Source organism: Prinia subflava (assembly GCF_021018805.1).
Source record: "Prinia subflava isolate CZ2003 ecotype Zambia chromosome W unlocalized genomic scaffold, Cam_Psub_1.2 scaffold_41_NEW, whole genome shotgun sequence".
In the NCBI taxonomy this organism is placed as follows: Eukaryota; Metazoa; Chordata; class Aves; order Passeriformes; family Cisticolidae; genus Prinia; species Prinia subflava.
Window position 1 is genome coordinate 589168 of NW_026960614.1, and position 121896 is coordinate 711063.

Consider the following 121896-nt stretch of genomic DNA (forward strand, 5'->3'; position numbering starts at 1 on the left):
GATAACTGGTGGCCAGAGGGAGCCTCAGCCCTGCAGGCAGCTGGAACTCACCTGACACCAGCTAATTACTTCACAGACATCAGGACAAAGTCTCCAGGCAGGCAAAGTAATGGAAAAGCTGAAACCTTTCAGTCATTCCTCTCTGAGAGTAAGTAAGGGAGGGGTTATGGAAGGTTTGGAACAGTGTGGTTAAAGCATCAGTGATGCAAAGCCTTTTCCATGGAGTTTAAACACATAACACACTGCTTTCCAAATTGATGCAAAGGAGAGCATCGATACCTGTCAGTCACATACCATGGGCTATGATCTTCAGTGGGAGCAGCCAGGCTGCCAGAAACCAGATATCTCTGTGCTTCTGCTGCAAATCTTCCTATCAGTGTGTTTTGGAAATCATACACATGCAAGGGAGTGAGGGTGAAAGTGCTGAGGGGCATCAGTAGATTCCTCTTCATCACTGATTGAGCAAACCAGAAAAGGACCAAGTTGTCCTGGCCTCAATTTGCACCACAGGAGGTTTAGATTGGACATTAGGAAATATTTCTCGGCTCAAAGGGTGTTCAAACATTGGAACAGGCTGCCCAGGAAAGTGGTTGTCTTGGTTTGAGAAGACAGGTGTCTACCAGGGAAAACTGGAGTTTCCCTTGGAATGGAGAATGTAAACTGCCCTGCCTCCAAATTATTATAAATTTGCAGTTAAAGGCTTTCAGGCAAAGTTTGGGGAAATGGAATACAGTTCTTTACTAGGAATATTAAAAATACAAATGTAGTAGTACAAAAACAAACAAACAACCTAGAAATCTTGACAGAGTCAGAAATACGACCTGACATGCTGTTGGTCAGGGTGTTGGAAGCAGTCCAAAGAAATCCTCCTGGTGAAACAGATGTGGTTCTGTTGGAATAGAGATGATCCTGTAGAAAGGGTCCAGTGGTGGTGAGATGGGTCTGGTCTTCCGCTGTGAATCCAGTGGATAACAGGCTACCTGGTGTTCCTACGTCTCAGTTTTTATCTTGGTAGGAACGGTTGGCTCCCTCCCCACTGGGTGGCGCATCTCACAATGGAATGATGTAATTTGTCATGTCATTGGTGAGCCTTAATGGCCCATTAACAGAAGATATTCCCCAGAGGGTGGACAGTGATGAAAGAGATAAGAAACACTGCCCCACCTGGTTCCAACAGCTGGCCTATTATCAGAAGGCATCCGCCCCCCTCCTGCCTGGAGTTACAAGAGATGAAGAAAAACATCTCCCAAACTGCTTTCAACAGATAAAATAGAATACACTTTTTTTTTGGTTACATAACCCAAGACAGTGGTGGAATCACTGTCCCTGGGAGAGTTCAAAAACCATGTAGATGTAGTGCTTAGAGACATGGTTTAGAACTAGGATTGGCAGTACTGGGTTAATGGTGGGACTTGATATAAGCTTTTTCCAGCCTTTATAATTTTATGATTCTTTTATTTAGTGGGCAAAACAGCAAGCCACAAAAAAAGGATCATTACTGTATTATGTCAGAGTCCAGGGCATCCCTCTGGCTGCCCTGGATGGTCCAAGACCCTGGCAGAGGAGTCCGGGACCCCAACAGGGTGGTTTGGGACCCTGGCAGGGGGGTCTGAGACCCTGGCACAGGGCCCAGAGTGACACTGTCTTTGATCTGAGCCCATGGGAAAAGTTACCAGCATTGCACAAAGATATACAGACCCCAAAAGTTTAATGTAAATAGTAGTTAGTTTATCACCGGGTGCTAATGGGGAAGGCAAGATGGAGGAATCAGGGTGTGGCCCTGTCTTTCTTCTTTCTTGTCCTTGTCCCCCATCTTCTGCTGTGGTAGGTCACAAGGGGTTGGTTTAGGATAGAAGTGACATGTCTAGTATAGGTAGTAGGTATTGGTAATAGACTGTAAATAAGAAATACATTGTGGACAATGGTTGGGTCAGAGAAAGAGTACAAAAGGTTCAGCGCACCAGAACAGGGGGGAGTCGCCGCGTGCTCTTGTTGCAACAAGGACCTTTGCTGGGCACAGAACAAATCTAGAGATAAGGGACAATAAAGAACCTTGAAAAACCTGAGCTGGCAACTTCAGACTCTTTCTTCTGCTTCTGGCACGGGCATTCAAAGGAAAAAATACTCTAATCCCATATTTCTCGGGAAAAAAAACACCTGAGAGTATTAGGTGACGTGCAAGACTACTCAGCTTTCCTCAAGTTAGTGTCAAAGTACTTCTGCAGCATAGCCCTAAGATACCATCAGCAAACCTGGATCAACGGATCAAAGGAAATTTCCAAAAGTCGGACAATCACCTGCTGAGAGCCTGCTAGTGAATAAGCCCATGAGTAATTACAGTGGCTGTGTTATTTGTGATATCACTGCTACTCAGATTTTCCTGAGTGACACCAGAATCTTCACATGGAGAAGGGATCTAGCTAAAGATTGTTCCCACCTTTAAAAAGCAGCTGCAGGGTTGGTTAAGGTATCAGATTAAGAGGAGTAGCCATGACAGCACTCTTGGTTGTCTTTGGCAGAGTCCAAAATGCTTCTTCCAGAACAAGTTGCTCCTTCTGTGCATGGGAAATTACAAAGGTGACTCCCATTTATAAAAGATGATGCACCAGAGCCTTGCAGGAATGGACCCGTCTGTTGACTGTAACATGGCTACATTTGGAAAAGGCAAGAGAAACTAAGGTTTCCAACTGTCTTTCCAGCAACAACTTAAGTTTTCAAGGAACGTTGGCAGCAGTCACAGCTACTTATCTGAAGCCTGCAAGGAGCTATTAAAACACACCAGGTTTTCTGTCAAGGGTAGGGCTTGAGGTTTTCTGCTCTATGGTCATTTGAACTTCAGCATTTCCATCCACATTCATGTGCTGGGTCCTAGTGTTTTTTCCTGCTGGATCACAAGCAGAGATGTGGGAGCAGCAGGCAGCTTGTGGCCACAGGCATCGCCTACCTGGGCCCACATCTCTGGGACAGGGCAGCCCTGTGAATGCACACCTCTGCCCCTGCATCCTCACTCACTGACCTCATGGGCTGTGCAAACCCTGTCTAACTGTGAGTAGAGCTCACAAACTGAAGTGTAGGGAACAGCCTGGCCAAAAATATAGTTTTGCTCCTGCACAATTACTGCTCATTCTAGAACTTTTCAGCCACCCTCTGCTGAAGTCAAGTAAATTTCCATTGACTTCTGTCGCAATAGGACACGAACTACACAGGGACTCAGAGATTTCCAAGCGAGAAAGAAGGGAAGAACTTCACTTTCTTTCATATTTATACATTTTGTGGCACCGGCTGTGGATTGCAGGATGGAATCACCACCCCTCCAACCACACTGGTCAAACAGACAGTCAATAAACTTCTCCTCCAGAAAGGAATGTAAACAAAAACCCACACTTGGGTAAATAGAGCTATATTTACATAATGGAACTGTTAGAATCGTGAGGAACTGACTCCAAGAAGGTAAACAATTCAGAAGGCTAGGAAAACTTCAAAAGAACTGGGTGAAATCTCACCCTTTTTCTGCTAAAAAAAAGAAAGAAAAAAGAAAAATGAACAATGTAAAAAGGAAAAATGAACAACATTCAATCACCGCTTGTGGAGGAATCATCAGAGTGATCACTCGCATTGTCTGCATCTGAGTCATCACTCGATGATTCGTCCACTTGATGTCCTTCAGTTTGGTCACAGTTTCTATTTCGCCCGTTGGCCAAATTCTGTCTCTGTGGTCGCAGGTCAGGACGGACACACATTGAAGGTACCCAGCGTGCCCCAGTATCTGTGGATACGCATGCATACCCACGGCCCATAGCGATAAGGTCATAGGGACCTTCCCACTGTTTGGTGACCAAATTCCGAACCTTCGCTTGAGGCTGATGTGTCTCGTCCGAAGCCTGCAACAAGAGGTGATGGTTCAGAATGACAGGGTTACTTGAGCTCTGCGGCACCGTAAGGTGATTGATGACATACAAGGCTTTTGCCAACTGACTGTGCGAGGTTTCACCATGCATTCCCCATTTTTGTTTTTGAAGAACCCGCTTCAGAGTACCGTGAGCGTGTTCTACAATAGCTTGTCCAGTCAGAGAATGAGGGATGCCAAAGTTGTGTGACACACCCCATGACTGCAGGAACTGCTGCACCTTCTGCGAGGCATAAGCAGGACCATTGTTGGTTTTCACAGCAGAAGGTATGCCTTCAATGGCAAAGGCCTGCCTCCAGTGGGCAATGACATCACGGGTCTTTTCTCCCGTGTGAGCAGACACCCACATTGCAGAGGAGAATGTGTGCACCGTGACATGCACATACTTGATCCGGCCGAACTCGGCAACCTGGGTGACATCGGTCTGCCAAAGCTCCAAGGTCTTAAGGCCCCTGGGGTTTACCCCTGCCGGCAAAGGCGCAGCCGGTGCGTGATAGTCGTCACACGACTCGACAATGTCACGAGCCTCAGTTGGCATCAACTGGAACTGCTTCTGCAAGGTATGTGCGTTCTGATGGAAAAACCCATGCGATGCCTTGGCCTGCGCGAGCGTGTCAGGCTGAGGAGCTACCCACGCTGGGTTAGGCAACTTGTCAGCCCTCGCGTTACCTTCCGCTACAAGCCCTGGCAAGTAGGTGTGACTTCTCGCATGCAGAACGTAGTATGGATGAACCCTGGCCTGAATTGCACACCACAAGGTCTTCAGTAATTGAAACAAGGCAGGATTACTGACCTCCTTCAAAACTGAATACCCCAACCGCTGTGCAATGTCGGCCACATAGGCAGAATCCGTGACCAAATTGAAAGGTTCCTGGGAAAATTTTTCAAATGCCATGACTGCAGGCCTCAGTTCAACCAATTGGGCTGACCCATCCTCATGGCCTTCCAAAACCTGCCACTCAGATCCATCCTGCCAAGTAACAATGGCCTTCCCTGTTTTTCCCAAACCATCAGTGAAGACAGTGGGTCCTTGCACTGGTTCCTGGCTATTTTTGGGCCACAAAGAAATCTGTGTGATTTTTGCCACTTGCAGTAGCTTGTGGCTGAGCAGATGATACATGATCTACCCTGAAAAATTCTCCAGAGCACTTTGCAGGGACACACTGTATGATAGGAGGTTTTTACCTCATGAACTGGCAGACCTTATTGAGAGGGCTTTAAACTAGGTTTGAAGGGGGAAGGGGATGCATCTGGGCTATCTGGAAGCAGGCCCAAGGATGATAAGACTGTGTTAGGGGAGAAATCAGTAGCCCAGCTGAGGTGCATGTATACCAATGCACGCAGCATGGGTAACAAATAGGCAGAGCTAGAGGCCATGGTGCATCAGCAGAACTATGATATTGTTGCCATCACAGAGATGTGGTGGGATGACTCACATAGTTGGAGCACTGCACTGGATGGCTACAAGCTCTTCAGGAGAGACAGAAAAGGGAGAAGAGGTGGAGGGGTGACCCTTTATATTAGGGGAGTTTTGGATGTCATAGGTATTGAAACTAATGATGGTGAAGTAGAGTCCCTATGGGTAAAAATTAAGGGGAAGGCCTGTTGCAGCCGTGACACCTGGTAGGCCTCTCTGGCGGTCAGTCGCCTAAGGGCAGAAATGCCTAGTCACGGTGACTAGGCCAAAATAACCCTTCTCCCGTGCCCGGACCCTCTCTTATCTCCCTGTAAGACAATAGGTCACTTTCTACCCTGACTCATACTATTGGATCACTTCTCAAAACCTCGGTACCCTATAAAAACCCCACTTTTCCCCCAGCTCAGCAGAAGAGCTGTCCCTGAAACCCTTCGCGGAGGAAGCTAATAAAGATTCATCTGTGGAACTTCATACGGCGCTTCTCCTCTCTCTCCCTGCGTCTGCCAAGGCACCTTAGCAAGCTTATGAGCTGAGAATCACTGCAAAAGAGCTGATCACTGCTAAGAGCTGAATATCACTGTAACTAAGCTTGCTAAGTGTTGCCTGTGCCTGGGAGCTTTGCTGGAGTTGCTTGGGAAGGGGGGTACGTAGGTGCATCCCTATCCAGGAACAACCAAGGCAGCCGAGACCGACTGAAGCTACCAGGAGAAAAACAAAACCTGGCGCACCAACTGGATAGAAAAGCCCAAGAGAGCAGCCTTCATTGCGAAGAGTAACTGCCTTGGTTCGCTAGAAGCCCTTCTGAACATAACTTCTCCGTTATAGAATTTCTCTGCAGAAGGTGTCTGACGACCCTCTCAGCCCAGCCCTGAGGAGTCAGACGTTGGCAGACCCCCCTACCAGCAGTTTTTGACCCACATTCGGCTGAGGAGTAAGTAGATTACAGCCTTTTTTGCGCGCTTCTTTACTTGCGTCTTTTTCTTTTTTTTTTTTTTTTTTTCTCTTTTTTCTGCTGGGAGGGGAACGGGAACCACATTACAATGGGATCAAAAATTAGTAAATTAAAACGATCCCAGAACGAGAGAGACTTATATTTAGAAATCTTAGAAATTCTATCCCTTAACAACCCTTCTTTCTCTAAAACTAAATTCTTAAAAACTAACTTGAAAAAGTTTATAAAATGGATTATTTCCCAGTTTCCTGATACTAATACACACTCTATCACTTTAGATTCTTTTTGGGACTCAGTGGGGATGAAAATATACACTTCCCAAATTAATAGAGATTTCTCTGTTACACGATTTCTACCCATTTTTCATAATATTACCAAAGTAGTAGAACAAGCAAATATTAAGAAATTTCCAAGTCCCCCCGCAGAGAGCATTCCACCCTTATCTCTCCCGCCAGACTGTGTCCTTTCAAATGCTAATCTTCCCCCTCTCTCTCCAAATGCTGGCCACCACAGGGGGGTAGGGCCCGAATGCGCCGTGCCTGCCGCTCTGCTCCCACCCTGCGCCCCCGGGACCACTGTGGCCCCCAGCACCCCCATGCCTCCTTCGCAAGCCCTCTCCCCCCACCCCTCGGCCCCCCTTCCTACGGTCGCTCCCCCTTCAGCCGCCCCCGCGGGGACGGAGAACACGAACTCCGTGCTGTCCCCACCTTCCCACTCTGCGCCGCCCCCACCTTCCCCCTCCCTCGCGCTGCTCCCAAACCCTTCCTGCGTGCCTGCAAAGCCTTCAGAACCTGCTTATCTCATGAGTGGCCATCACCCTTCCCCCGCGGTACCTTCAAATGCAACTGTGCCTGCCCCTATAGACTCTTCCCCCCCACACCCCACCCCCCCCTGCTCCCTCTGTAGTGAATGTGGCCGTATGCAATCCCACCCTCCCGCCGCTCCCTTATCCCCAGACCCTGCAGCCACAAAACCCTCACGTCACTCCTGAGACACCCCATGGTAGCATAACGCTTTTACACGCCTCTCAACCCTGTCCCAGCTGCACTTCCCGCAGCCAGGTCTTGCAACCCTCTCTCCAGCACCCCACACCCCTGCAAAATGCCACTCCAAAACGCCAGAAAAAGCACTCCTCATCTGAGGACAGTAGTGATAGTGAGTACAGTTCTGATGCAGATGACATTGATCCATGGGCTTTAATTAAAATGGAAGCCACTCACGCAGGTGACTGGGAGTTGGCTCAGAAAATTTCTGCCTTCCCTGTAACTTATATAAAGGGAAAAAGAGGTGGTGCCTCCACTAGGATTATATGGGAACCTAATACAAACAAAGAGCTCATAGAACTTCGAAAAGTGGCCAAAGAACACGGCAGAAGTTCACGTATTTTTAAAAATTTCCTAGAAGCTATCTTCTCAGCACATGTTTTAATACCCCATGATGTTAAGAATATTGCTCACTGCCTCCTATCCCTGGCAGAATATATGCTATGGGAAAGGCATTGGAAAAAGCAATTAAAAACATTATCAGACACATATGCTAAAGATCCTAATAGGCAAAATTTTTCAATTGAACAGCTGTCTGGAGAAGGCAATTTGCAGAAACCCTCAGATCAAGCTAAAACTTTGTCTGAGGCAGCAATACAAGACTTGGCTATTGCAGCTAAGACCTCCTTACTTCTTACCCCAGATGACTCTATCCCTACCCTACACTTCTCTAATATTAAACAAGGAGTAGATGAAAGCTTTATCAAATTTGTGGACAGAATTAAAGATGCTCTGGATAAACAGATAGAGAGCATAGAGGCAAGAAAAGAGCTGTTATGCAAACTTGCCATGAGCAATGCTAACGAACAATGTAAAACCATTCTGAGAGCCTTACCCTTGGATACAGAACCTACCATAGAACAAATGGTGGAAAGCTGTACACGTCACCTCTCCACTGAAAACACAGTGGCCCAGGCAGTTGCTAAGGGTATTGCAGAAGGAGTTTCTGGTGCATTTGCAGTAGTGACTTCCAAAGACCAGACCCGCTGCTTTCACTGTGGAGACTTTGGACATTTTATAAAGGACTGTCCAGATAGGTCACCTATCCAAATTCCCCGTAACACCTACCAAAGACCCCAAAATCGGCAGCGCTTCCAGCAGCATTTGGGAAACTACCAGCAGAGCGTGGTCAGGCTCCACGCCAAGACAACAAATCAAAAGCCATCCAGACCCAACCATGCATCATTCCAGGAGATGCCACGTCACATGAAGAGTATCCAACATACAGAGCAATACAGATGGGAACTCAGCGCCAGCTGGTAACTGCTTTATCCATTGACTTAAAAAAGAGAGATGTTTATCGTGTCCCTACTGGCAAGTATGGGCCAAAAGGAGGTCCTTTTGACATTTTAATTATAGGTGATACCGTTAATGGCCCGGATGAAATTTTTGTTTTTCCAGCAGTACAAACAGTGCACCCGGGTCAAGAAATATTGGTCCAGCTGTGCTGCACAGACTTACCATTTTTTCTTTTAAAGAGAACTCCAATTGCACAAGACTTTCTACTCCCAAAAAAACACAAGGAACAACTTCCTCTCAACCCTATAGCAATGTGGGCATAAGTTTTAGGACCTAATAAGCCTACCATCGAGTGTGGCCTATCCTGCAAAGGTGAGAAGATCCACCGACTGGGACTTTTGGACTCCGGCGCTGACGTAAGCCTCGTTGCACGCTCAGAATGGCCAGCAAACTGGGAACTAGAACCGGTACCAGGTATGATTTCAGGGATCGGTGGAGCCACAATGTCCATGTGAAGCAAGCACAACGTGCTTGTCGAAGGGCCTGAAGGCAAGTTGGCAACTATCCGCCCATTTGTGATAAGGGCCCCCATCACCCTTTGGGGAAGGGATGTTCTATCCCAATGGGGAGCTTCCCTACATATTCCCAGTCGGGATTTCTAATTGGGGCCACTGAGGAGCGTGCACTACCAGATACCCCTCGGCTCACCTGGAAATGCCAAACCCCGATCTGGATCGAACAGTGGCCCCTCCCTAAAGTAAAACTGCGCACACTACAAGCCCTTGTGGAAGAACAGCTTGCCAAAGGTCACATCGTTGAGACCACCAGCCCTTGGAACACCCTGGTCTTTGTACTGCAAAAGCCTGGAACGGACAGGTGGAGGCTCCTCCAAGACCTGCGTAAAATCAATGAGGTAATTGAGGACATGGGCCCCCTTCATCCTGGACTGCCTTCACCATCGATGCTGCCTCGAGACTGGACACTTGCCATTATAGATATTAAAGACTGCTTCTTCAGCATTCCACTGCACCCCCAGGATGCTCCACGGTTTGCTTTTTCTGTCCCCTCTCTTAACAGAGAGGCTCCACTCAAAAGATATCATTGGCTTTTTCTTCCCCAAGGTCTCAAGGTCTCACCTACCATATGCCAGTGGTACGTTGCTCATGTTTTGTCTCCCGTTCGGAGCCTATTTCCAGATGCAATCATCTACCACTATATGGATGATATCCTGATCTGTGCATCAGACAAAGCCTACCTAGACAAAGCGGTTACAAAGACTATTGAAACCACAGAAAAAGCAGGGTTCGAGATCCGTGAAGACAAAATACAGTACACCAACCCATGGACTTATCTTGGATTCCAGATCCGGGAAAGGACCATCGTACCCCAGCAGCTCGTCATCCGAGATGACCCAAAAACTCTGAGAGACTTACAGAGTCTGTGTGGATCCATCAATTGGGTACGTCCTCTGCTAGGAATTGCAACAGAGGACCTCGCTCCCCTGTTCAACCTTCTCCGTGGCAGCGGAGACCTGGACTCTCCACGCAGTCTCACAACAGAAGCCCAAGATGCCATCACCAAAGCCCAAGAAGCCCTATCTTCACACCGAGCCCATCGCTTAGAGCCTAGCCTGCCTTTCCAGTTTGTCATTCTAGGAAAAGCACCCCGGTTCCATGGACTGATTTTCCAATGGGATACTCAGCTTCGAGACCCTTTATTGATACTTGAATGGATCTTTACAAACAACCAACCTACAAAGACAATTACCACCTTCCAAGAAATCATAGCACATCTTATAAAAAAGGCCAGAACTCGCCTCCGTTCTCTCGCAGGGTGTGAGTTCACATGCATATGCTTGCCATTAACCAGCGGAGACCTGGAGCATTTGCTTCAGAACAATGAAAATCTCCAGTATGCCCTAGATAGCTATACAGGCCAAATTTCCATCCATATCCCAAAACAAACTTTTTAATATAACCTTTAATCTGACCCCAAAATTAATACAGAGTAGAACACCTCTCAAAGCTCTAACAGTCTTTACAGATGGCTCGGGTTCATCCCACAAGTCTGTAATGACATGGAAAGACCCTAAGACCCAAAAATGGGAATCTGATGTCCAAATAGTGGAGGGATCTCCACAGATTGCAGAGTTAGCAGCTGTTGTCAGAGCCTTTGAGAAATTCAAAGATGAACCTTTTAATCTCATTACAGACTCTTCATATGTTGCAGGTATAGCTATGAGGGCAGAACAAGCCCTTCTGTACACCTTCTCAAAGACGTTTCCAATCCAAAGTTACACCAATTGATTTCTGCATTAATAGGCTTAATCTCCCACAGAAAACAACCTTACTATGTAATGCATGTGAGGTCACACACTGACCTCCCAGGTATCATTGCAGAAGGGAACAGGAAAGCAGACGCATTGGCCATGGCAATAGAAACTGCTAACATCCCTGACATCTTTGCCCAGGCAAAGTTGTCACATGCATTTTATCACCAAAATGCAGCTGCCCTTATCAGAATGTTCAAGCTCTCAAAAGATCAAGCAAAAGCTATTGTTGCCACGTGCCCGAACTGCCAAAGCTACCAGATACCATCTATGGGGACAGGAGTCAATCCCCGAGGCCTTAACAGCTGCCAGCTGTGGCAAACAGATGTCACTCACTTCCCACCTTTTGGAAGGTCAAAGTATGTGCACGTATCGGTTGACACGTTTTCTGGAGCAGTGTTTGCATCATCTCATCCAGGAGAAACTACACAGCATGCCATAAAGCACTTCCTCCTTGCCTTTGCTACCCTGGGAGTACCAAAACAGATAATGGACCTGCCTATGCCTCTCGTAAGTTAAAAGAATTCTTCAGTGAGTGGGGAATAGAACACAAGAAAGGCATACCTGCAAATCCCACAGGACAATCCATCATAGAGAGAACACATCAAACCCTCAAGAGTCCTCAATCAGCAGTGAAGTGAAACAAAAATCATATCTCCAGTTGAACGACTCTGCAAGGCTCTCTGCGTCATCACCTTCCTAAATGGCACAACATCAGAGCCCGACCCTCCAGTACTTCGCCACTTCGCAAATACCACCCAAGCAAAGCTTGCTGAGAAACCACCTGTGCTAGTGAAGGACCCAGAGACACATCAAATTTCTGGGCCTTTCCAGTTAATTACTTGGGAGAGAGGATACGCGTGTGTTTCACTACCATCTGGCCCAAGATGGTACCCAGGAAAACACATAAAACCATACCTAGGCACTACAAGCACTACTCAGTCAAACACTGACAAGAATTCCTCTGAGTCAAATACAAGACCGCCTCAAAACCAGACAAGTTCTGCCTGGAGACGAAGGCCTCGTCCAATGTCCACATACCGAAGAAAAGACCGTCCCATCACACGACAGCAGAAGAAACAGAAAAGATGAATAACATTCTGCTGCATCAGTCAAGCTATAAGCCAGACATAGCTTGAACACAAACTTGTCCTCTGAATTACATGTTATCTTTTTTTAAAAAAAAAAAAATTACCCTAAAAACCCCTATTATTCCCTTTCCCAACTCTTACCAAAAACCCCTAACCTCACACCCACTTACCCATCCCTTGCTTATATATATAAAAAAAAAAAAAAGGGGGGGGGGGGGGAGGGGGGAAGGAACAGAGAAAAGGAATAGGGAAAAAACCCTAACCCTCTCCTCCCATCATGAAAGATAACAAATTTTGTTTATATTCCCTATCAGAAGCCTAATCCCTGTCCAGAGATGAAAACTGGTGCTCTCCTCACTTCTGTTTGAATGCTCTTCACCGTACCGTATGCCTGCGGCTGGATTAGCCCACAGCCTAGCCATAATGTTTGGGTAACCTTAGCAAAAACATTGAAACAGGATAATGTGCTTATCCATGGGCAGCGTTGATAACCCACTTTCCACATGTCTAGTAGGGATTCCTTTCATAGCAGATGACTGGCCCGTCTATAACTCAGAGTTCCTCCGCACCACAGGTAAGAGACCCAATGCAGTAGATACATGGGATGATTGGACAAAAATGTTACCTAATGCCCTAGAGGAACCCCAAGAATTGGACTTGCTGGGGTCCACCAAAGCAGCATACTGTGTCAAATTTTACTATAGACTTCCAAAGAATAATGGACCAGAAATTAACCAGTTAAAAAACACATACAGAAAAGACATATCACCCATTAACAAAGCCTATAACTATCCGGATTGGTGCAATTACACCACTCGCGTGATATCTGTATCCTCTCTCCATCCCAAAGTACTACCCAAAGGAATGTTTCTCATCTGTGGTGACCGAGTATGGGCTGAGATCCCCTCACACCTTCAGGGAGGTCCCTGTAGCCTTGGGAGACTTTCTACCCTCACACCAAATATTACCTTGTTACATAATTGGAAAAAAGAAAGCGAAGCAATCGCCACAAAAGATCCTATATGGAATTTGATGAAAACTGTGATCCCAAATTATACAATTGGAATAAAGCAAAAAGAATTGCTGTCTCTCTATTCTTACCATGGGTAGCTGCAGCTAAGGCCCTTGGTGAAATAAATCACCTAGGCTGCTGGCTTAGTAAGCAAGCCAATGCTACATCTGCTGCCCTGAGTGATCTTTTAAAAGATGAGGAAACCACAAGACATGCATCTCTCCAGAACCGCGCTGCGATTGACTTCTTGCTGCTCGCCCACGGACACGGATGCCAAGACTTCGAAGGGATGTGCTGCTTCAATCTCTCGTCACGCTCAGAATCCATCCATGCAAACATCCAAAAACTGAGAGAACTTGTAAAGGACTTAAAAATAGAAAAGAACCCAGACTGGGTCAATGACCTTTTTGGTCAATGGGGATTAACAGGATGGGTTGCATCTCTTGTTAACGGAATTCTGTGGATTTTCATTGTAATTGTCATTGTATTAGTTATGTTCTCATGCCTTGTCTATTGCTTTAAAAGAACTATTGGGAACGCCTTTTTATTAAATACAGAAAGTGGAATTGTTGCAGCCGTGAGGCCTGGTAGGCCTCTCTGGCGGTCAGTTGCCTAAGGGCAGAAATGCCTAGTCACGGTGACTAGGCCAAAATAACCCTTCTCCCGTGCCCGGACCCTCTCTTATCTCCCTGTAAGACAATAGGTCACTTTCTACCCCGACTCATACTATTGGACCACTTCTCAAAACCTCGGTACCCTATAAAAACCCCACTTTTCCCCCAGCTCAGCAGAAGAGCTGTCCCTGAAACCCTTCGCGGAGGAAGCTAATAAAGATTCATCTGTGAAACTTCATACAGCGCTTCTCCTCTCTCTCCCTACATCTGCCAAGGCACCTTAGCAAGCTTATGAGCTGAGAATCACTGCAAAAGAGCTGATCACTGCTAAGAGCTGAATATCACTGTAACTAAGCTTGCTAAGTGTTGCCTGTGCCTGGGAGCTTTGCCGGAGTTGCTTGGGCAGGGGGGTACGTAGGTGCACCCCTATCCAGGAACAACCAGGGCAGCCAAGACCGACTGAAGCTACCGGGAGAAAAACAAACAGGCCAACAAGGCTGACATCCTCCTGGGAGTCTGCTATCGTCCACCCAACCAGGATGAAGAGGTAGACAACTTATTCTATAAACAACTGAACAATGTTTCAGGATCATCAGCCCTTGTTCTTGTAGGTGACTTCAACCTACCAGACATCTGCTGGGAACTTAATACAGCAGAAAAACAGCAATCTAGAAAGTTTTTAGAGTGTGTGGAGGATAACTTTTTGTCACAACTGGTGGGCAAGCCCACCAGGGGAGGGACTATGTTAGACCTATTGTTCACAAATAGAGATGGACTGGTGGGTGATGTGGAGGTTGGAGGCCGCTTGGGGCACAGTGATCATGAAATTATAGAATTCTCGATAATTGGTGAAATAAGGAGAAATATCAATAAGATCTCTACACTGGACTTCCAGAGGGCAGACTTTGGCCTATTTAAGAGACTTATTCAGAGAGTTCCTTGGGAAACAGTCCTTGAAAACAAAGGAGTCCAGGAGAGATGGGTGTACTTCAAAACAGAAATCCTGAGGGCACAAGAACAGACTGTCCCTGTGTGCCGAAAGAAGAGTCGACGAGGCAAACGTCCAGTCTGGATGATCAATGAGGTTTTGAAGGAACTTAGAAATAAGAAAAAGATGTATCATCTTTTTAAGGAGGGACTGATTTCTCAGGAAGTATTTAAGGGAGCTGCTAGGGCATGTAGAAAAAAAATCAGGGAGGCCAAAGCTCAGTTTGAACTTAACTTGGCAACTTCTGTTATAAACAATAAAAAAAGTTTTTACAAATATATCAATGATAAAAGGAAGGGTATAACCAACCTCGGTTCCTTATTGGATGAGGCAGGCAACTTAGTAACTAAAGATGAGGAAAAAGCGGAAATGCTTAATGCCTTCTTTGCCTCAGTCTTTATTGGTAGGACAGCTTATCCTCAAGATAACTGTCCTCAGGGGTTGGTAGGTGGTGCCAGGGATCAGAATGGTCCTCTTGTTATCCAAGAGGAGGCAGTCAGAGAACTGCTGGGACACTTGGATATTTATAAATCAATGGGACCAGATAGGATCCACCCTAGGGTGATGAGGGAGCTGGCAGATGAGCTTGCGAAGCCGCTCTCCATCATTTATCAGGAGTCGTGGCTCACTGGTGAGGTTCCAGGTGATTGGAAACTGGCCAATGTGACACCTGTTTACAAAAAAGGTAGGAAGGAGGATCCTGGTAATTACAGGCCAGTTAGCCTGACCTCAGTACCAGGTAAGATAATGGAGCAGTTCATACTGAGCGCTATCCCACAGCACTTAGAAGATGGCCAGGGTATCAGACCCAGTCAACATGGGTTTACAAAGGGTAGGTCATGTCTGACCAACCTGGTCTCCTTCTATGACCAGGTAACTCGTCTGGTAGATGCAGGAAAGGCTGTGGATGTTGTCTATTTAGACTTCAGCAAGGCCTTTGATACTGTCTCCCATAGCATACTCCTAGATAAGCTGGCAGCCCACAGCTTGGACAGGAGCACTCTTCGCTGGGTTAGGAACTGGCTGGATGGCCGGGCCCAGAGAGTGATGGTGAATGGTGCAGCATCCAGCTGGCGACCAGTCACCAGTGGTGTCCCTCAGGGGTCTGTACTGGGACCAGTTCTATTTAATATTTTTATAGATGACATGGATGAGGGGATTGAGTCCTTCATTAGTAAATTTGCAGACGACACTAAGCTGGGAGCTTGTGTTGATCTATTGGAAGGGAGGAGGGCTCTGCAGAGAGACTTAGATCGGTTGGATGGATGGGCAGAGTCCAACAGCATGAAGTTTAATAAGTCTAAATGTCGAGTTCTACATTTTGGCCACAAAATTCCCCTACAGCGTTACAGGCTGGGGACAGTGTGGCTGGATAGTGTTCAGGTGGAAAGGGACCTGGGGGTGCTGGTCAACAGCTGGTTGGATATGAGCCAGCAATGTGCCTTGGTGGCCAAGAAGGCCAATGGCATCCTGGCCTGCATTAGGAATTGTGTGACCAGCAGGAGCAGGGAGGTCATTCTTCCCCTGTACTCGGTGCTGGTGAGACCACATCTTGAGTACTGTGTCCAGTTCTGGGCCCCTCAGTTTAGGAAGGATATTGAGATGCTTGAGCGTGTCCAGAGGAGGGCAACAAGGCTGGTGAGGGGCTTGGAACACAAGCCCTATGAGGAACGTTTGAAGGAGCTGGGGTTGTTTAGCTTGGAGAAGAGGAGGCTTAGAGGTGACCTTATTGCTCTCTACAACTTCCCGAAGGGAGGTTGTAGACAGGTTGGGGTCAGTCTCTTCCACCGGGCAGCAACTGACAGAACAAGGGGACACAGGCTCAAGCTACGTCAGGGAAGGTACAGGTTAGATATTAGGAAAAAAAATTTCACTGAAAGAATAATAAAGCACTGAAATTGTCTTCCCAGGGAGGTGGTGGAGTCACCATCTCTGGATGTGTTTAAAAAAAGACTGGACATGGCACTTAGTGCTATAGTCCAGTTGAGGTGTTAAGGCATAGGTTGGACTTGATGATCTTAGAGGTCTCTTCCAACCTCATTATTCTGTGATTCTGTGATTCTGTGATCTTTGCAGGATCTGCACCCATCAATTGCAAACACCGTTGCCAGCATTTGGTTACCAGGCGAGCAATTAGCTCAAAGAATGCAGTTGCTGTCTTTTGCGGCTGATGGGGCAGGAAGACCCATTCTGAGACAGGCAAGGGATCAGATCATTTGTCACTCCATTGGCCAATGATGGCCATGGGATGTAAATCTGGAGTGGTTATGAACACAGTGATATCAACGGAAGGATCAATGCGGTGAACTTGGCAAGCAGAAACAGCTTGCTGAACCTCCTCCAGCACCTGACGTGCCTCAGGGGTCAATGTGCGAGGTGACTTTAGATCAGAGTCTCCCTTTAACAAATCAAACAGCGGAGACAGCTGTGTGTTGGTCAGTCCCAAGTACGGACGTAACCAGGTGATGACACCTACCAATTTTTGGACATCATTCAGTGTCTTCACTGAATGCACAAATTGCACCTCCTGGTGTCAGATTGTCCGTTCCAGAATTTTGACCCCCAAATATTTCCACGGAGGTTGTTGTTGCACCTTTTCTGGAGCCACCTGCAGTCCATGTGAATGCAGAGCATTCAACAACTGAGGCTGAATCCTCAGCAGCTCATCCTGGGTGGACACAGCCACCAAAATGTCATCCATATAGTGGCAGACATGAGCATCAGGGAACTGCTTGCGGACTCCAGACAAGACATGGGCCACATACCATTGGTATATCGTGGGTGAGTTCCGCATTCCTTGCGGCAAAACTCTCTATTGGTACCACTGTGCGGGCTCAGCATTGTTTATTGCTGGCACCGTGAAGGCCAATTTCAGCTTGTCATCGGGATGCAAAGGAATTGTGAAAAAACAATCCTTTAAATCCACAGTGAGAACTGCCCAATCTGCGGGAAGCATGGTAGGCGATGGCATGCGAGCCTGCAATGTTCCCATGCTTTTCATCACGGCACTGACTTTGCGGAGGTCTTGTAGCAACCTCCATTTCCCAGACTTTTTCCTGATACAAAAGACAGGAGTGTTCCAGGGACCGGTAGAAGGCTCCAGATGACCCTGGTCCAATTGCTCCTGCACCAGATTTCAAAGGGCAACCAACTTGTCATGAGGGAGGGGCCACTGGTTCTCCCAGATGGGATTGTCCACCAGCCACCGTGAAGGAGGCACCAGACATTCTGCACCCTTCATCGCAGTGGCCCCCATCAAAAATCCGTCCCGATACGCACCCCTCACGCAGCCAGAACAGCCCACCCCAGAGGTTAGCGACGGTCTCAGTAACATGAGGCCAGACCATGGCTGTCTGTCCCTCCGAGTTCGTGATCAGCACAGGCTTCTGGCTCACGTAGCATTGCGCTGTTCCTCCCAGTCCCGTGACAGGCGTCTCCACCCAGTCCAATGGCCACTCCGGGGGCCAAGCAGCTAGGGAGAGAAGGGTAATGTCCGCCCCGGTGTCAAGAAGTCTGCAGAGATGGATCTCTGGCAGCGTGGCACCAAGCATGGACAAGGTACACAGCATCCTGGGATGTTCCTTGGTCAGGACAGCGGTCCAGTGAACTTGAGGCAGCCCAGTGGATACAAAGTGGCCCTCTCCTCCTGACCAGTCCTCTGTCCTGTGAAGAGAAGATTTAAACAGCACAAGTTGAGCGATCCGCGTCCCTTCCAGGATAGTGACGGAGGGGTGGGTGTGGAGACCACGGCACAAATCTGTCCTGTGAAATCTGCATCAATGAGTCCCATGTGCACAATGATACCCTGGATGGTGGCACTAGATCTCCCCATAAGGAGAGCACTCATGCCGTCACCCAAGGGACCAAAGGCATCCAGGGAGACCCTGTGCACTTTGTCGGAATCTAAGACGACAGTTGTGGCTGTGCAGACATCAACACCTGCTGAGCCGCAGGTGCTGGCTGCAAGCCGGCTAAGCAAACCTCCATCGGTTCCGGCACTGGGAGGGAAACTTGTGTCTGAGCGCGTCTCTCCTGCATGCTCCGTTTAACATTTCCCGAGCCCGGCAAAGGCTGACCATTAACCTGCACCGTTGCCTTACAGACGTCTGCAGCATAGTTCGGTTTTCCACACCAACCACACAAAAACAAGGGAGTTGTGACCTTCTGTACCTTCTTTCTCTGTTTTCTGTTGGCCTGAACAGTCCCCTGCCGCCCCTGCCTTCCCTGCGGGTCTATCCAGGCAGGCTGCAGAGCAGTAGCCATGGTTGGTTTTACAGCCATAGCCACGGCCAGCTGCACAGCAGCAACCACAGCAGGCTGCACAGCAGTAGCCAAGGCAGCTGTTTTATGACCTCATGTGGCTATCTTTGCACAGGCCTCTGCCATCTGGGGTACGGAAGGGTCACTGGGAAGAGCCTCTATGACTTTCCTACAATCAGCATTGCAGTTACTCCTCCCAAGGTGCTTGAGCAAAAGCTTCCTTGTGTCAGGGTCTCCCACCTGCTTCTCTACGGAGGCAGTCAGCCTCTCTGCAAATCACAGGAATAATTCATCAGCGCCCTGGACAATAGTCACAAAGGACTCCTTAGGGGAAGACATTTCTATGGTCTGGACCAAAGCTGCCATGCCTGTCTGCTGGAACTGCCAGAGTCCCAGGTCATCAAAGCCAACCTGCCTGTTAACATTAGCATAATTGCCTGTACCCAGCAGCATATCGGTGCCAATTGTACACCTGGGGTCCTGTGGGCCCAACGCAGCATTTCGCTCTACCGTTCTTGTCACTGTGCCGCTCGAGACCTCTGCGTCTCTGCACCCCAGGCCAGCCCAGACACAGTGTACAGTGATGGAAGATCAGCCAGCGAGCAGCGCGGGCTGGGCTGATTCTTGTAGGGGGTTCTTGGTTTCTGAGAGAATCTTCTCAGCAGCAATGGATAACGTGACGCAGACAGAGGCAGGGAGGAAGGAGACCGTTGAGGTAGTGACAGGGTTTATTGCACCTGTTCACTGACTCCTAAATTCCCCGGGAGAAGTCAGCGAACCAGGATTTATCCGGATAGGAGAAAGGGAGTGGTGAATATATCAACCAATGGAAAGTGTCTTTGGGGCAGTTACACAGGTGGGAAAATCAAATTGGACCAACTAGGGATAACTGGGGTGGGTTTTACAATGGCGGGAAAGATGATGGACAAATAATGGACCGTTACATAACAGCAGCAGGTGCATGCATTAACACAACTGAGGGAGACAAAGGAATGCCCACGAGGCTGAACAGGGTATATAAAACTATTACAATAAACTTAATAAACTTAATTTGCACACTGCCACAGCTCTGACTGCCAGTTGAGTACATTTAGACTTAAATAGGTCATATTCCACTGGCTGAAAAAGAACACGAGCCAAACTTCGGATGTCGTATGCTGTCAGCAGATCAGCATTAAAGAAACAAAGCATCTGCATGACTTCACTATACCCCAGACCATATTTCGCAACTTTATCACGGACTTCCATCATCACCTTCCACGATAACGGCTGTTAAGTGTAATGCGTAATACCCCTAAGCACAGGGAAAGCCTTGCAACCCCCCGGTAAGGTGGCAGCACCTGCTAAGTCCCGTCCCGTGGACCCCACAAGGAAAGGGGCAGATGCCTGACTAGGAGTCAGGTCAGCATCACCCAATACCGCATCCCCTGCTGTATCAGCAGGGCTAGAGAAGCCATCCCCTCTATCCAGGAGGTGCTGTGCGAAGGCCCAATCCACCATCTCTTCAACCTTAGCCTTGACTTTACACCAGAATCGTCCCTGTTCTCTCGGACACACGGTAGCCCAGCATGGGGGAAGGGTCCAGAAAGCCCCCGAAGCAGACCCACCAGCGCGGGGTCCTTTACCCCTTGGCAAGGACAGGCTGCATACTGGCCGTGTCGCCATCTGCCCCAAAGGTAAACCCTGCGGCGCCTGCACCCGCCGCAGTCCCAGGGCCCGCAGGGGGCAGCGGGGGCAGAGCTGAGCCAGCCACCGCCGCCGGAGTCGCTCCAGCCCCATCAGGGCTTTTGCCCGTTGGCAGCGCTGCAGCGCCGGCCACTGGGGACCACTCAGAGAGTCCCATGGCAGGCACAGGTCCCGGCAGGGCTTGCAAGCCTGGTACAGACTGAAGCAGGGGCGGCGGGGGCAGCGGAGCCGGGCCAACCGCTGCCAGGGCCGTCTCCGTTCCCGCGTAGCACCGAAACACCAGCCACTGCCGCGCGCCCCAAGGGTCCCATGGCAGCTGCAGACTCCAGCAGGGCTTGCAAGCCTGCCACAAGTCACCGCAGGGCTAACATGGGGCCCCCGTCTCCCGGTGCTGGGAGAGAACAGAACGCGAGCATGGGCGTGGCTCGTGGAGCTGCAGCCGTGCCTTGCACCGCGGTCAAAGGTGCATGTGCGGGTCCCGCAGGGGGGGAGTGGGGCAGAGGCAGAGGCACAGCCCTCGGAGCCCCGGCACCACCCCGCGCCCTGGCAAAGGGGACCGGGCCAGGCGACGCAGGGGGAAAAGGGAACCAGGGAGGGGGCGGGGGGTGGCACAGAACCGCCCGTGCGGGGGCCAGTCCCCTCCTCACGAGCACTGCCCCCCTCCACACTTAGCGGGGCCAGGGCGGGGACGGGGGCATCTGGAATAGCTCCCAAAAGGGTCCCACCAGAGAGGCGGAAGCCGACAGCAGGCATCGGCCCCCCCGAGTGAAGCGGGGCGTGACAGTCGCCTACCGGGGCGGGGTCCAGCAAAAATTCGATCAGAACTCCATCCCCGGCGGCTGCCACCACCTGCGCATGCTCGGCAGGCGGTGCAGGCGCAGAAACAGTCGATGACCCCTTTCCCGGGGCCAGGATCGGCAGCGGGGCGGCCAGCCCCGCTTCTCCCGCAGTCATGGGGGTAGGCAGTAGACACCCCACAATTTGGACAAAGAGTTATAATAGAGTCAGAACTTCACTGAGGGACAGATTGAGCCAAGAAGTCCTCACCGCCTGTCAGTGCCGGGAAAACATGAGGGGAGGGCAGCCCTCCCCCACCCCGCCACCTACGTGGAACAGGGATGGGCGGGGTTGCCTCTGCCAGCTCCACCGAATCGTCAAAGGCCAGTGGAACTCTGCCACTTCGTCAGCCAAGCGGGACCGGGGGGCTGGGATCCCGTCCCCCCTCCAGGGAGTCAAAATCCGAGAGGGAAATCTCCAGTGCAGAGGCCGGAGGAGGAGGGGAGAGCTCTGTCGCGCATGGAAAATCGAGATCAAACGCGGATGGAACTTCCACCACTAACAGGATGACCCCGCCCTCTTCCTCCAGCCCTCCATCCACCCCCAGGGCGGGGGAATCCCCCCCAGAGCTTCGCGTATCCGCGGAAACCTCAGAGCCGGAAGAGTCCAAACCCTGCACAAACCTGTCAAAGTTTCTATTGTACCAACAAGCATACTACTTCTATGCTATAATCAGCAGAGACAGCCTCTATCAGGCATTCTCCCAGTTGAGACCATGCCTCCTTAGAGAACGCGTCTTCAGGCGATGGAAAAAATCCTTGATCCCTGGCCCACAAAAACAATCTTTCAAACCTGCTCTGGGAAACACGAACCCGTTTCCTTTCCATTAAATCTTTCCAGATCTCCAGGACCAATGAGTTCTGCGCAGAAACCGCAGGGGGTGCCATAACCACGGGAGCAGCAGGCAAAGCCAAGCGCTCGCAAGGACCACACCAAAACAGGGGGGGAAAAGAACTAGCGAGACCTCACCACAGCTGTTCCACACACGTCAGCCCACCAGATGTTGCAATAGGGCACGAAAGAACCACACAGGAACTTGGAGATGTCCAAGCGGGAAAGAAGGGAAGAACTTTACTTTCTTTCATATTTATACATTTTGTGGCACCAGCTGTGGATTGCAGGATGGAATCACCACCCCTCCAACCACACTGGTCAAACAGACAGTCAATCAACTTGTCTCCTCCTCCAGAAAGGAATGTAAACAAAAACCCACACTTGGGTAAACAGAGCTATATTTACATAATGGAACTGTTAGAATCGTGAGGAACTGACTCCAAGAAGGTAAACAATTCAGAAGGCTAGGAAAACTTCAAAAGAACAGGGTGACATTGCAAAGCCTGCATTTTAAACCTTCATGTATCTTTGCCTCCCTAGGAGGGGAGAAAAAATGCTATTATCTTTGTGTACACACAGGAACCTGAGGAACGTTGAGCAACTCCCTCCATCGTGGTCATGCTGACAGGTGAACAAACAAGGGACTGCAGGCACTGAGCACCACTGGTGCTTTCTGGAGTGTGTCCACAGCATTCCCAGCAGCTCTGGAGTCAGGCAGGTATTGCCTGAGGGGCTCATGGTGTGACTCAGCCCAAGTCAAGCAAGCAGTTTGTACCATGATGGGGAATTTAGTTTTGGTGCCCTGAGCTGAAGCAAACTCTGTGAGCCCCAGCCCATTCTATGCCTGTTGTCTTTGATGTTCATGGAATGATCTAATCCAGTTGTATGTATTTCTTAATGGTCCTCAGTTTCTAATTGATTTGATTTTAGCTGCAGACTCAAGCAAAATGAAATTTGTCATGCTTTGAAAATTTCCTCTGCTATTAAAACGTATTTTACTTATGTAAGTCTGTGGGTATTTTGAATTATTTTTTCCTAGACTAAAATCTAAAGCTAAAATTAATAAAGAAGCTTAAATTTGATCTGATGCCTGGAAGCCATCTTTTCAAGTCTGGAACATGAAACTCCTGGTGAGTCTTGCACCAAGGAGAAAGACCAGCGTTAGGGTAATTATGTATAGTAAGATAAAGATATACACATGCCTATAATATGCATCATCACAAATCCCTTTGCTCTGTTTGAAGGAAAACCTTATATTATATTGCTATTTCTTTGCCTCATTGCTATTAGAAACCTTTGTTAAATCTCTTTCACTGAGTATCCATCCAGGAATTGATAAGTGATAAGGACAAAGAACCAAACCTCTTCTCAAACTGTATCTGTTTGGCCTATGCAAATACTCAAATATTTGATGGATTCCTGTTATTGTTTAATGTCTGGACAAGGTGTTTGCTGGAAGGGTCAAAGCCTGGAAACACTTAAGCAAACTGTGCCCCAGCAGTTGTTGAAGTCTGTCGCCCTGTTCTTTTGAAGTTTTCCTAGCCTTCTGAATTTTTTACCTTCTTGGAGTCAGTTTCTCACGATTCTAACAGTTCCATTATGTAAATATAGCTCTGTTTACCCAACGGTTGCTTTTTGTTTACATTCCTTTCTGGAGGAGGAGAAAAGTTGATTGACAGTCTGTTTGACCAGTGTAGTTGGAGGGGTGGTGATTCCATCCTGCAATCCACAGCTGGTGCCACAAAATGTATAAATATGAAAGAAAGTTCTTCCCTTCTTTCCCGCTTGGACATCTCCGAGTCCCTGTGTGGTTCTTTCATGTCATATTGCGACATTGCAACAACAGACAGGTAGTAAGAGGACAAGCTTTCAGACTCAAAAATACCCCATGGAGAAGATTCTGGTTCCAGAGCTGAGCTGGAGACATGGAACCACTGCAATAGACTCACACAAACCTCTGCTGCCACAGCATCTTGCAGTCTATGGGATGGGATGCAGAGTCACATCCCAGCCCCCTCCAGCACCTGCCACCAGCATGTCCTTGTCTCTCTGGATGCAAAGACTTGAGCTGTGGAGTCTTAATAAATGCTCTGCTGGCTCCTACATAGTGATTTTCTGTCACTCACAAATAATGCCAGTGAAAAGCAGATTTAGGGTCATAGTTAATGGCATTTGAATCTGTGCAGAGGGTTAAATTTGGCATGCTCCAAGGTACCAACCTAAACAACCCATATGGTGCCCAGGTGTCTTGGTTTGGAAAGACAGGTATCTCTCAGGGAAAACTGGAGTTTCCCTTGGAACTGAGAATGTAAAACCCCCTCCCTCCAAATTATTACAATTTTGCAGTTAGGAGCTTTCAGGCAAAAATATGGGAATAGGAATAACAGTTCTTTACTAGGAATATTAAAAAAAATACAAATGCCCCAAGTTTTAAAAGACGGTCTATTACCAGAAGGCATCCACCTTCCTCCCCCCTGGAGTTACAAGAGATAAAGAAGAAAGAAACCATCTCCCAACTGCTTTCTACAGATGAAAAAGAATACACTTTTTTTTTTTTTTTTTTTGTTACATAACCCAAGACATTGTCCACCCCTTATTCTATTACCATCTGTAGCATACTTAAATCAGTAATCTCTACTATACACAATGAACCCTTACACCCAATTCTCACTTGGGATTAGGCTTCCCTGTGGTACACAACTGGTTTCTCCATCTTTCTGCATTACCCATCAAGTACAACCAGGTCTTGAGCAAAAACAATCCCACCGATGGGTCTGCCTTTGCCTGAGGTGAGGTTAATCCAGTCTTTCCTAAAATACCTTTCATGTGTACCACAGGGACTTGATCTCCATCCACTGTGTGCATGGGTTCAGACTGGGCGGGACCAGCTTGATTGATGGAGCCTCAGGTATTGACCATCCAGGTGGCCTTTGCTAAAGTCACTTCCCAATTTTTGAAGCTTCCCCTGCCAAGTGCCTTCAGGGTACTCTTAAGTAGTCCATTGCATTGTTCAACTTTCCCAGCAGCTGGTGCATGATAAGGGATGTGATATATCCATTCAATGCCATGTTCTCTGGCCCAGGTGTTTATAGGGCTGTTCTTGAAATGGGTTCCATTGTCTGACTTGATTCTCTCAGGGGTGCCATGTCTCCACAGAACTTACTTTTCAAGGCCTGGGATTGTGTTCTGGGCAGTAGCGTGAGGCATAGGGTAGGTCTCCAACCATCCAGTGGTGGCTTCCACCATGGTCAGTAGGTAGCGCTTGCCTTGGCGGGTTTGGGGAAGGGTGATGTAGTCAATTTGCCAGGCTTCCCCATACCTATATTTGGACCACCACCCACCATACCATAGGGGCTTCACTCGCTTGGCCTGCTTAATTGCAGCACACATCTCACAGTCATGGATAACCTGAGAAATGCTGTCCATGGTTAGATCCACCCCTCAGTCTCGTGCACACTTATAGGTGGCATCTCTGCCCTGATGATCTGAGGCATCATGGGCCCATAGAGCTAGGAATAACTCTCCCTTGTGTTGCCATCCTAGGTCTATCTTTGACACCTCTATCTCGCAGCTTGATCTACTTGCTCGTTGTTTTGGTGCTCCTCATTAGCCTGACTCTTGGGGACATGGGCATCTACATGGCGGACTTTTACAGGTAGCTTCTCTACCCAAGTGGCAATATCTTTCCATTCATCAGCAGCCCAGATTGGTTTTCCTCTATGCTGCCAGTTCACCTCTTCCCACCTTTCCACCCAACCTCACAGAGCATTGGCTACCATCCATGAATCAATGTAGAGGTAGAGCTTTGGCCACTTCTCTCTCTCAGCAATGTCCAGGGCCAATTAAACAGCCTTGAGTTCTGCAAGTTGACTTGATCCACCTTCTCCTTCAGTGGCTTGTGCAACCTGTCGTGTGGGTCTCCATACGGCTGCTTTCCACTTCCGGTTCATCCCTACGATGCGACAGGAACCATCAGTGAAAAGAGCATAGCATGTTTCTTCTGCTGGCAGTTGATTATATGGTGGAGCTTCTTTGGCACATGTCACTTGCTCTTGTTCCTCTTCATCAGTGAGACCAAAGTTTTCACCTTCTGGCCAGTTTATATATACTTCCAGAATCCCAGGGCAATTCGGGTTTCCAATACGGGCTCACTGAATGATGAGAGCAGTCCATTTGCGCCATGTGGTGTGGGTGGCATGGTGGCTAGAGGGAACCTTTCCTTTGAACATCCACCCCAGCACTGGTAGTCAGAGTGCCAGGAGGAGTTGTGCTTCCATGCCAATCACCTCCAAGGCGGCTTGAACTCCTTCATAAGCAGCCAATATTTCTTTCTCTGTGGGAGTGTAGTTAGCTTCGGACCCTCTGTAACTTTGGCTCCAGAATCCCAGTGGTCAGCCTTGAGTCTCACCAGGCACCTTCTGCCAAAGGCTCCAGGACAGACTATGGTTCCCGGCTGCAGAGTAGAGCATGTTCTTCCCCTCTGGTCCTGTCCTAACTGGGTCCAGGGCTACTGCATGAGCGATCTGCTTGATCTGGGCAAAGGCTTGCTGCTGTTCGGGGCCTCAGTGGAAATCATTCTTCTTGCGGGTAACCAGATAGAGAGGGCTCACAATCTGGCTGTACTCAGGAATGTGTATTCTCCAAAAGCCTATGGCACCTAGGAAAGTTTGTATTTCCTTCTTGCTGGTCGGTGGAGACATCGCAGTGATCTTATTGATGACCTCAGTGGGAATCTGACGCCACCCATCTTGCCACTTTACTCCCAGGAACTGGATCTCTTTGGCAGGTCTCTTGACCTTGCTCTTCTTGATGGCACAGCCCGCTTCCAGGAGAATCTGGATGATCTTCTCTCCATTCTCAAACACTTCCCTTGCTGTGTTCCTCCACACAGTGATGTCATCAATGTACTGAAGATGTTCTGGAGCCTCACCCTTTTCCAGTGCAGCCTGGATCAGTCCATGGCAGGTGGTGGGGCTGTGCTTCCACCCCTGGGACAGTTGGTTCCAGGTGTACTGCACGCCCCTCCAGGTGAAAGCGAACTGAGGCCTGCATTCTGCTGCCAGAGGAATGGAGAAAAACGCATTAGCAATGTCAATAGTGGCGTACCACTTTGCTGCCTTGGACTCCAGCTCGTACTGGAGTTCCAGCATGTCCGTCACAGTGGCGCCCAATGGTGGAGTCACTTTGTTCAAGCCACAATAGTTCACAATCAATTTCCATTCTCCGTCAGACTTGCGCACAGGCCAAATGGGGCTGTTGAAGGGTGAGTGAGTTTTGCTAACCACCCCTTGGCTCTCCAGCTCTCAGATCATCTTGTGGATGAGGATCACGGAATCTCAATTAGTCTGATATTGCCGGCAGTGCACTGTCGAGGTGGCAACAGGTACTCATTGCTCTTCTACCTTCAGGAGTCCTACTGCAGATGGGTTCTCTGACAGTCCAGGCAAGGTGTTCAGTTTCTTAATGCCCTCTGCCTCCACAGCAGCTATTTCAAAAGCCCACCTGAATCCCTTAGGGTCTTTGTAATAGCCATTCCTGAGAAAGTCTATGCCCAGAATACACCGAGCATTTGGGCCAGTCGCAATCGGATGTTTCTGCCACTCCTTCCCAGTCAGGCTCACCTCGGCTTCCAACAGAGTCAATTCTTGTTATCCCCCCGTCACCCCGGCAATGGAAATAGGTTTTGCTCCCACATGTCCCGATGGCATTAGGGTACACTGCGCACCAGTATCAACCAAAGCTTCGTATTTATGTGGCTCTGATGTGCCAGGCCATTGGATCCAGACAGTCCAAAAGACTCGGTTTTCCCGTGCCTCTTCCTGGCTAGAGGCAGGGCCCCTCTAGCACTGGTTACTATTCCTTTCCTGTGCATACATAGGACCCTCCCCGGGGAACCCCCAAAATTTAAACTACAATAGTTTCAAACCTGAGTCCTGGGTCAAGGGTCCCAAATTCCTTGCCTCACCACTACCTAGTTGCACCCCTGTACCCATAAGGTCCCAGACCCCAAGTAACCAGGCTGTATAAGGCTCACGTCCCCATCGTACAATATCTTTTTGCAGATTACTGAGACTTTCATATGACAGGGACTCAGTGATGATAACCTCTGGCTCCCCAGCAGGTTGTGAAGGCCCTCCTTTCTTATCTTTATTACCTGCGTTCGCCAATTTCACCTTAGACTTCTTTGTTTCCACAGGGGCGACTGCTGCTAGCTGTGACTGCCCCAGTGGTTCAGCTGGAACCTGGACGGTTGTAACGTCTGTGGCTTCCACTGCTGCACAATCAGACTCTCCCTCTTTGGGGCAGGGGAGGGTTTCCCACCAGCTGGGAAAATGTACTCCCTCAGTATCCGGCCCATCTCACCTATCTCCTTCACCAGAAACCCCACCCAATCTGAGTGGGTCATTTCTGAGGGAGGCTGTGGGGCAGGGTCAGGCTCTTGGGCAGCATCTCTAGTCTGTGGGGTAGGTATCAGGGTGGTTATCCAGGCCAGTCTCCCCTTATCTCTGAATGCTAAACAGAACAGGCATACCAGCAACACCAGCCACTGTATGATATCATTAGCATTGAGAGAAGATTTAAACCCTTCAAAAACTGGTGGGGTAGACCCAAAGAGCTGGGTGAAGGGTTGGGAAAAAATTTCCCCCGGTGTCATTTCCTCACAGTAGGTACCATTGTTAAAGTAACCCGAAAAACACAGTTAGGGTGTGATAGCTCTGATTCCATGTGCCTGGCTTCCAGAGCAAGTTAAAAATCCATTAATTCCTCACCTTATTAACCCATAAAATAAACTGGATAACAGCCACTGTAGCCTTAGTTATGGGGCCCATGCTTAGATAAGGGCCTGCAAATGGCAGAAACACAGCCACAACCACATACCACCCAAACCAGGACAAGCTAGACCACATGATGCTGTCCAATGAGGCCTCTATATCTAGTACACAAGAACCTAAGTCACCCAAGAACTGTTCCTTTCTCTTGATGCCCTCAAGCCCCATGTTGGGCACCAAATTCTGTCTTGGTTTGGAAAGACAGGTATCTGTCAGGGAAAACTGGACTTTCCCTTGGAACTGAGAATGTAAACCCCCCCTCCCTCCAAATTATTACAATTTTGCAGTTAGGAGCTTTCAGGCAAAAATATGGGAATAGGAATAACAGTTCTTTACTAGGAATATACAAAAAAAACCAAAACAAAACAAATGCAGTAATAGAAAAAAAAGAGCAAGCAAACAAACAAACAAAAGTCCTAGAAAACCCTGACGGAGTCAGGAATACGACCTGACACCCTGTCAGCCAGGGTGTTGGAAGCAGTCCAAATAAGTCCTCCTGGAGTGACAGATGTGGTTCTGTTGAAGTAGAGATGATCCTGTAGACAGGTTCAGTGGTGGTGAGATGAGTTCGGTCTTCCTCTGAGAATCCAGTGGAAAAGAGGATGTCTGGGGTCCCTGTGTCCCCATTTTTATCTGGGTAGGGAATGGTTGGCTCCTCCCCAGTGGGTGGCGCATCTCACAATGGGATGATGTAATGTGTCATGTCACTGGTGAGCCTTAATGGCCCATCACCAGAAGATATTCCCCAGAGAGTAGACAAAGTTGATGAAAGAGATAAGAAACACTGCCCCACCTGGTTTTAAGAGATGGTCTACTATCAGAAGGCATCCACCTTCCTCCCCCCTGGAGTTACAACAGATAAAGAAGAAAGAAACCATCTCCCAACTGCTTTCTACAGATGAAATAGAATACACTTTTTTTTGGTTACATAACCCAAGACACCAGGGTTACACCAGGAGCAAAGTGGAGAAAGCAGCCACTTGTCCAAGGCTGTGGATGAGCTCTGTCCCTGGGCTGGAACTGAACACCAGCCCAGCTCACCACACCCAAGTGCCTTTGCATAAATCAAAGTCTTTTTTCTTTTACATAAAGGCACTGGGAATCATACTTGCTACTCAGGCCTGCACGGATGGTGATGTGGAAAAGCCAGGTCACACCTTTCCACCTTTTCTCCTTTCTCCTTGTGTCCAACAGCACTGGCTACATGAGCATTTTGAATTTCTATATCAGATCAATTTTCCTTTGCTAAAAAAAAAAGATTGTATTAAAATTATAAGACTATTGATTGAAAACAGTCACAAATGAGGTTGGGATTTTTATTCTCTATGCCAAACAAATCAAGGGAATGGTATCACATTAAACTGTATACTTCATGTTAGCTTCACACTTAGGCAAAAAGTAAAATTGTGCAAGATTTCCAGAAGCTTTATTTCACAAACAAAAAAAGAAATAGTCATGGGAAAATTACAAACCATTTGGCACTAAGGAAATTATGAATGGAATTTCCTGAGCTCAGTGTGCTGAAGGAGCTGCAGTAAATAGCTGTCAGGCAGCTTTCTCGAACAAAAGATTTTAGACTTGATACCCAGCTGTGAAGGAGATTTGTCTGTGCTGGACTTTTGTTCTCCTTCCAGTCAGACTGGATTTTCAACTGGCTTCGTTTAGCTGGCATGAAGGGAGCATGGGTGTGTTGCCTTTAGTTTAAACCAAATTTTCTGAGAATTATCTCTTAAGTAAAAATAACAGAACTCACTTTGCTGAGTTCTGCTGAAGAAAAGTGATTTAATGATGAAGTCAAACTCAGAGACCCAAGAGAAAGATCTCAGACATATGCATGGCTACAGAGAAGCTGTCTTCCTGCCACTTCCAAACTGAAATAAATCTCTTCAGTAAAAGCAGACTGGGATTTTTTTTTCCCTCGGCAGCTCAAGTGAGAGTTGGGAACAGAAGAAGAAACTGAATCAACAGCAGGAAAAAATATTTGGCATTAGATACTCTGGATCTGATGAAGAACATGAAAATTGTGCAGAGACTGCTTGGATTTTGATGAAACAGCCCCTCAGGAGAGCAGCTCCCTACCATGAGGGGTGACAGAAGCATGTCCCAAGACAAAAAGGGCTCTGGGTGCTGCACATTCCCTTTCCACCTCCCTCATGCAAACCTGAGCTGGTCAGTGAAAAATGCTGACATTTGGGGGGCTGGTCAGTGCCTCGTGTTCCCCTTCCCAAAGCTGCTGGCTGAGTTGCAGGTGCTGGTGGGTGCAGTGGGTGCTGCTGTGATGTGGCAGCACAGCCAGACCCAGCTCTGGCTGCAGGAAGGGTCAGTCAGAGCCCTGGGCACTGCCAGACAGCGCCGCTGCCTCCAAGTGCCACAGCATTGCCCCTGGCTCCCTGCAGAGAGGATCCTGCCCCTGCTAGTGTCCTTGGCAACTCAGAGCCACAAACATCAAGTGGTAGGAGCCAGGAGGGACAGAGGAATTGGCCAAATATGAAACCTAGTACCTGGCTATAAATATTTACATGCTACGCCTCAGCTTTGCTCATTCTGCTGCATCAGAGGCACAGCGGCCACAGAGTCCAGGTATTAACTGTCCTGCTTGTCATGCTCCAGGACTTCCAGCAACACCATAATCTCCAGTGTCTTGAGGGAGATCCACTCCTGGGGAGGCTAGTGGATGCTCCTTTTCCCAGCCTGAGGAGCCAATGCATCCTTCTCTGATGGTGGTGTATCCACAGCAGAAGTTTTGCCCCTGCTCCTATGACAGCCCAGAGAGCTCTGCAAACAGAACTGCTCCAGTGCCATCTGGGCAGGACTGCCTGGCCTCCAGCTGGGCTCTTCTCCCTAGAGCAATGGAATTCAGTCTTGCCAGCATTGCTGAAGCCAAGTGCTATCTATGGAATCTCAAACTAAATATATGTAAAGCCAGGATGATCCATTTTTTCCAGGGAGTTTTTTCACTCAACCTCTACACCCTTGTCATGAGCACCATCAGTTTATTATCAGCTCTGTCATCAGAGCACAGATTGCAGCTGAAGCAAGAAGTCTCTGAGGAAGCTGAGTTTAGGAATGTCACAGTACCACTGGCCTGGCTTCTTTCTAGCAGGACAATAGCCCTGAGCCCTCTTAGGCATCTGACCAGAATTGAGGTCTTTTATCGACAGCAAATATCTCAGCAACAAAGCTCCAGCCCACACAGAGCAGAAACCAATCACAAGGGAAATTTGTTTGCCTTTTGTAAGAATTTGGACATTTTTGTGTGAGGAGCAGACACAGGTCTGGGGTCCCAGGGTGGAAAACATATCCCAGACATACCTTGTGCAGTTTCAGAACTGTGTCACTTGAGCTGCCTTGTCAGAGTAATCCTTGATTTTGCACTTTGAGAAGTGGGCACCAATGCAAATAGTGACCTCAGACCACTCAGACATAATTTATCTAAACAGCTTTAGGATGTTCAGGGGTATTTCAAAGCTAAAAATTAATGGCGGAGTACATGGAGAAGGGAAGAAATTTGTATTAAACCTGGCCCATCTGTCACTGAGACACAGACATTTCCAATTCTCTCTTATTGCAGATTGCAAAAGCTTCACAACCTGGGAGAAATAACATAACATATCCAAAGCAACAGTTATTAACTTCCTGAGAAAAGGGAAAAGCAATAGTAGAGGTTTCACGTTCACTGAATTTTGCTTGTTAAATTTAGTGTAGTGGTCTAAATATTCTCTTGTGAAAATAAGATTAGGAGAAAAAAGCAAAAGAGGCTCAACTTAAAGATTTAAAAAAAAGGAGATAGATTTATTAACACATACCAAAAGAAAGAGGGAAGAAAAAAAATTTAAATTAAAGCTTTCAAAGCACTCCCCTCCCCCCCCCCAATGGTTTACTTTCTCACATACAACATAAAGAGACAAAATTTGTAATTTTCAGTCAGTTTCACCATTTAAAAATAATCTTTCCTCAGTTTTTTAGGAAAGGAGTCTTTCTTAGGAAACTTCTATGGAATTTCTCCCCTGAAAACATAAAAGTTGTCTTGGGGGTCTCATCTCATAAAGACAGCCGCCCAGGAACCTGCCTTTGTGAGGTCCCTCCCAATAGCAGCTTTCCCAACACTGCATATGGGCCATATCTGCTTATTAGGGGTACTGTTTAAGGATGCCTCTTCTAGTATAAAACAAAGATTCTCTTCTATTTCCAAAATCATCTTCATCTCAAAAACTAAAAATTGCCTTTTCTTTAAGAGCAAAGAGTTTCATATGACTTTTAACTAGAGCTTTACATCCCCCCAACAGCATTCATATGTTACAGGTAAAATAGTCCATTATCCATAGTTTACTAGAGACGTCCAGCCAAATTAGGCCACTCCTCTTCCTTTGTCTCAAATAATCTTTTCACTCTCTTCACCGACTTCAGTTTCATATGTCCCTGTATAGTTCAATCACTTTGTCTGTTCTCAGTCTGGGAAGGGCTGGTGCTCTGGGAGTTCCATTTGCTGGCAGGAAAGGGTTAAAACTCGCCCAGGCCTGCAGTGGTCATGTGGTCTCACCTGGCGGCAGCTGCAAAGATCTCAAAGCTATGCCTGCAGAGGAGGCTGGTGGATGCCTTCTTTTCCACCCCTCGATCTGAGCTAAGAGAGCTCAGTTCAGGGCTGCCATCAGAGTTTGCCAGCTCCCCTTCCTCACTGCCAGCTGCTACTGGGCCTGGCCATAGCCAGGCCCCCTCTGCCGCGGCCTCCAGCACGTGGCCAACCCTGCCGAGCCAGAGCCTCCCCTCTCCCCGGCCAGCAGCTGGGGAGAAAAGGGGATCAGCTGGCCGGGCTGCTCCCCTTGGCAGCTGCTTCCGGAGACCCGGCCAGGCCCAGCTCAGCCCAGCTGCCCAAGGCGGAGCAGGCCTAAGCTGGGCCCCACTGCTGCCCACGATGTTACCTGGTGGGTCACCGGGAGAAAAGAGAGACCATTCCCCCAAAGTCTCAGCTTTATGTGGGTATTACCAAAAGTCACATTCTGTTTTCTCAGTGCTCAAACTACACGCCAATAGTCAGAACTGGCCTGTTATAAATATTAAGCCAATTTTAATTAATAAAATAATTTTTATTAATTAAAGAAATTACAGAACAAAATTTAGGCAAACCAGCAATCGAAAGTGCAGTGTTGATGACCCGGGATCGGCACTGGGTGAACCCTGGACACAGCCTCTAGCGCACTGAGTCCCTCCCCTGTTCACAAATTCAGCCCATTCCGGGGTCCCCTTAAATACACTTTATTTTGCCCTCGGCCCCCAAAGTTCTTTGTTCTATTCTGCCACCCCATCTTCTGAATAGGCTTTCTGGGGAAAGATGAATAATAACTTTGGGTTTTTGTTCGGCCATCCCATCTGCAGAATAGACTTTCCAGGGAGAGATGAATAATAACTTTGGGTTTTTGTTCGGCCATCCCATCTGCAGAATAGACTTTCCAGGGAGAGATGAATAATAATTTTGGTTATTCAGAGTGTCTGAATAGAGAGTTGAAAGGGTGAATAGAGGTGGGTCCTCTTCCGATATTGCTGCCGAGATTGGTATCTTTTTTGATTGTTAGGCGTTTTACAGTTCCCTTGCCTAGAAAGAATCAGTCCACCCTCCTTTCTTGAGGTTAATGGTGGTGCTTCTCGTTTCTCCAGCTCCACCTTGAATTTCCTGGCAGTGGCTTTTGTTCACCCTGAAACATAATTGCTACAAGCCCGGGCTTACTGGTTTCATTGTCACAAGCCCGGGCTTGTTTTGTTACATTTATTTTTATATACATGTAACCTTATAACACAAACAATCCCGTTTTATAACTTTATGTGAAAAATGTGAAATGATTAATTCATGTTCTTATGGTTAATTGAAAAACTATAAAACTGTATAAATGTGTGTGTTGTATAAAAGTATATGTTTCAGGATACCTTGTAGCAGTTGGTGAAACCAAATCGTGAAAAGGCAGGCTCACATTCAGAAATAGACAAAAGGTTTACTGGAAAACCAGCAGTCTCCTCAATCACCAGGAGAAGACCCATCAAGATAAGGCGGCCAAGCGATCCACACCTGTGAAAAATAGAGTTATTTAATTCATGTTCTATAGATAATTATAAACTGGAAACTGTAATATATTGTATAAATGTATGATAGATTTGTACGTGCTCCACCCGCGTGCCTCACAGATTCCCATGGAGCACCTCTCCTGATCTTCCCGGTCCAGAAATAGAAGGTGAAAAAGACAAGGCGCAAACGCTGTCAGAAGAAGACAATTAACATCGCCAACCTACACCCTGACTACGTGCAGCAAGGACTTACTCTGGTCATTAGCCTACGTGCGGCAAGCCATCACACGCTGCTCAAGGACTTACTCTGGACATTAGCATTTGAATATGGACCGAGGGACTCTTTCAGGGCTTAATGTAAACACTCTTAATTGCCGGTGCTTAGCAGAAACAATGGGAAGAGTGCTGCCGAAGGGGAAATAAAGCCTATTTAAGCTGAGCCCCTAAGAGGGCGAATTCGTGTACCCAGCTAGAGACCAGACTGCCAGGCTCTGTGTCTAAGGGTCACCCTTGGCTCTTTTTCCCGGGAGAAACTCTGTCAAGTAGGTATCGCTGTTTGTGGGGGGGTTTTTTTGTTGCTTAAAATTCTGTGATTTGATTCCAAATTTTGTGATTTGAATTTTTAATAAACCAAATTATTGAATTTGGAAATAAATTGTCCTGGCGTTTATAACAACACCTCTGCTGACACCCTCACAGATCCTCAAGCATCATCATCCATATTTCGACCATTCATCAGCCATAAGGATCTATAGAAACTGGACATTAACATATCAACTGAGAGAAAGAACTCTTTCCAGCCTGGTCAGAGACACCCTTGGATTTGAATAGCTAGCCGGGAAACAAAGGGAAATATGGGGAAATATTGCCAGGGGCAGAATAAAGTGTATAAAAACTAAGCCCTGAACCGGGCAAATTTGTGAACCGAAGGGGAGGCAGCAGATGGCCAAGTTCTGTGTCTCACGGTTCACCCTTGGCATTTTCCTGGGAAAAAGACTGTCAAGTATCTCCGCTGTTGGTGGGTTTATCAAAATTCTGTAATTCGATTTTTGTCAATAAACCAAATTATTATTTTAATTGGAATATCGTATTGGCATTTATAACACTTTATAACACGAATTATCTCATGGCATTTATTACATGGCCCTTGATAGGTCCTTGTCTTTTTCCATAGAAATCTAAGGTCCTGACAGTGCAATATTCCATATTCTTTTTTCAACTAAAAACTAAACTGTGTTAACCCATAACAGTTACCAGTGCTGCATCTCTTGTTCTCTTTCCTCTTGTATCTCTGGGAATTCTACAAGTGAGCCATATCACAGAAGAGCAGATTCAGCCATCCATCATCAAAGGGTGCAGAGGAGATACTTCAAGGCACTGCAGAGAATGAAGATGCTGTGAGGATGTGGAAACCTGCTGTGCTTAGCTGTCTTTAAAGTCATACCCTTGTAGCTACTGCCCAGAAGAGGTGCATTTTGATTCAGACCAGTGCTAGAGGAGGAGGGGCAAGAGCAAATCTTTGCTGCTCTCTCCGCCCAGGCATGTTTACATTGCCAAGTGTTCCCATGCTCATCCAGTCGGTGTTTTCCTATTCTCAAAGCATCCTTTGCCCTGCAGTGCCTGCCCTGCTCAGCACAGCACTCATGCGGGTAGACTGGCATAACTACCCTGGCTGCTGCAGGTGGAAGGGCTGACACGCTGTACAGAGCTGACAGCTTTAATTTATGCACATTTTTAATATTTTTCCACATTCCTGGGAGCTTATACACACAGGAAAGGGAGCAATGTTCACACATATCCTTAAAACTATTGTGGAACATGCAGGCTTAGGAGATTGCAACCATATATGGGCTCCTTGGGGCTGGAGCATCCCTGGCAACTCTGGGAGGAGGATAGTTGGTGGAATTTCCTACGAAAGGACTATTAATAAAGACCAAATCCTTTTGTATATACACGTGTCTAAATACTGGACAACAGATTCAAGGCTTTGGTACCCCAGAATCCCGAACCTTACACAACTCCTACGCTCATTCAGAGATTTGTAGCCTCTGACCCAGGTTCTAAGTGCAGGGATTGTAAGGGCTGGAGATAGGAAAAGCACCAAGAGGGGCTGTTTAAGGACTGCAAGTCCCAAAGGAATATGCTCCAGAGCCCCTGGTCTCCAAACACTGTTCTGAGAGCAGACCTCTGGCAGCACTGAGCAGGGAAAGGCTAGAATTCTACTTTCCCCAGCCTTGAGCTCTCCAGTCACAGCTGCACCCCAACACCTCACCTCTGCAGCAGCCAGTACCCTGAGACTTTGCTTTTCTTCTTACCTGAGGTCCAGGAGCTTTCAGGGACATCAGAGCCTCTGTGCTGCTGTGCCACTCCCTGCTTAGCCATGACAGGGAGCAGGACAGCAGGAGCTGGACTGTCCCCAGTGCTGCTCCTGCCACCAAGGTGCAAAGCAGCCTCTGATGTTAACGTGGCCAAAGGCACCAGGTGTGTTGCAAATGCCTTTGGGATAAATGAGATACACATGGCTCCCAGCTGAGATGGGGAGGTAGAAAGCAGGGGGCACACACAGTGTTTGTGCTGGGCAGTGTTGCTATGTCTGCACTGGACATAGAGAGTACACAAACACTCCCAGTCCCTAGGTTGCCTCATTGGCTTGGCAGATTTTGTTAGGGTTGTCAGCAAGGACACCATTTCTCCATTTCCATATTACTTGCCTCGCCTATCAATTATTCTACAGTCACAGACACATGTAGCTAAAAGAGTTTTTTGCAATTTACTGTTGTGAAATTATATTTGGGCCCACCGGCATGTGAGAGGCACTTCCACCCCCACCTCCTCTCTTCACCTCACCAAGAAGTTTCCTCCATAAAACTCCCCACATCTGGTGAGAAACACTTTTTTGGAGTTGTGACAAGAAAAAGTCCTCTCGCAGCAGTGCAAACAGCCATGATGACCACAAATTGGCTGCAGATGTCAGCAAAGCCTAGTGTTAGGAATGGCCTAATGCCCCCCCCCCTTCCCCCCGGTGATGAGACACATGAGACACACACCGGCGAGACATGGGGGAAGGTGCCCTTGTGGGCTCAGTGCTGGTGGGGAGGGTTTGAACCAGCTCTGAGATGCATCAGCAGCTCCAGCAAGGGGTGCAGCTCATCTCTGACCAAAACTCATCCAGCAGTCAGCTTCTGGCCACTGGCCTTAACTCCTCATTCTGAAAGCTTAATAGGGAAAAAATGGCCAACAAGTAGCTGGGCTTAAAGGGGAAAACAAAGCCCAGGGGAGATGTCTGTGAGCACATCCATACTCCCAGGTGTTTGAGAAGGTGGTGGCTCCTGCAAGGGGGCTCAGGGTGTCAGAGCAGTCGATGTTGCAACAGGGTCTCCTCTCCTTTGTGCTGATAAGGACTCGGCTGGATGGTGCATGAGATGTGGTGAACCCGGCAGGGCATGGGAAGGGTCTCTGGAGCTGGGGTGGGCTGGGCTCTGCATGGCCCAGATCTGCAGGGACACAGTGGTGATGGACAATTGCTGTCCTTTCCAATATTGCCATCTAGAGGACCCAGCAAGGACCAGAGCTCCTTGCAGGCCATGATTAGATAAGGAAGAAGAATCAAAGCCTTGCTTTTTAAAAATTTTACCTCATATAAATGCTACCCCAGCATGATGTGGAGATGCAGAGCCAAGGGTGCAGAACTGTCTGTGGCTTTGGGTATGGTAATACAGGATTGCTCTAAAAACAGCCCTGTGATTTTTTGAGGCTGTAGATACCCAGTGTTGGCCCATTTCCCAGCACTTTACTGATCTCCGCATGAAGGTGGACAGATGGTACTGATTGAAAACTGCCATTCATCAGCTCAAACTGAACAGAACTAATAAAACAGGGACTAATCAGCAAATGACAACTCTGTGCACCTGCCTGCAAGGGAAGTCCCCCTCCCCAGACTATGCAGGGAACTGCCTTGTCCCTGATTGCTGTGCCTCTGAACAGTACCTATCCAAAATATTTGTATGGCTGATATGAGATGACAGCTCCTGGCCCAGTGGGTGCCCAGCTGCAGCTGCCTCTTCTGGGAAGGGTCGATGCAGACCAGAGGATCCCAGCTACATTTTGGGTGCTGGGGTTTCCACTCACCAATGGTGAGAGGCCTGAATCACACCTTGTTTCAAGGAAAAAATACATTTGAAGGGGTCTGCTGCAATTCTTCTGAGGGTTTGGGAAGGTGAAGGGCTGCCAAAAGGCATTTGTTCAATTGCTAAATGATGTCCTTGTTTGTTTTAGTTACATGCCCGAGTCCAACCCAAGCTGGCCTGGACAGCACGTATCCAGTGGGATTAGTGGTGTTTATTCCAACTGTTGGGATGTTGAGGTGGGAGTGTACAGTGGAATTAGCATTATTTTATAGCAAGAAAATAATATAACACCTTTGTCTCCTGTCCCGTTGCTGTGACTTCCAGTAGCACAGGCCACCCATGACCAGCGTTGACGCCAGGCAAGCCTCTCTCACTCAGTTTTTGTGAGCTGCAGTCTCAGTTTTGGGACAGCCCAGCAGGACAGCTCAGGATTCACCACCCCACACAAAGGCCACAGTCCCTTTGGAAATCAGCATAGACACCCCCTCAGCTGTCCGCTGCTATGGGTGGGAGATAAGTGTTACATAGGTATCAAGGCTACCCTCCTGCAGCCAGGCAGAGCTGTAAAAATGTGGTTTTACACCATCCAAGAGATGAAAGCTGTCCTTTGTGAACCAGAGCCCTCAGAAAGAGATTCCTGAAGTTTCTGAGGTGCCCTCTGCACTGAAGGATTGTAAAGAATTTGAACAACTTGCCTTTTCAGCAGGCACCAAAAAAAATGGTGTGGTGGGAGTCAGAGGGCAGAATCACCAGCCAGGAGCCCAAGTGCAAATTCAACAGTCCCAGGGGATATAAAAGCCTGGGAAAGCTCAGGAAACTTGATTTTGCAAACACCCCATGGTAATGCCTCTATGCAGGTCCACTCACTGCTCCAGGGCTGGGAGTGGGCAGCACTATCCCAGCTGGATTTGCTGCTCCTGTTAGCGTAGGAAAACATATAACCACACAAAGGTGATCATATGTCGGTTCTTTATTAGAGCACACGGGGGCAGGGGGCTTGCAAAAGCCCAGATCAGTGCTTGAGAGTACAAAGTTGCTTTGTGATTTTATACCTTCATGTTATACATATGTTAATTAACACCCACCCCTAACTACCAACTCCTCTGATCCTTAGTTACTATCACAAATCATACCTATTTTTCCTCTAAGTTATACTTGATTTGGTTAAGACAATTCTTCCCTAATTATCTCCTGGACTCAAGTCACACTCGATTCAGTTAAAACAATAGTATGATGCTAGTTACAGTAAGCTGACGTTCTGTTCCAAGGCCTAGTTGCCCGGCAGGTTTCAGGCTGTGTGTCTTCTAACCCCTACCACTTGTAATTAGTCGCTTGCAATGTAGAAATCATTTTTAACCCCATCCTATCACTCCTGGAGGAGCTTTTGGCAACCAGCACGGCTCTGCTCCCCAGCACTGTTCCTGCAAGGAAGGTGTGTCCCAGGAGCTGGGCTGAAGGCAGTGTGCACCCCAGCCCAGCTGCCCTCCAGTCCTTGGGGTCCAGCATCCGTGGCTGCTGCCAAAGGCCATGAACAAACTGGTCTCAGAAGGTCAAGTGGCACATTGTCACTTTGCTACAGATTTATTTCTATGTGAATTAATGAAACAGTACACAAAATTTAAAAAAAAATCTTTTATAGGCCCATAATCCTTCTTTCACAGTACAATGCAACAGTAAAAGATTTAGTCAGTGTAAACAGAAGGTCCAATAGTGATCATCAGCTATCACAGATCAGTTGCACAAACCCCATAGCTACGGGGTTAATGCCATTACCACACAAATCGACAGTGCCAGTACAAATCATAACTTTACCTACAATGCTTTTTTCATGTGCAAAAACCATGAAAATTCAATTTACAGAAGAAGGGCACCTTCTCTAAATCTTTGTGGGGACTGTAAAGTGCCTTCTCAGGACTGTCTTATCTATTTGGCAAAGGTCTCAGGCCCTGATTCTCCAAGGTACCCTTAATTCCATCTGCAGCACAAAGCATCAGAGCTCTACCTCTGCACACCAGGCATTCCTGTGTGCTCTCCTGCAGCCCAGCACAGAAAATAATCAGCTGAGGATGAATCCCATTAATTTATGAAATCACTCATGAATTTAAGCTTAGATAAATTCATTGACTAAGGCTATTCGAAACAGTCCTGGTTATATTATATATGGATCATAACGTAACCCGTAAAATCATCATTGGTTAACTTTTTCCTTTCATGTACTTAACTGAATTGTTATTGGTGTAAAAGCTGAGGCTTATGGGTAATGTGTTGGCAAGTTTACATTGAGTGGATAAATTACTGAAGTCAAAGGGTCAGAGGAAGAGAGGAATGCTACCACAGCCATGGGAAAACATCAACTGATGGCCACCATGCAGCAAATTTGCATCTCAGCTGGGAATGCCTGGGAGGGAGCCCTGGGGGAGCAGAACTGTTCTGCACCTCCAGCTGCACCAACTCTTTAAACTGAATTCATAGTCAGGCTATACAGGAAAAAACAAGAGGTAGTTATTTATCATACCTCTTCAAAAACAGAGAACGAACAAAAAACAGGATGTAGAAGTGATGCAGTAAACCTAAAATCAACAGGTTTCTACTTTTTTTTTTTCCCTCCTTTTTTTGTTTTTTTTAAACATATGAAGTTAAGTTACAGACATCATATAAAATGCACACTCACTTTATGGAATTCCTGCATAGTAGGAAACAAAGGCCAGTGCTAATCCAACTTTGTTAGCAATGGGATGCCATTTACAGGTGCAAGGAAGATGCCTCAAATATACTCAAATATAAACAGAGCATTACCCCCCTTCTAGGGAAGTCCTACGGCAACACTTACACATTTTGTTCAGAAGGAAAAAGAAAGCATTTTCTTGGGAATAAACTGCCAAAATAACTATCGTTTCACATCCATAAATTTAAGGCAATGTTACTTAGACCTGATAAAAAGAAAAAACAACCGTGTAGATTTATTTTCTCAACTATTCATATACACTTGAAACTTCAGGACTTTCTGTCTCCAACTCTCAGGTGGTGCTGGGGAAAACAGCTGTGGGGACACTGCTCTGAGGTCTCAGGGTCAGATCCTGAGAGATGCAGAGTTTGTTCCAAAGACAGCTAATGGGAGCTGTGAGTGCTCAGACTCACCTGGCTCTCTTTCATGCATTTTCATTCTAAATAGCTCTGTTTAAGCCCTCTGGAGAGGGTTAACTCCAGAATGGATCTGTAGTGCACCAGTAACCCTGAAAGGTTTGTATAGCAAAACTGTAGATAAAATAGACAATAAAATTACATACAGTAAATTTCCATGATTCCCCCTTTCCAGGAGAAAAAAGATGTCAGGGTTAACAGTTTCACTGCACCTTTAGCCATTCCCATAACTACAGAACAAATCTTTTAACACTAGTGTGAAATCATAAATTGTTCTGTGCTCTTCCTTGAAAAATAAAAACGTAAATTAAGACCAAAATTCAACTCGCAAACATTTCTCATTAAATGATAAGAGACACAAGAAAGGTCGGGTGGAGACTGCAGACACACAGCATGCTAAGGAGTGTTGGGGGTTACATTTTTTTTTCTTACAGTTTTTTCCCATAAGTTATCAGGAAACTAACTACTGAGTATTTATGGGTGCTTGAGGAAAACAAAGAAGTGGCCAAAGGAGAGTGCAGCACTGGGCTACACCTTTTTTTGGTCTCTGAGAGTTTTCTCTTGGAGAGGAAAAGATACCTCGAGGTTTGGGGGCAAGTAAAGGACGGGGGTGGGGGCAGCTGCTCTCTCTCTTGCTCTCGGCATCAGAGAGAGGATGGGCAGGCTATTGCTTGCTGTGGGAGTTCACTGTCACCACCAAGTCCGATCCTGGGAAATCTACCATCATCTGCTCCTGTGTCCAGGAATTCTGAGCTCGAATCCTCCTGCCCTGCTGGAGCTGGGCCGGCCCTGTCCCACCACCACTTCTTTGGCACTGCTTTGAGGCTTTTTGCTACGCTGTACCCCCACACTGCCCTGCCCTGCCAAGACATCCCTGCTGTTCCAGCTGCCACTGATGGAGCTTCTGATATATCTCATCCACCAGCCCGGGATTTTCCACCGTTCCAGCTTGGTGCTCTGAGTCCTGCAGGGGCACCGAGATCAGACCACCCTGGGCTTTGTGAAGCAAAGCTCTTCAAGGTTCCTGGTTCTGTTTTGTTGTTAATGCTGTAGTTGTTGTTTGTTTTGCCTTGTTATACATACTAGTAAAGAACTGTTATTCCTATCCCCATATCTTTGCCTGAGAGCCCACTTAATTTTCAAAATTGTAATAATTTGGAGGGAGGGGGTTTGAATTCTCCATTCCAAGGGAGGCCCTGCCCTCCCTAATAGACACCTGTCTTTCAAACTAAGACAAGGAGTGACCAAAAAAAGTGCAATGGTTTCTGACTCTGTGGGAGAACGGATGGACGGCTCCCCTTCAGTACCAGATGGATGCCTCTGGAGAGTTCCAGAGGTACCATGTGGATCTGCAGCCCTAAAGCTCGAGTTTGAGGTTGGCTGGGCTCCACAGCCCCATGTGCAGCTGCAGCAGCTCTGCACACCTTGGCTACATTTGTGACTGCAGGACAGGGATTCACCCATGCAAAGACATGGCCACTTCCCAAATGTGAAGTTTAGTTGCCAAAAGAGAATTTGATGACTGGTTCTAGAAAGCTGCTTGAGCTGGACTCAGACCTAAAATCTGTGCATGCCTGGTGTAGTTTCTGTGGGATAACCTCCTTCTCCTGAACGCAACTACAGACACCAGCCATCCCTCTCTCCTTCTCCCATCCAAGCAGCCAGACATCCGCAGCCCTTGCTGTCAGCTTTGGCCGGGGTCTGCCATGAGCCCACTAAAGCAGGGCTTGGGCAGAGGGTCACTAAAAAGCAGAAAGTCTCCAGGTTCTCACAGTGAAACAAATTTATCACCATCCACTGCCTGGCAAGAGTGTCTGTGGGCAGATTTTCTGCTGATATTTCAAACGTGACTATCCAAAGATCAGAGACCAAAAGAAACTCAACAATCCTCATCGGACTAGAAAGCAATTTCCACGGCTCACCAGCAACTCCCTACCCTCCTTTTCCAGGTTTGAAGGATGAACAAGGAGTCACAGCTCCTTTACTCACCTGCTGGAAACTAAACCCTTAATCAAATCACACATTAATGAAGCTCACTGTGTGCAAAATACTCTTACGCTAAAACAGTTCCACCCTACATAGTGCAGTCAACACAGTTTTTAACTTAAATTTGCTGCTTGTTCTTTACAAGTGCTTGGCAGAGAATATTTATATTCTTTTGACACCATATAAATAATATTTATACAGCTTAGACATTTTGAGACATGCATTAGACTTTAGGTAGTATATACTTCTTGATCATATATGCAAATATTACTGTCAATTAAACCGAGCAACCTTATGCCGGACCATGTCTCGCATTATCCAGGATGTTTGATGGGGGCTCCGAATCGTCCATGGGTAGGACCAGGCGTGTTCCCCGGATCACGAGTTCATGGTCCCCAAAAGCCAGCTCCTGGTCCAGGGCATTCTCCAAGCTGTTCCCCACGAACCGCCGGGATGTGCCGCTGGACGCCACCGAGTCGGTGTTCACTGTGGAGTCCCCGTACGTCAGGCTGATGTCCCCATCGTTCAGAATGAGGTCTGAGTCATCATCCTTCAGCTGCTCTTGATTCTGGAGAAGAAACAGGAGGAAAGTGCTGTTAAACTCTTCCAGAATGGCCATTTACAATCGCATGGTGATGGTGACTGAGCAGAGATAGAGGCACCGAGTCACAGGCTCTCCTGCACCATGACCAGAACCAGATGTGACACACACATCTCAGAGCCCAGGTGACTCACACCACACAGAATCTCTCTGCAGACTGCCTAAAAGGGCTCTCCCAGCTCTCTTTTTTCTGGTGCCATAGCCAGGTACTCAGGGAATGTAGCATTTGTGGCTTTGACCGTATCAAATACTCATGAGCACAGGAATTGCATTTCTGACCCATCACAGTCATTTCTGGTTTGTCAGGAAACCTGATGCTGATACTGTGCAGACAGGGCAGGAAGACTCCTGGCATGGACAGCTGCCATTGCACGGGGCCCCTGGGCACAGCAATGCTGGCTACCTTTCTGGTTGGGAGTGATGCAGCTGAAAGGGCTGCAGGAATGGCTCAGCTGTAAGGCTGGAAGCAAGCAGGGGATAGGGAATTGTGTGTCCTCCCAGCTGGGCCTGGGGAAAGACAGCTGTGACAACTTCATTGAGCCAGTCACTGAAGAACCACCATGAATACACCACAAACCCCTTCATGACCTAACAGCAGGCTGGAAAAGCAAAATACTCATGGAAATTAGTTCATCCATCAGCCCCGATATCTAATTTCCTTCATGCTCCCAGCTTGATGCTGCAGAGTAGCATCCTAAAGAGAAACAAAAACACATCAAACTCACAACACTGTGACAGAAAGGAAACTAAAGGACTCACCTCGTACGCCTGCAGGCTCGTCAGGCACTGGGCAACAGGCCCACAGCATCCTGGGAGTGTGGTGGTCAGTGGGGGACCACTGTGTGTCAGGAGAGGCTTTAGATAGCTACAGAGAGGGTTAAGGAAAAAAGAGGAATGGGGCCATGTCAGTGAGTCAAGAGCTGGGAGGGCAGCACTGAAGGACTCAGCATTGCAAGGAAATCACAGAGAAAAGAAACAAAAATGGGTGGAAGAACAGAAGTTGTAATGGTGTGCAACGAGAATGCAACCAAACACTGCAGGACACAGTCCTGGTAAGATGCTCAACAGCATCGCTTGTCCCATCCCCCTGTCCCCCTCAGCCTAACATCTCTCCTCCACTAATTCACAGCACAGCATCTGGAAGGGAGGAGAGGTACAGATCTACCAAGAGAGACTGCAAGTAAGAAAACTCCCACCCCTTCCTCCCCACCTGCCCCTGGGATTAAGGACCCCCAGGATTCCAGTCTTGGAGAGCCCAGCTTTGAACGGAACTGCTGCTGCATTCTCACTGAGAGAGCGTGGAAATTGTCATTTCTCGCAGCCACAGACACGAGTAGGTGCAGACCAAAACACAGCAATGTCATGGGAAAGCAATCACTGGCTCCTCTGCTAAGCAGGGAGCAAGTCATGGTCCAAGTGAGAGGTGTCTGGGCAGTGGGATCTGACATGGCATACACCGACTGCCACCCAAGGATATTTGTGGTCGAAGTTGTACCACATGCGGAAAAGCCAAGCGCTTTCAGCCTTTGTGCTCCTCCTCTCGCTCTCTGGGACACCCTGTGGGAGAGCAAAACAGTAAAGAGGGGCAGGACAACATGCCATGACCTGGATCAGGGCCAGGAGACCCCATGGGATGCTGGATTATCCCCAGGGGACACAAAGAGACAGACTTTCCCACTGCTTCTTGAGAAGAAGCCTTTGGCTGCCGTGTGTATAAGGATGTTCACATGACAACAGGCTGCATTTAGCAGCATTCAACTGCCTCAGGGAGGTGTTATCAAAGCACAGAGTGACCATTTTGCTGCTAGAGCCTTCCAGTGTCTGGCCCTAAGGTTTAAAGTGCCTCAGAGCCAGCAGCTGCACCCAGACATCACATTTAATAGTGACTGACAGATCCAACCTCCATCAGATCTCACCTGACACTGCTGCATGCAAATAATTGTGTGTTATGGGAACTCCAGGCTTCCTTTTAGTCAGAGAAAAAAATAAAAACTGTGTGGAGGGGACTGTGAATACAATTACACATTTCATAGAAATCTGGCTTACAGATTATGGCCCTGGGCTGGCTGTTGCATTTGATGCTTTCCCTCCAGGAGGTAAACAGCTCAATAAATGGCTCTGAATAAAATGAATCTCCAAGGTGTGGAATCCACACTGAAACCAAGGAGAGCCACAGCACGACCAGGCTGCAGACACATGAATGAGACAACTGGAACTACCAGGCAGGAAAACTCCCAGGGCTGTGGGGCTCCAGCACTGATCTCAGTGTGGTCAGTGGTTGCCACATAACTACCTGTTATAGGTTGACACAGTTTGGCTTTTAGTTAAAGTAGAAATAGTGTCCTGGCAGGACTTGGGAATTGTTTTGAAACTGGCACTTATCAGAGTCTATTTCTGAATATTGACATATTGTTGAACTATTGAAGAAGCTAGATGCGACTTTGAGGAATACCCATATAAAATTCTGAGTGAGGGTAACTCTTCTCTTTCTTCCTGATCACTCGAACAGGTAACATCAAGCCAGGCTGTTCCCTTAGGATGGCCTAGGCCGTCCCGGCCCTGCTGCTCCCTTCCCCTTGGGGGGGGAAGTCGGCTTAGGGCCTGGCCGTGCCTCTGGGCTCCAGCTGGCTGGTGGGGGAGGTGGCCAGAGGCCTGGAGCCAGCCGAGCCAGGAGGGAGCGGCAGGAGCTGGGCCCCTGATAACACCGTTGGGCCCAGCTGCACTGAGCCTACTTTGATTGCCACTAAGGGATAAGCAAAGACACCCCCCCCCCCCCTTCCCTTTCTTCTGGTGACTCTTAAGCTGGGAAAGAAGGGGGTGGAGAGAAGAAAAGCCAAGCCTCTTCAGAGCGGCCGATCACATTGACTATTGCAGACTTGGGCAGATTTAACTTTTTCTTAGCAAGATGAAGCTTTCAGAACTCTAACTCTTTCCCTGAGAGAGAGAGAAGAGTGATTTAACACTAGAGAAACAGCATGACATGAAGTCAGCGAAAGAATTGATAAAGATTATTAGAAAGAGGGATTGAGGAAGTGGACATTTCTGACTAGACTTCTCTAGATGTAAACCATAGAAACTAGACTAACATACCTCTTCAAGTTGTGAGAAGATATGCATTTAGAGAGATGTGCAAATTTGTGTGTAAATTTTGAACAAAGGTGTGTATGATGGACTAAGTGATATTGATCTTATGAGATGCTTGAACAGAGATAAAGATAAGTCTATTGTGCTGATGAAGTGAGAAGATATCTCTGTTCCCTGAGAAGAATCTTTTGTTCTTTTGAGTTGTGCATCTTTAAAAAGTGACACCCTAATATGCAAAAGTCTAAACCCATGACCCATAAGCAGCCTGAGAAACTGCTAATAAGAAGAGTCACAGAAGCAGTTTTTACCAGGCAGCTGCTTTTGTGGCAGTTAAAACCCACAAGAAAACAGTAGAAAAATTCCATAGGAACATCAAGAGAGATTCCTCTCCCAAAGTGATAGAAGACTATTTTTAAATGGTGAAACTGACTGAAAATCATAGTTTTGTCTCTCTGTGTTAGTTGTGAGAAAGTAAACAGTTTGTAAAGAAGAGAGAAGAGTTTTGAAAAGTTCAAATTTTCCTTTTTTTTAATTTCAATTTTTTTCCTTTTTTTTCCCCTTCCTTTAGTGTGTGTTAATAAAACTATCTTTTCAACTTTTAAGTTAGGCCTGTTTTGCCTTTTTCCTCCCAAAAGTCTATCTCACAGAAAGAAAAGAAAGTAAGCACAATGTGGAATTGCATTTTATGGAAATGGTTTGCTCTTGTTCACCCCTGGAAAATGTATGGTTTATCCCAATTTAAACCACAACAGCACAAATTTAGTGCATCAGCCAAAAAAAGTTAAAATCAGCGAATGTAAAACGACTACACTACCCACAGGAAAAGGGGGTAAGCAGGGGCTGAGGGTACCCATGGGTAAAAGTGGGGCAGAAGATGCTACATAAAATGAGTCAGTAAATGGTGTTTCTGTACCACCCTGGACACTGAGATGAGGCAGAGCCTCCATGTCATGCTCACTTTGGGTTTTACTTCAAATCCAGCAAGGGAGAGACTGAATCTATTGCAGCAGCAACATGGACTGACTAAACAGTCCAGCATTGCTTCTGTGCTCTTCTTTCCAGCTAAGTCAAAACAAGGCTCATGAAAACCAGAGAGCACAGAAAAGCTGTGACTCCCACTGAGTGCAAACTCTTTCACAGGGGGAGCTAAAAACTCCTGCAGCTGGAAGGATGCAGAGGATAGACAGGCATTCACAGGGTCAGGATATAACCCCTGCCCTGAGGGTGCAGTGCAGATTCCTCTGCAGAGGTGCCCAGCAGAGCACACTCACCACGTTCTCCTGATCCGCATCCACACCGACCCTGTGAGGAGAGAACAAGCACAGTGTCACACACAGTGCCAGGGTTGGGATTTGGGGAGAAGGACCAGATCTGCTTCTGGTCTCTGAAACCTGTGCAGCCTGAGGTGAGAGCAGGCCGAGGGGGAGGCCGTGCTGAGCCAGGGGAGCCCCGCACTGACCGGATGTTGAGGCAGGACAGCATGGCTGTGGTCCCCCCACCGAAAACCCACACCGTGAAGAAGACAATGAGCAGGATGGTGCTGAACATCATCTGCCGGGCGTATGTGGCCGTGTCACGGATGGCCAGGGTGAAGGCCATGGCTCCGCGCAGCCCTGCGGGAAGGGAGAGCACAGGAGCTGTGTCAGCCCCCAGCACAGGCCATCCCCATAGCCAGCTTCCCACCTGGGGTTTACATCCTGCTGCCCCTCTGCTGGGATCACCAGGGGAGAATAGTGATGATTTTGTCACCCCTCTTTCCGAGCCCAGAAAGGCAAACCCTCCTCCTGCCCCATGCCATGCACTTGAAGCAGGACAAGAGGAGCTCATTCCTACATCTCAAACCACTGTGTCCCTTCCTGCCCAGCCTCCCCTCCAGACATTGCCCATAAGAGATTTAGAGTTGAGTAAGGAGTATTTCCAGGTTCTCAGGGGCAAGGAAGTGCCAATGGGCCACATGGTCAAAGGAAGGATGCAGTAACGTACCAGCAAACATCATCATGTGTTGCAAATTCATTCCAATCTTATTTTTTCTCCCCAAATTCAGTAAAAATGACAATGGGTAAATATTGGCAGCTCTTCCTAGGAAGACAGCAAGCTGTATTTGCACATGTTAAGGAAATTGCTCTTCCTGTGTCTCCCATCACATCCCACCTGCACACAGAGCCAGTTTCTACTGCCCAAAGGAAACTGGGAGCCGCAGAAATGCCAGTGCTCTGGATGCAAAGAAAACCCAGCTCTGAGTGCTACAGCACTGTGGGAAGAGCAGGCTACTGCCCTGCTGAAACACAGCACACACTGCAATTCAGGAATATCATACAGAGACAAGCACAAATAAACAAAGGTAATGATAAAAGGACATGTTAGACAAGTGAGGAGAGAAAACTCACCATTTCCCACAGTACGCTCTCTGCTGCCTGCTGCCAGGTCCATTTTGCACCCCAAGAATTATTTGTCTTCTGTGAAGCTCAAGTCATCACAGCTATGACAACCCCTCTGACATTCCTCAGCATGCCATACTTCACAGCTGGGTTTGAAGCTTTAAGCCAAGTCCCATTCCCAAAGATTATTCAGCAAAATGAAAGCAGCAGCCATTGAGAAGGAAAAAAAACCAAACTAATACCCTTTCTGTTTTCACAGCCTGCAAGATACAAGAACCACCAGCCCCTTCATATTGCTTTTTATCTTTGAAGCTGTGTCTTTTAATACCAGCACCCAGATGGCAAAAATAATCTTGGAGCCAGTATTCAGCACAGCCTTGAATAATATGGAAAACGCTTCTAGCTTTTATGTTCTTTCCTGAACATCACAATTTGCATAAGAGACTTATTTCATGATCTCTCTCATGAATGAGCTATTTCATCAGCGAGTTAGCCAGTTCCCACTGAAGAGGCACAGCACAAAATTCCAATCTAACAGCCCAAATGGCATTTCTCTGTTCTCCACCCCTTCTGCCCTACTGCAACCCTACAAAAGCTGATCAGGGAAATTCAGCTGAGCCTGCTGCAAACCCACAGACCAGCACTGGTAAAAACATTTTGTTTACCAGTATAAACTTGCATCAGTGCTGGCAAAGGGTGAAAATAATTCTGTACATTTAACTGGCTTTCCTGTGATGTGAAAAAAATTCCTTCAAAATTCTTGTTTTTTCTGAGACATACCAGGGCCCTTGTTCCATTAGCATCAGCCTGCAGAACAGGAAATCCTTTCTCGTGACAGCATTCAGAGGCATCTACTGTAGCTGTAACTGTGATGTTTGACCAAAAAAAGGCTTTTTTTCAAGGTTAACCAAGTGCACTAGCAGAGAAAAGAGGAAATAAACAGCTAAACCAGGCAGCCCCCCTTTGCAAAGCCCCTCCTGGTGCCACATGACAATGCCTGGCATTGGCATCATGGTCACACTGAATGATGAACTGCAGCAGTTGATTCAGATGCCCACAAGACAAGAGAAGAGAGGGAAAAGAAAAACAACAGAAAAGCTGGAAAAAGAATCTCTGTCTTCTTAAAATAACTAGCAAAGGCATCACTACATGGCAGAAATCTCCTTTTAAAATAAAGCTAGACTGACTGAAAAAATACAAACCCATTCATTTGAATGCAAAATACAAATTGGGAATGAGGCACCTCTCTCTTTCTGTCTTATAAATTGGGCTCCAAAGGATACAAAAGCTCCCATCACAAAGGTAGGGTTAAAGACATGGTTCTGGAAGGTGAACAGTGCAAGTCCCATGTAAGAGAAGATGAAGTTTTCTGCCAAGAAATTCAGAAGCTCAAACAACTGAAAGAGGAAAAACAAATTAAAAGTGAGTTAGACATAATATAGATTTAACAAGAAAAGCATGTTAGCCCATCTGTCATGCAATAAATACTTCTGCAGAAGCAACCCTAGTGAAATGCAGCTGTAAGAAGACAGATGCATCTAATTCTGGCCAAAGGGAAGGAAAAATATTGAATTTGAAATTCAGAGAGGCTGAAGGGGTCTGAGGAGTTCTCACCTGCTTAGTTCTGTGTTGGGACTCTGTAGATAAGTTGTTATAGGTATAATGGGCCTGTGTGATCCCACAGAAGAGCACAGCCACCACACCTGGGGAGCAGAGCATCACATTAGACTCCTGGTCAGGAAAAGGGAGCCGGGTTGCACCTCAGGCCTGTAGGGAACTGTGAGAGTCGGGGCTCGAAGGTCCCTGGTTTTCCCTCATGACCTTTGTCAAGGACCCCCATCAAGGAAGGGACTGCGTGCAAGGGGCTCGGGCCTAAGCCATGGTGCGTGTTTGCCAAGCATTGAGCTGCAGGTGTGTCCACTGGACTGGAGCTGGCTCCCATGGGAACATGTACGAAGACAATGGATGGCTGGACAGCCTGCGCTTACCAGCGACCAGTCCCAGACCTGCTTGTCCCAAACCTGCCTGATCTGAACGGTTGCACCTGGTTCCCAGAGCAACGGGGCTCCTCACAATGACTCTCGGGTGCTCCCCCCACATTGGCTGGGTGCCCCCCGCTTCTGAAATGACTATAAAAGCTTCCCCCTGTGACTCACACTTTGAGATCTCCCCATGGACAGAAGACGGATCCATTGACCAGACGCCACGCCACGAGGACGTGTGTGCCGTTGGTAGCTATATCCCCCTGCCCCTCTTTCCTCGCTCTGTATCCTATTTTTCCTTTCTTATTCCTTCTATCGCAAGTGTTGTTGGCACTCAATAAAGGTGCATTTGTTGTGTGATTAAACTACTGTCCCCTCGAGTACTTTTTGCACTCTGAGATCACACAAACCTATCACGATTCCTGCTTGGATCGTGACAGGAACTTAATGCAGTAACCCCAGAACCCAGAATCATTAAACTTCTGCAAGCAGAGGGAGAGCCTTAGCTACAATTGATACTGAGAGAAGCAAAACTCAGTGGCCCCACCACCCCTGCAGATCTCCATCCCAGAGGCAAGGCTGTGCTGGAGCTTGCCTGTAAAGCCACATGCTTCAGCCAGCAGGAACGTGCTCCAGGACATCAAGAAGAACAAGCCGGTCTCCAGCAATGGGAATTCACGAAGTTTGGTGAACTTGGTGACGTTATAGATGGTTAAGGACAATTTGGAGAGACACTGCAGGCTAACAGCATATCAAATCAAATAGTGTATCACAGCTACACAGTCTGCCCCTAAAAAGGCTATGGCACTGTCCCCTTCATTAATTTAGGGGAAAAAATATAAAACATCTGGGTGAAATGCAGTGCAGCAAAAAATACATAAGCTGTTATGTAAACACTTGGAAAAAAACCCTAAAGAGTGAAAAGGATATTAAAGCTGTCACAACTCCAGTAGCTGCTCCCATTGCAAAAGATCCACTGAATATCCCCAGGAAGATCCCGATGGACTTGAACATTGCGGTGACATCAAACGTGTGGCTGTTGTCACCTGCTGGCTGATACGCAACTATTGAGCTGGAAGAGGAGGGAAAGCACAAGAACAAAACTGCTTAGTCTGAAGGGAGAGGCACCTCAGCGTGCTACACGAGCCTTGCAAAGTGCTACAACTGCTGCAAACACTGAGCCTGAGGAACAGGGAGATAAAACACACTGCAATCCCCTGGGATCACAGTGTGTAGTGGCTGCACACCCTCCCTGTCCTGGGGAGTTTGCGATCAGCCACCCCACCTAGGCCTGGATGTGCCGTTATTCCTGGACATTAAGAGCAGAGGACCAAACTCTGTGTCTTGTGTGACGTGTGGTAGTTATGGTGGTATTTGGGGGGCTTTTGGCACCAGCTCTCTGTAATTCCAGGTGCTGTGGGACCACAAAGCATTCAAGTGGGAAGCCTCCATTTCTCCACTGAGACAGCTGACATGAATGTCCCCCAGAGAGCTGTAACTGCTCCCGTTCTGCCACACTATACATGCACTACATTTAGTTTGCACTGCTCTGAGCTCCAAAGTGCAATACCACAGTGTAGCCAAGGCAGACAGTGCCATGCACAGCAGCAACACCATTCTCTGCATCCACCAGACCTCAACAGACCTTTGTGATGAGACAGCAAACAGGTCTGCAGTGCTGATCCCATCTCTCAATCTGCTCCCTCCTAACTCCTGATGAGCTGAGCCTTGCATTAGCCATTCCATTGTTCTACCTGGAAAGGCTGAGATACAGAGGGGCCCTTATCCAGCTCCTAAATCCCATTTATCAACTCCTTACATTACTTTCCTTGATGTAAATTTATCGAAAACATTAACTTCCTAGTTAGCAATCCCTTGGCTCACTGTTAAAACTCCTGGATGTGAACTTTAAATGTTTGCTGTTTAATCTGCTGAGAACAGACACTTACTGCCTTGCACACACATCTTGCAGCTTTCTCCCCTAGCTATATACCAATGTTTTCTGCAACACAAATTACAAACCTCCCCTTTCCAACACATCGCAGGTAATTTCCCTTGCTAAATTTCCCTGCTTTAAATACAGCTCATTTTACAGCTCTTTATTTCCCCTGTGTCGTGGTTTGAAGGGAAGTGAGTTTTTTTGGAAGTAGTGGTCAAACTAATCAGTCCTTAGGTCTGAGTATTGGCACCTTTGTTGGCCACTAAGAGGTTGGACACGCCTCTGAGGACACGAGGGGTTAAAAGCCGGATTTCCCAGCAGGACTCCCTTTTTTTCCCTGCTCTGCTTTCGGAGAGGGAGCGTCTTCTCCTCTCCCCTGCCCAGGCCTGGCTAGGCCGGGTGGGGGAGGGGAGCAAGGTGGGCCTGGCTGAGCAAGGTGGGCCTCGGGGTGGGGAACAGAGGGAGCTGGAGTGGAGCTGGTCCAGCTTCCATCTAGAATGGAGGGGTGGAGGGAGAACTTTGGAGGTGCCTTCCGTCCCCCTCCCTGTCCCATCCCGTTCCCCCCCCCCTTCCCCCCCCCGGTCCCGTCTCTCTCCTCCCCCCCACAGAGAGAAGGTGCCGAGCTGGAGCTGCTTGTGAGAGCTGCAGTGCCTGCGATCGCCTGTGCCTGACCTTGGTGGTGGGAGATAAAAGCTTTTAACTCTTTCTAAGGCAGAAGAGAGTTATCCCTGGATGCTGAATTCTCATAGTTGGTGGTTTTAGAAGAGAGAGGACAGCCTGGGACCGAGAGGGTAATGTGAGATGAAAAGAAGCCCCTTCGATTGCCGGAATGAAGAGGAGTGGCCTATGAGGCTGGACTTTTCTTGCATAATGATAGCCATAGACGGACCCTGGACCCTCCTGACTATAAATAAGACTGTGTTTGGGTGGATGTTTTTGGCTCAAACCCAGAGACGTTCTGGCCTGCTTCTTGGAGCCCCCGGCCCCAGGGGTAAATGGGGGGGACCTGAGTCCCAAAATGAGAAGATGGCTGGTTTTTGGTACTTGGCCAAAACATCCTTAAAAAGAGCCCTGTTGCAGTTCAGGTCCATGGACGGCAGTGAGAGTGCTGGACATGGAAAGGAGGGTGTCACCCTGGCAGACTCTTCGAGGCAGTGCCATGGGTGACGTGGGAACACGGGATGGTGGACCTGTGTTTCCTGTGGGGGGATGGTCTGTGGTGCGAGAGAGACTCCTCTCGTCCTGGATGGAATGTGGATTGTCTGAATTTTAAAGGATGATGATTTGGATTAGGAACCCAGGGTTGTTGAGGGATTAAGCAAGTAGATGAAGGTAATGTGCTGGAGTCAACTGAGTGAGCATGTATGGAATGGAAATTGGGGGGAGGAGAAGCAGTGTTTTTGGGAGGTTTTCTCTTCTGCTTTTGGGTGGCTGGGTTTTTCTTTCCTTTTCTATTGTCCATTGTTATGTAGTATAATAAATTGTCTGTCTGTTTCAAGTATTAGGCCTGCTCTGCTCTGTTCTTGACCACATCTCACAGTAGTTCATTGGGTAAAATATACCCTCATGGGTGCATTGGCATTTTGTCTAATGTCAACCCATGACACCCTGTTGCTGCCATTGGGGCTTCCCGTGGTGTTTAATCCCTGTGAATCCTCCCTTTGGAAGAAGCAGGTAGAGATCCTGCAGCTGCATTTACCCCTCTGCTCCCAAACTACAGCTCAGGCACCTCACTGCCCACCAGCTTTCAGTTCTGGGTTCCTCTTCATCCTGCAACAAATTCCAGCTGCCAGGCCAAGACAGGAACAGAAAGGCACAGATCCTGCTCCTTAAGCACAGGAAAAGACATTTGCCCAGGGCTGAAAGCAGGCAGGAGAGGAGCCCTGGGGCACCCAGACTGGGCAAAAGCTACTGAAGAGCCCAGCTCGGCATCCTCCCCTGTCCGCAGTGCTGAGGCAAAATAAAATAACTGCTGAGTGAACTCGGAGCTGCTGCCTTGGTGCAAATTATCCTGTTTTGGGTACAGGGTGGACTGAGCTCAGCTTGTGGAGAGAGGAAAGCAGGAAATCAGAGCAACAGCTACAGAGCTGGCACTGAAGCAGAGCAAGAGGCAAATCACTGTGGGCGGTGCCGTCACCTACACGTGCTGAGATCCACCATGAATTCCATTACTCTGAAGCTGAATCCACCCACTCTCACCCAGGACCTACCAACACAGGCTGGAAGACCCCATCCCCTCCTCACTCATGATCACTTCTGGAACACAATTTGGCTGTGCAGCGTTTCCTCTCGCACCAGCAGTGACACATCCAGCAAAAAAGCCAGAGTGAGCAATAGAAAGAGTTCCAGAAACCTCAACAGAAACATTCAATTCAGTAAATACACAGCTCACAGTGTGTTACTTGCTGCCTCCAGTGAAACCTACACAACCAGCACGCTGGAGTGACAAGTACTCCAGAAATATTTTCTCCATTAGTCTTAGCTATATGTTAAGCTGTCACCATTGCAGGTTATTATATATTACTGAACAAATTCCCATGACAACACAGTGAAAACGCAGATAAAATATGTCCTGCATGCAAAGGACATAAAATATTAAAGAATATAAAACATTCTTTAGAAAGGCAGCAAGTTTCCCATGTGTTCAGTCAAGGGCATTAATTCCAGCTGTAAGAACATTAACTCCTGGAAGTGGGGAGAGAAAGGAAACAGCTGCTTCACCAGCTATTTCCACCTAAACAAAAGCAGGGATTTGTGGGTGGGAAGCAATGCAGGTAGGAGCAAAGCCATCAGCAAGGGGTTTCAGTGGGATCTTGTGGCTGAAAAGCAGATGTGGTGCTTTTCTTGTTTCAGAGGGACATAAAAACTTCCCTATGAATGGGTCAACTGACCACAGAAGCAAAACAAAACCACCCATCCTGCAGGGAGAAGCTGTAAGGGTAATCCGTAATCCCAAGCAGTGGTAAGCAATGAGGATGTGCATCAGAATGTCACTACAGCTTTTTGGGACACTTAAGATGCTTTTGCAAACACCCATGTTCCTATTTTACAGGGGCAAGGCCGAGTGGCTCTCCTCAACTTCTGACATGTAACACACATAATTCTAAATAAAAACAGAAGACACTTACGAAGACAGCACTATGGCAACGGCATCATTGAGGACACTTTCACCAAAGAGAAGGGCATACAGCTCAACATCGACCTGGAGTTCATGGAATATGGCAAGGACAGTCACTGACAAACAGAAAAATAGAGAGACATTCAAAAAGGTGCTGTTATTTTGTTGTAATCAAAGATCAAATGTCCTTTTTAGAAAGCTGCCTTCCTGCACATCTGTGCCACTGCTGCGATGGTGCCAGCTGCCCCCCGTGCTCTCTTTGATAGTCTTCCTTCTGCTCTTTCAGATTTGGATTTGATTCATCATTTCCCCTTCTCCTTTTACTAAAACACATCTTGGCCTATTGAATCTTTTGCAGGCAGACATAAAAAAACTCTGCTCTGAGCTTCCCAGGGTCTGAGCTCACAGGCTGGGCCACAGCACCAGGCTGGCATGAGCCACCCAGCTGTAGGGATGCCGCTAGCTCGGACCATCAAGGAGAGCCTTCCTTCCTCCACCTGCAGAAGGCCAGAAGGATCAGGCTTGTCCAGGATGATGACTGCCTTTTCTTTCCATTCCTGATACTCTGAGAGAAATCCTTGGATTCAACACATTCTAGGTGCCAGCACAGACACACGTTTCAGACCTGACTGGAAATAGTCAGGCATTGGCTCAAACCCCATGTGGGGGTTTCTGTGATTTACAGCCACATGGCAGAGATCAGCGTTCCCTCAAGCTCTTCCGTGATCCAGCAGCTCCAAGAGGATAATGGAAAGCAGCAGGTTTTGCACATCAGCCTCACAGAAACACCACAACATCCAGAGCAAGCAAGATGTAATACATGGTGCGTCAGGCACAATTCAGGCTGAGGGCTGAGCCAATTTGAACCAAGTTCCGTGAGTCTTTTCAAACAGCACTCAGGGCACACTGAGGGGGGTTTGACCCCTTTATGCACAGGGAAAAGCTCCATTTCTACCTGTGAAATCATCTTGTTCCTATTTCAAGTCCAAAGAAGGGACACCACACCGACAGCTCATCTGAAGCATTTCTAAGCATTAGAAGATTTCCAGCCCTGCTCAGCAAAGGGCAGGAGCAAAGAGAGGCCTTTTTGTGGACCTATGTTTTTACATGAAATGAGAGCATGCAAGTAAACAGCTACCACATACAAGCTACCATAAACTAACTTTAATTTAGTTGGACAAGGCATGTTTTTCATAGTTTTGATTTATAAAGTGCATCAGTAAACCAAGGTGTCACTACTGTCCTCAGTACTGCTCATTAAGGTGTCTCATTAATCTAATTTCAATTAGATTAGCCCCTGCCAAAATCCAACCAAACTGGAAGCAGGAGAAAATAGCTAAACTAAAACTATCAACTGAACCCTCCCCACATTACACATCTTGTTCTGCAACAGCTGCTGGCACAGGGTGGCAGAGACACAATGCCAATCCCAGCAGTCAAGAGAGAGGCTGCCTAGGACTTCACTGCAAACAAGGATTCAGAAAAGCAGAGGTTTGGAAGCTGTATTGCACATAACTGAAGAAAATTATAAGGCACAGAGACAAATGTGACCTCTAAGAATGTCACAAATAAATTAAGCTCCAAAATTCAGAAGGAGAGAACTCGCAGGGGTTTCAGACTTTCTTCCCCTCTGCCCCACAACTCAAACCAGGCCAAAATGTAGGGAAAGCATGTAACACACCTGGGTCAGTGGCCGACACGATGGCCCCAAACAGGAGGCAGTCAGTGAAGTAGAAATCTCCCCCGAGCTGCCCAGTGACTTTCATCAGTGCCACGCAGCCGTACACCACAGAGCTGGGGATCAGAAGAGGCAGTTACACATCTCTGCAATGCATTAAAACAATATTCATATGGGCTTGATTTCCTTGAATTTACCAGATTAAAGCTATCCAAATGCCAGAACACCAATGAACTGCATGGGATGCACTGAGACTGGTGAAACCCCAGGGCCATAATCTATCTTGGAGGTGAATGCTGGATCACACACACCAAAGCACCCTCTGAACTGGAGCACAAACACAGTGCCAGCAGGGAACTGGGACCAGAACTGCTCCAGGAGCACAACATGGCTAAAGAAAAGCAGCAGCCAGGCTTATGGGGTCACACAATCACTTTGCAGTGCTGCACATTAACACAGTTCAGTGAAGTCACCTTGGATTGACTCTGAAATGGCCAAAACTTTCAGTGAGGAGCAGATAACGCAGATGCTGAGTTTGCTTGAATCCACTGGACTACAGTGGAAAACACCCTATGTTAGCCTGTGTGCTACTATCCAGAGTGGGAAGCATCCAGCAGCCTCTGCACTGAGGGATAAACAATTTGAAACACATCTGTGCTCACTAGACACCCACCTTTATGATCCTGCCCTCTACTCTTGTGCCTCAAGTTTATGAGGGCTTATGCTTTCAATAATTTGAAGTTGCTGATTTATCAAGACAATTTTCTCTGAAGTGTGAAACTTTCCTTGCCATGAATAACTATTCTCATGGGATGCTCAGATGCTGAGAGAGCACTTCACAATTAGACAGCAATCACCCTGTCCACACAGCAGAAGTTTGCACAGTAAATAGTATTATTTACTGCTGCTGAGCAGCAGTAGCAGAGCCTGTGTGACCTTTCCAGGCTAGGATTAGCAGCTTCAGCTCCAGGCTCAGAGCACTTCTCCCAAGCACAGCTCAAACCCCTGTGGAAGAACCAGACCAGCTCCATCTACTCACCCAATCACCACGCAGGAAATGGCAGTGCCGAGGAAAGCATATGCCAGGATGGATCCCAAGTTTCTGAAGAAGTGCCTCTAGCAGGAGAAAAAAACCAAAAACTGAATTATATTTTGCTAACAATTTATTTCAAGCCTACAGAGGCACCCATAGTGTCCACAGCAACTTGGACCCAGCTCAGACACCACGAGCTGGACAGGCACAGGGTGCCCAGCACAGCCCAGTGCCAGACCAGCAGTTAATGCACCATTAATAAACATGAATCTACCATTTTCTCATATCTGGGCATTTAATAAGGTGCTATTTCAAGTCCTGGGAACTGATTTCCTAATCCACCAGCATTCTTCCTTCCTTCTCCCACAAGCTAAACTGCATCATTCTCCTCTCCTTCCAAGTCAGCATTTCAGAAAGCTGCTGCTTTCTAAAATCTTCCCACACTCCCATGTGCTTGGAAAGTTGGGATGGCTGAAATGGCCTGGCTGACCCCAAAAACCCCTGCTGGAAATGGTTGAAGTTGCTGACCTTTCCCAGGACAGAGGGGCAGACAAGAATGACACGGGCACTCTCAGCTCTGCTTCCCACAATCCCACATTTGCAGGGTAAAACCATACCCACCCCCACAGCCTCGGCCTGCTAAGCAAGCATTAAAGCACTTGCAAGTATTGAAAATTCTCTGGAGGCAGAGGAACTAAAAACATCGGCACTGTAAAGGCACGTACCCTTTTCAAGCTGTAGCCTGCATAAAATATAATGGGAGGAAGCAAAATGTTGAAGAATACTTCAGGATCAAAAGTCACCTGTTAAGAAAGAAAAAAAAAATAAACTCCAACAGTAAAATGATTTGTTAAAATTTTGCAAGACAAAACACAAATAAGAAAGTAATATATGGAGGAAGCCCTGTACCCCCACCATGTGAATCCTGTTGGATCAACGCTGGGGATGTGTCTGGGATCTTCTGGAGACAAATCCCAGAGTCTAAACACCTTAAATTAAGATGAGCTAAAAATAGTTTCATTATATTGTATTCAACATATAAATTATGGCTCATCACAATCACAAGTAAAAAAAACAAAATAAAAACAATTAATCCAGCAGATCCAGGACCCATCCCCATGGAGGGAGTGGGAAGCAGCGCTCACCTTTCCAATCATTGCCTCCCTTACCTTTCTCAGCATCTCATTATCCTGGACGTTGTTGAGCTCCTGGGTGCTGATTTCCCCCTTCAGGATGTACTCGTAGAACTTCCCACTGACATTCACCAGCAGCGTGGCTGGGCTGGTCTGCACTTGGCAGCTCAGAGTGACGTTGTTGACATCACTGGGGATGTGGATGCCGTAGCGCAGGACCACGCCGACCAGGACACCTGGGGAGGGACACAGGTCTGTGAGACAAGCCACAGCAAACTCCCAGAACGATCCCTCTGAGCATGGATGCAGCACCAGGATCCTGACCCCCTGTTCAGCTGCTGAGCAGAAGCACAACCCAATAACTGCCCGTGTGAATTGAACCATCCTCATCCCCCATGAGCCAGGCGAATGCTCCATGTTCATGGGGAGTTTCCAACACAGCCATGGACAAGTCCTGAAGGATTTGAACCACCCAGCAATCAGTCAGACCGTCACTCCGGGGCAGCAAACAGCCAACATCAAGGGCACACTGGGTTTTTTAAGGTGAGCACCTCGCACTGCTGGGCCAGGTGCTGCTCACATGTGCTCAAACCGTGCCCTTTGCACCTTGAAACCTGACATTGATACATTAAACTCTACATTTTGGCAGGGATTAAAGATGATACCCAGCAACCACTCTGAACACTCTGAGGCTGGCAAGCATCTTTCCTAAGGTGCTGCAGCACCATACAGCCTCCTCCCAGCCCTCCCTGTTTTTATAAAACCACATTTTGAAATATAAACATATAAAACTGTTTCCCAATCCAGGCTGACCACCCAGATCTACTCTTTGCCCCAGCAAACTTCAGCTCTGCACCACAAGCCCCAGGGCAGTCCTGTGAGGCAACTCTGTCTCCAGCTCAGCTGCTAAGTAGGGGCATTTTGGGATTAATTTGCAAGTCAGCAATTTATAAGGCATTTTTCTTTTGTTTGAGGTCTCGAATCCAGATTCAAGTGTGTTGAGCACTCTCCTGGCAGAGACATCTGCACCTGGTTTTGATATCTGAAGGCTGGGGAAGAAGGGTGTCCCAGAAGACACCTTTCCACGTAGCCTTCTGCACAAAAGGGTTTGGAAACTCCTTGATTATAGCAGCCCTGAGCCGCCACAGAAATCCTGGATCTTAACCCCATCTCTGAACCACACATTTATGTAAAGCTTTCAGACACATGAGAATAGACTGCAACACCCTGAAGGCTTCTCCATTTGCCTCCCAGGACGCTCCTGTTCCTTACTGCTGCCTCAAGGCCTTGCTCTGTGCTTTCCTACAGGCAGGGCACAACCCCGACTGATGGGAACACCCAACTCTTCCTGTGCCACCACCTCTCAGGGAGCAGAGCCTGGGCAAGACACTGTGGGGCCACAGCTCATTCAGCATCTCCTGCAGCCAGTTCCTGATCTCCCACCCACTTTTTGAATTCTCCTCCCTTGGCCACAATTTTTCCAGGACAAGATTTGTTATTTTTCCCAATGGCAAAAAGAAAAGCCCTCACCTCCCATCTCAGGGGGTGCCACACACAGCAGGGCCACCAGAGCATCCAGGCCATGAGCACAGGCAGAGGAGGTGGCTGCACACAAAGTCACCACTGCTGACCTAGAACAGCTCAGCTCAGGGAATGGACAGACCCAAAACCCTGGTCTAATACAGCACTTTGCAGCACAGGTGAGCTAAAAGGCTACAGATGCTTTTAAGCCATGCACCATCAACAAGGTTCTCACCACTCTGGGCTTTATCCTGTCCTGAATCACCCCAACAGTCACAGAACAGTTCCCTCTGGGCACCACCAGTCACAATCAGCTCCAGCAAGGAGAGTTCAGGGCACATCATCACACTGTGCAGAGGAGCTGAGGGCTGCTTTTACACCACCATCACTTAGAGGGGACACCATAAGTAAATCTTTAACTTACTTATTCTGCCAGCCTCTGCCCCTGTGATCTTCCAGCGCTCCAGAAATAAAAGTGTAGAATGAAAGCAAGTAAATCAAGCACATCATGATGCCACAACACGTATTTACAGGAGTATGTGGGAGTGTCTGCATGGCACCACAGCAGTGGGACAAAACACCCCATTTTCCTTTCACCCAGAAGATGACAATCCTAGAGGTACCACAGGAAACAACCAAAACCCTTTACTGGGATAAAAGTAGTTTCAAAGGGTTATTTACATCTGCTTATGGCTATTAAGGTACATCACACTCTGCAGCCCTCGAGAACTGAGGTGACTTCTAAAAAGTTTCATCTTAAAAAAAAACTATTTCAGAGGTTCATGCAGGAATCAGAAACCAGCAGCTGCCTGCCCTTGCTCAGATGGAAGGAAACCCACCCAGCAACCCCTTTAACACCTGGGCTAAGCACTGTAAGATGAAAGGCCCCACAGGAGGAACAGACAGAAGGAGTCACTGTTGTGAATTCAGAAGGGATCCTGACTCACCCACCTCTCCACTCTTAATCCCTGCCCCAAAGCAGTGCTACATCGGATAGCACCCCTGCCATCTTCTTATCCAGGCAGCTGTTCCTGGCCCCGTGTGCCAGCCAAGCTCCAGACAGGGCCAAATTCCCACTCTGGCCAGGAATGGGGTAAGGGAAAAGGGACAGATAAACCTACAATATCTGCCAAGGACCTCTGTTTGGGAGTCCCAAAATCAGACTTTTTGTCTTGCTCAGTAATAGGCTACCTGGGAGGCTGCCAGGTGGGGAAAGACACCCATGTGTAAATACAAAAATGCACAAATTGCTCCTGGGCACTGAGTGTGACCCTGCCAGCGGCCCTGACACAGAGACACTGTCAGAGTTACCTGCAGGGAAAGCATCCTGCTGCTCTGCTGGAAACCAATTGTTCCACCAACATTAAATGGCCTCACCAGCAGCCCTTCCTGCCCCTGGTGGATCTGACCAATCCTCTCTATCCAATGATGCTCACAGGAGGCACTTGGGACAAACCTAACATGGTTTTTCAGACACCAAGCTCAGTCCTGAGCTCAGGCTCCCTGGACCAAGCCCAGGGGACACTGTAGATGCTCCTGGTTCCGACAGGCTCTTGGGAAATGGTTCAGACTCTCCTGGCACTCACAGAGCCCCAGCAGCAACCTGTGAGCCAATATCGACATGCTTTTGCTGCCAGAAGTTTTACAAAACTGAGCCCTGGGAGGGAGCTGAGCTGAGCAGAGGGAACCCAACACCAAGGAAGCTGCCAGCTGAAAGCTGCAAGGAGTTGAGAAGCTGAAGGCAAAGCCGGCAAATTAATTTGAGTTCTTTTATGCAAAGTGCAAGAGATTATTTCCATTGCATTTCTCCCGATTTCATTAAAAAGAATAAAAGCCCATGGGCTTTTTTGTAAGGTGCTGTTGAACATTTCCAAGGTAATGTTTTAAATGAAGACTAATATACTACCAAACCCAGCACTTAACAACGATGGAAGCAGACAGGATCCCCAGGCAAGCATTAATCTGGACACCAAAAGAAAAGAAAAATGTAACAACTGAAGACATCCTGACAACAAGCAGTTTGGATACACACAGTCCAGGGGCCAAGAGGGAACAAGTACAAGAAAACTAAACTTCTAGAGAAGCTCCTGCACATCCACCATCAGACTCTGAGAAGAACTGAAACAAAATTGTTCAATTAATCATCCTAAATGCTGAGCACTTCAGATGTAGGAACCTCATTTTAAACACTGAAATGAAGCTTAAGGGCTACTAAGAACCTATTGTCTATCACTGTGAAATTACTCCAGCTGGCATCCAGCTCTTGAACATCAGCTCTGAGCTGACAGTGTGATTTGCACGATAGAAATCCACCTGGAGCAAGAGCTTATAACTTCCAGTAAAAACCAAGACAACAAGGAAACTGATGTGTTTTGCCAAAAGAGATATATGCAAAAGTTTTGACTTAGTTGTTGTTGGGTTTTTTTAAACAGAAAACGACAAGTGTGGAGTCCCTGCAACCCCTTGACTCAATACCCAGGGTCTGGCCTTGGCAGGACAGACTTTAAATCTCCACTCAGTCTGAAAGAAAGAACTCCCCAATGGTGCTCTGATGGTTAGCCCCAGTCCCTCCCCTTCCCAATGCCCTTGTCCCTTGGTTTCTCCTTTCCCCTGTGTTTCCATTGGTGGTGGGATCCCAATGACTGGCCCTGTTTTCCCTATAGGTCACTGACCTTACCTGCCCTTTGTACTGCCCCCCTGTCTCAAGGTCATTGGCTGCTGAAGCTCATACTTAAACCCGAGCCGGGACATGTTCACCCCTCTTTGACTCTGGACAACCCTTCGGCTGGTGGAAATAAACCTGGCCGGCACTGATCTAGTGCAAGAGCCTTCTTGCCTCTCCCTGCTGAGCTGCCACATGGCGTGTGTGGATGTGGGAGCGTGACTGCTTTGCCTGAGTTTCCTCAAATGGCTTTTCCACAGGAAATGTTTACTGGGGTTTAAGCCTCAGCTCCACTCTTAAAAAGCATGCTGCTACAGACAAGTTTTTGCAAATTGCTTCTCTTGTTCAGATTTCAGGGTCTGTTTTGCAGCTCCTTCCACGTTTTCAGTGAACTTCCTTGGGGCTAAAAAGCATTGCAGGGAGCCAGGGACAGTGATACCTCCTTTCTTCCCTGCAGATTTTAAGTCGTCACGGTAAAATAACAGCATCTCACCATTCCTTGGGAACTACACATCCCTTTTCCTATAGCACCTGCCACTACCTGAGAAGCAAATGCCAAAAGACTTGATACCGGGGAAAACTTGGGATTTTCTGCATGATCAGACAGGTGACATTACCGATTTCACCAGCAATTCTCTAAGCACAGTCTGAAGAAGAGCAGACAGAAAAGGTGCATTTTATGGATCAGCAGGAGACTGAAACAACCCAGGTTGTGCTCTGAGAATAAAGTGAGCACTCAGGTAGGTCAGGGAGAGAGGATAATCAAGAGGAAGAAATGTCCAATAGAAGAAGAAGAAGGTTAAGGGCAAGTGTGAAAGCATGAAAGGAATAAAGACGCCTGTCAGGAGCTCTCGGGCAGTGGGAGAGAGAAGATCTTCCGTGCTGGAAGCATGTCCTCCCACAGCACAGCTCCTGTCCCATGAGGTGACCATCCCCACCCTGGGCAGGAGACCAGAAACATCTGAACCCCCCTGAGCGGTGGCTGGAAGGAATCTGAAAATGCACAACAGTATTTTGTGCCCCTGAAAAAGCAGACAAGTATTTTGTGCCTGTTGGCTGATGCAAGTGTCACCACCCCTTCATTTGGAAGGATACTTCCAATTAACTGAAACTTGGGATCACAAAAGTCAGTGGCCCAAACAGGCCAAGTCACAGCCTTCAGATCAAAGCTTTCTGCTGGGTGGGAGGTTTGGCCATATCTGACTCTGTGGGGTCACACATCATCCCCAGTCAGCAAGGGCCACATAGAGGACAGACACTAACTACAGCACGCAGCAGGAGATGTCTTCTCAATCCTAAATTCAACAAATCTTCCCTAGATGCGGATCCATGGCCACGTTAATCACTTCCCCAGCACACCTCCCAGTCCTACTTTGGTTGAATTCAAAGTCATGCCAGATAACCCAGAGAGAGCCATATATGGCCCCTCCATACCCTGGTTCAGGCCACTTCATGAGGCCATGTCACCTCAGTAAGTCACAGGCCACCATTAAAACCCAAATGTCTACAGCTCCACTCCGCTGACCCACAAGCCTTGCTCCACTTCCTGTTGGAATACACATGGGGCTCCTCTCCGAGAGGTCCTGTCACAGTGGATGAACTCTAAAGCTAGGGGCTTGTGCACACAGGTCTCCTGCTGCTGGCTCTGCAGGCCCCTGAGCATGGCAAAGGGTGGGAGAATCCCCCAAATGGCCTCTCCACTCTTCTTGGGCAGCTTCTGGAAATCTGGATGCTCTAAACACATGTTGGAAACACAGCCTCTGGCCCCAGCATGTGAGATCACAGAATCACAGAATAGTTTGGGTTGGAAGGGGACCTTGATGATCATCTAGTTCCAACCCCCCTGCCATGGGCAGGGACACCTTCCACTAGACCAGGTTGCTCAGAGCCCCATCCAACCTGGGATGCAAGGCTCCTGACCAGTGCAACTACTGGTCTGTGCTGTCCCAAGTCCCCACTCTTAACCCTGGAGCAGGTAAGTAGGACCTGCCAGTGCTTGGTGATGTGGTAGCCCATGACCCTGCCAGCTTCACCCTGCGAGGCTGTCTGGAAAAACTCAACCAGTTCCTCACTGCCAGAGATTTGTGAGTAACTGGCCTCGAGAGCCCTCCATATCTAGGATATGGAAAACAACCAACCCTTCCTCCAGCAACACCCAGATAATGCTCAGCACGGGACACAGCAGGACGGGACTGTCCCAGTGACACAGCAGCGTCCAGCTGCACTCACGAGAAGCTGTGTCGTGTCCGCCCGCACCCATGCATCCCTTCGCCCACCAAACAAGCTCCGTCGCAACTCCTCGGCCAGGGGCCACCAGGCACTGACCTAGAGAACGATGCGCTGCCGTTCCCCACTCGTGCTGCCATGGGAACAGGCGGTCGGGCAAGCACCCAGCGCCGCAGCTGGCCCAGCGCAGAGCCGGGACTCGTCGGGATGCGGCTCCCAGCGCTCGGGGCAGCTCCCGCACGGGACTCGCAGGGAAGGGGTGGCAGGGCGGGGGATGCCCGCGTGGGGCGGGCGCCGCTCACCGTAGATCATGGCCAGCCCGGTCTCGTGGAGGAAGCGAGCGCGACGGTGCTTGAAGAGCCAGATGGTGAGGATGGTGAGGGTGAGCAGCAGGATGAAAACGAGCAGGTTGGCGCTGTCCTGACGGTGACTCTCCTCCGCCGCCTTCTCGGACACGATCTCCTCCTCCAGCGCCCCGGGACGCGCCGCCGCCACCTCGGCGCCCGCCACCCTCCGCGCCCACAGCGCCGCGGCTGCCGCCAGCACCGACCCCGGCCCCGCCATCGCCCCGGCACTGGCCCGGCCCCGCCGCCACCAGGAAGCGGCTCTGAGCGCAGGCGCCGGGGGCGGGAACAGCGCGGGGAGCCCGGATAGGGACGGGCCGGCAGCGACGGAGCGGGAAAAGGGCAACGGGGAGCGGGGAAGGGGACGAGGGCGGCGCTGGGAAGCTCGTAACACGAGGTTTGGGAGGGAAAGAGGAGTCTGGGGCTGCCAGGGGGGCTGCCATGAGCCCTGTGGAGGCTGGGACGAGTCCTAGGGAATGGGATGCGAGGGACGACGAATGATGCGAGAGGGGGGAAAGTGATCAGAGTTCAGAGAGGTTTGTAAGAGGGGAAAATAAATCCCCAGAAAGACTTGGTCAAGGTAGTTTAGCGCGGCCACGCACAGGAGCAGGTGTTGTTTGTGCGCAGGGTGCTTTGGATGGATGTCCTGCACGACACACCCCGGCCCCAGCTCGTGGGGAGACGGGGCCCAGGGGGATCCTGGAGGCTGGTGCCTTCACACCGTGCCAAAGCATGTGGATGGTGTCAAGAGCCGCCGTCAGCCCCGAAGTGGGGTCAGGGTAAACTTCCCACCTTTTTTACCAAGAAATAGAGGGGGGATGCGTGGAGCCGGTGGGTCAAGGGTTGCAATAAATGCCAATGATCAGCTTAAAGGTGACTTGTAGGAAACGTCCTCAAAGAATTGCTTTTGTTCCTTGGGGGCATGGAAGACCCAGGATGCTTGGCTGTGATAAATGATGTGGGATAATTCGTGTTTATAATGTATGTGTTATCAATGCTCAGCCAATTTTCCAAATTAATAAAATAATTTTTATTAATTTAAGAAAATATAGAACAAAATTTAGGCAAACCAGCAATCAAAAGGACAGTGCCGATAAACCAGGGATCGACACTGGGTGAACCTCCGTCACAGCCTCTGTCGCACTGTGACCCCCCCCATTCACAAATTCTGCCCGATCTGAGGTCCCCTTAAGTAGACTTTCTTTTGCCTGTGGTTCCCCCATTCCGCAGTGTCGCTGTGAGCCTCGCTCGAAAAGACACACGGAGCCACGAATTTGGGGAGATCAGAGCAGCAGGGAGAATCTCCTGCTTTGTTTATTACTTCCTATTAAATACTTCCAGCAAGGTGACCATGGATTGGAGAGTGGTATTCCCACCTCTCAACCACATTGGTCAAAAGGACTGTCACAGTCTTGTCCGTTCCAGCAAGGAATGTGAAAACAATAGCAATGTTTATAGAACACAACTGGTGTTTACATGAAAGGAGCGTGAGAAGGTGCAAACCTTCTACTTTAATATGAACGCTCAGCAAACTAGGAAAATCTCATGGCAACATCTCACCTTTTAACTGTTAAAAAAAGAAAACAAAAAAAGAAAAATGAACAATTGTACAACAGAGAAAAAAGAAAAAAAAAGGAAGAAAAAAACGTGTACAAAGTTCACCGACCTTCATTTTGGTCATGGTGTGAAGGTTGCTTGTTGACCTGATTCTGCCTTTGCTGTGCAGGGTTTTACCCTGAATCCCCTTGCAGTAACCTGCTCAAAGTACCTCGAGCATATTCTACAATGGTTTGACCAGACAACCCTCATTTTTCAAATTTCTATGTGATGCAAAGGCAATATGATGCAAAGGTGGGAGCATTCCAAGAAAAAAATCACTCAAATCAAAAGTTCTGTCCCAAACCGCACCCCCAAACCATGTGCACATTCCCCACAAAGGTCACAATGGCTACAGTAACATAAAACTGAACCATCGAAAACAGTTCCTCTGAGTCCACGATTAACACAGCCTGCTGGCTCCCACAGCATCACGCTGTTCCACCCCACCCTGCAACAGGCAGTTCCACAGGATCCAAAACCACAATGGAGGCCATGCAGAAAAGGAGAGGATGGCCAAATCCGTGTCCATGTCAATCAGATCTTGAAGAGGCTTCTCTGATGGGTGGCACCAGGGTGGCACAGGGTACACGAGGTTTCAGGATCAGACAGGATCACAGTCCAGTGCACTTGAGGCAGCTCAGCAGACTTGAAGCGGCCGCCTTCATGACACCGATCCTCGAACCTGAGGACAGAAAACTTAAAAGACACAAGTTCAGCAATTTGAATTTTCTCAAAGAATGCGACATGGGAGGTGGGTGTGGGAACCATTGCACAAATGTGCACTTCTCAAGAGTCCAAAATGACCATTGCTACTGTGGTGATATCAACACCTCCTGAACTGCAGGTGCTGGCTGTAAACCAGCCAAACAAACTTGGTCTTGCCCCAGGGCTTGGGAAACTGTTTCGTTCCCCAGCTGTCTTCGGCGCTTTCTCCACTTCCGATTTTTCAGGCTTGGCAAGGGCTGGCCATCAACATGAACCACTGCTTTACATATGTCTGCAGTATGGTCTGGCCCGCCACACCGTGCGCGGAAAAACAAGGGAGTCACTTTCTGTGCCTCCTTTCCCTCTTTTCCACTGGCCTGAACATTTGCCTGTGTGTGCTGTCCACTCTTCAGCCCCTTATCAGATGGCTGTGGGGCAGCAGCCAGGGCACACACCTTAAGGTCAGAGGTGTCGACATTCGCACAGCCCTGGATCATTTCCAGGACATTAGAAGTCTCAGGAAGGCTTCCAAGGAGCCTCTGGCAAGCAGCATTAGCATTGTTCCTTGCAAATTTTTTGTTTTTCTCCCGGTAGCTTCAGTTGGTCTCGGCTGCCTTGGTTGTTCCTGGATAGGGGGTACACTTAAGTACCTCCTGCCCAAAGAAACCCCGGCAAAGCTCCCAGGCACAGGCAATACTTAGCAAGCTTAATTATCAGCGATATACAGCTCTTAGCAGTGATCAGCTCTTTTGCAGTGATTCTCAGCTCATAAGCTTGCTAAGCGCTTTGGCAGACGCAGGGAGAGAGAGGAGAAGCGCTGTATGAAGTTCCACAGATGAATCTTTATTGGCATCCTCCGTGAAGGGTTTCAGGGATAGCTCTTCTCCTGAGCTGGGGAAAAAGTGGAGTTTTTATAGGGTACCGAGGTTTTGAGAGATGGTCCAATGGTGTGAGTCGGGGTAGAAAGTGACCTATTGTCTTACAGGGAGATAAGAGAGGGTCCGAGCATGGGAGGGGGGTTATTTGGCCTAGTCACCGTGACTAGACATTTCTTTGCCTTTAGGCGACTGACTGCCAGAGAGGCCTACTAGGCCTCATGGCTGCAACACAAATTGTTCTAGCAAAACTACTTTCAAAATGCCATCCTAAACTTGCTTCTCCAAATAATGCATCAGACGCCTTAAAAATTGAAAAAAGGTCTCGTCTGGCTTCTGGACTATACCCAAGAAGTCTTGCTTTAGAGAGGAGGATAACATAGTTTTTATGAGTGCAAATACACCTATGTGTCTGCACAGATTCAGGACAGTCTGAGAAAAGCCAAACTGCACATCGGGGTGAGCATATTCGCTTCTCCTGGTAAGCAAATCGGCTCCGACCCCAAACCAGGGATCTTCTTGAGACAATTGACTATTTTGGACAGCCACTTCTGTGGCCAGTCGTTCCCAATTGTCTTCAAAGCTAGAAACCTGAACAGGTCCAAACAACGCCAAAGCCAGGCATCTAATTTCATATGGAAAGGTCAAATCCACAAATTTAACACTGATCAATTGTATGACATCAGAAAAACTGAGATCACACTTGACTACCTCCCCTCGGAAGGGAGGCAGATCTGCCCAGGACAGGGTAGTGTGGCCATGAGGCTGTGAAACCACGTCCACAGCTCTCGGGACGGGCTCGAGCACAGCTGCACATTCAGACAGCGGCTCCACCACGTCAGCAGCTGGGCTCGGCTGTGGTGCAGGACCAAAAATTGTGTCCCAGTTCAGGGCAGGGCGAGCGTGCAGATCTGACAACGCTTCAGCCTCACTTGCCCCTCTCACAGCTGGCTTGGGCCAGCCGGGGGAGCTGGGCGGCGGCAGAGACGCTGTTTCGCTCAGCCTCTGTTCAGTGCGGGGGCGTGTACATTGCGCTGGGAAGGGGGGCGTGAGAAGGTGCAAACCTTCTACTTTAATACGAACGCTCAGCAAACTAGGAAAATCTCATGGCAACATGTGGAATCGTCTGTTGAACAGCCGTTTCATAAAGTCATTTTGGTTTTCTACTTGAAAAGAACAGGGCATATGCCTTTATTAATATTCAGCTCTTTATTAAAGTGATCAGCTCATTATTAAAATCATCAGCAGGATTGCAAAGTCCGATCGGAGTTTTCCACACTACTGCAGCCATCTGAAGGAGCAGGTGCTGTCCCAGTGGATGCTGAGTCCTTGTTCCTATAGAAACAGCTGGCAGTTCTCTCTGGTCAACCATCAGAAGGCAGAGCACTGGCAGTCAGCTCTTTGCCCTCAGGGAAAAGTTTCAAGAGTTTCCCATTCTCTACATCAGTCAGCTCAGCTGGCCGGTTCCCATTCCATTCAGGCTCCTCACAGGTCATGGCCAATCTTCAAACCAGGCCAGGAGGTGCACCCACTCCCCGCTCAGCCAGGGCACTATCCCATTCTCTTCTGACGAATCCAGCTTCCTGTCCCGGGGTGCAGTATCTCCCAAAAAAACCTCCCAGGATCCACGGGGGCGGCCCTGCCCTATCTGCATATCCAAATGCATATGCATTTGTCCTGGTCATAGCCGAAGTTACTCTTGCTAAATGAGGTAGTTACAAAGGACAATAGGGCTATCTAGGTGTGGGCAGCTTCTTTTCACATTTCAATTAGGTAGGGAAAAGTTGCCAGGCAACTTTCCTTCAGGGCAGCTTTCCCTGCTCAGATTGTCTGGGGTGTGGGGGGTGTTACTCTAGCCAGGAGAGGGTCAGTTGTGGGGTGGTTGTTTTGGGTTTTTTTGGGGTTTTTTTTTTTTTTTTTTTTTTTTTTTTTTTTTTCCGTTCATAACAAATCCCTCCTCTATTTCTTTGATCGGGCGGTAGCCCGCATCAACTTGCAGCTTCTTACTGTGTATCCTCTCAGTAGACACTGCTCAAAGAAATTTAGGAGTTCTCTAGGGGAATTGCCCAGCGGGAGACTGAGCAGATGTGGGAGGGGTGCCTTTAAAGTTGGTTTTTTTATCAGGAATTAAGACACACTCGATAACAATTTAACTAGGGATAGGTCTCTTGGTCTCTCAATTGTTATCTACGTAGAAGAGGTGGCAGGTGGTCCTGTTGGGTCTGGTTCGGCATCAGGGACGGTACTGGTCCTGTGACTCCGGTAACGTGGGTCTGACTTCTCTCTGGAGTTCGCACTGCGGTATGTGTGGTGAGCAGCACCTGGAAGAGACTTTCATAATTTTCCTCTTCTTAGTTACAGAATTACAGAATCACTAGGCTGGAAGAGACTTCTAGGATTAAGTCTAACTCTAATTACACGATGTCACTAAGTGCTACATCTACTCTCTTCTTACACACATCTAGGAATGGTGACTTCAGCTCTTCTAGCTAGTATTTATAGGGCTAGTGTTCTAAGCTTCTCACTAGCTTTGTTGCTTTTTTTTGACACGCTCAAGCATCTTAATGTCTTTTTTAAACTGAGGGGCTCAGAACTGGGCACAGTACTCAAGGAGTGGCCTCACCAATGCTAAGTGGCCTCACCAATGCTATGTGTAAGGAAAGGATGACCTTTCTGCTTCTGCTGGCCACATTATTCTCAATACAGCCTACGATATTGTTAGCTTTGGCTATCAGGGCATACTGCTGGCTCATATTTAGTTGGTTATCAACTAGCACTTTCAGGTCTTTTTCTGCTTGGGTACTGTCTAGCTACACTACCTTCAACTTGTAAGGTTGCAGGGGGTTATTGTGGCTAAAATGCAACACCTGGGATTTGGACTTATTAAACGTTATCTTCTTGGATTTTGCTTATCTATCTAATCATTTTAGGTTTCTCTACAGAGTCTTCTTACTCTCTAACAGATGGACACGTGCTCTCAGCTTAGTGTCATCTGTAAATTTACTAATGAAGGACTCAATATTTTCATCTGTGTTATTAATAAATATAATAAATAGAACTGGCTTCAGCACAGACTTTTGAGGGACACCACTGGTGGCTGGTTGCCTGCTGGATGTAGCACTATTCGTTACTACCCTCTGGGCTTGGGTATCTAGCCAGTTCTTAACTTAGCAAAGAGTGTTCTTGTATAAGCTGTGGGAAACAGTGTCAAAGACTTTGCTGAAGTCTGAATAGACAACATAAACAACTTTTCATGTATCTACCAGGCAGGTCACCTGGTCAGAGAAGGAGGCTAGTGGGGTCGAACACTACTTACTTCTCTTAAGCTCATGCTGGCTGGGTCTGATACTCTGTTTATCTCATCAGTGCTGCACAATAGCTCTCAGTATAAACTGCTTTATCATCTTACTCGGTACTTTGGTCAGGCTAACTGGCATATAATTACTAGGCTCTTCTCTACTCTTTATGAATGGGAATTACATTGGCTAGCTCTCAGTCATCTAGAACTTCACTAGTGAGTTGAGACTGTTGGTAGATGATAGAGTGGCTTTGCAAACTTATCAGTTAGCTCTCTTATCTCTTTGGGATGGATTTCATGTGAGTGGGCATTCAAGCAAATTACTACTTCTCTGACTACTTTGTTTTTGATAACAGGAGGACTATTCTGTTCTTTAAAAATATCTACTGACTTAGTATGACCACTGTCTTGAAGACAAGCTGTCTTCTCACTAAAGACAGCAGCAAAACAAAGCATAAAGTACTTCTGCTTTCTCTTTGTCTGCAATTACTAATTTTCTTCTTACTTTGAATCATGTTCTAGATTGGCTAGGGGTTCTCTAGCGAGAAACTGCATAGGGTGATTAATTCTAAGTCACTTGTGTTCATTATTTTAGAGTCAGTCAACTAGTGTTAAGTCTTCTGGCTTAGCAATTTTTCTTTTGCAGGGTCAACCTTTTAGACTTCTTTTATTAGAGTAGCTGTTACTGCAACTGTTTGCAGGCAAGTTGGTTATCTCTTAACTACTGGGTCTAGTAGTTTTGAGAGGTAGACCGTAGACTTTGATTCTCACTATCAGGGATCTATAGTCTCTCATGCTTTGCTTTTTTTTTTTTTTTTTTTTTCTTGGTCTGAATTTTAGCTGGTGTCTATTAAGGGCATCTTATGGTCTCTTGGGTGTCACAGTCTATTTTTTTTTTTTTTTTTTTTTTTTTTTTTTTTTTTTTTTTGCTATCTGGACTATCCGGGCTTCTTCTGGAGTGAACAGAACTATTAGAATAGAGTTTAACTCTCTCTGGAAATAACTATTGGGCCTCAGAAGCTGGTCTAGCTGGTTAGACATTCCAATGGGGTCTTCTACTAAACCCTCTCTCTTTCTTAGAGTCTTGGGCTTCAGGGGCTGTCAAAGGTGCATTTATAAATTTTAATCTTTTTAATTAATCTATAGGAACTTTTCTAAGGGGAAAGACCTCCTCTGTTCTTGGTGCTTTGGATTGGGTGTTGTAATCTGTCTCTTCCTCTAAAACACCAGGTAGAGGGAGCAGTAGTGGAGACAGGCCAAGAGAAACACTGAGCAGGGGTGGTTCCCACTCCCAAGTGGGGAAGTGAGGGTATCACAACTGGTGAAGGGGAACTGTTGGAGAGGTTAAGGAAGAGACTGGAGGTACAGCTGGGGTAGGAGGGAGAGTTTGCATATTTTCACATTTTCATTACTTATAGTTTTCTAGCCAGCAGGCTGCATAAGATAGTGGTTTTACATCAGGGTCTTCTTGGGCTTAGAGATGTTGGTTTAACTGGTTACACATTTACTGAATTCAGGTCTTACACTATGACTACTCTCTTTGTAATTTTAATCTCAGCTATATTCTTTTACTATAATATGTCATCTTAACTTTATCTGGACTCTTTGTGGTCTTTTAAGGATATTATTGGTCTGACAATTGTTCTAGGGGGATGTTAGGGAGAATCTTCTTTACTGTCCTTTTGGAAGGGTCTGCTTGTTTACTATAACATCTCAGTTTTTAGGTCTTAAAAAATAAAAGGAAAAACGAAGTACTTTAACAGTGCTTCAATCTAAACTGGAATATTCTGATGGGCAATCTAAACTTTAAGATAACTAAAGGTTGTCTGATCTCTCACAACTAAACATTCTGAATCTCTTTGCTGAACTTTAAAGGGTCAGAATCTAATTTCTTGGCAACCCACTTTTGACACTTTTTCGTCTGTCTTTTTAAAACTCTCTCTTGGCTATGACACTTACTACTATGAATCACACCCATTGTTTTCTGCTAAGGGTATCTCTTAACTTTTCGACTTAAGTCTGAACTTTTTTCTAGGCTTTCTAGGCTTGGACCCCTGCTGAGTCTTGTTTGAACTCTCTAACTTCACAAGGCTTAGGAGGCTTGAACTCCCTGCCAGGCTGAGGTCGAACTTCCTGCCGAGCCTCACACCTGAACTCCGGCCAAGCCCCCCTTGCCCCCTAGGCTTAGGAGACTCGAACTCCCTGCCGGGGTGAGGTCGAACGTCCTGCCGAGCCTCACACCCGAACTCCGGCCGAGTCCCCTTCGCCTCCCTTTCCTACAAGGCTTAGGAGGCTTGAACTCCCTGCCAGGGTGAGGTCGAACGTCCTGCCGAGCCTCACACCTGAACTCTGGCCAAGCCCCCCTTGCCCCCTAGGCTTAGGAGACTCGAACTCCCTGCCGGGGTGAGGTCGAACGTCCTGCCGAGCCTCACACCCGAACTCCGGCCGAGTCCCCTTCGCCTCCCTTTCCTACAAGGCTTAGGAGGCTTGAACTCCCTGCCAGGGTGAGGTCGAACTTCCTGCCGAGCCTCACACCTGAACTCCGGCCAAGCCCCCCTTGCCCCCTAGGCTTAGGAGACTCGAACTCCCTGCCGGGGTGAGGTCGAACGTCCTGCCGAGCCTCACACCCGAACTCCGGCCGAGTCCCCTTCGCCTCCCTTTCCTACAAGGCTTAGGAGGCTTGAACTCCCTGCCAGGCTGAGGTCGAACGTCCTGCCGAGCCTCACACCTGAACTCCGGCCAAGCCCCCCTTGCCCCCTAGGCTTAGGAGACTCGAACTCCCTGCCGGGGTGAGGTCGAACGTCCTGCCGAGCCTCACACCCGAACTCCGGCCGAGTCCCCTTCGCCTCCCTTTCCTACAAGGCTTAGGAGGCTTGAACTCCCTGCCAGGCTGAGGTCGAACTTCCTGCCGAGCCTCACACCTGAACTCCGGCCAAGCCCCCCTTGCCCCCTAGGCTTAGGAGACTCGAACTCCCTGCCGGGGTGAGGTCGAACGTCCTGCCGAGCCTCACACCCGAACTCCGGCCGAGTCCCCTTCGCCTCCCTTTCCTACAAGGCTTAGGAGGCTTGAACTCCCTGCCAGGGTGAGGTCGAACGTCCTGCCGAGCCTCACACCTGAACTCCGGCCAAGCCCCCCTTGCCCCCTAGGCTTAGGAGACTCGAACTCCCTGCCGGGGTGAGGTCGAACGTCCTGCCGAGCCTCACACCCGAACTCCGGCCGAGTCCCCTTCGCCTCCCTTTTTGTTTATCTGGCTGCTCTTTTTGTTTGCCTTTTTTTTTGCTCATAAATCTTGCTTGCCTTCTTGCTTGCCTGTCTGCTTTCTTGTCTGTTTCTTCACCTTTATGCCTGCTTTCCTGCTTGCTAATGATATCTTACTTGCTTGCCCAGATATGCTTAAACTCTCTTGGGGACAGCCCACCTGCCTCCTGGGACATCATGCCCTATCCTGCCAGGGGCTTCCCACTTGCCCTATTAGGGATCTTCCTTGCCTGCCTGTCAGGGCATCCTGCCCTGCCCGAGACTTTCTACCTGCCCTGCCAGGGACTTTTTCTCATCTGCCTACTGGGGCATCTTGTTTTGCCATGCCGGGGACATTACCTTGCACCTGCTCTGCCGGGGATCTTTCCTCGTCTGCCTGATGGGGCATCTTGCCGTGCCAGGGATCTTCTTTCAATTCCCTTCTGGAGCAGCCCTGCCAGGGACCTCTCACCTGCCCTGCTGAGGATCTTCTCTCATCTGCCTTCTGGAGTAACCCTGCCAGGGGCCTCTCACTTGCCCTGCTGGGGATCTTCTCTCGCCTGCCTACTGGAGCATCTTGTCTTGTTATGCTAGGGACATTACCTTGCACTTGCTCTGCCGGGGATCATCTCTCGCCTGCCTGATGGGGCATCCTGCTGTGCCAGGGATCTTCTTTCACTTGCTTTCTGGAGCAGCCCTGCCAGAGACCTCTCACCTGCCCTGCTGGGGATCTTCTCTCATCTGCCTTCTGGAGTAACCCTGCCAGGGGCCTCTCACTTGCCCTGCTGGGGATCTTCTCTCGCCTGCCTACTGGAGCATCTTGTCTTGTTATGCCAGGGACATTACCTTGCACCTGCTCTGCCGGGGATCATCCCTCGCCTGCCTGATGGGGCATCCTGCTGTGCCAGGGATCTTCTTTCACTTGCTTTCTGGAGCAGCCCTGCCAGAGACCTCTCACCTGCCCTGCTGGGGTCTCCTCTCACCTGCCTTCTGGGGCAGCCCTGCCAGGGACATTACCTTCCCTGTTGGGGATCTCTCATCTGCCTTCTGGGGCAGCCCTGCCAGGGACATTACCTTCCCTGTTGGGGATCTCCTCTCATCTGCCTTCTGGGGCAGCCCTGCCAGGGACCTCTCACCTGCCCTGCCGAGGATCTTACCTCACACCTCAAGAGCCTTTGCACGCTCGATGGGGCCCTCCCCCAAGGAGGCGCCTCAGTCACTCTTCTATGCCATTCGCTTCCCGCCCGTTCTCGGCCGGCACCCTCTCGGGAGACCGGAAACGCGATACTAGGTGGTCTACTCTCGCTCTGGGGGTCCGAGCTGCCGGCCCCCATCTCACTCAAGCACTCATTCACTCGCCTCCCATTTCCGCCACGGATTTATCTCACCCATCTGGCGTTCTCCTTTGCTTGGTCTCACGATGATCCCAGGGCCGATCCAGCGCTGATCCCAGGGCCGATCCTGCGTTCTTCTGTGCTGCTTGGTCCCACGCTGATGCCAAGGTCCGGGGGTAGCCAGCGATTCCCGAGGATCCCTCGAAGCAGATGATCGTCTTCTTCGGGGGTAGTCCTTTGTGGGCGTGGCTATCCCGGACGAGTGCCCAATTGAAAAGAACAGGGCATATGCCTTTATTAATATTCAGCTCTTTATTAAAGTGATCAGCTCATTATTAAAATCATCAGCAGGATTGCAAAGTCCGATCGGAGTTTTCCACACTACTGCAGCCATCTGAAGGAGCAGGTGCTGTCCCAGTGGATGCTGAGTCCTTGTTCCTATAGAAACAGCTGGCAGTTCTCTCTGGTCAACCATCAGAAGGCAGAGCACTGGCAGTCAGCTCTTTGCCCTCAGGGAAAAGTTTCAAGAGTTTCCCATTCTCTGCATCAGTCAGCTCAGCTGGCCGGTTCCCATTCCATTCAGGCTCCTCACAGGTCATGGCCAATCTTCAAACCAGGCCAGGAGGTGCACCCACTCCCCGCTCAGCCAGGGCACTATCCCATTCTCTTCTGACGAATCCAGCTTCCTGTCCCGGGGTGCAGTATCTCCCAAAAAAACCTCCCAGGATCCACGGGGGCGGCCCTGCCCTATCTGCATATCCAAATGCATATGCATTTGTCCTGGTCATAGCCGAAGTTACTCTTGCTAAATGAGGTAGTTACAAAGGACAATAGGGCTATCTAGGTGTGGGCAGCTTCTTTTCACATTTCAATTAGGTAGGGAAAAGTTGCCAGGCAACTTTCCTTCAGGGCAGCTTTCCCTGCTCAGATTGTCTGGGGTGTGGGGGGTGTTACTCTAGCCAGGAGAGGGTCAGTTGTGGGGTGGTTGTTTTGGTGTTTTTTTTTTTTTTTTTTTTTTTTTTTTTTTTTTTTTTTTTTTTTCGTTCATAACATACTCAGTCCTTCTCTCTGTTGAATAGGCTCTTCGGAGGAGAGATGAATACTAATTTCGGGGTTTTGAGTAGATGAATAGAGGTGTGTCTTCCTTCAATGCATTTGCCGAGATCCGTATCTGCCTTTAATGGCTGAACCATTAACACTCCTCTTTACCAGAAAGGGTTGTGCTCTCTCCTTAATAGCTGTACTTGTCTTTGTTCACTCCATCCAGCTGAACCTTTGTCCTTTCTGGAAAGCAACTTTTACAAGCCTGAGCTTGCCCATTTTCAGTGCAAACCCCTGCTTGTAGGTTAAATGTATTTTATACACATATTCTTAACAAAACATATCCTAAAAACATGAATTATCCCCCGTCATTTATAACAATTTCCCCCTCTCCTAATTCTACCAGATAATTCGTGGTTTTCTCTTCAATATTGTAATAAATGTAGCGGGTTAATTCGTGTTTTTTGGGGGATAATAACATAATAAAATCATGGTTTGGTAAAATATAAAATAAATTTTAACTTAAATTCCAGCCAGCCATGGAATTAGAATTCCTAGACGGCACCACCCAGTAACTGCTATTCAGTGGGATACAATAAGGTGCCGGGAACTGGAGATGAGGAGATTGGCATCAGAAAGAAGGACACATTAAGATAAGAAATCAGTTCTCCTCCTGTGGGCAGCAGAGGCATTAGAGCACCATCATCGCCTGGGAGGAAAATCTTTTCAACAGACCAAAGATGACTATGAATTCGAATAACCAGTCCCGGGAACAAAGAGACTGTGGGGAAATCTTGTGCCAGGGGCAAAATAAAGTGTATAAAACCCAAGCCCCGAACAAGGCAAATTTGTGAACTTGGGGGGGACGGCAGTGTGCCAGATACTGCGTCCCAGTTCACCCGTTGACAATCCTGGGTATACTGTCAATGTAACTCCGCTGGGGGTTTCTACCAAAATTCTGTATTTTAATCTTTTAGTAAACCAAATTATATTTTTAATTGGACTTGTGGATTGGCATTTATAACAAATATTGACCACCTCACCAGGGGTTCTGATTCTTTCTTGCTTCAAACTTTGCTAGAACCAGTGCTGCCTGGTTTACTTTTCTACTTTTCAAATTTAATAATTTTGTGCCATGTGTTAACTAACACAAAGGACCCGTGATTCTCAAAATAATAAATCCTACTATTGATCCCAATACAAATAGTCTTGTCAATCCCTCTGTCCTCCCTTCTCTTAACATTAATTTCCACCATGAGGTATTTTATATTCTAACCTTTTCTAATTGCTAGAGATTTCTCGTCCAGACAGTGATGTTTCTTGGTATTCCTGGGAATTATCTTCTCCCTTTCTAATAAGCCTCTTACTTTTTTCTGATGTTGGCAGACAACATCTTTAACTTCTAGTTGGTTAGAAATAATAAAGGTTAGAATATCCAATGTTATATTCTCCATTATTTCTAGGGATTGTTGCATCTCTAAAAGTTCTTCTTTTAAATAATCTTGAGGGTTACAAGTCCTACTCTGTACCGGGAATTCTTTTTTATGTATTTCCTTTTTTTGATTTGGAATCAGGACGGACCGACTGCTTTCAGAGGATGTTTTGTTATGAAACCATTTCTTTTCTTTCACATTTGAATGATCTCAGCACTGAGTGTCCTTAAAAGGAAAGTATCCTACCTGCTTTCTCCTGCAAAGCCAAATTTTCTTAGGGCAACTCATTCTCGGGTCCACGGTTAAGCTCAGGACCAGGAGAATTATCCACTGGTACATCTCTCTGCCTGTGCCTCTGTCCACTGGGTTGCGACCAGCGATGGGGTTCCCCATCTTCCCAGCAGCAGGGATTTTCCACTCGGAGCCTCTGCCTAGTCCGAACAGCAAACCATCTTTTAACTGTGCCCCACCACGACAGCTTTACAGGATCGGCAATGCAGGGCACTTTGTTAGTTTTGCGACACACAATGGCCAATACCTGAGCCTTAGAACCAAGCTTTCCCCTTAACCCGTTTAAGTATATTGAATACCAGTCAGCCGAATCAGGTTCTAATGACCCCAACTGAGTTGCACCCCTTAAAAACCGAATGGTCCAGTCTTGTTCTTCCTCAAAACACTTCCTGCACAGTCCCGAAGGTTTCTACCCTCACTTACAATGCAAGACCCAAATCTCGCGACAATAACTCGCGTTCAAAGTGAATGAAAGGGTTACACTGACAATCTGGCTCAGTGCATGCAATTGCTCCTCCCTCAGTCATCTGCAGCCTCGGTGTAACTTTACTTTCAAGTCCCCTGGGGAAGAAGTGATCTTCTACTGCGGTCTCTCTTTCTAAATCGCTATTTTCTTCACTCGAGAAACGTGGGTCCACCCTTTCTCTGCAGTCCTGATAGCTGTGTCTGTTGTTAAAACCACAAGAAATGGGCCTTCCCAGTGCGGAGTTAGTGATATTTCTTTCCAGGTTTTGATTAACACTCTGTCACCTGGCTCTATGTTGTGAATTGCAAACCGCAAAGGAGTGCTTTGAATAATTATTCTCTTTTTCCTCAATTCCTGCAAATTCTTGTTAATAGCCACTAAATAGGGTTGCAATTGACCATCTTCAAATATAGGATGTCCTACCGGCATTCCATGCTCGTAGGGCATGCCATATAGCATTTCAAAAGGGGACAACCCACTACCCGAATTCGGCATTGTCCTAACATTTAATAAAGCTAAGGGGAGACACTTAATCCATGATAATTTTGTCTCCAACATTAATTTAGCCAATTGAGCCTTTAATGTTTGATTCATCCTTTCTACCAGTCCTGAACTTTGTGGGTGCCAGGGTGTGTGGTAGTTCCACTTAATCCCTAAAGTATCTGCCAATTGTCTAATAATTTTTGAAGTGAAATGGGTCCCCTGATCAGAATCTATGTGCCGCCACTGGGCCTGACGGTAAATGAGGGACTCCATAGACATTTCTGGGTTGCGAGCAGATCAGGGCAGGAAGCAGGAACCCCGAAGTTTATTTACAAAGTCACTTATATACATTTTCTATAATGTCCATCTATAGGAGGATGTAATCCCCACCTTCCAATCCACACTGGTCAAGCTAACCGTCCATCACCTTTTCTCCTCCCAACTAGAAATATGTAAACAAGGAAAGACAGTTAGCAAAACATGGCCAGTGTTTACATTAACAAGCGGGAGAGAAGCTGCATATTCTCTTTCAATATGAGCACTCGACACACAGGAAAAAACCTCATGGCAACATCTCACCCTTTTAAGTATATTAAAAAAGAAAAATGAACAATAATGTTACAGGAAAAAAGAGAAAAAAACCCCCTGTATAAAGTTCACCGACCTTCATTTAGGTAACAGTGTGAGGGTTACACGTTGGTCTGATTCTGCCTTTGCTACGCAGGGTTTCACCCTGAACCCCTTGCAATAACCTGCTCAAAATATCTCGAGCATAGTCTAACATAATTTAACCAACAAAATTTAACCAACAACCCTCTTTTTTTTTTTTTTTTTTTTAAATAAGATACAAAGGAGTTATCTGGTGATAAGGCAGGAGCATTCCAAGAAAAATCAACCACCCAATTCAAAATTCTGAATCCCAAAAGTTCTGTCCCAAAACCACAACCCAAAACAACATGCACTTTCCCCACAGAGGTCACAATGGCCACAGTACATAAAACTGAACCGTAGCAAACAGTTCCTCTGAGTCCATGATTAACAGTCCGCTGGCTCAAACAGCATCACACTGCTCCATCCAATCAGTCCTGCAACGGCAGTTCCACGGGATCCAAAACCTCTATGGAAGCCATATAGGAAAAGAGAGGATTGCCAGTCCGTGTCCATGTCAATCAGATCTCGAAGAGGCTTCTGTGATGGGTGGCACTAGGGTGGCACAGGGTGCACAAAGTTTCAGGATCAAATAGGATCAGTCCAATGCACCTGAGGCAGCTCAGCAGACTTTCAGCGGCCACCTTCATGGCAAAGATCCCAGAACCTGAGGGTAGAGAACTTAGAAAACACAAATTGAGCAATTGAATGTCTCTCAGAGAACGCATGATATATAGGATGTGGACGTAGAAACCCACTGCAAAGGTCCAAAGAAAACTGACCATCGCTATGTGGCAACATCAAAACTTCCTACACTTCAGATGCTGGCTGTAAACCAGCCAGAGAATTTTGCTCTTGTTCTAGAGCTTGGGAAACTGTTTTGTTCCCCTGATGTCTTCTGCTTCTTCTTCGCCTCCGACTTTTCAGGCTTGGCATGGGCTTGGCCTCAGCATGACCCACTGCTTTGCATATTTCTGCAGTATGGTCTGGACCCCCACATTGTGCGCAGAAAAACAAGGGAGTCACTTTCTCTGCCTCCTTTTCCTGTTCTCCACTAGCCTGAATATTTGCCTGTGTCTTATGTTCATTATTCAGCCCCTTATCAGCCGGCTGTGGAGCAGCCATTGGGGCAAACACCATAGAATCACAGGTGTTTAGAACTGCACAGGTCTGGACCATTTCCAGGACATTAGAAGTCTCTGGAATGGTTTCCAGGAGCCTCTGGCAAGCAGAATTAGCGTGGCTCTTTGCTAACTGGTCTACCAATATCATTCTCAAAGTGCTATCTTTGACTCTCGTCTTTAAAAAATGCATGAGACGCGATATAAATTTATGAAAAGCTTCCTCTGGCTTCTGTGCTATGTCTGAGAAGTCCTGCTTTGGGGAGAAGGATAACATGGTTTTTATCAATGCAGATATCCCTATGTATCTGCACAAATCTAAGACAGTGCGAGAAAGACCAGTCTGCACATCAGGGCAATCATATTCACTCCTCCCAGTAAGTAGATGGGCTCCGACCCCAAACAAGGGATCATCTCGAGGCAAGTGGTTATTTCTGACAGCCATTTCTGCAGCTAGGGATTTCCAACTTTTCTCAAAGGTAGGAACCTGTTGAGGTTCGAACATCACTGCTGCCAAGCCTCTTATTTCATAAGGAAATATGAGATTCTCAAATTCTGCACTTATCCACTGAATTGCCTCAGTGAAGCTTGTATTATTTTTTGCCATGTCCCTTGATAAGGGAAACAGGACTGCCCACGACGAGGCGTCGTGGCTATGATGCTGTGGAACCATGCCCACAGCTCCCTGAACTGGCTCGGGCACAGCTGCATCTTCAGGCAGCAGCTCCGTTAGCTCAGCAGCCTGATTCGGCTGGGATGCCGGACTAGAACCTACATCCCAATTTATTACAGGGCGAACGTGCATCTCTGACAACGCTTCAGCCTCTTTTTCATCCCCCACAGCCAGCTCGACCCCGTTGGGGGGGCGGGCAGGGGACAGCGACACACTCAGCCTCTGCTCTGAGCGGAGGGGTGTTCGTCGTGCTGGGCAGGGAGGCGTGGCCGATCGGCCACAGCTCTCGGCTCCTGCTCGGTCAGCTGATGGGTCGGTGGGCGGGGCCACCTGAGCCGGCGGCAGCTCTGTGGCCCCAGCGCTCAGCCCCCCCCGCTCTGAACGGGGGGGACGCGTGGCGGTGCTGCGCAGCGGCGCGGGGGGGCTGCACAGCGTGGGGGGTGGCAGGGGCGCGGCGGCAGGTGGCAGCCCCTCCTGCTCGGCGCTCAAATCGCCCTCCCCTGCCCGGGGGCGGCGTGTGGGCACAGCGAGCGGCGGCGCAGCTGCGACGGGGGGCATGACAGACCCCGCACACAACAGCAGGCGGGGAGCAGGGACGGGGCGGGGAGGACCCGCCCCCACTGGGCTGCTCCAACTGAGCCCGCGCGGCGCCGGGGGAGGGCGGGCCGGCGTGGGGGGATTGGCCGGCGGCCCCCCCCACTCCCCGCGGGGGGGCCGAGGTGGTGCGGCTGTGGCAGCGGCGGTGGGGGGCCGGGGCGGCGCAGGGGCCGCCTCTGCCGAGCTCCTCCGCTGGAGCGCGCGCGGCGGGAGGGAGGGAGCGGGGCAGGGCCGGGAGGCGTGGCGGCACGGTGGCCCAGGGCAGCGGTCCCCTGCGCTCAGCGCGGGGCCCGATGCCGAGCGCCCCGCCCCCTTGGCACCCCAGCTCCTCGCGCGCTCAGCGGCACGGGGAGCGAACCGAAAAAAGCTTCCCAGCCCTTCCAAAAACCCCGCTGGGCGCGCCCAACGCCCGACATGGGGGTTGGGATCTCCTGCCTCAGCTCCGACCCTGCATCAGAGCAATCATCGTCGTAAGCGACGGAGCTCGCAGGGGAAGTCCTGCTCTCTGTCGAAAACCCAGAGTCTATTTCAAATTCTTCTCCAGCCTCTTTTAGAAGCAAGAAAACTTTTGCCCATTCTCCTAAAAGAGCGCCTGCTCTCAAGCCTCCGTCAAGGACGGACGAAAAAAGGCTTTTCCCCAGGGTTTTCCACGGCCCAATATAAAGTGCATTCCCAGCACTACGAAAAATTCCATGGGTTTCTCCCCAGGCATACAGTTCTCTTACATGAGTCCTCGTCAGGTCAGCGTCACAGGACATCAGAAGTGACTGGAACAGTTCCAACAGAAGTTTCTTCTCTGAGAACATCGTGGGTTTCTTCTTTTTGCAGTTCGTGGAAGACAGATTTTTTTTCTTCTTTTTTCCTTGTCTCACGAGTTTGCTACTTGACCACGGTGAGGCGCCAGATGCCGCCGCTGGGCCTGATGGTAAATGAGGGACTCCATAGACATTTCTGGGTTGCGAGCAGATCAGGGCAGGAAGCAGGAACCCCGAAGTTTATTTACAAAGTCACTTATATACGTTTTCTATAATGTCCATCTATTGGAGGATGTAATCCCCGCCTTCCAATCCACACTGGTCAAGCTAACCGTCCATCACCTTTTCTCCTCCCAACTAGAAATATGTAAACAAGGAGAGACAGTTAGCAAAACATGGCCAGTGTTTACATTAACAAGCGGGAGAGAAGCTGCATATTCTCTTTCAATATGAGCACTCGACACACAGGAAAAAACCTCATGGCAACATCTATGTAATCTATAATGCCATAACGTGGAATTATTTCTTCAAGTAAAAGTTTGGCTACAGTTTTGAAAAGAACAGGACATATGCCTTTATTAATATTCAGCTCTTTATTAAAGTGATCAGCTCATTATTAAAATCATCAGCAGGATTGCAAAGTCCGATCGGAGTTTTCCACACTACTGCAGCCATCTGAAGGAGCAGGTGCTGTCCCAGTGGATGCTGAGTCCTTGTTCCCATAGAAACAGCTGGCAGTTCTCTCTGGTCAACCATCAGAAGGCAGAGCACTGGCAGTCAGCTCTTTGCCCTCAGGGAAAAGTTTCAAGAGTTTCCCATTCTCTGCATCAGTCAGCTCAGCTGGCCGGTTCCCATTCCATTCAGGCTCCTCACAGGTCATGGCCAATCTTCAAACCAGGCCAGGAGGTGCACCCACTCCCCGCTCAGCCAGGGCACTATCCAGTTCTCTTCTGACGAATCTAGCTTCCTGTCCTGGGGTGCAGTTTCCCCAAAAAAAACCTCCCAGGATCCACGGGGGCGGCCCTGCCCTATCTGCATATCCAAATGCATATGCATTTGTCCTGGTCATAGCCGAAGTTACTCTTGCTAAATGAGGTAGTTACAAAGGACAATAGGGCTATCTAGGTGTGGGCAGCTTCTTTTCACATTTCAATTAGGTAGGGAAAAGTTGCCAGGCAACTTTCCTTCAGGGCAGCTCTCCCTACTCAGATTGTCTGGGGTGTGGGGGGTGTTACTCTAGCCAGGAGAGGGTCAGTTGTGGGGTGGTTGTTTTGTTGTTTTGTTGTTGGTTTTTTTTTTGGTTTTTTTTTTTCTTTTCTTTCGTTCCTAACAAATCCCTCCTCTATTTCTTTGATCGGGTTGTAGCCCGCATCAACTTGCAGCTTCCTACTGTGTATCCTCTCAGTAGACACTGCTCAAAGAAATTTAGGAGTTCTCTAGGGGAATTGCCCAGCGGGAGACTGAGCAGATGTGGGAGGGGTGCCTTTAAAGTTGGTTTTTTTATCAGGAATTAAGACACACTCGATAACAATTTAACTAGGGATAGGTCTCTTGGTCTCTCAATTGTTGTCTACGTAGAAGAGGTGGCAGGTGGTCCTGTTGGGTCTGGTTCGGCATCAGGGGCGGTACTGGTCCTGTGACTCTGGTAACGTGGGTCTGACTTCTCTCTGGAGTTCGCACTGTGGTATGTGTGGTGAGCAGCACCTGGAAGAGACTTTCATAATTTTCCTCTTCTTAGTTACAGAATTGCAGAATCACTAGGCTGGAAGAGACTTCTAGGATTAAGTCTAACTCTAATTACACGATGTCACTAAGTGCTACATCTACTCTCTTCTTACACACATCTAGGAATGGTGACTTTACTACTTCTCAAGGCAGAATTTTTTTTTTTTTTTTTTTTTTTTTTGGCACCGCTGAAGACTGTGTCTTCTTGTTCTATCAGTTGCTGCTTGAAGAACAAGACTAACTCTCACTTTACTATAACTACCTTTCAGGGAGTTGTAGTGATAATGTGTTGCCCTGGTTTTTCTGAGATTTTTTAAAGCATTCTACTTATTTGTAAGATGGAGTCAGTTCTGTAGCTACTGTTGTGATATTAAGGTTCAGTCTTTCTCACGCTTTGGAACATAAACAACCTTTCTTGTTTTTGTTCACTGTCCTTTGCTTACATATTTCCAGCCTGAAAACAATGTTGGTTGACAGCTGGCATAGCCAGTGGGGTGAAGGGGTAGTAACCCCAAGATCCAATGTGCTTTCAGACCCACAAAATTATAAAAGGAAAGAAATAAACAGGCTGGCCCTCTTTTTCTCGGTGGGGAGCAGCTTTCACTGAAGACCTCTGCCTCTGTGTGGTTGATTATTGCGTTCCGGGCAACAATAATGTTACTTCTGAATCTCTTTTTCTCTAGGCTAAACAACTTCAGCTCTTCCAGCTAGTATTTATAGGGCTAGTGTTCTAAGCTTCTCACTAGCTTTGTTGCTTTCTTTTGACACGCTCAAGCATCTTAATGTCTTTTTTTAAACTGAGGGGCTCAGAACTGGGCACAGTACTCAAGGAGTGGCCTCACCAATGCTATGTGTAAGGAAAGGATGACCTTTCTGCTCCTGCTGGCCACATTATTCTCAATACAGCCTACGATATTGTTAGCTTTGGCCATCAGGGCATACTGCTGGCTCATATTTAGTTGGTTATCAACTAGCACTTTCAGGTCTTTTTCTGCTTGGGTACTGTCTAGCTACACTACCTTCAACTTGTAAGGTTGCAGGGGGTTATTGTGGCTAAAATGCAACACCTGGGATTTGGACTTATTAAACGTTATCTTCTTGGATTTTGCTTATCTATCTAATCATTTTAGGTTTCTCTACAGAGTCTTCTTACTCTCTAACAGATGGACACGTGCTCTCAGCTTAGTGTCGTCTGTAAATTTACTAATGAAGGACTCAATACTTTCATCTGTGTTATTAATAAATATAATAAATAGAACTGGCTTCAGCACAGACTTTTGAGGGACACCACTGGTGGCTGGTTGCCTGCTGGATGCAGCACTATTCGTTACTACTCTCTGGGCTTGGGTATCTAGCCAGTTCTTAACTTAGCAAAGAGTGTTCTTGTATAAGCTGTGGGAAACAGTGTCAAAGACTTTGCTGAAGTCTAAATAGACAACATATACAACTTTTCATGTATCCACCAGGCAGGTCACCTGGTCAGAGAAGGAGGCTAGTGGGGTCGAACACTACTTACTTCTCTTAAACTCATGCTGGCTGGGTCTGATACTCTGTTTATCTCATCAGTGCTGCACAATAGCTCTCAGTATAAACTGCTTTATCATCTTACTCGGTACTTTGGTAAGGCTAACTGGCATATAATTACTAGGCTCTTCTCTACTCTTTATGAATGGGAATTACATTGGCTAGCTCTCAGTCATCTAGAACTTCACTAGTGAGTTGAGACTGTTGGTAGATGATAGAGTGGCTTTGCAAACTTATCTGTTAGCTCTCTTATCTCTTTGGGATGGATTTCATGTGAGTGGGCATTCAAGCAAATTACTACTTCTCTGACTACTTTGTTTTTGATAACAGGAGGACTATTCTGTTCTTTAAAAATATCTACTGACTCAGTATGACCACTGTCTTGAAGACAAGCTGTCTTCTCACTAAAGACAGCAGCAAAACAAAGCATAAAGCACTTCTGCTTTCTCTTTGTCTGCAATTACTAAATTTCTTCTTACTTTGAATCATGTTCTAGATTGGCTAGGGGTTCTCTAGCGAGAAACTGCATAGGGTGATTAATTCTAAGTCACTTGTGTTCATTATTTTAGAGTCAGTCAACTAGTGTTAAGTCTTCTGGCTTAGCAATTTTTCTTTTGCAGGATCAACCTTTTAGACTTCTTTTATTAGGGTAGCTGTTACTGCAACTGTTTGCAGGCAAGTTGGTTATCTCTTAACTACTGGGTCTAGTAGTTTTGAGAGGTAGACCGTAGACTTTGATTCTCACTATCAGGGATCTATAGTCTCTCATGCTTTGCTTTTTTTTTTTTTTTTTTTTTTTTTCTTGGTCTGAATTTTAGCTGGTGTCTATTAAGGGCATCTTATGGTCTCTTGGGTGTCACAGTCTATATTTTTTTTTTTTTTTTTGCTATCTGGACTATCCGGGCTTCTTCTGGAGTGAACAGAACTATTAGAATAGAGTTTAACTCTCTCTAGAAATAACTATTTGGCCTCAGAAGCTGGCCTAGCTGGTTAGACATTCCAATGGGGTCTTCTACTAAACCCTCTCTCTTTCTTAGAGTCTTGGGCTTCAGGGGCTGTCAAAGGTGCATTTATAAATTTTAATCTTTTTAATTAATCTATAGGAACTTTTCTAAGGGGAAAGACCTCCTCTGTTCTTGGTGCTTTGGATTGGGTGTTGTAATCTGTCTCTTCCTCTAAAACACCAGGTAGAGGGAGCAGTAGTGGAGACAGGCCAAGAGAAACACTGGGCAGGGGTGGTTCCCACTCGCAAGTGGGGAAGTGAGGGTATCACAATTGGTGAAGGGGAACTGTTGGAGAGGTTAAGGAAGAGACTGGAAGTACAGCTGGGGTAGGAGGGAGAGTTTGCATATTTTCACATTTTCATTACTTATAGTTTTCTAGCCAGCAGGCTGCATAAGATAGTGGTTTTACATCAGGGTCTTCTTGGGCTTAGAGATGTTGGTTTAACTGGTTACACATTTACTGAATTCAGGTCTTACACTATGGCTACTCTCTTTGTAATTTTAATCTCAGCTATATTCTTTTACTATAATATGTCATCTTAACTTTATCTGGACTCTTTGTGGTCTTTTAAGGATATTATTGGTCTGACAATTGTTCTAGGGGGATGTTAGGGAGAATCTTCTTTACTGTCCTTTTGGAAGGGTCTGCTCGTTTACTATAACATCATCTCAGTTTTTAGGCCTTAAAATAAAAGGAAAAACGAAGTACTTTAACAGTGCTTCAGTCTAAACTGGAATATTCTGATTGGCAATCTAAACTTTAAGATAACTAAAGGTTGTCTGATCTCTCACAACTAAACATTCTGAATCTCTTTGCTGAACTTTAAAGGGTCAGAATCTAATTTCTTGGCAACCCACTTTTGACACTTTTTCGTCTGTCTCTTTTTAAAACTCTCTCTTGGCTATGACACTTACTACTATGAATCACACCCATTGTTTTCTGCTAAGGGTATCTCTCTTAACTTTTCGACTTAAGTCTGAACTTCTTTCTAGGCTTTCTAGGCTTGGACCCCTGCTGAGTCTTGTTTGAACTCTCTAACTTCACAAGGCTTAGGAGGCTTGAACTCCCTGCCAGGCTGAGGTCGAACGTCCTGCCGAGCCTCACACCTGAACTCCGGCCAAGCCCCCCTTGCCCCCTAGGCTTAGGAGACTCGAACTCCCTGCCGGGGTGAGGTCGAACGTCCTGCCGAGCCTCACACCCGAACTCCGGCCGAGTCCCCTTCGCCTCCCTTTTTGTTTATCTGGCTGCTCTTTTTGTTTGCCTTTTTTTGCTCATAAATCTTGCTTGCCTTCTTGCTTGCCTGTCTGCTTTCTTGTCTGTTTCTTCACCTTTATGCCTGCTTTCCTGCTTGCTAATGATATCTTACTTGCTTGCCCAGATATGCTTAAACTCTCTTGGGGACAGCCCACCTGCCTCCTGGGACATCATGCCCTATCCTGCCAGGGGCTTCCCACTTGCCCTATTAGGGATCTTCCTTGCCTGCCTGTCAGGGCATCCTGCCCTGCCCGAGACTTTCTACCTGCCCTGCCAGGGACTTTTTCTCATCTGCCTACTGGGGCATCTTGTTTTGCCATGCCGGGGACATTACCTTGCACCTGCTCTGCCGGGGATCTTTCCTCGTCTGCCTGATGGGGCATCTTGCCGTGCCAGGGATCCTCTTTCAATTCCCTTCTGGAGCAGCCCTGCCAGGGACCTCTCACCTGCCCTGCTGAGGATCTTCTCTCATCTGCCTTCTGGAGTAACCCTGCCAGGGGCCTCTCACTTGCCCTGCTGGGGATCTTCTCTCGCCTGCCTACTGGAGCATCTTGTCTTGTTATGCCAGGGACATTACCTTGCACCTGCTCTGCCGGGGATCATCCCTCGCCTGCCTGATGGGGCATCCTGCTGTGCCAGGGATCTTCTTTCACTTGCCTTCTGGAGCAGCCCTGCCAGAGACCTCTCACCTGCCCTGCTGGGGATCTCCTCTCACCTGCCTTCTGGAGTAACCCTGCCAGGGGCCTCTCACTTGCCCTGCTGGGGATCTTCTCTCGCCTGCCTACTGGAGCATCTTGTCTTGTTATGCCAGGGACATTACCTTGCACCTGCTCTGCCGGGGATCATCCCTCGCCTGCCTGATGGGGCATCCTGCTGTGCCAGGGATCTTCTTTCACTTGCCTTCTGGAGCAGCCCTGCCAGAGACGTCTCACCTGCCCTGCTGGGGTCTCCTCTCACCTGCCTTCTGGGGCAGCCCTGCCAGGGACATTACCTTCCCTGTTGGGGATCTCCTCTCATCTGCCTTCTGGGGCAGCCCTGCCAGGGACCTCTCACCTGCCCTGCCGAGGATCTTACCTCACACCTCAAGAGCCTTTGCACACTCGATGGGGCCCTCCCCCAAGGAGGCGCCTCAGTCACTCTTCTATGCCATTCGCTTCCCGCCCGTTCTCGGCCGGCACCCTCTCGGGAGACCGGAAACGCGATACTAGGGGGTCCACTTTCGCTCTGGGGGTCCGAGCTGCCGGCCCCCATCTCACTCAAGCACTCATTCACTCGCCTCCCATTTCCGCCACGGATTTATCTCACCCATCTGGCGTTCTTCTGCTTTGCTTGGTCTCACGATGATCCCAGGGCCGATCCAGCGCTGATCCCAGGGCCGATCCTGCGTTCTTCTGTGCTGCTTGGTCCCACGCTGATGCCAAGGTCCGGGGGTAGCCAGCGATTCCCAAGGATCCCTCGAAGCAGATGATCGTCTTCTTCGGGGGTGGTCCTTTGTGGGCGTGGCTATCCCGGATGAGTCCCCAATTGAAAAGAACAGGACATATGCCTTTATTAATATTCAGCTCTTTATTAAAGTGATCAGCTCATTATTAAAATCATCAGCAGGATTGCAAAGTCCGATCGGAGTTTTCCACACTACTGCAGCCATCTGAAGGAGCAGGTGCTGTCCCAGTGGATGCTGAGTCCTTGTTCCCATAGAAACAGCTGGCAGTTCTCTCTGGTCAACCATCAGAAGGCAGAGCACTGGCAGTCAGCTCTTTGCCCTCAGGGAAAAGTTTCAAGAGTTTCCCATTCTCTGCATCAGTCAGCTCAGCTGGCTGGTTCCCATTCCATTCAGGCTCCTCACAGGTCATGGCCAATCTTCAAACCAGGCCAGGAGGTGCACCCACTCCCCGCTCAGCCAGGGCACTATCCAATTCTCTTCTGACGAATCTAGCTTCCTGTCCTGGGGTGCAGTTTCCCCAAAAAAAACCTCCCAGGATCCACGGGGGCGGCCCTGCCCTATCTGCATATCCAAATGCATATGCATTTGTCCTGGTCATAGCCGAAGTTACTCTTGCTAAATGAGGTAGTTACAAAGGACAATAGGGCTATCTAGGTGTGGGCAGCTTCTTTTCACATTTCAATTAGGTAGGGAAAAGTTGCCAGGCAACTTTCCTTCAGGGCAGCTCTCCCTACTCAGATTGTCTGGGGTGTGGGGGGTGTTACTCTAGCCAGGAGAGGGTCAGTTGTGGGGTGGTTGTTTTGTTGTTGGGTTTTTTTTTGGTTTTTTTTTTTTTTTCTTTCGTTCCTAACAGTTTGGGCTGTAGCCCTAGCTGTAGGAAAAGCCTCCACCCAGTGAGTGAGTTGATCTACTATTACTAATAACTATTTGCACCTCCCCACCTTGGGTAGCTGTGTAAAATCCACTTGTACCCTCCCAAACAGTTGATATGCCAGGGGCTGCCCCTCTGGAGGGGTCTATCTTAACTTGGCCTGATTTATTTTCTGGCATATCAGGCATCCCATTATCTCCTGTTTTCCCTTACACCCAAAAAATTTTAGAAAATGTTCAGCCAAAGCCTGAGTCCCCCAACGAGTTTGTTTATGTAACTTATTCCAAATTCTCCTGGTATATTCCTTTGATAACAATTCTCTACCATCTGGTAGCTTCCATTTTCTCTCCTCTCATCTGCTCTCTAACTTCTTATATTCTTCTATTTCCTGTGGGGATAACCGGGGAGGATAATTCGGGATACTTTCTTTCTCAGTTTCTGAGATGCTCATTACTAAAATTGCTGCCCTTTTTGCTTCTTTATCAGCTGAATTGTTTCCCCTCGTTCTAAATTGAAGCCCTGACTGATGTCCCTTTACATGAACCACTGCGATGGCTTCTGGTCCCCTTACAGGTTCTAAAATTTGTTTTATTAATTCCTGATGAATCAACCCCTTTCCTTTGGTACTAATCAACTTAGGTTCTTCCTAAATCTTCACAAAAGTGTGCACCACCCCGAATGAATATCTGGAATCTGTGAAAATGGTTCCGCATTTCCCTTTAAGTCCCTTAAGTGCCTGCAGAACTGCGTACAGCTCGCAGGCTTGTGCTGACCAGACAGCACTCAACAGTCCTGACTCAATCACTTCTCTAGATTTGCCATCTACCACTGCATACTCTGACTTTCTTTTCCTTTCTATCACTCTCACAGAACTGTCTACAAACCACTTCCCACCTTCTTCCAGCTTCTCATCCTCTAAGTCCAGTCTTATTTTTGTTTGCAATTCCACTACCTCCAAACAATCATGATTGCATTCTTCCGCTACTTCTCCGAACAAGAACTGGGCGGGGTTTCAGACGGCCGCAGTCTGCAACTCCAGCTCAGGAGAATGTATCAAAATAGCTTCATATTTCAACAACCTAGCCTCTGTGAGCCACTTGTCTGCTTTTTGTTGGAGTATACCCCTAACATTATGCGGGGTGTATACTACCAAAGGTGCCCCCAAGGCAATTTTTTTCGCTTCCTCCACTATCAATGCCACAGCCACTACCGCCTGCAGACAAGTCGGCCAGCCATGGCTCACAGGGTCCAAAAGCTTTGACACATACCTCACTGGTTTTCTAATGCCCGCCCAGTCCTGCGTTAACACTCTATGCGCTGTGTGATTGCTTGCATCTACAAACAACTGGAACTGCTTTCTTATATCAGGAAGGCTTAGAACAGGAGCGCTAACCAGAGTCCCTTTCAACTCTTCAAACCTTCTCTCGTCCTGCTCTGACCACTTTATCCGTGGTCATCTTTTCATACAAAAACTTCATTTTCTCACTATAACTTTCAATCCACTGTCTGCAATAACCTGTCCTGGTTTAGGACAAAATTAGGGGAAAATCTCCACAACTCCCTCCCCCACCACCGGGTTTGGGAGGAATTTCCTCAGAGGAAAAGTGGAAAAAACTTGTTTATTAAGAAACAACAAAAAAACCACTCCCCAACACAAGAAAAACAGTCCGAGATGACAACAAATATTTTCACCAGTCCAAGAGAGGGTGAGCAGTCTCTGCTGGGGAGGGTGCCAAAGCTTCTCTCAGGTGCAGACTCCGGGGGGGGTTCCCTTGACGTTCCCGAATCAGGGCCCGAAGCAGGTCCGATGTCTTCAGGGAAGGGAGGAAGGAAAGAAGGGGAAAAACAAAAGCAGAAAAATGGCAAAAAGCAAGCAAAAAAGCAGAAAGCAAGAGAGCAAAGCCAGCAAAGTGAGCATAAGCTAGCAGCAAGCAAGCCGAAAGCCAGCAGCCGGGGGAGGGGCTCAGCTACAGACAAAACAAACTGAGAACATGGGAACAGAAACACACGATTTGGGATACAAAGCATGAAAATGTCCTGTCACCCCAGGACATTCCACCCCTTATCCCATATCGTGAACATGTTACTGAACACAATGTAAAAACTTTCTTCTCACTTGCTCAAACCTTCCACACTTACACATTTCCTTCCATCTCACTTGCTCAGACCTTTGACACTTTCACGTTTCCTTCTGTCTCATATCTGTATGATCTAACGTACAGATAATGGTGGTAACGCTCAGCAAACGATATCCCACAATCAGATCTCCCTGAGGTACACAACGGGTTGTCCCATCTTTCTGCATTATCCACCAGGTATAACCTGGTCCTTGAGCAAAGACAATCCCACGAATGGGTTTGCCTGTACTCAAGGAAGGATTAATCCATACTGTCTTCCCCAACAAACCTCTGACATGGGCCACTGGGACTTTATCTCCATCTACTATATTAAGGGGCTCAGACTGGGCAGGACCTGCTCGGTTGGTGGAACCTCAAGTGTTAACTAACCAGGTGGCTCTTGCTAAATGCTGCTCCCAGTTCTTGAAAGAACCCCCACCCAGTGCTTTCAAAGTGGTTTTTAACAATCCATTGTACCTCTCCACTTTACCTGCAGCTGGTGCATGGTAGGGGATGTGGTACACCCACTCTATGCCATGTTCCCTAGCCCAGGTGTTAATAAGATTATTTTTAAAATGAGTCCCATTGTCTGACTCAATCCTCTCAGGAGTACCATGCCTCCAAAGGACCTGCTTTTCAAGGCCCAGGATGGTGTTGCGGGCTGTAGCATGAGACACGGGGTAGGTTTCCAACCATCCCGTAGTGGCTTCTACCATGGTTAGTACATGGCGCTTGCCTTGGCGGGTTTGAGGCAGCGTGATGTAATCAATCTGCCAGGCCTCCCCATACTTGTACTTGGACCACCGCCCCCCATACCAGAGGGGCTTCACCCGCTTAGCCTGTTTAATGGCAGCACATGTCTCACAGTCATGAATAACCTGAGAAATGCTGTCCATGGTTAGATCCACCCCTTGGTCTCGTGCCCACTTATAGGTGGCATCTCTACCCTGGTGGCCTGAGGCATCATGGGCCCATCGTGCTAGGAACAGCTCTCCTTTGTGCTCCCAGTCAAGATCTATCTTCAACTCCCCTATCTTTGCAGCCTGATCTACCTGCTGATTGTTCTGCTGCTCCTCATTAGCTCTGCTTCTAGGGACATGGGTATCTACATGGTGAACCTTCACAGGTAGTTTCTCTAACCGGGTAGCGATGTCTTTCCATTCTTCAGCAGCCCAAATTGGTTTTCCTCTGCGCTGCCAGTTCGCCTCCTTCCATCTCTTCAGCCATCCCCACAGAGCATTGGCTACCATCCAGGAATCAGTATAAAGGTAAAGTTTTGGCCACTTCTCTGCTTCAGCAATGTCCAGGGCCAACTGAACGGCTTTGAGCTCCGCAAGTTGACTCGATCCACCTTCTCCTTCGATAGCTTGTGCAACTTGTCGTGTGGGGCTCCATACGGCTGCTTTCCACTTCCGGTTCATCCCCACAAGGCGACAGGAACCATCAGTAAAAAGAGCGTAGCGTGTGTCTTCTGCCGGCAGTTGGTTATATGGTGGAGCTTCTTCAGCACGGGTCACTTGCTGTTCTCCCTCTTCACCAGTGAGACTGAAGCTTTCACCCTCAGGCCAATTTGTAATTACCTCCAAAATCCCAGGACGATTTAGTTTCCCAATTTGGGCACGCTGTGTAATGAGGGCAATCCACTTGCTCCATGTAGCATTGGTGGCATGATGGGTGGAGGGAACCTTTCCTCTAAACATCCACCCCAGCACGGGTAGTCGAGGTGCCAGGAAGAGTTGTACCTCGGTACCAATCACTTCTGAAGCAGCTTGGACTCCTTCATACGCGGCCAGGATTTCTTTCTCCGTTGGGGTGTAGTTGGCTTCAGACCCTCTGTAGCTCCGACTCCAGAATCCCAATGGTCGGCCTCGGGTCTCACCAGGCACCTTCTGCCAGAGGCTCCAGGACAGGCCATGGTTCCCAGCTGCAGAGTAGAGCACGTTCTTCACCTCTGGTCCTGTCCTGACGGGGCCAAGGGCTACCGCATGAGCAATCTCCTGCTTGATCTGGGCAAAGGCTTGCTGCTGTTCAGGGCCCCAGTGGAAATCGTTCTTCTTGCGGGTAACCAAGTAAAGAGGGCTCACAATCTGATTATATTCAGGAATGTGCATCCTCCAGAAACCTATAGCACCTAAGAAAGCTTGTGTTTCCTTCTTGTTGGTTGGTGGGGACATAGCGGTGATTTTGTTAATGACATCAGTAGGAATCTGGCGCCGTCCATCTTGCCACTTCACTCCCAGGAACTGGATCTCCCGAGCAGGTCCCTTAACTTTACTTTTCTTAATGGCAAAGCCAGCTTCCAGGAGAATTTGGATGATTTTCTCTCCTTCCTCAAACACTTCTGCTGCTGTGTTTCCCCACACAATGATATCATCAATGTATTGTAAATGTTCTGGAGCCTCACCCTTTTCTAGTGTAGTCTGGATCAGTCCATGACAGATGGTAGGACTGTGCTTCCACCCCTGGGGCAGTCAGTTCTAGGTGTACTGCACGCCCCTCCAGGTGAAAGCAAACTGAGGCCTGCATTCTGCAGCCAGAGGAATTGAGAAAAACGCATTAGCGATGTCGATTGTGGCATACCACTTCGCTGCCTTGGACTCCAGCTCGTACTGGAGTTCCAGCATGTCCAGCACAGCGGCGCTCAGTGGTGGAGTCACTTCATTCAAAGCACGGTAATCCACGGTCAATCTCCATTCTCCTTCAGATTTACGCACAGGCCAGATGGGACTGTTGAAGGGTGAGTGGGTTTTATTAACCACCCCTTGGCTCTCTAACTCTCGAATCATCTTGTGAATGGGGATCACAGCATCTTGATTCATTCGATACTGCCGGCGATGCACTGTCGAGGTGGCAACAGGTACTCATTGCTCTTCTACCTTCAGGAGTCCTACTGCAGATGGGTTCTCTGACAGTCCAGGCAAGGTGTTCAATTTCTTAATGTCCTCTGCCTCCATGGCAGCTATTCAAAAAGCCCACCTGAACCCCTTAGGGTCTTTGTAATAGCCATTCCTGAGATAGTCTATGCCCAGAATACTCGGAGCCTCTGGGCCAGTCACAATCGGATGTTTCTGCTACTCCTTCCCGGTCAGGCTCACCTTGGCTTCCAACAGGGTCAACTCTTGTGATCCCCCCGTCACACCGGCAATGGAAATAGGTTTTGCTCCCTCATGTTCTGATGGCATTAGGGTACACTGACAACCGGTATCAACCAAAGCTTTATATTTCTGTGGCTCTGATGTGCCAGGCCATAGAACCCATACTGTCCAAAAAACTTGGTTTTCCCTAACCTCTACCTGGCTAGAGGCAGGGCCCCTCTAAGCCTGGTTATCCTTCTTTCCTGAGACATATGTCTTGGAGGTTCCTTCAAGGGGATCGGACAAGTCATCGTCATCATTATGCCTGACAGTTCGACTACGGGCAACTGGAGCTGCTTCCCTTTTCCTACCTTCCTTCAATTCACGCACCCGTTGTGCCAGAGTAGCAGTAGGCTTCCCATCCCATCTCCTCATGTTTTCTCCAGACTCACGTAGGAAGAACCACAACTCAGCTCGTGGGGTGTACCTTCTCTCCCCAACAAGGGAACGTCTGCGTTGGATACTAGGGCCTCTAATTTGTACAGCTGAGATTTGGAGGAGGTCCTCCTTAATCTCTTCCCTGAGTTTCTTATGACTTTCCTCTATTTTGTCTTCTAATTTCTGCAGTTGTGTTTCCACAGCTGCAATTCTGGCATGAGTCAGGCCATGTACAGCATCCGCATATGCCCGAAGCTTCTTTGCCATATCGAGCACAGTCTCATATATCTCATCCCGCTTCATTATTGCTAGAGCAGAAGCGTATTCAGGTGGCCCAAGGCGCACAAGTTTCCTCCACATTACAGGTGTGCACGGTACGAAGTCCGGATTCCTAGTTGTTATGTCATCTGAAAAAATGATCTCTACCACTGCCATCTCCCTCAAGCGTTGGATCCCGTTCTATGGTCTTCCACCGTGTCTGCTGAATATAAAGGTCATCTGCACACAGGTATCTTTGTGCTACGCTGTCTAGGACCCGTTCCCAGAGGCTGTGAGGGCTAGCCCTCCTCATCATGCCTTGGTCGATGACAGGATCATGTGACAGGGATCCTAAATGCCTCGCTTCAGTGCCATCCAGAATGGTAGCCTCCCCTGCCGCATCCCAAAGGCGGACTAGCCAACTAATTATAGACTCATCGGGCTGTCGCCTATAATCCTTTCTTAGGCCTCGAAGGTCCTTCAGGGAGAAGGAATCAATATTGGCTCTGGAATCTGTGCCACTTGGTGTGGTCTCTGATGTTGGTGATGGTCCTTCTCTTGGATCATCATCATCCTCCACCCTTCAGTCAGTCTTGCTTTTACACTTTCCACCTTTTGTATTTGCAGCAACAGCCATTGGTTGAGGCTTACTCTCTGGTTTAACTACTGGCCTGGAGCCTGGGATGTTTGCTGCAGCCTGAGTGACTGGGACAGTAACTAATTTATCTCCCTGTTCCCTTTCCTCTATCTGTTGCCCTACAGTGTCTAGCAGGGTGCGATAAGCATGTGCCAGGGCCCAGCTCACTGCAATGATCCTTTCCTCCTTAGCGTTACCATGGCACCTCTCTTTCAGATACTTTACCACCTCAGCTGGGTTCTGAATTTGTTCAGATGGAAAGTCCCAGACTACAGGATCAGAAAACGCCTTTAAAATTCGGCCCATATCCTCCCATTTCCCACACCACTCAGGATCCTTCACCCTTGGTTTTATTCCTAAATCAGGAGTCTCACCAGCCCCTCTAGAAATCTCAGCCTTCATCTTATATAAACTGCAGACAGTATAAAGAAAGCTTACTAAATTAAATGCCAGAAAGATGGTGTCCTTGGCAGTCAGGGAGAACCAAACATTTTCTAATAGAGATGTAAACAATTCGGAGGAGAAGAAGGAAAGCAAAGGCTGAAAAGCCTCCTCCCCTTCTTCTCCTCTAACAAACTGAGTACACAGCCACAACCATGAACCATACATTCCTGGAAGCGATAGCAACATTTTTATAAACCTCTTGCAAATCATCACAACCAAGCCCAGCCCGATAAATATTCTGGTTAGTGTCCCTCTGCTACAAAAGCTACGCATTAGGGACAATACCGGAGCTATTTCTGGATAAGAAAATAAACCTAGGGACCACAAAGGTATTAAAACTTCAAAGAACCCTAATGACCAGAAATAGAGGCAGGCTTTCACTCCAAATGACATTATACCTTCAAAAAGAGACATACCAATATGCCCACAAAACAACTGAAACCAAAATATTATTCTAATAAAGTTTTTTCCACTTTGTATGGTCAATCCCCCTGTACGGGCCACCAAAAATGTTTGTCCTGGTTTAGGACAAAATTAGGGGAAAATCTCCACAACTCCCTCCCCCACCACCGGGTTTGGGAGGAATTTCCTCAGAGGAAAAGTGGAAAAAACTTGTTTATTAAGAAACAACAAAAAAACCACTCCCCAACACAAGAAAAACAGTCCGAGATGACAACAAATGTTTTCACCAGTCCAAGAGAGGGTGAGCAGTCTCTGCTGGGGAGGGTGCCAAAGCTTCTCTCAGGTGCAGACTCCAGGGGGGGTCCCTTGACGTTCCCGAATCAGGACCCGAAGCAGGTCCGATGTCTTCAGGGAAGGGAGGAAGGAAAGAAGGGGAAAAACAAAAGCAGAAAAATGGCAAAAAGCAAGCAAAAAAGCAGAAAGCAAGAGAGCAAAGCCAGCAAAGCAGCCTAAAGCTAGCAGCAAGCAAGCCGAAAGCAAGCAGCCGGGGGAGGGGCTCAGCTATAGACAAAACAAACTGAGAACATGGGAACAGAAACACACGATTTGGGATACAAAGCATGAAAATGTCACCCCAGTACATTCAAAAGCCCTAACAATTGTCTGACTTCCCTCTTTGATCTCGGGGGTGGTACTGAAATGATTCCCGCAATTCAATGTGAACCTAATTTCTTTTTTCCTTTCGTGAGCCAGTGTCCCAAATATTTCACCTCTAGCTCTGCAAACTGTAATTTTGACTTGGACACTTTCAATCCCTTCCTCCCTAAGAAGTTCAGTAGTTCTATAGTGCTTGCTCTCACCTCTTCTTCCCTAGGTCCAGCAACTAACAAGTCATCCACGTATTGCAAAAGCTTGGTCCCCTCCACCGGGACAAACTGACTTAGGAGTTGCGCTAAAGCTTGACCAAATAAATTTGGGGAATCAGTAAATCCTTGGGGCAGAGATGTCCAACAAAACTGTTGCTTTCTATGGGTCTCGGGATCCTCCCACTGAAACGCAAAACAATCTCGACTGTCCTCTGCCATGGGACAAGTCTAGAACGCGTCTTTCAAATCTATCACACTATACCAATGTCTTCAGGGGAAATCTGATTCAGAAGGGTGTACGGATTCGCTACCACTGGGAAAATAGTTTTTGTCCTTTGATTCACAGCCCACAAATCTTGTACCAACCTAAAACTCCCATCTGGCATCTTCACGGCCAAAATCGGGGTATTATGTCTTGACATGCACCGCTCTAAAATTCCCCACTTCACTAAATCATCAATCACGGGCTTCAGCCCTTTCCTTCCTTCCATAGAAATAGGGTACTGCTTGACCCTAATGGGTTCCTCAGGCTGCTGAATCTCAACAGAAATCGGAGTCATGTCTATTCTCCTTCCTTCCCCTTGCTGGTACCACACCATGGGGTCTATCTTTTTCTCATCCTCCTCAGTTAATCTATACAAACTCACCACTATGTTTGGACCCTCAACTACCACATTAATTCCTGATGCAACAATCAAATCTCTTCTTAACAAATTATAATCAGCTTCCTCTACCAATAACATTCTCAACACAAATTTTATTCTCTGATTCAATTTCCACATTCTTAATAACTGGAACTCTAAAGGGTTCCCCCTTTGCCCCTATCACCATCATTGTACCCCGACTTTTGACACAACCTCTCGGCAACCGCTGGACTGAAGAGCGTTCAGCTCCCGTGCCTACCAAGAAAGAAATCTCTTCTTTGTGGGGGCCTATTCTTAATTTTATCTTAGGCTCGTCAGATGGTCATAACCCTAGGAAAAAGAGCTCAAGACTTCCTCATGCGTCTAATTTAAGGACCTGCTCATCCTTAATTCTTTTTGGACATTCCCTTTTGAAATGTCCCTTACCATCTTAGTAATAACACTTTTTTGGTTCTTTGGATTTTCCCGGCTCCTTTCTGCCTTGAGGCGAGCGCCCTCTCCTGGTTCCACTTGTCCCTCCTTTCTCAGAGTTGGAGGATAACTCCTTCCTCTGCATTTCCTTGACAGCTGCTACCAACACTCACGCCTGCGCCTTTTGCTGTTCGTCTTCCCTTCTCATATACACTTTCTGCGCTTCCCTCAACAATTCTTGCAGTCTCTTGGCCTGCCAGTCCTCTATCTTCTCCAATTTCCTTCTAATATTTTCCCATGACCTCGCCACGAATTGGGTTTTCAAAAGCACCTCTCCCACCGGAGAATTGGGATCGGTTCCAGAGTACATCTGGAGACTCTTTCGGAGTCGGTCTAACTACTCCGAGGGAATCTCATCCTTTCCTTGACATTCATTAAAAGCTTTACTAATATTTTGGCCCTTGGGCACTGCCTGCCTTATACTTTGACTCACCAGATTCCTCAGATCTATCATGATTTTCCGATCATCATCTGACTGCGCATTCTACCCTGGATTCTGACTGGGCCATTTTACATTGCCAGGTGAACTTTGGGGGTTCTTACGTTCCCATTCCCTCATCTCGGCTTGCCTGATTAACTCCCTCTCCTCATGGTTAAACAAAGATCTTAAAATTGCTGTCATATCTTCATAGGTATAAATGCTTGCCCCTAAAAACTTATCAAGCCACTCCGCCACCCCGATCGGATCATCCATCAACCTTCCCATATCTTTCTTAAATGCTTTCACATCTGAGGTATTAATAGGAACATCTATGTAGCCAATAAAATCAGGAGCAGTGGGCACTTCCCTTAGGGGAAGTAAATTGTGCCCATCCTCTTCATTTTCACTCTTCACCAGTTTTTCTTCCTTTCTGCCTAGTTGTCCTGAATGGGGGAGTGGCCGCCGGATGCAATGCGCTCTGTCTGGGGCCAGAAAGGGGAGCCCCTCCATGTTCAGAGGAGGATTCCTCGGAAACAGGGGAAGTCCGGGGATGTGGAGGGGGTGCCTGCGGTATTTGAAATTCCTTGCCCTGTCCTCAAGCGGTGGCGCAGAAGCCACCACGGGAGGTGCCTGAGCAGGCAATGGCTGAGGAGCCGCTGCTCCCGCTTGCGCCAGGGAAGGGACAGGGGCTGGGGCAGGGGCAGGCAGGGATAGGTGTGCTGCATAGGGAGGGGGAAGTTAATCTGGAGGTTCCCATTCCTCTTTTCCCGCAGCCCTTACAAGGTACAACCTAACTCACGCCCGCTCCCATAAAGGGGTATAATCATACTCTTCAAATTCCCTCTTATCCTTGCTCTTCATGTAATCACTCAGGGCCTGACAAGTCCACTGCTTGAACATGCCAAACACCAGCCAAATTACATGCTCTCTAATCTCCTTTCCTCCCCAGACCTTCATACAAAAATGTACCATCTTTTCCTTAGACTTTCTTCTCCTCATTGGACACTCATGCCAAACCTCCAACATCCATCCCAATGGGCTTCCTCACGGGATTTCAGGGACACTAGTCTTTCCTCCCACAGAATTCCCCTGACTCTTGCTCAGGTAGGATTCCATCCTCCCTGTTTATCGTCCTCCTGACCCTGAATATAACACCGTTATACTCAGTACTTTTCCAAGCCTCGGCTTGGTACTACCAAGCTACTAACCAACGGGGGACCGTCCCGCGAGTGTTCACCTGGCAGTGGGCTCTCAATTCCCTTATGGTGGACATTCCCTGGTCCCGGCTAGAAGGGCTTACCAGTCCTGAACTCCTAAGGATGTACCCTTTCCCTCCCAGCCCCTGGCGACTGACTCTGTTCCCCCGTCCCACCAAGGTTCAGGGTAACACAGAAAAGACGACACACGCTTCCTCCATGGTCGACCACGTCTCTCGCGGGAGCAGTGGAACTGCGACCTTGGAGTCCCTACTCGCCTCGTGATAAATCATGTCTCACTCACACACACTCAATCACCCCCACTCAACCATGCAATACTTACGGCTTCCTGTTTTTGAGTGGATTCTTTGTGCACGGAGATTTTTACAAGTGAAAAAAATACCGCGGTCCTGGAGACCCTTCCCTGGGTCTCCCTCGAGTTCCTGAGAACCCTCCCCAGCTAGCTAGCCTTTTATCTCAACCCCTTTTGATTGCGGTTTAAATTTGGTTGGTTCGTCTTGGCCAGTTTGGTTCCACAAACTCTCCCTGCTCTGCCGGGCCGCAAAAACAGCGGAGCACCTCCCGGCCAAAAACAGGGGGCTGCTGGTCCAAAAACTGATCCCTGTTTGGGCACCAAATCATTATAAATGCTCAGCCAATTTTCCAAATTAATAAAATAATTTTTATTAATTTAAGAAAATATAGAACAAAATTTAGGCAAACCAGCAATCAACAGGACAGTGCCGATAAACCCGGGATCGACACTGGGTGAACTTCCATCACAGCTTCTGTTGCACCGTGACACCCCCCCCCTTTCACAAATTCTGCCCGAGCTGAGGTCCCCTTAAATAGACTTTATTTTGCCTGTGGTCCCCCCCCTCATTCCGCGGAATTGTCTGTTGAAAAGCCGTTTCATAAAGTCATTTTGGTTTTCTACTCAGTCCTTCTTTCCGTTGAATAGGCTCTTCGGGAGGAGAGATGAATACTAATTTCGGGGTTTTGAGTAGATGAATAGAGGTGTGTCTTCCTTCAATGCGTTTGCTGATTCGTATCTGCCTTTAATGGCTGAACCATTAACACTCCTCTTTACCAGAAAGGGTTGTGCTCTCTCCTTAATAGCTGTACTTGTCTTTGTTCACTCCATCCAGCTGCACCTTTGTCCTTTCTGGAAAGCAACTTTTCAAGCCCGAGCTTGCTCGTTTCCAGTGCAAACCCCTGCTTGTAGGTTAAATGTATTTTATACACATATTCTTAACAAAATATATCCTAAAAACATGAATTATCCCCGGTCATCTATAACATATGTATAATATAAATCAAGTTATGCCCTTTGGAATAAACGGTAAAATCATACAAGGGGGGGGTGGGGGTGGGGGGATGTAGACAGATTCGGGAATTGAAAATGACCTTGCCGGGAACTGGGGAAGACTGGATTTACAAAAGATAAGGAGAGAGGGTCTGAGGAAGATGGGTCCTTGCCAGAGATGGGATTGCGAACGGCCCAACCATTACCACCGAGATGGGCCTACTCCCCATCAGGGACACACATCTCAATACGAAATTCCCAGAAGTCATATCTAATATTCATCTCCCCACAGAAGGACTATTCAACGGACCAAACGGCAAAGATGAATCCCCATGAATATGAAGGAAAGCTGATTCAACCGATGAGCGGCAAGGATGGACCTCCATCAATATGAAGAAAAACTGAAGGGACAAAGAAAGCATGAAGCAATGCTCTGTCCCGCTAAAAGAACTGTATAAAAACTGGGCTCACGGAACCAAAAGCGTGAACAGGGGGAGCTGCGGTGCGATAGAGGCTGCAGCTACGGTTCACCCAGTGCCGATCCCAGGACTCAACACTGATTCTTTGATTGGTGGCTTACCCAAAATTCTGGTCATTGATTTTTCTAAAATTAATAAAATCATTTATTATTTTGAAATTGGCTTGGCATTTATTACATTAGCTGTGTGGGACCCTGGTGTTTCCTTGCTTTGCCCCAAGCCTGGCTCAGCCAGAGGCGTCCCTCCTGCACGTGTTGTGTGCATCTCTTTGCCCCGTTTTTTCTTGCATCGGTTTCTCAAACTTTGAGGTTAAACACGTGAAAGGCGGGAATTAACTTTAGCACCACTGGCCCTATGCTCTGTTTTCGGCTGGAAAGGATCCGGCCTGGCCCGGTGGAGGGAAAGGGCCTGTTCGGAGGGTCGATGAGCCCCTTCTCCCTCAGCCACCCCCCAGAACCACCCCTGGCTCCCGGGGTCCACTCACCCCCTCGGATTTACCAATGGCCCCGCGTGGGAAAGCGACGGCGTGGCTCCGCCCCCTGTCGCTGAAGTCGCGCCTCCTTTGCACACCCGCACTTCCCGGACGCTGTCTGGCCCCGCCCTCCGGTGACGCCATCATCGCGCGCCGGAGCGCCCTGGCGGCGGCGGGTGGCTATGGCGGCGGGGTCGGTGTGGAAGGGGCTGGTGGGGTTCGGCCTGTTCGCCTTGGCACACGCGGCCTTCTCGGCGGCCCAGCGTGAGTCACCGCCTGGGATTCGGGCCGGGGCGCCCCGGGGCACCAGCACCCCCGCACGGCTGACGGGGAGCTGCCGGGGTGGAGGACGGGCCGGGCCGGCATCATCATCGTCCTGAGCCGCGAGCCCGCCGGCGGGGGCGGCCCTGCCCTTGGGGGCCGGGCTGCGGGGAGAGCGGAGGTTCCGGGAGGAGCGCAAGGCTCGCCCCGTGCGGGCGCCGCAGCAGCCGGGAAGGGAGGGAAAAACGAAGGGTGGGAAAGGGGAGCTGCCGCCCGCAGGGTCACGGCTTCAGCCTGGCTGCTGCCGTCCCGTTGCCTCCCGTCCCCGCGGCCCGCCTCCCTCCTGGCTGCTTGGGATAGGGCCAGCCGTGCTCCGGAGCAGCGGAGCCTCACAGCGGCACTAGGGGCGGCCCAGCTGTCCGGTGAGGTTGACATTTGTGTCTGCAGCCGTTTCTCTGGGGGTTTGTGTTGCCGGGCTATTTATTTGCATACACAGAGTGTTTGATGCGTGCGTGTGTTTCTGTTTTGTAGATCGTTCTTACATGAGGTTGACAGAAAAGGAAGATGAAGCGTTGCCCATAGATGTAAGTTTTTGCAATGTGTGAAAAGTGTAACTGTGGAGTGGTTTAGTCTCTCAATTGCTTCTTTTAAATGTTCTAGGCAAGCATAAAGGGCAAAGTAGTTTTTAAGCTGCACTTTCATTGCAGCTCCCACTGTTGAAAAGACCCACACTTTTCATCCCAACTTCCTGAGTGTTGTAGTTGTCAGTGAAACTAAACCCCAGATCCAGACCTCACTCTATTTTAGAACTACCCTGGAGCATCTTGTCCAGGATTCCCTGAATGTAGCTCAGAGAGCTTTTGCATCCATCACCTCCTTTACAGCATAAACATCCTGCACCCTCTGGCTCTGGTTGGCTGACACGTGTTTACCCAGTGTGACTGTTTGATCCCAGCACAACTTGCTTCAGGAAGGGAGCTTCTATTTACTTTATTTGCTTGCTTTTCAAAATTCCACTTCAGTTATCTGTTCCATCTCTCCTTAATCAGAAGGGCAGGGAGGTCAGGTGCCAAAGAGAGCCAAGCACGGCACCTGGCCTGGGGCTCCAGGCTTGTTCCTGGCAGGAGTTTGGATCCACAGAACCCAGTGTTTGGTCTCAGGCTCTTGCTGAGGAGCCATGTAAGTTGATTCAGTTGTTTCAACCCCAACCTGTGCTGGGGCAGCTGGAGCTCTGCCAGAGTTCTGCTGTGCAAATAGGAGGGAATTTTAATTCTCCCGTGCCTCAGTTTCCCCACTGCTGGATTGCCCACCTCTGTTTGCTGTCACTGGATGAAAAGCACAAGAGATACTCTGTGAAAGCTGAGATTTTTTTGGTAAACGTGCAGAACACTCGGTAATGTGTGTGTTGCACTGTGCTCCCTCTGTTGCAGATAGTCCTGCAGACTCTGCTGGCCTTCGCAGTCACCTGCTATGGGATAGCACATATTGCAGGAGAGTTTAAAGACATGGATGCCACTTCAGAACTCAAAAATAAGTATGTTTTATTTCTTCTTTTTGTACGCACTGGTATCTGCTTCTCTGTACAAACTGAAAATCATTTAACTTTAGCTCAGTCCTTCAATGCATGCTGTAGGCAGTGACCTGAGGGGAACAGCCACACTTGCAAAAGCCAACAGTGTCTGGAGTTTTAGGGAGAGTTAGATAACAGGCAGAAATCAAATAAACTTCTTGCTTTTCCTTATCTGAAATCCTGCTGTGCAGACTTGGTAGAGGAATGAAATGTGCAGGTGGGAAGTAGAGCTCAGGAATCACCACCTGCTGTCATGACATGGTCTCAGACTGCAGGGTCTGGCTCACCCCCTGCTTGTGTTTGCTTCCTCATGAGAGTCTGAGTCACTTGAGTCTCACACAGTATATTCAAGGCAGGACAGCTGAAAGACATTAAGAAAATAAGGGATTTTGGATCAAGATTTTGAAGAGGATAGTTGGTTAGAGCATGCAAAGGTTGTGGGTTCAACTGCTTTATGAGCCGTTCACTTCAGAGTTGGACTCAATGATCCTTGTGGGTCCCTTCCAACTCAGAATAGTCTGTGATTCTGACATGAAATTGGATGGGCAGATGTTGCCTCTCTGACCATTTCCAAAACCACAGGGGAGTATGGGAAGTGAAAAAGTTGACATAATTTTATTTCAGAGTGTTCACCTAAAGCCTTTAGCATGAGGCTCCCAGGGGGATGGAAAGCTGAGCATCGTGAGGGTGTTAAGTGACTGCTGAACAAAGGCTGGCATGTGGTGTGTCTGCAGGCAGCATCCACAGGCTGCCCCTGAGCTCCAGAAAGGAAGGGGAAGTTTTTGACGTGGACATCATGTGGTCTTTTTCACAACTGGCTGTGTATTTCTTCAGTGTTTTAGTTTAGGAAACTTAAAAGCAAGCAAGAGTTTTGGATTGAAAACTTGTATTTCTGTGTTTAAAGTCAATACGCCCCAGACTGACTGTTCAAAACTCCCTGCTCTGAAAGAGTATTAACCTTGGCTTTTTACATTTATTTTGAAGGACATTTGAGACGTTAAGGAACCATCCGTCTTTTTATGTATTTAATCATCGTGGTAGAGTATTGTTCCAGTTGTCAGACACAGTGAATTCTTCTTTGAACCAAGATGCTTTGTCATCCAGTTCGGCACTGAAATTTCAAAAACTTGAACCTCTGCACCGCTGAGACTTTTACAGATGATACCAATAACCCAGGACACTGAGATGTAATATTCAAGTTGGGGATGTAAACACTTTTTTATTTCTGGAGCAGTATTTATATTGATCTTCCAGACTTTATAATATATATATATATTAAAATATATAAATATATATATATATATATAAACTAATGACCTTCTTTGTACACTGTTAATGAGAATGACTGAATTGTGGATTGGCAATGCAGTGTAAAATCTAGAGTTATGCTGTGAAACACATCTTCAAAGTTTCAGATATTAAAATGAGTTGCAGCTAACTTAACTTCAGTTAAAACAAAAAGCAAGCTAGTTTTTCCTGCAATTAATGTTCTTTGACAGGAGGGAATGTTTGAGTGTATTTATTTTCTCAGTTTGCTTGCACTACAGTCTATGGACCCCCTCAGAAATGCTGTGTACACTGCATCACTGAACAGCAGGAAAAAAGGGGCAGCATCTGATCCTAGAATGCCGGTGGGACACCAGCACAGTGTGGCAGGGGAAGTCAAAGATTGCTTTCATTTTTGTTTTTTTACAATGCTGAAAAACAGTTGTGTGAAGGGTTATTCTTTTTATCCTGGTTTTTCACTACCACGTTATTTCCTCGTTGCCCTCCTTCATTTCATGTAAGTTGCCCCAAGTTGGCTGGGCTGTGGCTGTGCATTGGTGCTTGTGTGGGGGAGGCAGCTCACATAGATCATCTGCCACACTCCGTGTTCTCCGGCTGTGAACCAGGGAATGTTGAACGTTGTGTACATGCTGAACATGGTGTTGACACCAGGTACAACCTCCAGGTCATCTTCATATTCAAGTATCAGTAAGAACTGTCCCTTCTGTGAGTGTTCCAGGGGTAGGGTCCAGAAGCTTGCTCTGTTTGCTGGCACTAATCCAGGACAGCTACCCCTTTTCTGCCAACAGAGCCTTCCACCTTGATTTTTCCAGCTGAGCCCTTCATTGATTTAAGATTACTGTCTTGATTTCATGTATTAGAACTGATCATACTGTCCTTAACTCTTACTTATGTCTAAATTCATATCTACCCTCAGGGGCTGAATCAATGCTAAAATCTCTTGGTCTGGCTTTTCACCTCCCTGATCCAGCAGAGGGAGGGTAGGTTGAGATACTGGTGGGGCCAGCGAGAATTTGGCCTGGTTGGAGGATGTTTCACTGGCACAGTGGAAACTCAGCCTTTTGTCCTGTCATCTGTTGAGTTGTGTTTGGTATTTTTTTAAACTGTTAAGAACTGTCAAAGCCAAAAAGCTTGGCAAAAATACTGTGTAAACCGAAGCCTCTTTTTCTAGCTCTGCCCATCCTATGGAGTGGGTGCTTGAGCAATATCTGTGCCTGCTGCTCTACAATCACTCTTAAGCATCTGGGTTTGATTAGAAAGGGTTACTCTGCCAGCTGAAAGCATCTGAGATGCAGGATTAGTTCCTAAAGTGTCCTGGTCCCCCTCTTGCTGGTGTTACAAATCAGCTCCTGCCAGCACCAAAGGCCTTGGAAATAGTATCGGGTCATCTCTCCATTGCAGACAGAGCTGTTCTCTTGGGGAACAGGGCTGCTGTGCGGCAGCTGCTGCACAGAGGGGAGGCTGAACATGGGCTAGGTGACCCTGTGGGGTAGAGGAGAGACAATTAGCAGAGGGAGGGAGAAGCATAGCAGGAGCTCAGTAACCACTGTAGTAGACGGGTTCTGCAGCCGTGGTTGCACTGAGCCCTTTGCAGAAGGTCTTAGAGCAGAGCTGCTCACACAAAATGTCTGAGAAGCCCTGTTTGGGCTGCTGGAAGGCTACAGGGACCTGCCTGATGTGAGAGGTGCTGCTGGGACAGGGAGGTGGAGAACATCACCTGCTGCTCAGAGCAGGTACTGCTGGGAACACCCTGTGGCTGCGTCAGGGCCCTTCTTGTGAGGAGTAGCTTCACTCTGCAGCAGCAACAGTTCTATCACAAAGCTGTACAAATTATTTTTTCTTATTGTTCTCACAATGTCAAATAAAAATTGATATCCCTAAAGTGTTTGTTTGTTTATTTCTGACCATCCTGGAGCCTGCTGCAGCAAATCCCTGGTGAGTGACTATTTAAAAGTGACTGCCTGTTGTAATTTAGATTTAGGGGGGGTCCCCGGGAAGGGTTCCCTGGGAGCCCCCCGGGCCTTATGTTTGTTGCTATTCGCATGCAGGTAGGCAAGGAGACTAGACGGCTGGTGAGGTGCTGATGAGATGAGGATTTATTTGGAGTTCAACCCCAGGAAGGCAGCATGGTCACTGAGGGAGAGGGGGAAGAAGGGGAAGAGGGAAGGGGAGAGCAGCGGAGCCTCTGGAGGCCTCCAGGGCAAAAAAAGAGCGAGCCCACTTCCCCCTGCACTCTTAACAGGGAGTTTCGAAATGGGCGCAGATAGATTCTTCAGCCAATGGGTTTAGAGATACATGACACTGCAGGGAGGTTATAGACTTGGGATAAACCATACACTTTCCAGGGGTGAGCCAGAGCATACCATTTCAATAAAATGCAATCCCACAAATTCACCCTTTTTTCGTTAAAATGTGAGAAGAGAAATATGACATATGACAATTAACAATTTAAAAATGAAACAGTAATTACACAGTTTTGCAGCATAAGAACAAATACAGTTGCAGTAATTGCAATAAACGGGTTATGTGGGTTTATATTGCAAGATTTAAACAAATTAACAAATTTGTTAGCCTTTTCAGCGTGACTGGCCTAATGGTGTCTAGCCTTTTCCAACTGGCTTTTCAGACCACCACAGCCCCCAGTTCTAGGCTATGGCGCTGACTTCTGCTCCCATTCTAGGGACAGGAAAACACTTGGAGTTCCCCAGGCTCCACACAAGGCTTCAGATTCTCACCCATGGATCTGAGCCAAATTATTCCTTTCACTTTCCAACTGGTTCAACTAAAGGAGCGACACTGCATGCAATTGTTTACATTCGTCCATATGTACCCATTGGGGATTTTTTCATCCATACTTGCACCAGAAATGTCGGAAACCTAACAGAAGACCCCCAGTTTTAGGTCACCAAAAGAAAAACAAAAAGAAAAAAACCTACAAAAACCATCAAATACTTTCTCAGACACCATTTTAGGTTATCAGTCACCCTCAGAACCTACTGAGGACAGCATAAACCCAAAAGCGTTACTAATTCAGTAGTCTACCACTGAATTGCGCCTTACAAGAAGACAATTCAAAAACTGCTTCCCATGGATTTACCCTTGTGACCTAAAAAGGCCTCTGCTTTCTAAAACTGAAAACAGGACAAATCAGCAATATGAACACACACAAAAACTAGAAAGGCATAATTGTAAAACTACTTCATGGGGATGGGAAGGAAATGGAGAAACAACAGGTTCTGGGTTTTACAGCTGGAGAAGTAGGGGGTTTGGATCACCCTGCTGTTTGGCCAGAACAGCAAGGGACAGGGGCAGAATAACATGGAAAGGAGATCATAAAGTAGAGTTAACAATTATACAAGGCTGTAAAACTGGTATTACAAATTTACCTTAGCTTTGGGTTTTGGTTTCTTAGCTTTTACCTTGTAGGACTTGGAAAGTGGAAGGTGGAACTAAGAGCTGGATGGGAGGCACGTGGCCATGTTGGTCATGCGGTCACAGCGCACATGGCAGTAGCCATGCTGTGCCGGGCTTAGCAGGACGGGGTTAACTCTCGGGGGTTTGTTAAGGGAAGGGGGGTTAGGGAGAAGGAGCAGCGAGGGGAGGAGGGAGCAAGGGTGAGGAAGGAGGTTACAGAATTTACAAAACCGAGTTTTGGGAGGTGCGGGACTTGGGCACAGTTGAAGACTGCTTTTTCCTTCTCTGATGGCTGTCTCGCTGAGTTCTTTTCGCTGCTGTCTAGGGCGTTGGCTGCTCGGGCTCGACGGTTGTTGGAGTCTAGAACATCCCGCTGGCCACCCTGGAGGGTTTGGAGACCAGACAGGGGGGTCTGGGATCTGTACAAGGGGGTCAGCCAGCCTCACACAGAGCCCAGGAGGACACTGCCTCTGATCCCTGTCCATGGGAGTGAATGCCCACATTGTATGAAGAATCACAAGCTGAGAAAATTCAAAATAAGTAGTATTTAGTTTATCATAGAATGTAAATGTAGAATCTAAGATTCTCAGTATATGGGGTTGAAGAGGCAAGATGGAGGAATTGGGGAGTAGCCCCTGTGCTCCTTGTTCTTGCTCTCGTCCCCCATTTTCTGCTGAGTTGGATCTCAAGGATTGGTTTAGAGTAGAAATGACATGTTAACATAGGTAGTAAGTATTGGTATGATTCTGTAAATAAAAAGTACGTTTTGGACGGTGGTTGGATCAGGGAAATGGTACAAAAGACCCGGGACGCTCTGATCCGCCCAGTCCGCCGCATGTCCTGCTGTGCTGGGGATGCCTTGCAGAGCAAAGAAAGAACTAAGATAATGTACCCTGCCAGGGAGGCCTGGCAGAGCTGAGAAAGAACTGAGATAATGAAGAATAAACAACCTTGGAAACACGCACTGGCGGACTCAGCTTGTCGTCTCTACCTTCGGTGTGAAACACTTAGGGCAAAGAGAAGAAGAAAAACCTTATTACCTCAGGGAACAGCAACCCCGAGGAGAATCTCAGGGAAAAGCAACCCTGAGAGATGGTGTGCTTGTTCTGCCGGGCTCTTCTCGCCGCTGCTGCCGGGCAGGGGGAGGGCCGGGTGTGCTTTGTGTGGCTTCTCTGGGTGCCAGGGCCTGCACGCGTGCAGTGGCGCGGCCAGGGCCGCGCCACGCTGGCTCTCGGGCACGCACTGCAGTGGCGGTCCCGCCGCGCTGGGGCTCACACCAGAGCCTCGCCACGCCGGGGCTGTGCTGCCTGCGCCGCGGCAGGCCAGGGCCCCAAGGGGCTGGGATCCGGCGGTGGTGGGACGGCAGTGTGGTGGCTCGCGATGTCTCTGCGCGGTGGGGGAGAGGTTGCCAGGGGCCGCGACGGCCCAGGATGGCCGCTCCACGTTGCCGGAGATGGCGCTGAAGCGGTGTTCCGCGGGGTTCTGCGCTGTGCTGGTGGTGCAGTGGTCCATCTTTGTCTCAGAATCGTTGGTGCTCATGCCCCACGTTGGTGCGTCATTTGTTGTAATTTAGATTTAGGGGGGTCCACGGGGAGGGTTCCCCGGGAGCCCCCCGGGCCTTATGTTCGTTGGTATTTGCATGCTGGTAGGCAAGGAGACTCTAGACGGCTGGTGAGGTGCTGATGAGATGAGGATTTATTCGGAGTCTTACCCCAGGAAGGCAACATGGTCACTGAGGAAGAGGGGTGAGGAGGGGGGAGGGGGAAGGGGAGAGGGAAGGTGAGAGGAGCAGAGCCTCCAGAGGCCTCCAGGGCAAAAAAAGAGCGAGCCCACTTCCCTCTGCACTCTTAACAGGGAGTTTCGAAATGGGCGCGGATAGATTCTTCAGCCAATGGGTTTAGAGATACATGACACTGCAGGGAGGTTACAGACTTGGGATAAACCATACACTTTCCAGGGGTGAGCCAGAGCATACCATTTCAATAAAATGCAATTCCACAACTGCCCAGCACTGACATGAAGTGATTGCCCTAATTATGGCAGCTCTGTGTGAAAGTGCTGTCTGGCAAAAAGTGGGATCAAAATAGCTGTAAGTAGCTGAGTAAAACACTTAGGAGGGAAATATTGCCAGCCTGGGGATCTGCTTGCCTTTGAGGTTCCTCATCATCCTCTCTGGCAGAGCTGCCATAATCTCTGTCTTCAATTTAACCACAGTAAAGGCTTTTCTACCATGTGCTAATCCCCTGCCAGCCCACAGGATAGGCTTCTGCAAGGTCTGGTGTTGCAACAGTCACTGGGGGAAACACTCAGGCTGCTCCCAGGGCTGGCAATAGTTAAAATTCTGGACTTAAGCAAGATCACTTTTCACTCCTTGCTCTGCTTTTCCACTGGGGGAGGTTGAAACATTAGCAAAGCACTGGAGGAGTTTGCTCAACTACAGCATCCATCAGGATTGCACCAGAGAGAGCAGCAAACTTACCCCTCATCTGCTTCCTGTGCTGCTGCAGTTCTGCATCCAGCACAGAATATGAGGGGAAAACACCAATAAAACCAGTGGTTTGGGAAGGAGCACCTTTAACTAACTCCCAGAGCCACCTCGTGCTTACCTTGAAGCATGGGGTTCTTCACAGATGAGCTTCTCTTCTTGAAAAGCAAAGCAAGAGTTGAGCCAAGAGTTTCTTGAATTAGACTGGAGAGTTTCCAGCCTTGCCCAATGCACATTTACAACTGTCACATCTTGAATTGCTTTGGCTACAAGCCATGATATTTCTACTACATTAAATAGTTAAATAAAAAATATGTGCTGGTTGTTATGAACAAATTTCCCAGTCCTGGAGGGGGCTGGGCTATCCTTGTCCTAGCCCCATAGCGAGACAGCCGCACTATCCCCCCAGAGGAAAACACAGAGCACGCATTAGCATATTAAAAGAGCTCTGAGAATGCAACCCCCCTCCTCCCAATTTGTGCCGTCTCCCTGCCTTTTAGAAAAATGGGGGCTTTTCCTTTTTGCAGAGAACCCCATAGCTGGGGTGAGGCTGCTGTCCCTCGAAAGCGGCTGACCCCCTCTTGGCTAGAGTTAACCCCCACACCCCAGCAAGTTTGAGGACGGAGGGAAGCTGCCCTGAAGAAAAGTTGCTGGACAGCATTTTCCTACCTCATTAAAATGTGAAAAGGAGCAGCTCATACCTAGATAGCCCTGTCACTGTTCTCTGTAACTACCTCCTTCAGCAGGAATACCTCTGCTGCAACCAGGACAAATGAATATGCATTTGTATATGCAAATAAAACTGCCCCTGTGAATCCTGAGAGGGTTTTTTAGAGAAACTGCACCCCAAGATGGGAAGCTAGATGCATCAGAGGAGAATTAGATAGTGCCCTGGCCAAGCAAGAAGTGGACGCACCCCCTGGCCTGGTTTGAAGATTCACCATGACCTATGAGGAGTTTGGATAGAATGGGAACCAGCTAGCTTAACTGACTGAGACAGACAACGGGAAACCCTCAAGGTTTTTCCCTGAGGGAAAAGAGCTGACTCTGCACTCCAGTGACAGACTCCACTGCTCTGCCTTCTGATGGTTGACCAGAGAGAGCTTCTAGCTGTTCCTGTGGAGACAAGGACTCGGCACCTACTGCGGGCAGCTGAGTGAAGAACTCCAACAGTACCTGCTCCGTCGGATCACCACAGCAGCGCAAAAAACTCCGGTCGGACTCTGCAATCCTGCTGATGACTTTAATAAATAGCTGATCACTTTAATAAAGAGCTGAATATTAATAAAGGCATATGCCCTGTTCTTTTCACTGGTAATTTCCATTCATTGCTGAAGTAGCAGGTTTAATATGCATTAATTTTGCTGGGTTTTTGAATTATTCCAGTTAGAGCTCAGTGAGGAATTGCTAAGGAGGGCAGGAGTCATTTACACCCTTGCAGGTAAGGGGATGGGGACCACGGTTTGTGTCAGAGATTGGTCACTCGTGCAGCCCTTCCGTGTGAGGCTGGAATGGGAGTGCAGGTGGCAGAAGCATTTTTCTAGAGGTCAATGAGGGCTGAACTGCAGCACCATGTGTGGAAATCCCTCCTGGTCACACATCTGATGTGTCCCCTCTGTGTGTCCCAGATGGAGCCATCGCTGCAGTCTGGTGCCAGGACCCACATGCTCCATGCCCCCCTGCTGCCCAAAGCTGGAGCACAGCTTTCTCAGGAAAGCTGGCAGCTAATGGCCCCTTCCAGGTGCTCTGGAGCACCTACACAGTCCCCCTCACTGAAGAAAGCAGGCAATGACAATTACTTTGTAACCCTAAAATGATTTTTGGCTTCCTTATCACTTGCTTCCCATGGTTTGGGTTCTCTCACACTTCACCACACTTCAGCAGATCTGCCCTTCTCCATCTCTGACACCTTCAGCAAGGACATTACTGTGGGGACATCCTCCAGCTGTATACAGCCCCCCCACCAAGAGTGGCACCATTTCTACTCCCTTTTGCCTCCTGCACCAAACAGCAGCAATTTGCCACCAGACAATTTGGGAAGGCTGAGGCTCACCCCACAGCATCAGGGGCCACAGCACTGCCCCCAGGCTACCAGTAGGAAGCCCCCCAGCCGGGCAGGGAGGCTACAGCTCTACAGTTCCCTGCTGTCCCAGCCATGCTGCCTGCGGAGGGGAAGGGCAAAGCAAGGCTATTTTGAATGTTAAACAAGCAGAAAAGACTTTGGTACCAACTTTCCACAGCCAGCACTAATAGCGAAGGCAAAACACTCCTTGGATTTGGCCTTGAGGTTCACCTTGAAGCCATGATCACCAGGGGCAGAACCCTGGTGGAAATAAATCTGATATCCCAGCAGGTAAAAGCCTTTTAATCAACCCCAGGTTGGTCTCAGTGACACAACACCATTTCAAAACACTTCAGACTGCAACGAAAGCTCCATCCTTAAAATGGCAGATAATTAATTTTCCTGTCCTGCTAACTTAATCCTTTTTCCAGCCAAGAAAGGCAAATGGGAGTTCATAGAGCAGCGAGGCAGCCGGGAGCCTGGCAGCATGAGCAGAAACACAAGCCCCAGGGCTCCTTGGCAGGGGCCCAGGCTGTGTGGTATCACAGCTTCCCAGGCCATTTTAATAGGAAAGGAGATGGGGGAAAAAAAAAAAAAAAAAAAAAAAAAAAGTGACATTTGGGATATCAATGGCTCACCCTATGCCAGTGGTCCCAGGGAACCCACACATAGCCCCTCATACAGAGATGTGGCTCTATTCCCAGTTCATATCCCAGTGCTGCCAGGCAGAGCACTCAGCACTCACAGTGTCCTCCCTGCCCAGACTGGTGCTGGCTGAACCAGTTTTTCTGGGATCTGCTGGAGGCAGGCCGTGCTGCAGGGGCACTTCACTTTGGGTTTCAGGAAAAAAAAAACAGAAGGAAATAAAATATTCCCCTCCTCCCCCAAGGTATTTCTGCTGTGTATTTTAAAGCAGTTCAGGGCCAGCCACAAAAGGCCAGTGTTGATGTCCCCAGAGCCCCAGGCTGCTCCAGAATCCCTTGTCCCTGCCCCAGGAGGTCTCTGCTCCAGTGCAGCATGCAGGAGCGTCCTGTGTGCATACCAAAGGCTGAAGCAGTGATTTATTCCCCATCCTGGACTGTGAAAAATGTGAAATGATTAATTCATGTTCTTATGGTTAATGATAAATTGAAAACTATAAAAAACTGTATATATATGTGTGCTGCATGAAAGTATAAGTTCCAGGATACCTTGTAACATTTTGTTAAACCAAATTATGAAAAGGCAGGCACCACCCAGAAGCTCACATTCAGAAATAGACAAAAGGTTTATGGGAAAACCAGCAGTCTCCTCAATCACCGGGAGGAGACCCCAACACACACCAGCCAACACCCTCACCGAGCATCAAGCATCATCATCCATATCTCGGACCATTAATCAGCCAGGAAATCTGCCGAAACCAGAAATTAACACCTTACCGGAGAGAGGGACTCTTTTCAGCTGAGCCGGAGACCCCCATGAATTTGAATAGCTAGCTTGGACACAAAGGGGAAAAATGAGGAAATATTGCCAAGGGCAGAATAAAGTGTATAAAAACCAAGCCCCGAACCGGGCAAATTTGTGAACCTAGGGGGAGACAGCAGACGGCCAGGTTCTGTGTCTCAAGGTTCACCCTTGGCATTTTCCCGGGAAAAAGACTGTTAAGTATCTCCGCTGTTGGTGGGTTTACCGAAATTCTGTAATTCGATCTTTGTTAATAAACCAAATTATTATTTTAATTGGAATATTGTATTGGCATTTATAACAGGACACAGAAGTGCACAAAACAGGATGCAGCCCAAAGCAGTTTTGGAGCAGCCAGTTTGGCAGGCAATCCAAAGAGGGCCTCCTCTTCCCCACATCCACACCAGGCTGTCACTCCCTGGGCCATTACTGAAGCCTCCAAGGCACTCACAGGCCTGGGTGAGCCCCCAGCGAGGGCAACCCCAGTGAGCCCCCACCTCCCCAGCACAATGCAAAGCACATGGAGGGGAGAGAAGGGGCCAAATAATGCTCCCCCCTTGCTCAAGGCCACCATGCTGCTCTGCAGCCTCCTGTTACACACAGATCTCTGCCGAGGGACCTTGGGGACAGTGGCACCATTTTAAAGTCACCACCACCACTCTGAAGCTGGAGCTAGCTGCTCCTTCCACACCTGTTTAAATACAGCAGCTTCAGATCACATGTTCATCTCCCATGGGAGGGAGCCACATATCATACAGGATGCACCAGGGCTGGTTAAAAATCCAGGTCTGCTGGTGGTCAAGCACGGCCACAGCCATGCTGCTGCCTTGGGTTGTCCTGGACTGGCAGGGAGGACAACCTTGGAAACAGCCTGAGCTGTCTCCCAGCATGGGAGCAGTGGGCAAGGGAGCTCTGCAAGGCACTTTCTTCTCTGCCTTTGCTTCTTGTGCTCAGGCAGCAACTGCAGAGCTTGAAAGGGGCAGACCTGAGGCTCAACCCCACCACATTCCAGGAGCAGAGCAATGGGATGCTCCACAGAGATGAAGTGCAAGTTAAAACAGGGGCAGTGAAATAAGGAGTGTGTCACGACATGACAGATGAGCTCCAGACAGAGCAGAGCACTCCATCAGCACGAAACCTCCTCATAGGGCCCCATGCCAGCCTCACACTGAGCACAGCACTGACCTCCCCAATTCACCACTGGTCAATCCCCCAGAGGAGCTCCCACCTTGTGCCTGAGCATGAACAGGGAAAGGTTTTCAACCTCTTTCTGGTTTCCTATCATAGCAAAAGCTGTCTCTTTCATCTCCTTACCTTCACAACCCCTTCTCCCTTCAACAGTGGGTACACCAAGTCCAGGGGTGCAAGGCAGACCCTGGGAAGGAGAGTCTGTTGTATCCACATTTGCAGGAATTCAGCTTTGGCCACCTGGAACCCAGACAAAAAAAACCAGCTTTCAGCTGCCCCACTAGGTCAGAGCCTCCTCAGGGTCCTGATGTGTGAAGAATAGCCACCACCATCGCTCAACCTATTATCCAGAAACCATTTCCCATCACAGCCTGGGCCATGTCTCACCAGTAACTGCCTTTCCTGCAGGGAATTCACAGACAGTTCCCAGGAGTTGCTCTGACCCTGTTTCACCTGCTGGAAGCCGCAGGGGTTGCCGCAGCAGCAGCTCAGTGAGAGCCTTCCCAGCTCACCGAGCCCCGGCATGTCCTGCCCA

At 48.1% G+C, this 121896-nt stretch overlaps 3 protein-coding genes and 1 long non-coding RNA gene across 9 annotated transcripts; 2 read left to right on the forward strand and 2 right to left on the reverse strand.

Annotated features, from left to right (window-relative positions):
- Positions 1-40170: 40170 nt before the first annotated feature.
- LOC134565217 (sodium/hydrogen exchanger 6-like) lies at positions 40171-68356 on the reverse strand. Of its 3 annotated transcripts, none has more exons than XM_063424712.1 (16): positions 68005-68286; positions 61330-61529; positions 60886-60963; positions 60167-60243; positions 59131-59243; positions 57460-57565; positions 53323-53464; positions 52988-53093; positions 52025-52113; positions 51694-51807; positions 50016-50127; positions 49492-49645; positions 49304-49334; positions 46426-46505; positions 45708-45813; positions 40171-44915 (listed from the first exon to the last, which is right to left on the reverse strand). In XM_063424712.1, exons 1-16 carry the CDS (start codon positions 68264-68266, stop codon positions 44640-44642), a joined length of 2046 nt encoding a protein of 681 aa, XP_063280782.1. In that variant the 5' UTR covers positions 68267-68286; the 3' UTR covers positions 40171-44639. The 3 variants fall into 3 exon arrangements, with proteins under 3 accessions (XP_063280782.1, XP_063280780.1, XP_063280781.1); XM_063424710.1 differs by having other exon boundaries at positions 40172-44915; positions 46444-46505; positions 68005-68350; XM_063424711.1 differs by lacking the exon at positions 46426-46505 and having other exon boundaries at positions 44743-44915; positions 68005-68356.
- Positions 54429-55832, forward strand: LOC134565221 (uncharacterized). Its single transcript, XR_010083820.1, has 2 exons — positions 54429-54767; positions 54940-55832. It is a non-coding gene; the product is annotated as an uncharacterized LOC134565221 (long non-coding RNA).
- A 25268-nt stretch (positions 68357-93624) lies between the features above and the next one.
- Positions 93625-107797, reverse strand: LOC134565218 (uncharacterized). Of its 3 annotated transcripts, none has more exons than XM_063424713.1 (2): positions 107664-107773; positions 93625-106609 (listed from the first exon to the last, which is right to left on the reverse strand). In XM_063424713.1, the coding sequence occupies exon 2, from the start codon at positions 98715-98717 to the stop codon at positions 96918-96920; it is 1800 nt and encodes a 599-aa protein (XP_063280783.1). In that variant the 5' UTR covers positions 98718-106609; positions 107664-107773; the 3' UTR covers positions 93625-96917. The 3 variants fall into 3 exon arrangements, 2 of the variants coding, with proteins under 2 accessions (XP_063280783.1, XP_063280784.1); XM_063424714.1 differs by having other exon boundaries at positions 107678-107721; XR_010083819.1 differs by lacking the exon at positions 93625-106609 and adding an exon at positions 106639-107101 and having other exon boundaries at positions 107664-107797.
- LOC134565219 (ER membrane protein complex subunit 5-like) lies at positions 107767-112651 on the forward strand. Of its 2 annotated transcripts, none has more exons than XM_063424715.1 (4): positions 107767-107915; positions 108444-108496; positions 109343-109446; positions 110467-112651. In XM_063424715.1, the coding sequence occupies exons 1-4, from the start codon at positions 107834-107836 to the stop codon at positions 110627-110629; spliced, it is 402 nt and encodes a 133-aa protein (XP_063280785.1). In that variant the 5' UTR covers positions 107767-107833; the 3' UTR covers positions 110630-112651. The 2 variants fall into 2 exon arrangements, with proteins under 2 accessions (XP_063280785.1, XP_063280786.1); XM_063424716.1 differs by lacking the exon at positions 107767-107915 and adding an exon at positions 107985-108334.
- Positions 112652-121896: the final 9245 nt, after the last annotated feature.

What these genes read in the sequence shown, in the direction of transcription:
- LOC134565219 (XM_063424715.1), top strand. Translation starts at nt 107,834, where the DNA reads ATGGCGGCGGGGTCGGTGTGGAAGGGGCTGGTGGGGTTCGGCCTGTTC. An exon ending in GGCCTTCTCGGCGGCCCAGC is followed by an intron (nt 107,916 to 108,443) that starts GTGAGTCACCGC and finishes TCTGTTTTGTAG; the next exon opens with ATCGTTCTTACATGAGGTTG. An exon ending in ATGAAGCGTTGCCCATAGAT is followed by an intron (nt 108,497 to 109,342) that starts GTAAGTTTTTGC and finishes CCTCTGTTGCAG; the next exon opens with ATAGTCCTGCAGACTCTGCT.
- LOC134565217 (XM_063424712.1), bottom strand. Translation starts at nt 68,266, where the DNA reads ATGGCGGGGCCGGGGTCGGTGCTGGCGGCAGCCGCGGCGCTGTGGGCG. An exon ending in ATAATGAGATGCTGAGAAAG is followed by an intron (nt 60,964 to 61,329) that starts GTAAGGGAGGCA and finishes CTTTCTTAACAG; the next exon opens with GTGACTTTTGATCCTGAAGT. An exon ending in CGTGTCGGCCACTGACCCAG is followed by an intron (nt 57,566 to 59,130) that starts GTGTGTTACATG and finishes TCTGTTTGTCAG; the next exon opens with TGACTGTCCTTGCCATATTC.
- LOC134565218 (XM_063424713.1), bottom strand. Translation starts at nt 98,717, where the DNA reads ATGTCCCCACCAACCAACAAGAAGGAAACACAAGCTTTCTTAGGTGCT.